Consider the following 123,641-nt stretch of genomic DNA (forward strand, 5'->3'; position numbering starts at 1 on the left):
TCTTCCATCTGTTTTGCTCAGTCTTCTGTATGTTTATCTGTGAGTGGGTTCAGATCAAAGGAGCTTCCTTTAAACCCCTGAGGAGCCAGCCATGAGCTTACAACCCGTGTCGGGACCGCAAACTCCCATGGACTTCATAATTGTCATTCCATCTGATGTAGGGGGAACATTCCTGAACCCTGAAGGGCTAGCCCTGTCCTCTAGCGGAGCCTGGGTCTCACTGGGGCATTTGAGCATCAGGCCTTGCTTTCCAGGACACAGAGTTCAAGGCCATTGGGATGGGCCAGATAGTCTACAGCAAAGGACTTGCCCTAGCTCTGCACAAACCATGGTGCTTCCACTTTTCACTCCATGGCTGGGTGACCATGGATGGCCTGCCCTCCCGAAAGGACCTCAGGAAAGAGAGTCTGGAGAGAAGTTGCCTCCAGCAGGGCTTAGCCTCCTTATCCACAGAGCCTTCCAAAGGGCAAACCCTGGGCTTTCACACACTGGACGCTCGGAGCTTTGGGAGCCGAGGCCTCCTGTGCATGGGGCGGGGAGGTAGCTGAGAAGAAGGGACTCCTTGCCTTTTGCTTAGGGCTTCCCTTGTGGCTCAGACGTTAAAGAATCTACCCGCAATGCAGGAGACCTGGGTTCAATCCCCAGGTTGGGACGATCCCCTGGAGAAGGATATGGCAACCCACTCCAGTATTCTGCCTGGAGAATTCCATGGACAGAGGAGCCTGGTGAGCTACAGTCCATGGGGTCCCAAAGAGTTGGAACTGAGTGGCTAACACTTTCTCACCTTTTATTTCCCTTCCATCTGGCTGAATTTAGCTGCCCTTAATGTCTAGTTTGCTAAAGTCCTTATTGCCTTAACAACCACCTACCAAGCGATTAGAACCGGAGGAGAAAGCCCCTTGCGTGGCCTTCATTGTTGAGCCCACACCTGTCCTGGTCCCCCCCACGCTGCTGTGCCTGAAGAGTCCCCAGCCTTGTCCCCAAAGCACTGGGTGAGCCTCTTGCTGAGACAGAAATGTTCCCAGGCTGAGGGGAAACCCAGTACTGCTCAGGGGAAGACCCCCACCCCCCTACCCCCTCTCCCCCAGCCCCCGCCCAAACGTTCACTACTGACCACTGCCTCCACCCTGCACTCCTGCTCTGCTTCAGATCTGGACAACTCACCTCTCTCTGCGCCAGCTCTTGTTCCAGAGACCCTCCACCCTCCTCATTCTCAGAGCCCTTCCTGAAGACTGTCTAGACTCTCCGTTCTCCTGCACGCCTTCCCCGCCTTCAGCAGCAGCACATTCCTTCAGCCCCTCCACCGAGCTCTTTAAAACGAAAGGCAGTTGCTGTCTTCCCGTGGACAATACTGAATGTATCTTCTGTAAGTGCAGACCATGTAGAGAAGTGGCTGGGTTCATCAAAAAAAAAAAAAAAAAAAAGAGGGTTTTTGTAAAGCCTGTTTATTTTTTTAAGTCGGTTTTGAGCATTTCTATTTTATCACCCTTCACATGGTCTTGGGGAACCCAAATTGTATCAAAGTCTCATGCCAAAACAAGCCAAAAGTTGTTTTCTTTACCTTTTTCCTCCATGCACCATGATTTAAATGATTGTTTCAGTGTCATTTTAAATGTTTTCTTGTGACATGTACTGACGATAAAATTCATCTTGACAAAAAAAAAAAAGATTTATACATGAATCAGAAAGTATTTATTTCAATTTTGTACCTTTCCATTTTAATACATTATAATGTATTGACTCAACTGAGATAATATAAACAGTTCATTTTAATAACATGTGTGTACGCGTGCCTTTTCCTTTGTTCTCGGTGGGGGAGGGGCAGAGGAGCCCAGAGTGGAAAATTCTGGGTGCTTATTAGCAGCCTTGTCAGCCTCAGTGGCCTCTGACTGGGCCAAAGGCTTCTCAGCAGCAGCTGGTGGCCAACCCCCACCCCAGGAGAGGAGGAGAGGTGCAGGGGAATTAAGGAGATGAGTGGGTGGGCCCTCTGGGCATTACTGCCCCCTGAGATGCTGATGCCACCAGCCCACCCCTGCAATGCCATTCAGGTAGGAAAAAAAACCCTGAACCCCAAACTACTGACTCTTGAATCCGAATGGAGGCTGGCAACCAAAGGTTAGGATAGGGGCCACGCAGGGGAAAATCCCAGGTAGATACAAGGAGCAGAAGCTAGAGAGAAAACTCAGTGATAAAAATTGGGGATGGTGGGTGGGACCTCCATGGTGGTCCAGTAGCTTCTGCTTGGCTCTCCTGGTGCAGGGGTCCGAGTTCAACCCCTGGTCAGGAAGCTAGATCCCACATGCCACACTAGGACCCAGTGCAGCCAAATAAATAAATGAGTATTTTAAAAATTGGGGATGAGGGCGGGGAGAGACAGAAAAGTTCTAGGTTGTATTTTCCAAAGACAACACTTTTCCCCCTAATACTTTACGCTAGAAATTCTGCCAGTGAATCCCTGGGACAAGCTGCCTTCATCAGAAACCCATTGACAACCAGCAAAAAAGGTTTCTCATTGCTCCAATAGGACACATGCTTTTTAAAAATTTTATTTATTTCTTTATTTTTTAAAGTCGCTTACGTAAATTTATTTTTATTTACTTTTTGGCCTCGCAGCGTGGCATGCAGGATCTTAGTTCTAAGACAAGGGATTGAACCCGTGCCCTCCCCAGTGGAAGGGACCACCAGAGAAGTCCCATGACAAGTTCTTATCGTTGTCCTAGGATCAGGGCAGAATCTGACACAGCAGTCCTCATCCTGGGCTCTTTCCTGGAGGGTGGGGGTAGGTGGAAGGAAAGAGGCGCAACCTGGGCTGAGAGGGAGGGGCATCCCACGCAGTGGCATCGGGGGCTTGTCTGGATTTAACAGTCTCAAGCAGATTTGACAAACGGGGTGGAGATTGCACCAGCCTCACAACGACATTCATCTCTACTCGTGTCTGCTTGCTTGGACATGTTCTACTTTTTAACAGCGTCATCTGGGAGGAGAAAGGAACATGGCTGGAAGGGAACCCATCAACCCTTTCTTCCCCACAGAAGTATGGCCCCATGTGGGACTCCCCCGAGGGAGGGAGAGAGGTTCCATCAAGTGGGGGTGTGTTGAGGACCCGGGAAGGAGAGACAGAGCCTCCACATGCCCCTACTCTCTCCACCCCCTCCCCGACTCCTCCCAACTTTTTAAATTGGTAACACTACACCTGCCGTTCACGGGCACCTCCCCTCAGGTCCAGGTCCCTGGAACTCAAGCCTCACCTTAACCCGTAAAGAGAGCTCATCAGAGGAAGACTTTGGAGGTGAGTCAGGGTCCCCGCTCTGTCTTTAGCTTCTTCTCTGGTCTGATCACCTCTGCACCAGATTTCTGTTCTGTGGGTTTGACTCGTGATCCCTCAAAGACCTTCAGTGCTACAGGAAGGGGGCGCTCACCCCAGGCACTGGGAGCCCCAAGCTGGGGGGAGTGGAGAGGAGACCCACGTGGCCCCGGTCCTCCCTGCAGGACTTTGGTTTCTGGACCTCAGAGAGTAGAGCTTCGGCCACTGCCTTGCCCCCTGGCACTCTCCATGTTGGGAAGAGGTTTTCTGTCTGGTGGGGAGTGGGGGAGGGAAACATTCACTCAAATAAGCACATTCCTCCCTGAGTGACTTCTTGAGGGGGGCAGACCCACATACCAGCCCCTTCCTGGATAGACGCCAAGCCTGGGAGCACTTACACGCCGCGGCACCATCAGGAAAAGAACCTCCTCCCCTGCCCATCCCCACTTCCCAGACACAGTGAGGATCTCAATGGGCATAGAAAGACATCTAGAGGAAGCGAGGCCCCAGAATCTGCAGTAAACACTGCCCTGGGACGCCCTCATCCTTCAAAACTGCATCTCTGATCCCCGTAACACCCCTCACCTTCTTGGGTATGAGATACGGAGCCCCGACCTAACCTGGTGTTGAATTTTCAGACCAGACTGCAGCCTGGGGCGGCTCACAGCCAGTGGGAGCTGATTCTCAGATTTGTTGTTGTTCGGTCACTAAGTGGCATCCGACTCTTGGCGACCCCATGGACTGCGCCATGCCAGTCTCCTCTGTCCCCCACTATCTCCTGGAGTTTGCTCATGTCTATTGGGTCGGTGATGCCGTCTAACCATTTCATCCTCTGCCGCCCCCCTCCCCTTTTGCCTTCAGTCTTTCCCAGCATGAGGGTCTTTTCCAATGAGTCGGCTCTCAGACACTGAGAGGCAAAGCCTTCAGAGGCTCTGTTTAAAGGATGCCCGAATCAAAGTTTAGGGGAAAATGTAGAAAATGTGGCACCTTATACCACAGGAAAAACCTTCAGAATTAACCAAGCCCTGTAGCAACTGTTGCCATGAGCCTTGGGATCTAAACAGGCCAGTTCCTGAGCCCGTGTTAGGTAAAATGCCCACCCTATTACCCACTCTGTAACATCCTAATCCATTATGTAACGCCACCCTTCCAGTAGGAATACTCTGTCTTGAGCCTCCAAAAATTGGCCACTAGCCCACAAAAGGAGTCAGCTCTCCCTTGAGCCAATCCACTGTTCAGACGGTGTCTCCCTCTCTAGTAAACTTTATTCTTCTCTCATTCTGCCTCATGTCTGGAAATTCTTTTCCAAACCTCACACAGACCCCAACAGGCACTTCCAGATCTAAAAAAGCATTTCACCTTCAAGTGAGTCCATCGTCACGTGCTCACTGAGTAGCTGCCACGAGCCAGGTGCCATGTGGGTGCTGGGGAGACGGGATGAATGAAGCAGACCCTGTCCCACCCGGCGGAGCCTGGGATCAGGCCCTCGTAGGACTGGCTACTGGCAGTCCTGAGCAAATGCTGCCTGGAGCATCTAACAACCCCGCACCACCCACCCCGAGAACACTCATTTACCATCTGAAATTGGAGGGGTGTCTCTCTGGGGCAGTTTGGGCCTGAAGACATCGTACACTTGTGACTACATGGCGTGCTGGGCCGGAAGGAAGACTCTGCCCCTGGAGCGCCTTGTCACCACCACAGAGGCATTTCCGAAGTTCTCTCAGCAGCCTGAGACCTGTCTGAACCCAGCCATCTGGGCCGCAGCGTTATTTCTTTGTCAGACTGGGTAAACTCTGTCTGAAGCTGGCGCAGTCCATCCCTGTGGTTCTATGCTGTGCCCTTTTGGAAAAAAAAAATTTTTTTAAGGGTTTCTGTAGCTCAGAAGGGCATTTGTCTTAGTCCATTCAGGCTGCTGTAGTAAAATACCAGAGACGGGGTGGCTTATAAACTACAGAAATTTATTTCCTACAGTTGTGGAGGCTGGGAATTCCAAGATCACGGTGCCAGCAAATTTGATGTGAGGGACCTCCTTCTGGCTCACAGACAGCCACATCATCTCTGTCTTCTCAAGCTGAGGATGGGAAAACGGCTCCACCCTTCCTGATCGAATCAACCCCGAGGCCCCCATCGCCAAATACATTGGGAGTTAGGCTTGCAGCACACAAATTTTAGGGGAGCGCAAACATTCAGTCTATAGCAGCATTCTCATTTGGGGGGATCCTCCACTGTTTGTCTCCCTTCTTCCCTCTTCCACCTTCTCTGGAGGTGGGGGAAGAGACTATTTTAAGAATTTCCCTCCATGGGACTGCCCTGGTGGCCCAATGGCTGACGTCAGGCTCCCGATGCAGAGGGCCTGGCTTCAACCCCTGGTCAGGGAACTAGATCCCACATGTGGCAACTAAGACCCAGTGCAGTCAAATACATAAATAAACATTTTTTAAAACAAAGAATTTGCTTCCATGATGGACAGAAACTAGATGTTTACTGGTGAGCAAGGTGTAGAGTACTCAGAAGTAAAGTATATTGTTTTCCGCAGGAAACTTACAGAATGTTACAAACCAACGTCCCCTCTATAAAAATAAACTAAAAAAAAAAGACTATCAGATGTCCTTTCCACACACTAAGATACCTAGCATGGGTGCTAATGAAGAGATTCCAGAGTCAGGGAGGCATGGCACTTGCTGGCTGGTAAGCTTTTCTCCAACTCTAAGATTCTAAAACTCCTTTTTCCCCTCACCTTAGACCATGGTCACAAACTCTTTGATAAAGTGTAATCAATGTTGGCAAATATTTTAGGCTTTGCTGGCCAGACGGTCTCAGTTCCAGCTACGTAACTCTGCTAATACAGTGCGGAAGCCGCCAGAGAGCCGTATAAAGAGGTACCGACATGAGCTGCAAGGATGAACCTTGAAAACAATGCTGAGTGAAAAGAGCCAGCACAAAGCCTGCATACTCTATGGTTCGGTTTACATGAAATGTCCAGAATAAGCAAATCAATAGAGGCATAAAGTTTATGAGCGGTTTTCAGGGGCCGGTGCAAAGGAGAAGGGGTAGGTGATTGCTGAAGAGCATGGAGTTTCTTTTGAGGGTGCCAAAAATGATCTAAAATTAAGTAATTCTGGTGGTTGCACAACTCTGTGAACATACAAAAAATCACTGAATTGTAAAGTTTAAAAGGGTGAATCTTGTGGTATGTGGGCTATATCTCAGCAAAGCTAGTTTTTTTTTTAAACAGCCATAAAAAACATATAGATAAGTGGGTGTGACTTTGTTCCAATGAAACTTTATTTACAAAATCAGGCTGGATGTGTCCCTTGGGCTGTAGTTTGTTGAGCCCTGCACTAGGCTGTAAGAGTCACTTAGCCAGGGCTGTGCCTCGTTTATCATTAATCTCCAGGACTACTACAATAGTGGTCAGATAAGTAAGAACCTAATAAATGTTTGCTGAATAAAAAAAAAAAATTGCCCTCTGTAAGAGCGGGCAGAGGGCAGGATGACTTCAAGCCTTTAAGACAGAGATGGAGCCAAGAAAATGCAGGCCACTCATAATTATGCAAATATGAGTCTCTGGTGAGATATACATCAGTGCCCTAATTTTTAAATTCTAATGCAGTGAATGTTTCGATTTGGGTTCTGGCAACTACCTTGATCATCTCAAGAGATGTATAAGTACATGCAAATAAAGGTATTAACATCACAACATTGTTTTAGACCATTTTCCCATCTGGTTTGGTCCTGTAATTGCGTGGGAAGGTACCGTTCTTGAAATTCGACCTGAAAATACATCACAGTCTCTCTAGGTTTGCAGCAGCCTGCAAGATGCTTACTTCCAAAGCCAATTTCAGATTGTTGCAATGTCTGCAGGGTATCCATACATGTTAGGTCAACATTTTGGGGTGCTGGTTGAAGGGAGAGGGTTACCAAACCTGCTTAGTTATCAGAGTGATCTGGAGAGTTTCTAAAAAATTTTATTTCTTGGACTTCCTTGGTGGTTCAGTGCTTGGGGCACCGTGTTTCCACTGCAGAGGACACGGGTTTGATTCCTAGTCGAGGAGCTAAGTTCATGCATGCTGCCTGGTGTGGCCAAAAAATAGAAAATAAAAGTAAAAATCAGAAGTCTTACTCCAGGCTCTGCCTGTAGAGATTATGACGGCACAGCTCTGCAATGGGACTGGAAAGCCATATTTTTCAAAAGTTTTTCAGATGCCTTTGAGGTCTACCCCCAGATCTCACGTGAGAGTCTTACTGACCTGTTCTACTGAGCATGTTCCCCGTGTGAGGGGCCTTAGCCTTGCCCAGGAACAGGTTAGAAACAGTGGCTCTTGGCAGGAAAATGTGAGAAGCACTGGCATAGGGTTTCAATAGACCCGGGAAGACTTTGGGAGGCCATGATGGTCCCATTGTTGGCTGATCGGGAAAGACTATGGAGAAGTCGCACTGTTAAGATGGGCAGAAAGGCAGAGTGGACCACTGCTCCTATTCGGCCAACACAGCAGAAGAGGAAGTGAGAGAAAGGCAGAGGGGATGCAGCCAATGGAACACAGGTGCTCTGTCTCCCTAGGATTATAAAAAATGAAACACTGGCTGTATTTTGGCGCATTTTTGCTGTTACTTTCAGAGTGGGCCTTCACACTAGAGTTACCCTCAGTCTTCACTGAGGGCGTCTGCGGGGCACGTTCACACTGTCTGTTTGGAGCTTTTAGTCGAGGCTGCGCTGTGTGCTCAGTCGCTCAGTCGTGTCCAGTTCTGTGACCCCATGGACTGTAGCCCACCAGGCTCCTCTGTCCATGGGGATTTGCCAGGCAAGAATACTGGAGTGGATTGCCATGCCTTCCTCCAGAGGATCTTCCCAGCCCAGGGATCGAACTCAGGTCTCCAGCATTGCAGGCGGATTACTTACCATCTGAGCCACCAGGGGATTCCCAGTCAAGGCTGTTGAATGCCAAAGAAAGTCTTGGGAATCCTGGAGATTGAGCCTGAAACCAGCACTACTTACTACCTACTGTGGGAGACTCACTGGGGTCCCCAGGCCTCGGTTTCCTCATCTGTAAAACATCTGTGGCTCCAGTCTCATTTGATCCTATCTCCTGTTCTGAAATAAACATTGGTAACATCTTTGTGGTTCTAAACTGAAAATCATAGCTATAACCACCTACAGACATAATATTTAAAAACCACTCTGATGCCCAGCTGTAACCTAAGTGGGAAATTCAAGTGGAAAGTTTGGAACAAAATAATATGCATTTTAATCAGTAAAGGTACTGGGCAGTGTACTAAATGTGTCTTTTGTTGCCTGTATTCTGATGCTTTGGCATCTGGGGCATTCTTGCGCCTGGAGAGACTGGACCTCCCAGGGCTGCTGGAGATATTATTCCTAGAGATAGTAAGCAACTTGCCCAAGATCAGGATTTTCTTTTTTTGGCTATGCCACAGTCATGCAGGATGTTAGTTCCCTGACCAGGGATCGAACCCTTGTCTCCTGCAGTGGAAGCGCAGAGCCCTAACCACTGGACTGCCAGGGGAGTCCTAAGAGCAGGATTTTAAAATTCACACTAACCAGTCCAGAGCCCACCATCCGGCCACCTCCTTTATCAGGCTCTCACATCCCTGATAGACCACAATTCCCTTTCCCAGTCACACCAGAACCAGGTACCAGAGCTCAAGGGACAGCCCTGTGCCCAGAGCCCACTGAAATTATCCACCCTGGCCAGATCCTAAGCCCGCTTCCCCCAACTCACTTGTTCTTTTTCCATGGAAACCACGATGAAGACTAGCCCTCATTTTCTCCTTGCTCCTCTGCCTCCTAGCCCACCCTGATGCTCCTGTGTGCCCTCCCCCACACCGTGTTGTACCCCTTCTCTTGGGAACTGTGAGTAACAAACTGTCAATTCAATGGCATTCATCTCTTGGCCTGTTGGCCTTCCTATATTTCAAAGTTTGTATTAATACACTATATTTTTAAAACAGAACTATATTGTGAGACATTCGGAAATGGTTTATAGCACAAACTTACAAAGACTAAGCTTAGATTTAAGAAAAGTCAAAGATGATAATTCCCTGGCAGTTCCAAGATTAGGACTTGGCATTCTTACTGTCAGGTCTTGGGTTCAATCTCCAGTCAGAGAACTAAGATCCCACAGGCCTCACAGAGTGGTTAAAAAAAAAAAAAAATCAAAGATTAGGAGCCATTTCCTAGAAAGATAGAGAATGAGAAAGCTGAAGAATTGTTAGACAAAGGGACAAAAGTTAGTGCTAAGTGTTAGCAAAGCTGATTTATTTGTACATGGCTGGAGAAAGAGGAAAATACCTTAAGTTAACTAGGGATAAGATGTTGAGCTAGATTATAAATTGCAGAGGGAAATAAGAAAGGAGGACTTTGCAAATCATCCAGGCCTAATGTGTAAGTGCAACATCAAAATAATTCCTCGTGGTGACATGGGATGTGGAAGGGATGAAATATCACAGAAAAGGCATCCCAAATCTTGAAATCCCATCACAGGTTGAAGCAGATGTTCTAACTTACAGTGTCTGGCAGGATCCTGGAAAGTCGCATGGGGCCTGGGTAAACTCTTCCTGAGTGTCCTGTCCTGGGCATGGTAAACATCCAGGGTCCTGAACTTCCAGCACCTCCAATCATGTGACAGCCAAAACTTCCTCCATGGATTTTCAAGATGCCCACCTTGTGAATCCACTAAATTGGATAACGCTGAGCTCCTCCCAGAACCAGCTTGCTTCAGCTCTGTGGCTCCAAGATGGCCAGGGAGTCAGAGATGGGGTATATTGCTGATGTTCTTTGAAGTTTGAGAGTTACTATTGTTGGACAAAAAGCCATTGCCATGAACTGGCTAGAACATGTTAAGACAAAAAAGCAACAAAAATAGAAGAAAAGAGTGACAAACCAAGCCACAGTGATTATTTGAGAGCAAATCACAACCTTTAAGTGAACATCAAAAACGACCACAATTGTTCAAATATATAGTTTTAGAAGCACAGTTTGGGGTAGGCACGTTTCGAGACCCCAGGCTCTCAGTTGTGTAGGTGGAAGCAAGTCAGTCCACGGTGGGTAAGGGCTCAGGCTCTGGAATGAGACAAAACTAGTTTCAGCCATAATTTTACCACTTGTTAGCTGTGTTAGTGGTGGTTAATTTATGTGGCCTCTCTGAATTATTTCTTCAATTGGTAAAATTAGAATCAGATGCCTAATTTACAATCCGTTGTAAGGAGGAGATAATACAGGTAAAAGGTTTAGCCAGAGCAGGGCACTTAATAACCAATGTAAAGATATTTATTGTTCAGTCGCTAAGTCGTGTTGGATTCTCTGCCACAGGCTCTTCTGTCCTCCACTATCTCCTGGAGTTTGCTCAAATTCATGGTCATTGAGTGGGTGATGCTATCGAACCATCTCATCCTCTGCACCCCACTTCTCCTTTTGTCTTCAATCTTTCCCAGCATCAGGGTCTTTTCCAGTGAGTCTACTTTTCGCGACAGGTTTAAGCTGTTCACTTTAAAATTTACAACAGATCTGATCGTTCTGTTTTCAAACTGTCCACCAGAGGGCGTGCCAAACACTGTCCTGCAGCTTGAAAAAACTGCTCTCCTGTCTGGCTCCCAAATTCTCAGTTCATAAAACATGCTCTAAAAATCCTCAGCATTGACATCCGAAAAAAGGGATGTAGTGACTTTCCATTCATTTCCCCTGCCCCACTGAGAGGTCCTACACCTAAAATAAAAGCGCTCAACTGGAGACTGTTCATTTAATTGAAGTCAGAGGTACAATCTAACAGCCTGGAGGCTGCCTTTTAAAATCAGCTGCAAGGGGCAGAGCTGGGGAGCAGCCTCTTCTGGTACAAGCAGCAAGGGACACTCTGTTTGCGGAGAATTCAACACAATAATACAGACTAAGAGTCACTTCATTTTTTTTAGATCACCCTTGCCAGTAATTCCAAATAATGTCAGTGATAAAATCCTCCCCCTTCCACACACACACACACAAATCTCTCATTGTTTCAAGTCCTAGACAACTTCTGGCAGGTAAGATGGTGTTTTATTAGTACATATGTAAGCTTCAGCATGATACATTTCCTTATTTATCCGTTAATAATTGTATTCTATCTGAAAGTTTATCCAGAGAACTCCCTGTTGTGCCGAAGTTCCTGCTCCGTGGGTTCAGCTTCATGCGTTTTCAGTCCAGGGTAAGTTCCATTTGATACAGAAAGGTTGAAAGCTGGTGGGGGAGGGGAGGGGAGGGCGGAGGGGATGTTGTTTTTGTTTTTTGGCCTCCCCGAGGGCCTGGGTGATCAGGGGTGGTACTCAGTCCCTCTAAAGTAGAAGGACAGAGTCTTAACCATTGGCTGTCCCCTGGAGCTTGGGGTTTAATTATTGACCAGTAATGGTCTCCAACATCTCTTTTAGTAGCCAATTCAAAATAACCCATGATAACACAAGGATTGCACAAAGGCATGGCCTTGAGTTATTTCATGCTTGTCATTCTACAGGACACCAACTTGGAGGTTTTGATTGTGTGTAAAATTTAAAACAGTCCCAGCTATATAAAGAAGTCCTGTAAGGTACATCATGGTGATTAGAGAACAATACCGTTTTGTACACTTGAAGGTGGCTAAGAGAGTAGATCTTAAAAGTTCTCACAAGAAAAAAAAATTGTGACCATGCGTGGTAATGGGTGTTAACTAAATTCATCCTGGTGATTATCTCATAGTACATGTGTGTGCTGTCTGACTCTTTGTGACCCCACGGCCTTCAGCCTGCCTGGCTCCTCTGTCCATGGGATTTCCCAGGAAAGAATATGGGAACGGGTTGCCATTTCCTCCTCCAGGGAATCTTCCCGAGCCAGGGATCCAACCCCAGTCTTGTGTCTTCTGCGTCAGCAGGAGGACTGTTTACCACTGCGCCACCTGAGAAGTGCAGACTACAAAGTTATATTCAATTGTATCTCAACAACAACAACAAAAATTTTTAAACAGTAAAATACGGAACTGTGAGATCTAATGTTTTCTATTGGCAAGTGAAAATTTAGTTCATACCTGAACTCTGTTCTAAATTTGAATAATGAAATATTATATGATTGTTACTAAAAGTAATTTTGTTGTATATGGGCAGGGACGTGTTAAAAAATGATCTACCCCAGGTGTTAATTATAATAGGTCCGCCTGGGTCTTAAATCTCAAACAATTTGCTGTCCACCTCCCTTTGTGGGGGGGATTCTCTGGTAGCTCGGCTGGTAAAGAATCTGCCTGCAATGCAGGAGACCCGGGTTTGATTCCTGGGTCAGGGAGATCTGCTGGAGAAGGGATAGGCTACCCACTCCAGTATTCTTGGGTTTCCCTGGTGGCTCAGCTGGTCAAGAATCCACCCACAATGCAGGAGATGTGGGTTTGATCCCTGAGTTGCGAAGATCCCCTGGAGATGGGAAAGGCTACCCACTTGAATATTCTGGCCTGGAGAATTCCATGGACTACATAGTCCATGGGGTCACAGAGAGTCAAACATGATTGAGCGGCTTTCACTTTCCCTTTGTGGGAGGTGGAGAGCTGCTGACAGCCATTCAAAAATTGAAGGAAGGTTTTTCTATCAGGAAACTGGATCGTGCTTTAGAGAAGTAGGGAGCAGTGCTGGGCTGGGGAAAGAGTCTCAGAGAAGGAGAGAAGGGTGAGAGCTCTGCCTGCCACTGATGCGCGCTCCTTCCTGCCCCCAACCACCCTCAGGCCTCTCCACGTCCCCCTTGCCTAATCCTGCCCCCTTCATTTAAGGCAGCCCTACTTGGGAAGAACTCAGAGCACCTGACAAGCAGCAGTTTAGGCCTGGAGCTGGAAGGATCGGTCAGAAGGAAGACGAGTTTGAAAGTCCCGCGGTGAGTGTGTTCTGGCTGCAACCCCATGCCTCTTGTGAAATCTAAATATGTGCTTCAAAAACAAGTCAAGATGTCATGCCCTGCCCTCCGTTGGAACTTGGTGAGTTTTTAACCCCTCCAGAGAAACTGACCACAATTCTGTCCATTCTTGTTGGCATTGCTGCAAAATTTCTGCCCCTCTGGTTTGCACTGGAAGCCAAGTTCCAGCCCCTGAAATGAGGGGGCATCTGGATACCACCCTGCTGAGTCCGCCGTGTGGTCTCTGGTGGCTGAGTCAGCCCCGTTCCCTGGTAGCTTCCAGGCTAGCAACAACTGTTACTGTTTGTTAAGGCTGGATTGTGGTTGTTTGTTGTTTAGTCACTAAGTCATGTCTGACTCTTTGCGACCCTGTGGACTATAGCCCACCAGGCTCCTCTGTCCATGGGGATTCTCCAGGCAAGGGTTGTCATTTCCTCCTCCAGGGAATCTTTCCAACCCAGGCATCGAGTCTCTGTCTCCTGCTTTGGCAGGCGGATTCTCTACCACTGAGCCACCAGGGAAGCCAGTGAAGGCCAGGCCTCCATTTCTAACAGTTGTATCTGCTTTATTTCTACTTCTCACAGTGACTTCAGTTTTTGGGTGATGAAACTGAAGCCCAGAGGGCACGCCCAGTGTCTGACCCTCATCAGCTAATGCTGTGAAATGAACACCAGTCCCCACCTCCCCCTGGAAGGCAAATAGCCGAGGGCTGTGTTTCCAGGCACCGTGTAGAAATGAGCTCCTTATCCCCCCAGTTTTTGTTTTTATAAATTATTTCAAATTGTAAAATACGTAGAGTTCTTTACATAGAGTTTGCCAAATGAACTGTTTTCAAGTGTACAATTTTGTGGCGTTAAGTACATTCACATCGTTGTGCATCCATCATCACCGTCCACCTCCAGAACTCTTAGCGTGCAAAACTGAACCCTGTACCCGTGGAACTCCCCAGCCTTTCCTCCCCTCCTCCCCCACATCTTGTAAGGCAGATACTGTTATTCCACCAGTCCCAACTTCACAGAGAAGAAAACCGAGATCACCGGCCATTCTGACCAGTGGGAGGCGGTACACCATTGTAGTTTCAATTTGCATTTCTCCAGTAATTATCAGCAATGAGCATCTTTCCATATGCCTGTTGGCCATCTGTATGTCGTCTTTGAAGAAATGTCTATTTAGATCTTATGCCTATTTTTTGATTGGGCTGTTTGTCTTCTGTTATCGAGTCATATGAACTATTGGTATATTTTAGAAATAAAGCCCTGTTGACCACATCATTTGCAAATATTGATAATTCTTCCGAATCCCTGAGTTGTCTTTTTGTTTTGTTTATAATCTCCTTTGTGCAAAAACTCATAAGTTTGATTAGTCTCATCTGTTTATTTTTGCTTTTATTTCTGTTGCCTTGCAAGACTGACCTAAGAAAACATTGCCATGATTTGTCAGAGAATGTTTTGTCTATGTTCTAGGAGTTCTATGGTGTTCTATCTTCTACTTAAGTCTTAAAGCCATTTTGAGTATATTTTTGTTTATATCAGAAGCACTGGGTTGCTTCTGCCTTTTAGCTGTTGTGAATACTGCTGCTATAAGCTGGCTCCTGCAGCCTGCCTGACAGCTGAAAGAACTTGTTCCATAAAGAGAGGCAGGTCAGTGGGTTGCACTGGAGGTATTCTCCAGGATGGAATGAACAATATACTGTACCAATGTATTTGCAACAGGATGAAGGGGTGCCCTGCGACAGGGGGGTGCTTTCACCCCAGTGAACATCCACTGACTTGGAAGGACGTATTCCAGAAGTATAGGAAACCTAATTAACCACGGCCTCAGCTTGATGTCTTTGCCACACCTTTATAGATATTCCAGGGTTGTGCTGGTTGAGATGAGACAAGTATTTATATAAATGAAGATTTAATGTGATTTCCACACCGTTTTTTTTTTGTGTGTGTGTGTGTGAAAGTGAAGTAAAAGTGTTAGTTGCTCAATCGTGTCTGATACTCTGCGACCCCATGGATGCAGAGTAACCCACCAGCTTCCTCTGTCCATAGGATTTCCCAGGCAAGAATACTGGAGTGGGTAGGCAGTCCCTTCTCCAAGGGAAGCTTTCCAATCCAGGGATCAAACCTGCATTGTCAGGTGGATTCTTTACTAAGTCACCAGGGAAGCCCCCAGGTGTTAATTCTTGCCTTCCTAACCTGTGTATGTTCCCAGAGTCAGGGTATGTGTACCAATTGTCTAGGCACCGCCTAGTAACCATTTGGGGAAAAACCAAAGATAGTGGGAGTTCCAAAAAAATAAAAATAAAAAACCACAGGTTCTCAACTGCAAATTAAACTAAAAAGTAGAGGAATGGAGTTTCTAGAGCACTGAAACTATTCTGTATAATACAAAAATGATAGACATATGTCCAGTAAAGGACAGAAATGGTATGGACCTAACAGAAGCAGAAGATATTAAGAAGAGGTGGCAAGAATACACAGAAGAACTGTACAAAAAAGATCTTCATGACCCAGATAATCATGATGGTGTGATCACTCACCTAGAGCCAGACATCCTGGAATGCAAAGTCAAGTGGGCTTTAGAAAGCATCACTATGAACAAAGCTAGTAGAGGTGATAGAATTCCAGCTGAGCTATTTCAAATCCTAAATGATGATGCTGTGAAAGTGTGGCACTCAATATGCCAACAAATCTGGAAAACTCAGCAGTGGTCATAGGACTGGAAAAGGTCAGTTTTCATTCCAATCCCAAAGAAAGGCAATGCCAAAGAATGTTCAAGCTATCACACAATTGTACTCATCTCACACTATAGCAAAGTAATGCTCAAAATTCTCCAAGCCAGGCTTCAACAGTACATGAACCGTGAACTTCCAGATGTTCAAGGTGGTTTTAGAAAAGTCAGAGGAACCAGAGATCAAACTGCCAACATATAAAACGCCAAGAGAGTTCCAGAAAAACATCTATATCTGCTTTATTGATTATGCCAAAGCCTTTGACTGTGTAGATCACAACAAACTGTGGAAAATTCTTCAAGAGATGGGAATACCAGATGACCTGACCTGCCTCCTGAGAAATCTGTATGCAGGTCAAGAAGCAACAGTTAGAACCGGATGTGGAACAACAGACGGATTTCAAACTGGGAAAGGAGTACATCAAGGCTGTATATTGTCACCCTGCTTATTTAACTTCTATGCAGAGTACATCATGTGAAATGCCAGGGTGGATGAAGTTGGAATCAAGACTGCTGGGAGAAATAACAATAACCTCAGATATACAGTTGACACCACCCTTGTGGCAGAACGTGAAGAGGAACTGAAGAGCCTCTTGATCAAAGTGAAAGAGGAAGGTGAAAAAGCTGACGTAAAGCAACATTCAAGAAACAAAGATCATGGCATCTTGTCCCATCACTTCATGGCAAACAGATGGGGAAACAATGGAAACAATGACAGACTTTATTTTCTTGGGCTGCAAAATCACTATGGACGGTGACTGCAGCCATGAAATTAGAAGAAGCTTGCTCCTTTGAAGAAAAGCTGAGACCAACCTAGACAGCATATTAAAAAACAGAGACATTAGTTTGTCAACAAAGGTCCATCTAGTCAAAGCTAGTAGTCACGTATGTATGTGAGAGTTGGACTATAGAGAAAGCTGAGTGCCAAAGAATTGATGCTTTTGAACTATGGTGTTGGAAAAGACTCTTGAGAGTCCCTTGGACTGCAAGGAGATCCAACCAGTCCATCCTACAGGAGATAAGTCCTGAATACTCATTGGAAGGACTGATGCTGAAGTTGAAACTCCAATACTTTGGCCACCAGATGTGAAGAATTGAGTCACTGGAAAAGACCCTGCTGCTGGGAAAGATTGAAGGCAGGAGGAGAAGGGGATGAAAGAGGATGAGATGGTCGGATGGCATCACTGACTCGATTGATGTGAGTTTGAGCAAGCTTGGTGTTGGTGATGGACAGGGAAGCCTGGCATGCTGCAGTCTGTGGGGTCACAAAGAGTCAGACACGACTGAGTGACTGAACTGAACTGACTTAAGAGTGAACACTAATGTAAACTGTGGATTTAGTTGTTAACAATGCTTCAGTATGGTAATCAGCAAATGTACCCCACTAGTAAAAGATGTAATAAATGGGGGAAACTTCAGAGTCGGTGAGTGTAGGGTAAAAAGGATTAGGAGGGAGATAAAGAGTCTATTAATTTAAAAACAGAAATGATCAATTTATTATGATAAAAGCAAAGGTATCAAAAACCAGGAAGTGTCCATTGTCTTGACCTAGTATATTTTCTAGTAACCAGTCCTGAAGGTAATATTACCACCATTAGGAATTTGCATAAAGTGGGAAGTATCCAAGACCTGAAATGAGTCTGAACAAACGTAGCAGACCTCAGGAGAGGCCAGAGCACACCCCAGGGGATGCGGCAGGCGCGGCACTCAGCGCGTCACCCTCACCGAGGAGCGCGGGGACCGAAGCGAGGCTGGGAGCCCTCCGTCCACCGCTGGCTCAGCCAGGCATCACCCACTTATTCATGCAAAGAGGGGTACCGCGCTCCAGGTGGGCACCTTGCTCCTCACAGGCACCGCCCTCCCCTGTGATGGCCCAGGACTGGTCCAGGACAGGTGCTGTCCCACTGCGGCAGAGACCTCTGTCTGCAGGCTTTCGGGGCCCATCACATCTTACTCCTAGAGTTTCTCCATGCCTTGCTCCTAATAGCCTTGTACCCAAACAGTGTTTAAAGGCCAGAGTTACTTAACCCTTTGAAACTCTTAATAAAAATAATCCATCTTATCAAGAACATTATTAAGCAATGTTTATAACCAATTTTTACTTTCTTTGTGAGTGTCATAACGATGTATGTGTTTCTATGGCAGGAATAACAGAAGCCAAAACCATATGAACATGAACTTAGTTTCCTTTTTTTTTCTTATAAATTAAAAATATTTTTTTTCCCTTTGGGAAATTTCCAGATACATAGCAATTACTCCCCAGTCTCCTCAGTCGGAACTTGAGGTCTCAGGTCAATTAGGGATCTGTTGACATTAAAAAATACATAATCATGGTTATTATTAAAAAGTTGTCAGAAATGCAACACTGTAAACCTCATCCAGGCAGAAAAGGTGGGGTGAGTCCATTGGTTCACATAACTCGAGGGGTTTTACATGAAGCCATTAGTAATTGTAACTCTCATGAAATACTCTTGCTTGTATTTATGGCCTTAAATATACCATGTAAGTAATGATGACCTGACAAGTATACGAAATTTAGGACATCCTATTTAGTCAAGTTTGTGGTAGGATAATAATTGCCTACCTAAGATGTTATATTTAAATTGCACATTATGATAAAATCAAATGTATAACTTTTTAAAATCAAAATTCATAATTGATTAGTAGTATTAGGTGAATTTGAAATATAGATTTTTATATAACTTTCTTGTACTAAATAATATTAAAACTCTTAAAATGTGAATACGGGGTTTGTGGAACCATTATCTGATGAGTAGTTGTTGACCAAATGCTGATTTGCATTTATTTATTGTTTGTAATTTATCAAAAGGAACTGCTGTTATTAAACTCTTACATTTTTTTCTTTTCTGATCCAAAAACTTTTTAGAGAGAATTGGTTTAGTATTAGAAAGCAGAAGTACTTTTTATACTTTTATTAAGGATTTATTTAGACGTTGTTTTAATTTTTTACTAATTAGGATAATATATACCTTTTTTACTATAAGGGTAATATATATCTCTTTCTAAAATCATGTTAACCATTTTTAAGTTTGTAGCTTAGATGTTAAGTATATGCACATTGGTTTGTAAAAATATACCTTTTAATCCATGTTTTAATAGCTGTGTTAACTTTAAGTCTTCGTATTGGAAATCTCCCTTTCCAAAAAGGGAGCTAGTGGATGCTTCAGTTTCTAGAAGACTGATATCTTTAAATTATTGAAATAGATGTGTATATATAGGTGGTTACAGTATATAATTTGCAACTTGACTCGCTCCAACAAATTGTACATTTTATTTCCCATGGCTGAAGAGTTTTTCTTAAAGGGCCAGCATGTTTAAAGCATTAAGTATTTTGGCATCATTTTTAAACTTTTTTTACTCTGTGAGGAGTCTTCAAGATTCTTTATCTTGCTTATTTATGTTCTTTTTAACTGCCAAAAATCATCAAAATAGGAACTCTATTGAATTTGACTTTCCAACTGCATTTGCTAACTCCCTGGGCAGACAGGCTATCCTGGTGATTCCCACGTGCATTTTTGAACCATTCTGGGAGCTGTATTGAGATGTAATTTGTTCTCACATCTGGTACAACATGGATTGGCTAGTATTATAGGTTTCATAAATTAATGGAGTTTTTTTTTTTAATTTAAGGGCTCTTAATTAGGTTTAAAAATAGCACCTAACTCATGACGAAGGTTTATCTATTACCACCTGATCTTTCATTTAAGGCCTGCTTGCAACGGGTATGTGTTGGTTGACAGCAGAGACCCATCTGTGTAACAGCCGTTTGACAGAGGATGCTGCTGGATCAGAACCTGAGTTTCCTGTCACAGTTACAGTGAGTGGCTGCTGAGGGGAATTGCCTTCTTGTGGCATCTTAGTCCTTTCAGGCTGCTATAGCAAAATACCACAGACTTGGTGGCTTATAAATAGCAGTTTATTTATTGCCCGCAGTCCTGGAAGCCCAAGATCAGGGTGATAGTCTGGTCATGGGAGGGCCCTCCTCCAGGCTGGTGCATTTTTGCTGTGACCTCATGTGGAGAAGGAAATGGCAACCCACTCCATTGTTCTTGCCTGGAGAATCCCAGGGACGGCGGAGCCTGGTGGGCTGCCGTCTATGGGGTCACATAGAGTCGGACACGACTGAAGTGACTTAGCAGCAGCATGTGATGGAAGAAACTTGGAAGCTCTCTGAGGCCTCTCTTGTAAAGGCACTAATCCTATTTTTGAGGGCTTCACCCTCACAACCTGATCACCTTCCAAAGGCCCACCTTCTGACACCGTCACAATGGGCTTTAGAACACAACATGGAGATATGCGGGACACAATTAGTCCATAGCAGGAGGAACGGAAAGCGGAATGGGAGTAGCTGTCAGTTCCTGCTGTGACTTAAGGCAACTTCTGGACTTTAGGAGTTTTCACATCTTTAAATTTAAGAGCTTCTTGAAGATGAATTACCAAACAAGTTATCCCTCGGAAGACCTTGGTAACTAGTACACTGATTCCATTTTTCTGGTTAGTTGTAAGATTTTTCCTATAGTGTATGAACAAGTGAAAATCATGAGTATTGTTTTTTGGTATGAGATTTGTTTCCTTAGAACAATCCATAATGCAACACCAACAGATTTGAAAATTTAATTCCTTAGTCTCTCTAGCCACATTTCCATTGCTCGGTAGTCACATGTGGTTAGTGGTTTTCCTATTGGACAGCACAGATTATTTCCATCATCCCCGAAATTTCTGCTGGACATGCAGGTTTAGACCACATTCTCTGAAACATGGCTTAATGCAGGTTGAGTATTAACCCTACATTAATTTGCATCTCTGCCTTTACCAACAGCTTCTCCCTCTCTCTCTGTCTCCTTGTAAGAGTTTTGTTGAGATGTAGTTCACATACCATACAATTCACTCATTTAAACTGTACAAACCACTAGGTTTTAGTATATTCAAGGGCTCTGCAAACATCACCATGATCAATTTTGGAACATTTTTACCACCTGGAAAAGAAATTCCAGGGACTTCCCTTGGAGAAGGAAATGGCAACCCAGTCCAGTATTCTTGCCTGGAGAATCCCAGGGACGGAAGAGCCTGGTGGGCTGCTGTCTATGGGGTCGCACAGAGTCAGACACGACTGAGCGACTTAGCAGCAGCATCAGGGACTTCTCTGGCAGCTTAGTGGTTAAGACTTTGCTTCCCAGTGCTGGGGGTACAAGTTTGATCCCCTGTCAGGAAGCTAAGATCCCACATGTCTCAGGGCAAAGAAACCAGAACATAAAAGTAACATTGTAACTAGTTCAATAAAGATTTAAAAGAATGGTCTATATTAAAAAAATTTTTTTTGAAAAAAGAAATTCCACATCCTTTAGTTATCGTCTTCATGTCCTCTTATATGTCCAGCTCCAAGCAATCACCAAAATAATTTTCTGTCTCTCTAGATTTTTCTGTTCTGGACATTTAGTTATCAGATCAGGTCCTGCTGCTTGCTGCTTAAAAATCAGTACTCACAGATGTTGGCAGAAAGGAGAGGTGCCTTTAATCAGAATGCCGGCAGTCTGGGGAGATGGTGGACTCGATGTTTTTCCCAAACCTCACTAGATTCTGCTCAGCCATGAAAGCTGCTAAAGGGAAACTGGGAAGTCATCTCAGTTGATCATGGAGATTGGGGAGGAAGTGTCAGAGTCATTACCATCCCCCACCGTTAAAGAGGAAAAGTTAAAACTTTACATAACCTCCTGCTCCTTCTGCCTCTGTAACTCAGCTGCCCTTTGCACAGTCTGGATCATGTAAGTCACGTAGGCTCAGAAAGTGGGGACTGACGATACTAGGAACTGGAGCTTATCTCACTCACCCTTGTCTTGCTCTTTGCAGTTGCCCAGCCCCTGTCTGTGTAAAGGTCAGGCATCCCCCTCCCCATCTTGACTGCTCTTCCCGCGCATGTAAAACCCCTTAGTTTAAACCAGCCTATTAGCAGCTCGTGTTGCCCACTATAGCTTGTCTATAAAAATTCTGTAACCCCTTTGTTTGGGGCTCAGAGTTTGGAGTGTTAATTCCTCTGGGCCTGCTAGGGTAATAAACCTGAGTTCTCCAACTGTCCGAGTGTGGTGCTTGCTTTCTCCATTACTGGTTTCTGCAACTCTGTGAGCAGGCTCGTGAAAATCCTCGTGATCTTTCTTCAGATGCATCTTGTTCACACACTATCTTCACCAGATTACTGAAGGGGACGGTGGGGACGAAATCTGCTTGTCTGTTAAATCTTATTCTCCATTTCTACTTCTTTGTTCTATAGAAAGAAAGAACGCATTAGGCAAAGTGTTGTGTGATCAAAAGATTGAAAATGTGTGCTAGGGCCAGAGATGAGTAGAACATGGGGGTGCCTAGTTTAAAGTTAGTGACAAGACAGAAGGGTGCCTCCTATAGAGAGTTCTAAACTGCAAAAAAAACTTTTTCCTACCAAAAGATGCTTACAAATTCATGTATTAATAAATTGGATCAATAATATATGGTCTTTTGTGATTGGCTCTTTTTTCACTTAGTATGGTATGTTGGGTCTTTACCAATAGTTCAGGTAGTAAAGAACCCACCTGCAATCCAGGAGATGTGGGTTCGATCCCTGGGTCAGGAAGATCCCCTGAAGAAGGGAATGGCAACTCACTCCAATATTCTTGCCTGGAGAATCCCATGGACAGAGGAGCCTGGTGGGCTACAGTCCATGGGGTCACAGAGAGTCAGACACAGCTGAGTGACTAGAGCACATGTACAAACACAGGTCTGGAGGTTTCTCCACGTGTAGCAATATCCTATTGTACGTGAGCACTAAGAATCCCGTGTGCGCCACAGACAAAGGATGCTGCGGCCATCTACCCGTCAGCCTGTACAGCTGCCTGCTTTGGTGAGCCCCGAGGGGACCCGCGGTGGGAAAGAACAGGATACTGGTCCTAGCTGGTTAGGGTGCATATCAAAGGGATGATTTCACTGCACCTAGACGCCTGCATCTTCCCACGCAGTTCATTAACTTGTGTGTTGTTGCTGTTTAGTTGCTAAGTCACAGCCTACTCTTTTGCAACCCCAGGGACTGTAGCCCACCAGGCTCCTCTGTCTGTGGAATTGTCCAGGCAAGAATACTGGAGTGGGGATCTCCTGCCATTTCCTTCTTCAGGGGATCTTCCTGACCCAGGGATCAAACCCACGTCTCCTGCATTGGGTAGGTTTTTAACAATGAGGCACTACGGGAGCCCCTGCGATGTGTGGTTTTCTTTAATTAACAGTAATCTTTTGATGTTTCAACTACCTGGTTTTTGTTGCAAAACCCCCTATATATCCTGGCTCCTCCATTATCTTCTTTTTTGGAAAGTTTAATTTTTATTAAAGTGTAGTTGATTTACAATATAATATTCGTTTCAGATGTGCAGCATTTTTTATAGGTGACTCCATTTAAATTTACTACTAATAATGGCCATGCTTATTTATTTGTTCTAAAATTTATTTTTAATTGGAGGATAATTGCTTTACAATATTGTGCTGATTTCCGCCAGACATCAACGTGAGTCTGCACATGTGTCCCCTCCCTCTTGCAGCTCCTACCCCATCCCCTGCTAGGTTGTCACATAGCACAGATTTTGAGCTCCTTGTAACATACAGAAAATTCCCACTGGCTATCTAATTTTACACATGGTAATGTATATGTTTCAATGCTACTCACTCAATTTGTCCCACCCTCTCCTTCCCCCACTGTGTCCACACATCTGTTCTCTGTCTGCATCTCCACTGTTCCTTACCTCTTTGGGGCAGTCCCTCAGAGCTATCTGAGAGGCTTCCTTATGGGCTTGAATCCTGAGCAAGTCTGCAGAAAAAAAAAAACAAAACATAGTTTTTCTACTCTCAACTTCTAAGTTGTGCATTTTTTTTTTCAGTTAACGTATGGATGTGCCACATTTTGTGTATTCATTCATTAGTGGATGGACATTTGGATTTCTACCTTGTGGCTTGTATGAGTAACGCTGCTATGAACACTCCCTCATGGCTCAGATGGTAAAGAATCTGCCTGCAGTGAGGGAGACCCGAGTTCAATCCCTGGGTCAGGAAGGTCCCTGGAGAAGGGAATGGCAACCCACTCCAGTATTCTAGCCTGGAAAATCCCATGGACAGAGGAGCCTGGTAGGCTGCAGTCCATGGGGTCTGAGTCAGACACAACTAAGTGACTAACACTTTCTCTAAACTGTTGTGTGAGTTTTTGTGTGGCTATGTTTTCATTTCTTTAGGAGTGAATTGTAGGGGCCAATGCCGGCTGTGTGTGTAGCCTTCTGAGGAACTGCCAGGATTTCTTCCAAAGTGATTGTGCTGTTTTACATTCCAACCAGAAATGTTTGAAGATTCTAAGTCTTAAGTCCTCTAAGATTCTAAGATTCGAAGTCCTCACCCTTACTGTCTGACTTTTTGACTCCAGCCATGTTAAGTAGTATTGAAATCCACTGGTGTCATTTCTGGGGGCTCCGGAGGGATCTGCACCGCAGTCTCAGCGCAGAGAATTCATCAAGAGCGAGGTGATAGACGTGATTGATTAGGATAGAATGCTTGTGAGGCTAAGAAATGGGCAAGCGAGAGACTGGCGCCTGGGAACTTAGTGGGCTGCAGTTTTATAATCGAAGGAACGGTGGGCGGGGAGAAGAACTTCTTTGTCTTTCTTGAGTAGACGTCTTGTTCCCATCATCAGCTCCCCCTTCAGGCTGAACAGGGGAGTTTTCTTGTCTCTGCATGGTCAAGCTAGGTCCTCAAATTGTTTTTTATGTGTGCAGAGAGCATATCCTGGGGATCGTTAATTTCCTGAGCTCACTGGGTAGCGTGTGGGTCTCATGCCAGCCTTGTGGTACAGTTTGGGGGATGTCCTCTGTTTTTGTTGCATGGCTTTAGATATAGATAGGCTATAGATAAGCAAGCTATAGGCTATAGATAAGCAAGCCTGCTTTCTTGAGTAATCATTTACCTTATAGGGGTCTCCCATATTTTTCTATGTACAGTCCCCTCATGGGATTAATTACCTATTTAACTACCTACTGTGTTCCTTTACTCTGTCCCTATCAGTATTTCATTGTGGTTGTGATTTACATTTATTTGATTTCAAGAATCTGTATTTGAAAGAGTATTTGGGGGGACTTCCCTGGTGGTCAGGTGGTTAAGACTGTGCTTTCTATGCAGGAGGTGTGGGTTCAGTCCCTGGTCAGGGAATTAAGATCCCACATGTGGAAATAAATATGTTCATACATATATAAATATTCTATCCCACTGAATGGTGTTGGCATTCCTGTTGAAAATCAATTCACCATAGACACGTAAGTTTATTTTTGGACTCTCAGTTTTACTGCATTGATCTATGTATCTATCCTTGTACCAATGTCATGCCATCTGGATAACCATTGCTTTGCGGTAACATTTGGATTTAAGAAGTGTGATTCCTCCAGTTTTGTTCTTTTTCATGATTGTTTTGGTTATATGGAGCCCCTTGAATTTCCATGTAAATATATGGAATGCATTTATCTATAAATATATTTATAACCAGATTGTCAATTTCTACAAAGAAGCTAACTGGGGTTTCAGTAGCGATTATGTTGAACCTGATCACTTTGGGGAATGTTGTCTTTTTAACAGTACTGAAGCTCTCAATCCATGAGCATGAGACGTCTCTTTATTTAGATCTTTAAAAATTTCTTTGAACAATATTTTCTAGCTTTCAGAATATGAAGTTTATACTTCTTTTGTTCAATTTATTCCTAAGTATTTTTTATACTTTTGTAAATGGAATTGTTTTCAGATTGTTCATGGAAAGTATATAGAAATACAAAAGATTTTTGTGTGTTGAATGTGTATCTTATAATCCTAATGAACTTGTTTATTAGTTCTAATAGTTGTGGGATTTTTTTAGTGAGTTCTCCATCTATGGAATTCTTCCATCTGTGGAAGATGATGTTAAGTATAAACAGATATAATTTTATTTCTTCCTTTCTAATCCAGATGACTTTTATTTTGCTTTATTGCCTAATTGCCTTACTGGAACCTTTTGTACAATGTTGAATAGAAGTGGCAAAAGCATTTTGTATTACTTTTTACATTTCAGAACCATTAAGTATGATGTTAATTGTAGATTTCTCACCAATGCCCTTTCTCAGGTTGAAGAAGTTTCTCTGTGTATTTGCTGCGTGGTTTTTTTTGTTGTTGTCTTTAAATGAGAAAGGGTATCTGATCTCGTCAAAAACTTTTTCTGCATCTATTGCGCTAATCATGTGGGCTTTGTTTTTTATTCTGTTGACATTATGCATTACATGAATCGACTTCCAGGTGTTCTTTGTTGATATAGACATTTACAGCTACATATTTTCCTATAGGCATTGCCTTAGCTGCATAAATTTTGGTGGTTGTATCTCCATTTTCATTCATCTCAAAATATTTTTAAATTTTTGTTTTTATTTCTCCTTTGGTCTGTTGGTTAGTTAAGACTGTGTTATTTAATTTTCACATATATGTGAGTTTCCCAGCTTACTTTCTGTTACTGATTTCTAATTTAATTCCATTTTGGTCAGAGGACGTACTAGTTTAATTCAGTCATTTTGAGTTTATTAAGGTCTGTCTTATGGTATAACATACACTCTATCCTGGAGAATATTTCATATGCATTTGGGAAGAATGTACAGTTTGCTATTGTTGAGAGAAGTGTTCTGTAGATATAGCAGAACCTAGTTTTTAGTCTTGAATGGAAATCTCCATATGCATACAAAAGTAGAAGCAGCATATGATGAACTCTCACCTACACACCATTCAGCTTCAACAATCTCATGGCCACTTGTAGGGGTCCTGACAGGTGGTAACTCAGCGGTTCCCAGTTGCTGTGGCAGCTCGGACTCTGGTTATTAGCGGCCTCTCAGGTGGGAAGATCGAGAGACAGACACACAGACTTTTTCAGGTTGCCAAAATGTCCCCTGGTCCAGAATTGAGGGGCAAGCTCTGGGTGATCTATGTTGGACCTCCAAAAATGTTAAAAACAAAGGAGCAACAAAATTGAGCCTTGGCAAAATTTTATGGTACGTGTAGTCAACAGTCAAATAACAGATTCCATGAGGATCTTGGAGGAAGGATTAGGTTGTTCACATGAGGTTGTTTGCCAAGATGATTGCATGTAAAATGTTATATTGGTCTAAGCATTAAATAAAACTTTGTGGCCAGATCTCAGCGTGTCTTTGTAGCCAACTGAGTGGATGCTGTCTAGTTTTCTGGGAACTAATTGTTAAGATGAGTACTGACTGTAAATTGTACAGATTGTAGCAGATCCAAGTTATTGCTTGTAAGCTTGAAAAATTCTTTCTTATTTGATAATCCAAAGTCATACTTCTAGCACCTACTTCTATTTCTTGTTGTTGTTTAGTCGTGTCTGACTCTTTGTGACCACATGGACTGCCGCACACCAGACTTTCCTGTCCTTCACTATCTCCCCTTTTATTTCTGCAAACATGTTAAAATATTTACTTTCTTTTCCAGTATCTTCAGTCTTTTGTGACTGTTTCTCTCCTCTTCCTCCTAAATCCTGCTCTTTTGGCTTGTTTCCTCTTGTGTCTTATAAATTGTCATTATGAGACTGTGTCTGGTGGAACCCACCTGTGACACTTCTTTGACTTGAGTCTGAGGGGCATTCCTTGAGCAAATAGTCACGTTTGGTTTTGTAGACACCTGATATACGAGCAATCAAGGATATTTTTAAATGATCAGTTTGGTGTTCTTAGGACTCTCAGACAGTATACATTCTGGCCCTAAATCTATCTGAGGGTGAAGTGCAAATTCTTAAATATATTTGTCTCCCCATCACCCAGAGTTGAAGTCAAGAGAGATGTTTCCTTACTATCTCCTTAAGAGAGAAAGGGAAAAATCCAAAGGGGATTCCGCCCCCCCCCCCCCCGCATTACTCAATGAAATGTGGCTTTCAGGGCCCCATATAATGAAGGTTTCCAGATGGTAGACTTAACCACCTGTATAGGCGCTAGATTGCACCTCCTTTCCCCTCAACCAAACTATTAAATGGAAACTCCAGGCCCCCAAAGTTTCCTTGAACAGTAACTGCTTCTATAGCCTTGCTCACATTTCTGAATTCATGATTTCCATAATTTTTGGTCTTTGAGAGTTTTCTTTTACTTTTTTGCCAGGCCAGGCATTTAATAGTATGTTGGGTTTTAAATTTAAAAAAAAAGATAATTATAGGTGTTTTACAAAAAAGGGTTATTAGGGTTTGTAATCTGCTATAAAACTAAAAGTAGAAAGCAATAGTTTTGTGGGAATTTTTATTTTTTACACTTAGAACTTTATTTCAGCTAGATCTTATTTTTGTGATTAGTTTGAAGCAAGGTTAAATTTTTTCTGTAGATTCAAACAGTATAAAAAAAAGCACAATAGAAAATGGGCAGTAAATGCGTGTGTTAGGAACTTTGAGTTCAGCTTTAGGAACAAAATGATGCACAAAAGCAAATATCAAGTAATTAACAGATTGCTTTCATATCTTTGATAAAAGTCTGCTACCCATCCAGCCCTGACTCCTATTGATACAAAGGTTCAAAATAACCTTTTCTATAGTGCTTTATTCACTGCATCTCCTCAGTTGTCTTACACTAGCTTTTCTCCATTGAGCTTTGTGACTGAGGATCTATTTACCGTTCGCTGTTTTTCTTCCTGATTCTTCCAGGATTGTGGGGCCTGAATAAAGATGGGGGAATTAGGATGATGAGTAGATTTTAGGATTTTGGACTGAGTTTGGGTCCAGATAAAAGTAATCTGAGGATGCTAATAAGAGTGTGTTAATAGCTGATTTGTAAATGCAACCCCATCTAAATACAGAAACTCAGAACTTAGAATAAATTCCATTCCCATCAAGTTTGAGGAACTGTCCTAATTTCTTGAAATATCAGGTTATATGTGTGCTGTGTGCTTAGTCGCTCAGTTGTGTGCAATTCTTTGCGAGCCCATGGAATGTAGCCCACCAGGCTCCTCTGTCCATGGGATTCTCCAAGCAAGAATACTAGAGTGGATGGCCATCCCCTTCTCCAGAGGATCTTCCTGACCCAGGGATCAAACCCAGGTCTCCTGCATTGCAAGCAGATTCTTTACCATGTGAGCTACAGGGAAGTTCATCAATTCTATAAAAAAATTACATATGTAAATATAAAATTAAGCCATTTTCTAGGATTTATAGATTATTTTGTTATAGATTTAAATTATAATCCACAGAATTTTTAGAAATGAGAAAAACCCTAAATGAAAACTAACTTCTGTTTAGAGGTTAAAATATTCAAATTTGGAAGCCCTTCCTACCCTTTGATTAGAATAGAAAAGTTTGCTTTCACTACTTTTTTAGAATTCTATTTTATTACAGTGCTTCCCAGGTGGCTTCATGACATTCTGCAGGAAGCAGTGATTGAAACCGTCCTCAAGAAAATGAAATGCAAAAAGGCAAAATGGCTGTCTAAGGAGCCCTTACAAATAGCTGAGAAAAGAAGAGAAGCTAAAGGCAAAGGAGAAACTGAAAGACATTCCCATCTGAATGCAGAGTTCCAAAGAATAGCAAGGAGAGATAAGACAGCCTTCCTCAGTGATCAATGCAAAGAAATAGAGGAAAACAACAGAGTGGGAAAGACTAGAGATCTCTTCAAGAAAATTAGAGATACCAAGGGAACATTTCATGCAAAGATGAGCACAATAAAGGACAGAAATGGTATAGACCTAACAGAAGCAGAAGATATTAAGAAGAGGTGGCAAGAAGACACAGAAGAACTGTACAAAAAAGATCTTCACGAGCCAGATAATCATGATGGTGTGATCACTCACCTAGAGCCAGACATCCTGGAATGTGAAGTCAAGTGGGCCTTAGAAAGCATCACTATGAACAAAGCTAGTGGAGGTGATGAAATTCCAGCTGAGCTATTTCAAATCCTGAAAGATGATGCTGTGAAAGTGCTGCACTCAATATGCTAGCAAATTTGGAAAACTCAGCAGTGGCCACAGGACTGGAAAAGGTCAGTTTTCATCCCAATCCCAAAGAAAAGAAATGCCAAAGAATGCTCAAACTACCGCACAATTGCACTCATCTCACACGCTAGTAAAGTAAAGTAATGCTCAAAATTCTCCAAGCCAGGCTTCAACAGTACGTGAACTCTGAACTTCCAGATGTTCAAGCTGGTTTTAGAAAAGGCAGAGAATCCAGAGATCAAATTGCCAGCATCCACTGGATCATCAAAAAGGCAAGAGAGTTGGAGAAAACATCTATTTCTGCTTTATTGACTATGCCAAAGCCTTTGACTGTGTGGATCACAATAAACTGGAAAATTCTTCAAGAGATGGGAATACCAGACCACCTGACCTGCCCCTTGATAAATTTGTAAGCAGGTCAGGAAGCAGCAGTTAGAACTGGACATAGAACAACAGACTGGTTCCAAATTGGGAAAGGAGTACGTCAAGGCTGTATATTGTCACCCTGCTTACTTAACTTCTATGCAGAGTACATCATGCGAAATGCCGGGCTGGATGAAGCTAGAATCAAGATTGCTGGGAGAAATATCAATAACCTCAGATATGCAGATGACTCTACCCTTATGGCAGAAAGTGAAGAACTAAAGAGCCTCTTGATAAAAGTGAAAGAGGAGAGTGAAAAAGTTGGCTTAAAACTCAACATTCAAAAAACTAAGATTGTGGCATCCAGTCCCACACTTCATGGCAAATAGATGGGAAAACAATGGAAACAGTGTCAGACTTTATTTTGGGGGGCTCCAAAATCACTGCAGATGGTGACTGCAACCATGAAATTAAAAGATGCTTGCTCCTTGGAAGAAAAGCTATGACCAACCTATACAGCATATTAAAAAGCAGAGACATTACTTTGCCAACAAAGGTCCGTCTAGTTAAAGCTATTGCTTTTCTAGTAGTCATGTATGGATGTGAGAGTTGGACTATGAAGAAAGCTGAGCATTGAAGAACTGTTGCTTTTGAATTGTGGTGTTGGAGAAGACTCTTGAGAGTCCCTTAGACTGTAAGGAAATCAAACCAGTTCATCCTAAAGGAAATCAGCCCTAAATATTCATTGGAAGGACTGATGCTGAAGCTGAAACTCCAATACTTCGGCCACCTGATGCAAAGAACTGACTCATTGGAAAAGACCCTGATGCTGGGAAAGATTGAAGGCAGGAGGAGAAGGGGACGACAGAGGATGAGATGGTTGGATGGCATCAGTGACTCGACAGACATAAGTTTGAGCAAGCTTGGAGTTGGTGATGGACAGGGAAGCCTGCTGTCCATGGGGTCGGACATGACTGAGCAACTGAACTTCTGAACTTTCCAGGTGGTTCAGTGGTAAAGAATCTGCCTGCAGTGCAGGAGACACAGGAAACATGGGTTCTATCTCTGGGTTGGGAAGATCCTCTGGAGAAGGAAATAACAACCCACTCCAGTATCCTTGCCTGAGAAATCCCATGGACAGAGGAGCCTGGTGGGCTATAGTCTTTGGAGTCACAAAAGAGTGGGACACAACTTAACAACTAAACAACAACAATGACATATTTTATTACAACCTACATATTGTAATTAAGTTACATCTACGTGACAGAGTATTCTATTTTTTCTTTTTCTCTGCAGTGAAGCTTGGATATCCCTGTTCTTATTTTCTGCCTCTCTACTCAGAAGACATCTATGTTTATTTATCTCTACCTTGCTGATATCATAGAGCATTTGTCTTTTTAAAACATGTTTACTTTAAATTGGAATATAGTTGACTTACTATGTTAGTTTCACGTATACAGCAAAGTGATTTAATTATACATAAAACCATATCTATTCTTTTACAGATTCCTTTCCCATTTAGGCTATTACAGAATATTGAGTAGACTTCCCTGTGCTATTTAGTAGGTCCTTGTTGGTTATTTTTTTCTTTTACATATAGTACTGTGTACATGTTAGCTCCAAACTCCTAATTTTTTTCTGTCCTCAAACTGTTCTCAAATCATAAGCTTGTTTTCTAAGTCTGTGAGTCTGTTTCCATTTTGAAATAAGTTAATTTGTATCATTTTTATAGATTCCACATGTAAGTGATGTCATATACTTCTTTCTTTCACTTCACTTAGCATGATAATCTGTAGGTGTACCCATGTTGCTGCAAATGACATTATTTCATTCTTTTTTATGGCTGAGTAATGTTTGTTGGAAGGACTGATGCTGAAGCTGAAACTCTAATACTTTGGCCACCTCATGTGAAGAGTTGACTCATTAGAAAAGACCCTGATGCTGGGAGGGATTGGGGGCAGGAGGAGAAGGGGACGACAGAGGATGAGATGGCTGGATGGCATCACCGACTCGATGGGCATGAGTTTGAGTAAACTCTGGGAGTTGGTGATGGACAGGGAGGCCTGGCATGCTGCGATTCATGAGGTCGCAAAGAGTCGGACACGGCTGAGCGACTGAACTGAACTGAGCTGAACATTCTATTGTATATCTATGCCACATTTGAAAGATCCAGAAATTGATTTGGTTTTTGTGCTTGTAGCCTAGCTGGAAGAAAGTTTAGCAAAAAGGAACGAAGTGCAAAAACCTAATAGTGGAGGATGGTTTTAATCCATCAACCTCTAGGCTGTGGGCCCAGCACGCTTCCACTGTACCACTCTGCTTGCTTACATGTGTATCGTTTTAAGCCACTACGTCTGTGGTAACGTGTTACAGCAACCCTAGGAAACATACACAGTATGCAAGGGCCGGGCACACAGTGAGCGCTCACTCAGTGGCCGCCCTGCCCCACCTTCACCATCACACACAGACGCGCACCGCCAGCTGCTGACCTTGCTTATGGAATTGTGATGGCACCTGTAACTTCAGAATTGCCCAGGGAGCTTGTGGAACGAGCTCAGGCTTCCAGAGGTTTTGATTCAGGAGGCCTGGGGAAGAGCCTGGGGATTAGCCCAGGAAATCCTAGTGTAAACGTTTTGTCCCCCACAGTTTAAGCAACACCTCCTACAGCCAAAAATGATCTGTTGTTGCTGTCAGGGTTACCCCGAGGGGACGAAGACTGCAGGAGGAGGCTCACAAGCAAAAACAGTCGAAGAGCAGAAGGTAGGAAGCAGTCTTGGGACTTCCCCTGTGGCCCAGGGGTTAAGACTCTGCCCTCCCAGTGCAAGGATGCAGGGATAGTGGGTCTGACCCCTGGTTGAGGAGCTAAGATCACACGCGCTGTACAATGTGGGAAATTTAAAAAAGAGGGGGCAGTGTCTGCACTTGCAGGACCGTTGTCCTGCAGCTCAGACCTGCCTTCCTGGAGGACCTGCACAGGTCACCTCGGAGGGGGCGGGCTATCAAAGTGCCCTTTCCCGGAATCCATTAAAGGGGAGGGGATCTATATTTCTCACAATCAAACCATTTAAGTTTTCTGAGAACAGTGCTAGGGTCAAAAGAGAAGGTGCTAGCTGAACTGCAAACAACAGTGCCCTGCTTTCAATTTTGTTAATAGTTGAGATGTAGCAGGCCGTGTGTTAGGAACACATCCTGTACCCGGCATTTTTATTTTGTTTATTTTTATTTACTTGTGGCTGCGCCTGGTGGCATGTGGGATGGTAGCTCCCTGACCATGGATCAAACCCGTGCACCCTGCATTGGAAGTGTGACGTTTTCATGACGGGACCACCAGGGATGTCCCTGGCCACTTTTGTGTATTTTAAATAATTACGTGATTTTATTTAATCCTCTTGATAGCTCTGGGAGGGCTGTGTTCTTCATTGGATAGGTGGGAAACTGAAGCTCAGAGAGGTTCAGTAAATTGCCTGAGTTCACACAGGTGATAAGCATTGAGGCAGGGCTCCACTTCCTTCTTGCAGCTGACGGCCTCTGGGCCACAGCGTGGTCCATGCCAGGTAATGCCCTCTGGTAAAGGGACCCAGGCTTAAGGGTCCAGGCTCTGCTTAGGCCACGTTCCCCGGGCTCCTTTCGTGATTCTCCTGCAGCAGACAGACATGGAAGACTGTGTCCAGGATGAGGCTACCATCGAGATAGGGAGGCTGTGAGGACAAACTGATGGGCCGTGACCCAAACAGGAGACAGGGGAGAACTGTGTCATCGTTGCTACAAACCTGGGCTCTGTTCCCTGGGCCAGACAGAAGCTTGGAGAAAGAGCTTTGGAGGCGCAGAAAAGAGAAACTTTATCACTTTGCCCGGCAAGGGGGTCCCGGCAGGCGAATGCCCGCAAGACCATGCCCTCCTTCCTGGGAATGAGGAAGGGGTCTTATAGTTTCAGGGTGGAGGACAAGGATCAGGGCTGATGCGGTCTTGCCGTCTTTTTTCCTCAGATGCCGGCTGAGATCATTAGGGCCAGCGTCAGGTGGCTCTGGAATAGGTTCTGGTGATCCTCAAGGTTGTCATTTCATGACCTTCTTTCTGGAATGAAGAATGCCCACAAAGGAAGGGGGTGCTAGAAGTGTTGTCTTGGAGAAGTAAGCACCAGGTCATAGTACAACTTTAACCAGAGGGCAGTCATTTTCAGAGTGCAGTTCAGTAAGAGAGAGGGGAAAATAACATCTACAGGAGACCAGCTGAATGGGCAGAAGGAATAAGGGCTGAGGAACGGTTAATATAATGGGGATGCCTCAACTAGTTTATACTACGGCATCACCTAAGGAACCAAGATGGGGGGTGAGGAGGACCAGAGCTGTCTTGGTTGACCTTGTCAATTAGTTCTTAATCTTTGGTGTTATACAGGTTTGTGTGTTTTGTTTTGTTTTGTTTTGTTTTTTTAGTAAAAAAGACCATCTACATTAGTCTGCTAGGACTGCTATAATAAAGTACCACACATAGATTTAAACAACAGAAGCTTATTTTTTCCATAGTTCTGGAGGTTGGAAGTCCAAGGTCAAGTGTTGAAAGGGCTGGTTTCTCCTGAGGCCTCTCCTCTGTGGCTTGTAGACAGCTGCCTTCTCCTGCGTCTTCACATGGCCTCCCTTTGTATGTCTGTGTCCAATTATTCTCTTCTAGTAAAGGCTTTAGCCATATTAGGGACTTTCCCGGCAGTCCAGTGGTTAAGACTCTGCACTCCCAATGCAGGGGGCATGGGTTTGATCCCTGATTGGGGAAACTAAGGTCCCACATGCTATAGCGTGTAGCAAAAAAAGAAAATAAGAAAAAAAGGCTTTAGGCCTATTGGATTAGGGCCATCCTAGATTCACCTGCAATTCAGGTAACCTGGGTTCGATCCCCGGGTCAGGAAGATCCCCAGAGGAGGAAATGGCAACCCACTCCAGTATTCTTACCTGCAAAATCCCATGCACAGAGGAGCCTGGCGGGCTATAGTCCACAGTCCATGGGGTCACAAAGAGTCAGACATGACTGAGTGACTAACACTTTTCAAAGACTTCGTTTAACTTTAATCATCTCTTAAAACTTTAATCATCTACAAACAGTCACATTCTGAGGCGCTGGGGTTTAAAACTTCAAAACATGAATTTCGGGGGACACAGTTCAGTGATCAGGTCTCTGTGTTTGTTAGATGGTAATTATCAAGTTAGGATGGTATCCCCCCACAGACTGAGATGGGGCCTCCCCTTTCTGAGGACTGTATTTCAAAGGAGTGGCTTCCAGGTCCTTGAGAAAGACAATCCTGAGTTGTAGGAGATACATATATATATCTCAAAGGGACAAAGGAAGAATTCACAATTGTAGGCCCTTTTTAGGAAATGTTCTGTAAGGTCAGGTCAGGGCCTGTCATCAGGTTTTGGGTAGAACAAACACTAAATTCTTTTTAGGTGTGAGGTTTTTTAGGCAAGTGCTTTAAGGTGAAGAGAGTCATCTTAGGGCTGTGGCCTTGAGCTGTTAGAAATCAAATTAGTGTCAGGACTTCCCTGGTGGTCCAGTGGCCAAGACTCTGTGCTCCTAATACATGGAGCATGGGGGTGTGGGTCTGATCCCTGGTTGGGGAACTAGCGGTGTCCCTGATAGCTCAGTAGGTAAAGAATCCACCTGCCATGACCTGGGTTCGATCCCTAGGTTGGGAAGATCCCCTGGAGAAGGGAAAGGCTACCCACTCCAGTATTCTGGCCTGGAGAATTCCATGGACTGTATAGCCCATGGGGTCGCAAAGAGTTGGACACAACTGAGTGACCTTCACTTTCCGGGAACTAAATCCCATATATTGCAACTGAAGATCCTCTGTGTGACAACCAAGATCCGATGTGGCAAAATCAATAAATACATAGTTAAATTTAATTTTTAAAAAAGAAATCAGGTTAGTGTTATTCAAGTCTTCAAATGTGGGTGGGGTAAGGAGAGGTGGGCAGATGAAGTCACTTGTGCTGAAAGTTTGCAGCCAAAGTTTTTAGAGGCCAAGACTGAGGCTTAGTTGAAGAAGGCTCAGAGGGCCTGATTAGAATTGGAAGGGAAAGTAAAGTTGTCACTGTTGACAGATGACATGATGCTATACACAGAAAATCCTAAAGATGCCACCAGAAAACTATTAGAGTTCATCAATGAGTTTGGTAAAGTTGTAGGATACAAGTATACAAAAATTTCTTGTATTTCTATACACTAACAATGAAATATTAGAGAAATTAAGAAAATAATCTCACTCTCCCTTTAAAACATTAAAACATCAAGTCACCTTTTAACAAAGTTCAGTTCACTCTGGATCTTCTTACCTATTGCAGTACTGTGGGTGATGGCTTAGTTGCTAAGTCATGTCCAACACTTGCAACCCCATGGACTGTAGCCCGCCAGGTTCCTCTGTCCATGGGATTCTCCAGGCAAGACTACTGGAGTGGGTTGCCGTTTCCTACTCCAGGGGATCTTCCCGAACCCACAGATTGAACCCACGTCTCCTACATTGCAGGCAGACTCTTTATGACTCAGCCATCAGGGAAGTCTCATTGCAGTAGTATATCTCTGGTTAAATCTGCCCTTAACACTCTAACTAGTGTCTGATTTGTTGATCTTTGACATTGATGATGACAGAATGTCCTCTTAAGTCTTAGGAGAGGAGATGTTCTCAAGTTGAAAGCTGAGATAAACAGACTGTCATTGTTCCTTAAAAGCAAAAACCTGAGGGACACACACGCACGCACGCACACAGAAAACAAGGAGAAAAAATGAAAGTGAATCAAGGGGCTAGAGACTTACTGCCAGGGAGGAACTGATTAAAAATGCAGCAGAAAGGACTTCCCTGGGGGCCTGGTGGTTAAGACTCCACATTCCCAGTGCAGGGGTATGGGGCTGGTCCCTGGTTGGGAAACTAAGATCCTGCATGCCACAGAGTGTGGCCTAAAAAAAAAAAAACAGCGGAAAACAGAGGAGGGAACTACTGCTTCTTTCTGGTGTCTGGTCACATACACCTCCACTCCCCTGGGAATGAGGAGCTGGCGGAAACACAGGCCAGAGTCCAGACTACGGAGACAAATCCTGGGTCATTATTTGTATTTGTAGACAAGCTGGTTCTTCATTCTTTCCCTATTCCTCATCTATGTTATCTCAAAAGTTAAAAATTAAACTAAATAAATGATGGTGAAGGAAGCATTGGTGGTAGAAAGAACTGAAAAAAAGGTTGAAAAGTGGGTTTTGCAGCATTATTTATAGTTGCTGACATCCAGAGGGGCAATCTAAGCATCTATCAATAAATGAATGAATAAAGATGTAGTATTTATTAATACATATACACACACACACATATATGCCAGAATTTCATTCTTTTTTACAGTTGAGTAATATCCCACTGTGTGTGTGTATATATACACATGTACACAATGGAATATTACACACACACATACACACACAATGGAATATTACTTGACTGTAAAAAAAAGGAATGAGACTTTGCCATTTGCAACAACTTATGCTTAGTGAAATAAGTCATACAGAGAAAGACAAATACTGTATGGTTTCACTTATATATGGAATCTAAAAAACAAAACAGACAGACAAAACAGAAAAAAGAGTTATAAATACAGAGAACAAAGTGGTGGCTGCCAGAGGGGAGAGGTGTAGGGGGAAGAATGAAATAGGTGCATGAGATTAGGAAGTACAGACTTGCAGGTGGAAAGTAAAGGAGTCATAGGTGTGAAAGATACAGTGTAGGGAAGATCATCAATAACTACGCAACAACTTTGACGATGGCATACAGTAACTGGGCTTGTCGTGGTGATCATCTTGAAATGCATTGACATATTGAATCACTGTGTTGTGTAACAGGAACTAACATAGTGTTGTAGGCCAATTATACTTCAAACGCAAACGAACAAGGCCACAGAAAAAGAAACCAGATTTGTGGTTACCAGGGGCAGGGGCGGGAAGAGGAGGAATTAGATAAAGGTAGTCAAAAGGTATAAACTCCCAGTTATGAGATAAATATGTTCTTGAGATATAATGTACAGCATGATAAATATATTTAACACTGCTGTATATTATATATGAAACGCACTAATAAAGTAAATCCTAAGAATTCTCATCACAAGGGAAAATACTTTTTTCTATTTTAGTTTGTATCTGTGTGAGATGATAGATGTTTCACTGAACTCACTGGTCATCGTCTCGTGATGTACGTGAGTCAAATCATTTTCTTGCACAATTAAATTTATATAGCGCAGCTGTTTGTTGTTTAGCCGCTCAGTCATGTCTGACTCTTTATGACTCCATGGACTATAGCCCATGAGCTATAGTCTATAGCCCATGAGTTATAGACAGAGCAGGCTCCTCTGTCCCTGGGATTTCCCAGGCAAGAATACTGGAGTGGGTTACCATTTCCTTCTCCAGGATACACTGCTGTATGTCAATTATATTTCAATAAAACTGGAGGAGAAAAAATGAAAATTTTAGTCCACGGTATCTGCCATTTGATTTTAGATCAGTGATTTAAAATCTCTGAGCCTAATTTCTTCATCTGTAAAATGAGAGAGTTGGATTAGAAAATTCAACTTAATTCAGGTGTGTTTATCATCAAGTATTTGTTATATGCCCATGGCTGGAGCTACAGGGGTAAAGGAAATGCAGTCCTTCCCTTCGTGCAGGTAGAATTAAGGCTGCTAAGGAGTGTGGTTGGAATTATTGACCAGTGGACAGGATCTGGGCAGGGAAGGAAGTAATGCTGAGTAAGGCTGGTTCAGTTCAGTTCAGTCGCTCAGTCGTGTCTGACTCTGCGACCCCATGAATCGCAGCATGCCAGGCTTCCCTGTCCATCACCAGCTCCTGGAACTTGCTCAAACTCAAGTTCGTCAAGTCGGTGATGCCATCCAATGACTGGTAGGTAGAGACCTGAAGTCTGCCTGAGTAGGGCAGATTTAGCATGACAGAAAGTTAGGAAAAGGAAAGATTGGTGGATTTGGGGATTTGGAATTGTCACATGGAGAGAAGTTCTAACTGATGAAGAGATTACATTAAATATGAATGTATGATTTAGCAACTCATATCTGAGTTCCTACAAGTAACTCCCGACAATGCACCAATGAAGTTCACAGCAGCATTTAGCTATTGCCAAGTCTTTTGGTTTTTGGTGAGCTTTAGGAATCCAGACATCCTCAAAAAGTTCAGCAATTATGCTTCCTTGGGTCCAGGGTCACATTAAAATTGAATCTCCAGGCCAGGCCACTCCAGACAACATGCCATGCTAAGCCACAGCTCCGAGTGTGTTCTTGTGTTTAGCCGTCAAATGCCAGAACTTGCATTTGTTGTCGTTTTTGTTGTTTAGTTGCTAAGTGGTATCTGACTCTTTGCTTGGCAGGCAGATTCTTTACTGCTGAGCCACCAGGGAAACTCCCAGAAATTGCATTAATGCCCATTATATTGTGTCAAAATATAATGCGGTTATATTTTGTGGGTTTTTTTTTTTTTAACTTTTTGGCTGCTCTGTGCTGCATGTGGGATCTTAGCTCCCTGACCAGGGGCTGAACCTGTGCCCTCTTCAGTGGAAGTGTTGAGTCAGCTGCTGGACTGCTGGCAAGTCCTTGGTGGTGTTTTCTTATTTTGATTTTCTTTCAACCTTAACTTGGAAAAAAATTTCCAGGTATAGAAAAGTTGCAAGAATGGTATGCACATCTTTAAACCCTTCACCCAGATGAATCGGTTGTCAATAATTTGCCATATTTTCATTCTCTGTGTGTACACACTTCACATGTATGTATATGTTCACTTCATCTTTAAATATTTCAGTATGCATCTCTTGAGAAAAAGGACATTTTCCTGCACAACTGCACTGCCATTATCCCGTGTAAAAAAAATTAACATTGACTCAATAATATCATCTAGTATACAATCCATATTCAACACTCCCTCCAGAATGTCTTTTTGCAGTCATTCTTGCTTTATATTGGAACTGAATCAAGTTTTTGCCTCGCGTTTGGTGGTTCTTTCCCTTTCACCTCTTCGAATCTGCTTGTCCTCTTGCCTTTGTTTCCCGTGGCACTGAACTTTTAGGGGAGACCAGGGCAACTGCCTGGTAGTATGTTCCACCCTGTGGACGAGTCTGATGTTTTCCTCATGCCTAGATTTGAGTTACGTGTGTGAGCCCGGCCTTGCCTCGTATCGGGAGGTACAGAATGTCGGGGCGTTGTACTGTCAGCTCGTGGTCACGGTGACCGTCACCAGCTCTCTCCAGTACGAAGACGTGCTGTTCTCTTTGAAATCACTGAGTCATCTTCGGGGTGATACTTGTAGGTCCTCTTAAGGTGGTCATCTGAGAAAAATAATGGCGAGAAGAGCAGAGTAAGATGAGAAAGGAACGGGTGGTGGAGGAAGGACAAAGGAAAGAAAGTGAGGGATGATGAGAGGGGAAACTGGACAGGTGTCACAGTCTGTTAAATAAAGGCTTGAAAACAAAACTATATGTCACTCACAGACTGAGAGAATGAACTTATGGTTGCTGGGGGGGAGGAAAGGTGGGGAAGGGATAGGGAGTTTGGGATGGACATGTACACGCTGATGCGTTTAAAGTGGACAGCCAACAATGTCCTACTGTAGAGCGCGTGGAACTCTGCTCAATGCCTTGTGGCAGCCTGGATGGGAGGGGAGTTTGGGGGAGAATGGATACATGTATATGTGTGGCTGAGTCCCTTTGCTGTTCCCCTGAAACTACCACAACATTGTTAGTAGGCTGTACTCCAATATAAAACAAAAAGTTTAAAAAAGTATATGTCACATTTTAAATTGTATACAAAGCTTCCCCTAAATAGTGTCCGGAAAGAAAGAACAGGTGGCTAGGCAGGGGTGGATTTAAGAGCTGAAAGCAGATTTTCCTTCCTACATAATTGGACAGCGATCCCAATTTAGGTTCAGTGACAATAAAATAAACCCTACAGTAATCACTGAATTTGCATTGTTGACAGTCCCACCTAGTAAATGTTCCTACTTCTTAATTATGCCTTTATTTTAGACATGTCTCTTTCTTTTAATTACATCCAATTATATGTAATTGCAGATTCTCAGTTCACTTCATTATGGCTATGAGTAGAACAGTTCTTTCTCAGTATCCTGACTTCTCAAGTATTCTCTTTGTTCCTCTCTCCAGCTGCCCATGCGCACAGGGGAAGTCATGCATGTATGTTTCCCACTGTTCGCTTGGTCCCTGTGGCAGATGCTTTCTGACACTGCTCCTATTGAGAGATGGAGCCCATGTCCTCTCCCCTCGAAACCAAGTGGGTTTTAGGACTGTTTAAGATCCACAGAGGGCAGTGGGAATGACGTTATGTGACGTCTGCAAAAGTCGATGCAGCTCTGCCTCGCTCTTGGGAATGCTCACTCTTGACATCTTCAGCGGCCATGCACACAGCCTGTCTGTGCTGAGGCCGCTGCGTTCCTGAGTCCAAGCTCCTACTGCTGGCCTCTTGTTGTTGTTCAGTTGCTAAGTGGTGTCCGACTCTTTGCTGACTCCATGACAAGCCAGTAAATCAAGAAATGAGTTGCTGGGGCAAGGAATATCAACTGTATTAGAAAAGCCAGAAGACCTAGATGACGGTGAACTAGGTCTCAAAGAACCATCTTTCCTGAGTTAAAATCCAGCCTTCTCTTATGCTAAGAAGGATGGGTGTATGGTTGCTTGCTGTGTACTTCTTGGTGCTGGAACCCTTTGTTCTTGGAGCTGCCCCCATAGGTCTGCTCACAATGTTCCTATAAACCTCTGGCAAGTCAAACAGCTCTTCTCTGTTCCCCAACTTTTTATCTCTATATGAGTGGGAAAATATTACACCTTAAAGTTCAGAGCCTGAGACTGGGGCTGTCCTGTTATATTTCAGGCTCTAGGCAACATTCTTGTAGCAAAGGCAATGGAAGACAAAGTAAAAGAGACAGACCTCATACGGAGTCAGATTTATTCTTTCTTATTAAAGAACTGATGCTTTTGAATTGTGGTGCTGGAGAAGACTTTTTTGACGGTCCCCTGGGCAGTCAAACTTTTTCCTGCATACAGCCACTAGGGAAGCCCCTGGAATAGAATTTCTAATGAAGTTCTCAGGGAATGCGATGATGCTGGTCCCTGTTCTACACTTCCTCTTGGCATCAAGGTTCTAGTTGGGTGTAAAAATTCTCAAGAGCTTACAGCAGCTGTTTAAAGATGGTTGGTGTGAAAATTGCAAGGAACGAGGTTCGGGGATGGGTGTGTTGAGTGGAGAGAAATAGGAGAGATGCGGTCTGCAATGCTGATAGCCACCTAAGGGACTCAATCGTGAAGGGACCTAACAAATTAAGAAAAAAATTTAGACCGGCAGAGAAGGCTTCAGCTGCCAAGTGGAAAGCAGACTGGAGGAGAACTCCTCTAGAAGAAAGGTGGCCAACTGAGAGCTTCTCCTGTCAAGTAAGCTCAGGCAGCTGCCCTGGGGATGGAGAGAAGCGGGGGAATTCAAGAGCTTACAGAGATGCCGTCAACAGCTCAGCGACTGATTTGCTTGGAGGATGGCTGGAGAACACAGGAAAAAATCAGCTCATTCCAGGTACATACAGTCAACACATAATTACAAAGCACGTGGAGAATAGCTGATCATCAGTGGTTAACACCACTGAGATGCTCCTCCTACTTCTGGCTGTCATTTACCAGCATTGCTATCTTCAGACCATCTTCATTTCTACTAACTACTCAAGGCCAAATGGAGAAACACACCACCAGGAAAGTAGATCTGTACTTCATTTTTTCCTTTCTATGAATATTACTGATAGATAGAAAAGATACATAGCAAACAATTTACAAATAATAATAAAATATAACATATGCAGTTTTTAAAGGAAGCATCATTTTTTTTCCTTTTTTAACATATGCTTTTAATAAATCCCTATCAATTCTCTCAAAATGCTTTTGTTTATTTTCAAGCAATTAACAGATGACCATGTTACCATGTAATGTTGGTTGATAACGTTCATCTACTTTAAGGAAGTAAAACAAAAATGAAACAATACAGACATAACTTTACTCTTTCATCAGTGGCATTCTTTGTAGTGTATGTCATAATTTAGCACTTACTGTCTTTGTTCATTTATTGTGCAGGCTGCATTGTCCTGCACAGAGCAGACATTATTCTTTGCAGACAAGGCCCGTGTCAGATCTATGGCTTCCATTCCCCACAGTGGCAATAAGCAGATAGGCATTTAATGCGTGCTAGTTGACTAGTTGAGAGAATAATGTCTAAATGTTTCAAGCATCACGTAAAATGATGATAACACTATCTATGAGGTGTTGATGTTTTATATACATTATAAGTGACACCCCCTTATTTGCTGATTAGAATCCTCCGAGACCCTTATTTCCAGGCAGTTTGGATAATAACTTGTTTAACCACAGCTTCACTTAATTATTTCCATAGAATGAAAGCCTGTCTCATTACTGTTGAACTCTACCGCCATCTGCTGTTCATGCGGTTGTCGTTCAGTCCCTAAGACAGGTCCCATGGCCTTGTGGCACTTTCACAGCATCATCTTTTAGGATTTGACATAGCTCAGCTGGAATTCCATCACCTCCACTAGCTTTGTTCGTAGTGATGCTTCCCAAGGCCCACTTGACTTCACATTCCAGGATGTCTGACTCTAGGTGAGTGATCACACCATCGTGGTTATCTGGGTCATGATCTTTTTTGTACAGTTCTTCTGTGTCTTCTTGCCACCTCTTCTTAATATCTTCTACTTCTGTTAGGTCTGTACCATTTCTGTCCTTTATTGTGCCCATCTGTGCATGAAATGTTCCCTGGGTATCTCTGATTTTCTTGAAGAGATCTCTAGTCTTCCCCATTCATTTGTCTTCCTGTGTTTCTTTACCTTGTTCACTTAGGAAGGCTTTCTTATCTCTCCATGCTATTTTCTGGAACTCTGCATTCAGTTGGGTATATCTTTCCTTTTCTCTTTTGTCTTTCAGTTCTCTTATTTTCTCAGCTATTTGTAAGGCCTCCTCAGACAACCATTTTGCCTTTTTGCATTTCCTTGGGGATGGTTTTGATCACCATCTCCTGTACAATGTTACAAACCTCCATCCACAGTTCTTTAGGCTTTCTGTCTATCAGATCTAATCCTTTGAATCTAATTCCTTGAATCTAATTTTCCACTGTATAATCATAAAGGGATTTGATTTAGGTCATACCTGAATGGCCTAATGGTTTTCCCTACATTCTTCAATTTAGGTCTGAATTTGGCAATAAGGAGTTCATGAACTAAGCCACAGGTCAGCTCCTGGTCTTGTTTTTGCTGACTGTATAGAGGTGCTCCATTTCGGCTGCAAAGAATATAATCAATCTGCCTTTGGTATTTGGTATTGACCATCTGGTGATGTCCATGTGTAGAGTCGTCTCTTGTTGGGAGAGGGTGTTTGCTACGGCCAGTGTGTTCTCTTGACAAAACTCTGTTAGCCTTTGTCCTGCTTCATTTTGTCCTCCAAGGCCAAACTTGCCTCTTACTCCAGGTATCTCTTGACTTCCTACTTTGCATTCCAATCCCCTATGATGAAAAGGACATCTTTGTTTGGTATTAGTTCTAGAAAGCCTTGTAGGTCTTCACAGAACTGGCCAATTTCAGCTTCTTCAGCATTAGTGGTTGGGACACAGACTTAGCAATAGGTTGAAGGTTGCTGCTGGGGGGCATGTCCACAAGGCTGCAGCAGTTTCCATTCCTGCTCCTGTTTCTAAGATAAGCAGAGCCTTGGACACATTCCTGTTCTCTCCCTTCAATTAGGATGCCCTGCATCAGAAGAAGGCTCCAGGAACATGTGTCTCCTTAATGTTTGTCTTTTCTCCAAATGGAACATGCAGCTTGTTATCGGAGTCCCGTGTGTTTGCAAAGCCATGTTTGTGGCAGGTGTATAGCATTGTCCGTTCTCCACCCACCCAAGTCTGTTCCTCTTTGGTTTCTTTTCTCGTGTAGGTTATTACATAGTGTGCAGTTCATCAGCCCTGCTCTCCAAGAGGTTCTAGTTGAATGGCTAGTTTGTGTGTGTTAGTGGGTATCAGTTTGACCCCACCTCCAAATAGACCCTTCCTGCTACATTTTCCCTTCACTGACAACCATAAGTTTGTGTTCTCAATGTGGATTTCACTTCTGTGAAGCAGTCTTTCATGGGCATCAATGTCTCCTTGCCACATCTAAGAGATACCACATGATGTTAGGGTTTGTCTTTCTCACTTCCTCCCTAAGGTCATCTCTAGGTTGACCATCTCTAGGTCATCATAGGCTACTGGGGATGTGATCAGGTCCTTCTTTTTCCTGGCTGGGCCGTACTCCACCTTCTGTGGGCCTCACCCCTCTCTCCGTTCATCTGTCCGTGCCCATTTGGTGTGCTTCCATGTCCTGGCTAGTGTACCTAAGGTGGCAGTGTCCGTCTGGGTGCACGTGTCTTTCAGAATTCGGCTTTTCAAGCTGTGTGCCATGTGGTGGGGACTGCCCCTTCCCGTAACGGCTGGCTTTGAACTTGTCAAGGCACTTGACACCGGTGTCTTTAGCAGCTGTTCCCCACCAGCGCCCTGGGAGGGTCCCCTCTCCTTGACCTCACTCTCAGCTTTTCTTGTCTGTCAACCTTAAGCTCATGGCCACTTTGAGTGGGGCAGGTGGTCCCTGGTCGGGGTCTGATTTGCATCTGTCTAATATTCGCCTCGCTGAGCACCATTTCGGTGCCTTTTTGTTTAGCTATTGGAGTCATAATGTTTGCCTCATGATCCTTCAGAGTTTGCCCTGTTTGATATTCTTTTCCATGACTTCCCCCTTTAAACTGGCGGAGGGCAGGTATGATTCCAAGCCCAGGCGTCCTTGTGAGTGTGAGGCTGCCCAGAAGCCACAGTGTCTGGTTGCTGTTGGGCCATGTGGCTAGAAGGTGCAAGGGTTTCTTGATGCCCAACTCTGGTTTCTTCTGCAGCCAGAGCTTTAGTGGAAGTCCCGTTTAGAGGTTGTAAATGAGGGTGGAGTGTGCCGCAAGAAACACCAAATGCCTGGGTCTCATTTTGTCTGTCTCATTCAATGACTTTTTACCCAGAATGGGAGGGGCCTTGGCACAAGATTGTGTCCTGTAGGACTCCAGAGTCCTTAGGAGTTTTCCATGGAGACAGCTGCTCATCTTTGGATTCTGTTCTCATGAAGGTCATTACAGAGAGTTGGGAGAGCTGACCAGACGTGCCTAAGTGTTGGTTGAATATCTCCTGTGTGTGTGACAGTTTGATTTTGTTCACCCCAACGCCCTAATTTCCCCCAGGCCTCCTTCATTCTCCTTTGGCAGTCAGACGTTTGTTTCTCCATTGCTCAGACTGTCTGCTTTCTCCTGAATCAGTTCATGATGTGCATTTTTAGATATTTGCGATGACGTTGATAGTGTTCTTTCTGATTCTGACTGACTTCACTTAATAGGATTATCCCTGGATATAGTGATGTTCCTGCAAAGGGCATTCTTTCATTCTTCTTCGTGGTTGAGTCACTTTCCATCGTGTTCACAGGTCACTTCTTTCTGGACTCGTGTCTGTGGACATTCTGTGTGCTGTATACATCCAGTGTCCCCTGTGTTGTAAATGGTGCTGCAGTGCCCGCGTGAGTCTCTTTGAAAGCTGAGTCTCTCCAAATATACCCCTGGAGCTGGGTGTCCCATATCACCTGGTTGCTGAGTTTTCACCTTTTCAGGGCACTCCTCTCTTGTTCTTTTCATGGCTGTTACCATTTACGTGCCAAATGCAACATAAAAGGCTTCCGCTTTTCTAATCAGCCTCTCCATCATTTCTTCTTTCCTGCCATTTCCTTTTTTTAAAATTTTCTCTCCCTAGACTTTTTGTCGAGGGCCTTTCACACCGGAGCAAATTGATCCCTCTCGTTGTAGTTTTTGTTTGGATTGTCTCTCAAACTCAAATTCACTCACACTGGTTGAACTTGTCTTTTGCCTTGTTCGTGTCTGGCGAAATTGTATTTTCGATGTTGGAAGTTCTTAGAGTGTAGATATCCTTTAGAGCCCAGAAATTACTGTGTATTGGTGTGCCGTTGCCCCATCTAATCGATATCAGAGGATGTTAGGGTTTGTCTTTCTCACTTCTGCACTGTCTAAGGTCACCTCTGGGTACATGGGTTCCTAGGGATGTGATCAGCTGCTTCCTTTGTCTGGCCCTGGCATGTTCTGTATCTGGGGGCCTCACCTCTTTCTCCATTCATCTGCCCATGCCATTTGGTATGCTTCCCTGTCCTGGTTAGAGTTCTCAAGGCTGCGATGCCCACTTGGATGCCTGTGTCTTTGGGAACTCTGGTTTTCAAACTGTGTCCTCTGTGGAGGAGGACTGCCTGATCGTGGGGCGGCTGGCTTTCTGATTCTTCAAGGCACCTGACGGCAGGGTCTTTAGTGCCTGTTCTGCACCAGCTCTCTGGGAAGGGTCCCCTTTCCTTGACCTCACTCAGCTTTTCTTTCCTGTCAGTGTTCGGCTCATGGCCATTTGAGTGGTCCAGGTGATCTTTGGTCAGAGTTTGGTTTGCACACTGTAATATTTGCCTTGGTGAGCATCCTTATCGGTGCTTTTTTTTGGCAGGTATGATTTCCAAACCAGCAGTCCTTATGAACATGATGTTCCCAGAGCAATAGTTTTCAGCTGGCTGTCTGGCCCTATGTCTAGAAGGAGGAAGGATTTCTTCCTACCCAGTTCTGGTATGTTCTGTAGTCAGAGGTGTAGTGGGAGCTCTGCTTGAGGGTTGTAAAAGAGGGTGAATTGTGCCAGTTGTTGTTTTGCTCAGTCCTGTGTGACCCTTTGCGACCCCTTGAACTGTAGCACGCCAGGTTTCCTTCACTATCTCCTGCAGTTTGCTCAAACTCATGTCCAGTGAGTCGGTGATTCCATCTAACCATCTCATCCTCTTTCACCTCCTTCTCCTCCTGCCCACAGTCTTCCCCACCATCAGGGTCTTTTCCAGTGAGTTGGCTCTTCACATTAGATGGCTGAAGTATTGGAGCTTAAGCTTCAGCATCAGTCCCTCCAATGAATATTCAGGGATGATTTCCTTTAGGATTAACTGGTTTGATCTCCTTGTTGTCCAAGGACCTCTCAAGAGTCTTCTCTTGCACCACAGTTCCAACACATGAATTCTTCTAAGCTTAACCTTCTTTATGGTCCAACTCTCCAATCTGTACGTGACTACTGTACTTGTACATCTGTACATCCATACATGACTACACATACCTTTGACTCTACAGACCTTTGTCAATAAAGTTATGTCTCTGCTTGCTAATATGCTGTCTAGGTTTATCATTGCTTTTTTTTTTTTTTTTCAAGGAGCAAGCATCTTTCAGCTTGATGGCTGCAGTCACTGTGCACAGTGATTTTGGAGCCCAAGAAAATAAAGTCAGTCTGTGTTTACATTTTTTCCCCCATCTATTTGCCATGAAGTGATGGGACCTGATGCCATGATCTTATTTTTTTGAATGTTGAATTTTAAGCCAGCTTTTTCACTCTCCTCTTTGACCTCATCGAGAGGCTCTTTATTTCCTCTTAGCTTTCTGCCACTACAGTGTTGTCATCTGCATATCTGAGATTATTGATATTTCTCCCAGCAATCTTGATTCCAGCTTTAGCTTCTCCCGGCTGTCATTTTGCATGGTATAGTCTGCGTGTAAATTAAGTAAGCAGGTTGTCAATATACAGCTCTGATGTACTCCTTTTCAATTTTGAACCAGTTCATTGTTCTATGTCCAGTTCTAACTGTTGCTTCTTGACCTGCATATAGGTTTCGCAGGAGGCAGATAAAGTGGTCTAGTATTGCCATCTCTTTAAGAATTTTCCACAGTTTGTTGTGATCTACACAGTCAAAGGCTTTGACATAGTCAATAAAGCAGAAGTAGGTGTTTTTCTGGAATTCCCTTGCTTTTCCTATGATCCAACAGATGTTCACGATTTAACCTCTGATTCCTCTGCCTTTTGTAAATCTAGCTTATACATCTGGAAATTCTTGGTTCACATACTGTTGAAGCCTAACTTGAAGGATTTTGAGCATTACTTTGCTGGCACGTGAGATGAGTACAATTGTGCGGTAGTTCGAGCATTCTTTGGCATTGCCTTTCTTTGGGATTGGAATGAAAACTGCCATTTTCCCAGTTTTGAGGCCACTGCTGAGTTTTCCAAATTTGCTGGCATACTGAGTGCAGCACTTTCACAGTATCATCTTTTAGGATTTGACATAGCTCAGCTGGAATTCCATCACCTCCACTAGCTTTGTTCATAGTGATGCTTCCTAAGGCACACTTGTATTCACACTCCAGGATGTCTGGCTCTAGGTGAGTGATCACACCATCGTGGTTATCTGGGGCATTAAGACCTTTTTTGTATAGTCCTTCTGTGTACTCTTGCCACTTCTTCTTAATATCTTCTGCTTCTGTTAGGTCTATACCATTTCTGTCCTTTATTGTGCCCATCTCTGCTTGAAATGTTCCCTTAGTATCTCTCATTTTCTTGAAGAGATATCTAGTCTTTGCCATTCTATATTTTTTCCTCTGTTTCTTTGCATTGTTCATTTAAGAAGGCTTTCTTATTTCTTCTTGCTATACTCTGGAATTCTGCATTCAAATGGATATATCTTTCCTTTTCTCCTTTGCATTTTCCTTCTCTCTTCTCAGCTATTGGTAAGGCCTCCTCAGAGAATCATGTTGCCTTTCTTCATTTCCTTTTCTTGGAGAAGGTTTTGATTACTGCCTCCTATACAATGTTTTGAACCTCTGTCTGTATTTCATCAGGCACTCTGTCAGATCCAATCCTTTGAATCTATTTGTCACTTCCTCTGTATAATCATAAGATATTTGATTTAGGTCATACCTGAATGGCCTAGTGGTTTTTCCTACTTTCTTCAATTTAAGCCTGAATTTTGCAGTGAGTTCATTATCTGGGCCACAGTCAGCTCCTGGTCTTTCTTCTGCTGACTGTATAGAGCTTCTCCATCTTCGGCTGCAAAGAATATAATCAGTCTGATTTCAATATTTACCATCTGCTGATGTCCATGAGTAGAGTTGTCCCTTGTGTCGTTGGAAGAGGGTGTTTGCTATGACCAGCGAGTTTTCTTGGGGAAACTCTGTTAGCCTTTGCACTGTTTCATTTTGTACTCCAAGGCCAAACTTGCCTGTTACTCTACTTATCTCTTGATTCCCTACTTTTGCATTCCAGTCCCCTAAGATGAAAAGGACATCTTTTTTTTTTGGAGTTAATTCTAGAAGATCTTGTAGGTCTTCATAGAACCATTCAACTTTAGCTTCTTTGGCATTTATTTTCATAGCTGCATGATAATTCCATTGTATTCTGATACCCTGAGTTTATCCTTCCACCTGTTGCCAGGCGTCTGGTTGCTTCTCCAGTGTGCCCTATGTAAACAGTGGTGCTGTGAACATTGTTGTGCAAGCGTGTTTTCCAGTTTGGGTTTCTGCAGGACCTGTGCTCAGCAGTGGCATGTCTAGCTGGTCTGGTGGCAATCTTTCTGCCTCATTAACCAACCTCTGTACGCCTCTCTATCCGGCTCTACCAATTTACTTTTCTCCCAACAGTGTAGGAGGGTTCCCTTTGCTCCAGGCTGTGTCCAGCATTTTCTCCTTGGAGACTTGTTCACGATGACCCTTCTGACTGCTATCAGGGGCGACCTCATTGGAGTTTTGATTTGCCATTCTGTAATCATTAGGGATGAAGAACTTGTCTTCCTGTGCATTGGTTGAAAAGAGTATGAGAAAAGTATAGGTTTACTACACTAATATCATGGCATCCAGTCCCATCACTTCATGGCCAATAGATGGGGAGACAATAGAAACAGTGACAGATTTTATTTTGGGGGGCTCCAAAATCACTGCAGATGGTGACTGCAACCATGAAATTAAAAGATACTCTCTCCTCGGAAGAAAAGCTATGACCAACCTAGACAGCCTGTTAAAAAGCAGAGACATTACTTTGCCAACAAAGGTCCATCTAGTCAAAGCTATAGTTTTTCCAGTAGTCATGTGTGGATGTGAGAGTTGGATTCTAAAGAAAGCTGAGCACCAAAGAATTGATGCTTTTGAACTGTGGTGTTGGAGAAGACTCTTGAGAGTCCCTTGGACTGCAAAGAGATTAAACCAGTCAATCCTGAAGGAAATCAGTCCTGAATATTCAGTCCTGAATATTCATTGGAAGAACTGATGCTGAAGCTGAAACTCCAACACTTTGGCCACCTAATGCGAAGAGCTGAGTCATTGGAAAAGACCCTGATGCTGGGAAAGATTGAAGGCAGGAGGAGAAGGAGATGACGGAGGATGAGATGGTTGGATGGCATCACTGACTCAGTGCACATGAGTTTGAGTAAGCTCCATGGATTGGTGATGGACAGGGAGGCCTGGCATGCTGCAGTCCAGGGGTTGCAAAGAATCAGACACGACTGAGCAACTGAACTGAACTGGAAGTGTAGGTTGGAAACTGGCTTCCTGAATGTGAGCCCCATGGCATTTCTTTATCCTTGACCTACCTGGGCCCATTTCTTGAGGGCGGGTGTCTTCTACATCACCACAGCCCTTGTGAGTTTGAAGTATCCTGAAGCACAGGTTCTAAAGCTGCCGATCTTATGCCAATTGGCCAGAAAGCGGCAGCACTTACTCATGGCCGGCTGTGGTTCCCCCGGCCTCGAGGGCTTAGGGAAAGCGGTGCTCCTGGGCTGTGCCTGAGACCGGAATGTGGCAGCACAGTCACCCAAGGGCGTCCATCTCCTTCCTTCTTCCTCCTTACACTTCAACCCTAGGTTAATCTCAGCTGTAAATTTGAGGTCCTGAGGGTGCTATTCTAAGAAGGGGGTGACTCTAAGGAAGGAAGCTGGATGGAGGGTGGGATGCCCACCCTACCTGAACTGGAGACCTGGGGCCTTTTCTGACCTCTTTGAAGGCAGACGTTCACATCCTTTTGGGTGCACCAGGTATGTTTTAGGTGCAGGATGGCCCTGCGGACCTGGGGATTGCGGTGCCATTCAGACAAGACCCCTGGAGAAGGGAATGGTAACCCACTCCAGTATTCTTGCCTAAAGTATCCCATAGACAGAGGAGCCTGGTGGGCTACAGTCCATAGGGTTGCACAGAGTCGGACACAACTGAACGACTAACACTTTCCCACTTTTCAGACAAGACCAGGCGTTCCAAATCAAAGAAGGGGATTATTTTCTGATACATTCATAACAGCTCCCTCAGCCCCACAGGTTTGTCCCCAAGTCTTCTCAGGCTCCAGAGATATGACAACAGTTTAGGTACCTGAGGTTGCAGCAGAACATAGTAGGCACTTCTGTCTGTTTGGGAGTGTTTTTCTTTATTTCCTTTTTATTTTTGAGGGGATATTGTCCCAGGTTCAATCCTTGAGTCAGGGAGATCCCAGGGAGAAGCAAATGGCAACTCACTGCAGTATTCTTGTGGCAAAAATCCAATGGACAGAGGATCCAGGCAGGCTATGGTGAAGGGGATCACAACAGAGCCCACACTCAATTTGGAGAATCAAAAAACAAAGTGTTGCTTTTTTATGTTGTTTTAATTACATTTGTACAGCAAGAGGATGCACCTATACACATATACTTATTCTCTTTTAGATTCTCTTCCCAGATAGCTTTTGACAGAGTGTTCAGTAGAGTTCCCTCTGATCTAAGTTGGCTCTTGTTGATTCTTTATTTTATAAATAGGGGTTTGTATATGTTCAGTCCAAAGTTTGATATTTTGAATTTTCCCTTTCCTAATCCTAAAGTTTTGGGGTTTTGGTCCAGAGTCTCTCTCCCTTCTAAACATTAGTTCATTGCTCAGTATTTTTAGATTCCAGCAGGCTTCCCTGGTGGCTCAGTGGTAAAGAATCCGCCTGCAGGAGACACGGGTTGGATCCCTGGGTTGGGAAGATCCCCTGGAGAAGGAAATGGTAACCCACTCCAGTATTCTTGCTTGGAGAATCCCATGGATGGAGGAGCCTGGTAGGCTACAGTCCACGGGGTCTCAAAGAGTCAGACACGACTGAGCGATTTCAATTTCACTTTATAGTGAAATAATGCAATATCTGTCCTTTGCTATATGGATCATTTCATTAGTGTGACCATCTCTAGGTTGATCTCATTGCTGCAAATGGCATTACATTGTTCGTTTGCATAGCTGAGTCATAATTCCATTCTGTTTTGATACCAAGAGTCTTATCCCTTCATCTGTCATTGGTCATTTTGTTATTTGCCCATTTTGCCATTTGTAAATAGTGATGCCATGAATGTTGTGCAAGCATGTTTTCCAATTCGGATTTCCGGAGGATGGTGCCCAGAGGTGGTATTTCTAGATGGTCTGGTGGCACTCTTTCTGGTTTATTAACCAACCTCTGTGCTCTTCTCCATCCGGCTCTACCAATTTACATTTCCCCCAGCAGTGTAGGAGGGTTCCCTTTGCTCCAGGCTGTGTCCAGAATTTTCTCCTTGGAGACATGTTCACAATGACCCTTCTGACTGCTGTCGGAGGCAACCTCATTGCAGTTTTGATTTGCCTTCCTGTAATCATTGGGGATGTAGAACTTGTCTCCCTGTGCTTTGGTTGAAAGAGTGTGAGTAAAGTGTAAGGTTGGAAATCGGCTTCCTGAAAGTGGGCCCCATTTGGAATTTTTATCCCTGACCTACTGGGGCTGGTTTTTTGAGGGCGGGTGTATTTTTACATCCCCAGAGGCCTTGTGAGTTTGAAGCACCCTGACACACAGTTTCACAAGTTGGGAAGCGTTCAGACCTCTTCCCACGTAGATTCTCACATGCTTTAGGTGCACCAATGTGCTCTAGGCTCACGATGGCCCACCATGATCTTGAGATTGTTTTGCCAATCCAAAGGGGCTAGGCACTACAGTCAAAGAGGGAGTTATTTCCTAGTACATCCCTTTTAGGTCGTTGGTGACAGATCACTGCAGTCTTGTCTCCCAGCCTTATCAGGCTCGAGAGATATGAAAATAGCCCAGGGTCCCAAGGTTGCAGTGGAATATAGTAGACACCTTTTTCCCTTTTAGATTTGACCCTTAGAGGACCAACAGTTCAGATCTAAAATTCTGTCCATGCTTGGAGTTCAACCCAGAGAAGATGTAACTTTCTAATAGTTTCTAGTATTTTATAATAGCAACACAATATGATTTTGAAAGTTTTTTTGTTCACCAGCAAGAAGATTTGATACCTTTATGGAATGTTAAACATTTTTTAATGTAATTTCAGAATGGTCTTTTCATAGGCTTCCCCCTCAGGAAAACTGAAAGAAAAAGGTCATGCCTTCTGTGAAGAGTTTTTCCCTACCTAAAAGACCTCATTAAACTGGACAGGTGTCTAGGCTACACCCCTCTCAAATGATACCTTCTCCATAAAACCTTTCCCAATTCTTCACTTTTGAGGATGATTTTCCCTTCTTCAAGTGGTAGTTTTTATGATGAACCACATGGTGGAAGGACAACAAAAATTGCCAAATTTTAAAAAAGACGATAAGTCGTTTCCCCTCATGCTCTCTTGTCTGTTGGTTCCTACTTTTCTATTGTAGACAAGCAACAAAAACTGGACTCTCAGCTTTAACTATCATAAGGGCTGTCTTAAGCAGAGTTTTAGGTCATGAACATTTTAAGGAGGGCAAGGACAAGTGTTGAGTGATCTGATAAGAATTCAGGCAATTTATTTTGTCTTTGACTGCTCTGAGATTTAAGCCAACTCACTGTTCTTAGGTACTATATGGTGAAGATTTCAAAGCTTAATGAAGTGCCAGTAGACTGAAAGGGACTTAAACCCTTGCATATATTCCCTCTAATTTCCTATTTAGCATGAAAATGTTAGTTTAAAAAGAGAAAAAATAAATAAAGATAAAATAAAAAGAGAAAGAGACACCAAGCGGGGAGAAATTACTGGAGCAAATTTCTGGCATAGTTTAGGTGTCTGAAAGTAGTTCAGTTAGATTGTATTTAATGAGAACCAAAGCAGTAGTGACCAAAGCCCAATGCCTTGAATTTCATGGACCTAGACTGAAGTCACTTCTGCTACAGATTAACTGTGTTTACGCATTTACTTGAGTTTTACAAGATTTGAGTTTACAAGATTTACTTGAGTTTACGCATGGAACAGGACTAATTAATGACCCAGATAATCATGATGGTGTGATCACTCACTTAGAACCAGACATCCTGGAATGTGAAGTCAAGTGGGCCTTTGGAAGCATCACTATGAATAAAGCTAGTGGCGGTGATAGAATTCCAGTTGAGCTATTTCAAATTCTAAAAGACGATGCTGTGAAAGTGCTGCACTCAATATGCCAGCAAATTTGGAAAACTCAGCAGTGGCCACAGGACTGGAAAAGGTCAGTTTTCATTCCAATCCCCAAAAAAGGCAATGCCAAAGAATGCTCAAACTACTGCACAATTACACTCATCTCACACGCTAGTAAAGTAATGCTCAAAATTCTCCAAGCCAGGCTTCAACAGTATGTGAACTCTGAACTTCCAGATGTTCAAGCTGGTTTTAGAAAAGGCAGAGGATCCAGAGATCAAATTGCCAGCATCCACTGGATCATCAAAAAGGCAAGAGAGTTGGAAAAAAACAGCTATTTCTGCTTTATTGACTATGCCAAAGGCTTTGACTGTGTGGATCATAATAAACTATGGAAAGTTCTTCAAGAGATGGGAATACCAGACCTGACCTGCCTCTTGATAAATCTGTATGCAGGTCAGGAAGCAACAGTTAGAACTGGACATGGAATAACAGACTGGTTCCAAATTGGGAAAGGAGTACGTCAAGGCTATATTTTGTCACCCTGCTTACTTAACTTCTATGCAGAGTACACCTTGAGAAACACTGGGCTGGATGAAGCATAAGCTGGAATCAAGATTGCTGGGAGAAATATCAATAACCTCAGATATGCAGATGACACCACCCTTATGGCAGAGAGTGAAGAAGAACTAAAGAGCCTCTTGATGAAAGTGAAAGGGGAGAGTGAAAAAGTTGGCTTAAAGCTCAACATTCAGAAAAATAAGATCATGGCATCCAGTCCCATCACTTCATGGCAAATAGATGGAGAAACAGTGGAAACAGTGACAGACTTTATTTTGGGAAGCTCCAAAATCACTGCAGATGGTGACTGCAGCCATGAAATTAAAATACACTTGCTTCTTGGAAGGAAGGAAAGTTATGACCAACCTAGAGAGCATATTGAAAAGCAGAGACATTACTTTGTCAACAAAGGTCCGTGTAGTCAAGGCCATGGTTTTTCTAGTAGTCATGTATGGATGTGAGAGTTGGACTATAAGAAAGCTGAGTGTCAAAGAATTGATGCTTTTGAACTGTGGTGTTGGAGAAGACTCTTGAGAGTCCCTTGACTGTAAGGAGATCCAACCAAAGGAGATCCAAGTAAAGATCAGTCCTGAGTGTTCATTGGAAGGACTGATGTTGAAGCTGAAACTCCAATACTTTGGCCAACTGATGCCAAGACTGACTCATCTGAAAAGACCCTGATGCTGGGAAAGATTGAAGGCGGGAGGAGAAGGGGACGACAGAGGATGAGATGGTTAGATGGCATCACTGACTCAGTGGACATGAGTTTGAGTAAACTCCGGGAGCTGATGATGCACAGGGAGGCCTGGCATACTGCAGTCCATGGGGTCGCAAAGAGTCGGACACAACTGAGTGACTGAAGTGAATTGAACTGAGGATTAATTACTCCCTTTTCTGAGCATGTGTATATTTCTATCTATGTTTTCTCATAGGCGTTTGTATGCCTTTCCTCTTTCTTGTTCAAGTTCACAGCACGTTTGCGCTCGCCCTCTGTGACTGGGCGTGTCCAGCCGGCTCCTCCCTTACATCTGGTCCCTTCTTTGCGGTCACAGTCACCGCCTCAATCCCAAATGTTACCTCTTCACGGCGAAAGGATGAAAATCGCCAAAATTTACTGCAACCCCACTCGCTGAATAGGGATTACTGCTCAAGTGGAGGCAGGCAGGTCAGGGACCTGCTCTCGTCCTTCCTTTTTCTCCTGTATTTTCTCATACGGAATATTTGTAGGAGTAGCGGGCGCAGCAGTGCCTGAAGGCAGAGCTTTTTGTGGTAGGAACACAAATCTTTGACTCCTACTGTGCTTCCGGAGACATTCTCTTCGCATCTAGGCGGGGACTGATTTCTGGGTCGGACTGTCCCGTCTTTCCTGTTTTCAGTCCATCGCTTCCGCCCGGAGTTGCTTTAAGTTCCCGCTGTGAGCAGCTACTTCCGCCAGGAGTCCTTAGCGTCTTGGACTTGGAAAGTGGCCCTGGGGCGGCCTCCTCCTTCTATCAGCCTGGGTACCCGAAGCCAGATCTCAAGGTGGAGGCGGCAGCGGCTGGGCCTGTCACAGATCCTTCTTTTTGCCCAAGTCCTGGGCCTGAGGTTACTTAGAGGTGCGGGAGAGGTGCCCAGCCTGGCCCAGCCCGGGCCTTCCTCGGGCCAGTGACAGTGGCCAGAGGCCTCGCCGCGCCCACCCCAACCTGGGGCGGGGCGCGGCCTCGCAGTCCGGGTCCCGCCCCTGCTGCCTGCTGGGCGCGGGATCAGCGCAGCCCAGGAGCGGTGGGACCGTTTTGCACCTCTGGGACTCTGCAGTCCCCTGGCTCCGGCCGCTGGAGAACATGGAGTTTGCCGAGCTGATCAAGACCCCTCGGGTGGATAATGTGGTGCTGCACCGACCTTTCTATCCGGCCGTCGAGGGGACCTTGTGTCTGACTGGCCACCACCTGATCCTCTCCTCCCGGCAGGACAACACAGAGGAGCTTTGGCTTCTCCATTCAAACATCGACGCCATCGACAAGCGGTGAGTGCTGGTCCCATCCATCCCCTGTTGTGCGCGCAGCTCGGATGCTTGTCTGCGGAAACCCGTCCTAGCGTTTTCCTTGTGTCCCCTCGCCCAACCAGTCAGCAGAACGACCCTCGCTGTGGCCTAGACTGAGGATTTGCGTTTTAGAAAGCTGAAACCATCCAGTTGAGATACCGGGTTTCCATTCAGTCTGGGTTACCGTGTGATTGTTACTGATTATCATTTTTGGTACATAACACTGTTTGGATGGATTTCTAACGTTTTCATTTTAAATTTCTTTTCCTTGCACCATCATATTCCTTGAATGTTAATTTTCCATCATAGTTCATAAAGTTGTGAGTAAATGTGATTACAAAGTCTTGCAACTTAGTGTCTAAATTCCACAAACCCTTCTCCCCTCCTCTCCGAAATGTTCAGTTTATCATATTTCTCCTTGTTTCTTACCTTCTGGATCATCAATTTAAGACTTCCCATTTTGGAAGATTAGTATGTGTTTTATTTTCTTTACTTTCTTGTGCCTTTGCAAAGAACAGAATAGGCTCTTAAACAAAGGTATTAATTAATTGACTTTTTTTTTTTTTTTTTTTTTTTCACCCCAGGCTTTCTTTCCAGGGTAGTGTCTCAAGAGACTAAAAGTTATAGTTCATCTGTAGTCAAAATTACCATTTCCCCAATGGTTTTGTGTACTTTAGCCAGAAGGTAAGTTGGTCATCCAGCTTACACTAAAGTGTAAATAAATGACAATAGTTTTTTTGGTTACCTCTCAGGAGAATTTGGAGGTGAAGAAGATTCCCAAAGTGGTTATGCCTTAAAAGAAAATTATTTCTAATAGGAAAAGTTAAACAGTATGAGTGAAGTGATGATAGATTTATTTTCAAGCAGCAGACTCCTGTTTGACTCCTGAGATCAGCCTCTCCTATGTAAAAGTTTTCAGTGTTCCTTTTTTGCCTTGGTGGTGGTGGTGGTGGTTTAGTCACTCAATCAAGTCCGACTCTTTAAACCCCACGGACTGTAGCCCACCAGGCTCCTCTGTCCATGAGATTTTTCAGGCAAGAATACTGGAGTGGATTGCCATTTCCTTCTCCTGGGATCCTCAAGACCCGGGGATGAAGCCCTCATCTCCTGCATTGTAGGCAGATTCTTTATAGCTGATCCACCAGGGAAGACCCCTTAGTCTGTCGTGTGTGGCAGTCCTTGTTCTGACCCAAATCTACTTTTCCCTGTTCAGTTCTTGCCATTCTCTTTCCTGAACCGTTTTTCCAAGTCAGTCCTCACTTTTCATGGTGGTTCATCCGTGTCCTGCATTCTCTCACGTCTGTATTTTACTGACGCTCTTCCTTCTGCCAGGAATGCTTGCTCCTCCCAAATTTGTTAAACATTCATTGAATGCCTTATGTTTCCTACATTTTGTGAAACATTAAAGACAGCACGATGAATAAAATATAGCTCTTGCCTTGCAGGAGGTTTATAGGCTATCATCCAGCCATTACTCATCTTATCAATATTCAGTTTAACCATTTCAATCGGCCACCCCTTTCACACAACTAGAAGTAATTCCCCTCCCCTTGAAATCCTATAGCTCTTTATATGTCTTTCATAAATATTTGTTAAAATTTGTGTTTTGATAGTTATGTATGTGTTAGCTCTTTGAAGCCAGGGCAAGAATTTGGTTAATTTTTATCTCCTTCAAAGCTCCTGTCTGTGACTTGGGCAGATAGGCCCTTAGGAAATAAAAGACTTAACCACTGAGTGGAGAGTTGTGACACAGAATACAAATTAGCGTTTCTCCATGCCATCAACTCTTTTCTTTCTTTTTTATCTCTTTCTGTGGTTTGTTTTCTGTTTGTCATTTCATATTTACCTAGAACTTAGCACATGGTGGGCCTGGTTGGGCTTAAATGAATGTATAAGATAGGACCTTTTAATCTGTTAGTAGAAAAATGACAGATTGCACACGCTTTTACCTGGGAAGCAGCATGATGTAATGGAACCAGCGGGAGCTAGGTGGTGAGATCTGAGTTTGTTAAGTTGTTGCTTTCAGAAAAGAGTTACTTCCTTGTCTTCTGTATGGTGAGCACTGCCTGGGCTGTGGACATGCAGTGGGGCTGAGACAGATGAGGCGCTTGTATACTGGGGAGGAGATGGACATTCAAATAAATCAACAAATTAATACGTAACAGTATCAGCTAATAAGTACCAGGAAGGAAAAAAAGGGAGATGTGAGGATGGAGAATGCCTGGAGGCAGTGTGTTTAGAAGGAATGTTCGAGAGGACAAGTGACTTTTGAATTAATGAAGGGAGGAAGCCTGCCCTGAATATCAGAGGAAGGAGCACTGCAGCCAAGCTCCAGCCGAAGGGAATGCGAATGCAGAGACTTGAGACAGGAGCCTGCCTGGCCAGTGGGAGGAAGAACAAAGGCCAGGGTGGCAGGAGGGCCGTGAGCACGGGAGACCACGGAAACTGTGGTTGGAGGGGCCAGCAGTGGCCAGGTCATGGAGGGCCTGAGATGCCACTGTGATGGTTTTCATGGGAGGCCTTGGAGAGCTGAAAGCATGAAAGTGTAGCAGTTGATAGACTTCTTGAAGATGATTCTGGTCAATGGCAGAAAATGGGTGGTAGAAGGGCAAGAGTGTAAGCAGAAGACCCAGGTGGACTGTTGGGTAGTTCAGGGAAAAGATGACAGTGACTTAGGAGTGGACGCAGAAGCAGTGTAATCAACAGTGGTCAGGTTTGAGGGGCACTTTAATGAATGTATTAATTTTTGGCTGTACTGGGTCTTCATTGTTGCCCCTGGGCTACTATTGGTTGTGGTGCCCTGGCTTCCCCATGGCGTCTCCTGTTGCGGAGCATGCGCTCTGGGGCACATGGGCTTCAGTAGTTACAGTGCTTAGGCTTTGTTGCTCTGGGGCGCTTGGAATCTTCCCAGACCAGGTATGGAAACCGTGTCCCCTGCAGTGGAAGGCCGCTTCTTAACCACTGAACCAGCAGGGAAGTCCTGGATGCATTTCGAAGGTTTAGCTGCTGTGAATTTGTGAATGGGCTGTGAGAGGAAGAGCAGGAGTGAAACCGACCCCTTCATCCTGCCTCTCGTTAGTTAGGTGTCCTTGGGCGAACTGCTGAACCTCCCCGAACCTCAGTGCTTCCACGTGAGGAAGACAGGCCCTCTCATATCCAGTATTAGCTTACATTTGAATCTTTGACATGCTTGAATATGTCCGTGTACAGTGCACACAGAATTTTATTTAATCCCTTCTGCAGACGAGGTTGTACACAAGTTTTACAATTATACTTATTTTTTATTTTTATGGTAGAGAGTTACTCCTACTTGGTTGATGACTCATCATTTTCATGATTGGTTCATTACAAAGTCTTTTTTGTTTTTTTTAGCGTTCTTCAGCCCTAATTCTCTCTTTCCACTTTGTCCTCAAGCACTACAGGCAACTATGTCAAGTGTTGCAACTTGTCCTCAGATATGTGTACATCACTGTCAACTATAGAGCACTGTTGGTGTAGGTGTGCACACATTTGTGTGTGTGAGTTTAATTTACCGAAGCAGGATTATGTCGTAGAGCTTGTTCTGTTTCTCAGCATTCTAACTCAGCGCTCTTTTTCCAGGCTCTCTTCATATTGCTGTGTGTACATCTGACTCACTGCTTCTGACTGCAGCGTTAAGTTCCAAAGTGCCTGTGCTGCGCTGGGCTTAGTCGCTCAGTTGTGTCTGACTGTTTGTGACCCCGTGGACGTAGCCCGCCATCCAGAGTGCCTACACTGCTTTACTTATCTCACCCTCTGATGATCCCCAGCTCCCTACAATCTAACAGCTCTGGTAAACGTCCTCACTCAGGTCCCTTTAGCGTCTTCAGCCGAGTTTCTCTGAGACTGTGCCTAGGGTGGGCTCAGCCAGAACGCAGATAACGCAGTCACCTCACAGAGAATGCCAGATAGCTCTCCAAAATGCCTGTTCCACTTTGCCCTCCCAGCATGATTGTTTTTTTCTTTCTTTTTTTTTTTCCATTTATTTTTATTAGTTGGAGGCTAATTACTTTACAATATTATAGTGGTTTTTGCCATGCATTGACATGAATCAGCCATGGATTTACATGTATTTCCCATCCCGATCCCCCCTCCCACCTCCCTTTCCACCCGGTTCCTCTGGGTCTTCCCAGTGCACCAGCCCCGAGCACTTGTCTTATGCATCCAACCTGGGCTGGTGATCTCTTTCACCCTTGATAGTATACATGTTTCGATGCTGTTCTCTTGAAACATCCCACCCTAGCCTTCTCTCACAGAGTCTCAAAGTCTGTTCTGTACATCTGTGTCTCTTTTTCTGTTTTACATATAGGGTTATCGTTACTATCTTTCTAAATTCCATATATATGCTTTAGTACACTATTGGTCTTTATCTTTCTGGCTTACTTCACTCTGTATAATGGGCTCCAGTTTCATCCATCTCATTAGAACTGATTCAAATGAATTCTCTTTAACGGCTGAGTAATATTCCATGGTGTATATGTACCACAGCTTCCTTTTCCGTTCGTCTGCTGATGGACATCTAGGTTGCTTCCATGTCCTGGCTATTATAAACAGTGCTGCGATGAACATTGGGGTGCACATGTCTCTTTCAGTTCTGGTTTCCTCGGTGTGTGTGCCCAGGAGTGGGATTGCTGGGTCATATGGCAGTTCTATTTCCAGTTTTTTAAGAAATCTCCACACTGTTCTCCATAGTGGCTGTACTAGTTTGCATTCCCACCAACAGCGTAAGAGGGTTCCCTTTTCTCCACACCCTCTCCAGCATTTATTGCTTGTAGACTTTTGGATAGCAGCCATCCTGACTGGCGTGTAATGGTACCTCATTGTGGTTTTGATTTGCATTTCTCTGATAATGAGTGATGTTGAGCATCTTTTCATGTGTTTGTTAGCCATCTGTATGTCTTCTTTGGAGAAATGTCTGTTTAGTTCTTTGGCCCATTTTTTGATTGGGTCATTTATTTTTCTGGAATTGAGCTGCAGGAGTTGCTTATATATTTTTGAGATTAATCCTTTGTCTGTTGCTTCGTTTGCTATTATTTTCTCCCAATCTGAGGGCTGTCTTTTCACCTTGCTTAAAGTTTCCTTTGTTGTGCAAAAGCTTTTAAGTTTCATTAGGTCCCATTTGTTTATTTTTGCTTTTATTTCCAATATTCTCAGCATGATTCTTATTTCTCCCATGTTCCTGCCAACATTTGGTATTGTTGTCCTTCAAGTTTTTGCCAATGTGATGACTGGGAAATGGTGTCTTTTTTGTTTTAATTTGTGCTTCTGTCATTACCAGTGAGTTTAAGTATTTCTTAGTAGAGTGTGAATGCAGAGACTTGAGGCAGGAGCATGGCTGGCATGTAGGAGGAGGAAGAAAGGCCGGTGTGGCAGGAGGGCAGTGAGCACAGGGTAGAGGCTGGGGGGATTGGGAGACTGCAGAGACTGTGGTCGGCTGGCTCAGCAGTGGCCAAATTGTGCGGGACCGGATATGCCTGCTGTGATGGTTTTCATGGGGAGCCTTGGAGAGCTGAAAGCATGAAAATGTAGCAGTTGATAGACTTGTAGAAGATGATTCTGGTTCCTGGTAGAAAATAGATTGTAGAGGGGCAATGATTTGTTAGCAAATCATTAAATTTTTTTCGCCTTTCTGTGGATTGCCTGTGAATTTCCGTGGCCCACTTTTAAAAACTGGGTTTTTCTTTTTTTTTCTGGCCAGTTCCTTATAGATTCTGTAGATACTAATTTTTCACTTAGACATTACATATATCTTCTCCATATATCTCACCCATTTGTTGACTCTTGGGTGGTGCCCTTCATTAAAGAGAAGTCTTTGATTTTAATGCAGAATTTATCAATACTTTGTGGTTTGTGCTTTTTAAGTGTTACTTAAGTCCTTCTTTATTTCAGGATTACTAGGATATTCTCCTAGATTTTCTTCCATATTATCTTTATAGTTTTACCCTTCATTTTTAGATCTTTAATCCATTTGGATTCTACATTCAAGTGTGATAAGAATCCAACCTTGTTTTTTTCCTCCATACAGCAAGTCAGTTTTCCTAAAACCATCATCTAACAACCCATCCTTGACTGATTTTTCATACATCAAGTGGTTTTATGCGTATATGTGTATGTAATATATAAAGCTTTGGCTGCGCCCCATAAGTTTTGTAATATTGTGTTTTTGCTTTCACATTTCTGTCTGTACTTAATAGTTTCCCTTGTGATTTGTTCTTTGCTCTGTTGGTTATTTAAAAATGTATTAATTTTCACAATTTGAGAGTTTTTAATTGGAGTATAATTGCTTTACAGTGTTGTGTTAATTACTGCTGAACAACAGCATAAATCAGCTATAAGCATCTGTATGTCCCCAACCTCTTGAGTCCCTCCCGCCCCCATCCTCCGCCTCTGGGTCCTGGCAGAGCACCACGCGGAGCTCCTTGTGTTATTTGGCAGCTTTCTGCTAGCTGTCCGTTTCACCCTGGTGGTGATCCGTGTCAGCGGTGCTCTCGGTTTGTCCCCCCCTCTTTCCCCCTGCTGTGTCCAAACAGTCAGTCTCTACGTCAGCATCTCTATTCCTGCCCTGCAAATAGGTACCATTTTTCTAGATTCTATATATATGCATTAGTATGCAATATTTGTTTTCCTCTTTTCTGACCTGACTTCACTCAGTATGACAGACTCTAGGTTCATCCACATCACTACAAATGACCCAGTTTCATTCCTTTCTATGGCTGAATAATATTCCGTTGCATATATGTACACATTTTCTTTGTTCATTGATCTGTTGGTGTCCAGGCTATTGCAGATAGTGCTGCAGTGAACATTGGGGTATGTGTGTTTTTTTTGAATTATGATTTTCTCAGGGTGTATGCTCAGTAGTGGGATTGCTGGGTCATATGGTAGTTTTATTCCTAGTTTCTTAAAGAACCTCCATACTGTTTTCCATAGTGGTTGTATCAGTTTACATTCCCATCAACAGGGCATCCACATCCTCTCCATTTATGGTTAGTAGATTTTTTGATAATGGCCAGTGTCACTGGTGTGTGTCATTACAGTTTTGATTTGCTTTTTTCTAATACTGAGTGATGTTGAGCATCATTTCATGTGTTTGTTGGCCATCTGTATGTCTTCTTTGAAGAGACATCTATTTAAATTTTTTGCCCATGTTTTTATTGGGTTGTTTTTTTGAAACTGAGCCTTATAAGCTGCTTGTATATTTTGGGGATTAAGCCTTTGTCAGTTGCTTTGTTTGCATTTTCTCCCATTCTGAGAATTGTCTTTTTGTCTTGTTTATGGTTTCCTTTGCTGTGCAAAAACTTTTAAGTTTAATTATATCCTATTTGTTTATTTTTATTTTTGTTACTTTAGAAGGTGTGGGTCAAGGGAATCTTGCTGTGATTTATGTCAAAGAGTGTTGTGCCCTTTTTTTTTTTTTCCTCTAAGAGTTTTACAGTGTCTGGCCTTATATTTAGTTCTTTAATCCATTTTGATTTTATTTTTGAGTAGGGTTTTAGAAAGTGTTCTCATTTCATTCTTTTACATGTAGCTGTCCAGTTTTCCCAACACCATTTATTGAAGAGAAGGTCTTTCCTCCATTGTATATTTTTGCCTCCATTGTCAAAGATAAGGTGCCCGTAGGTGCATGGGTTTATCTCTGGGCTTCCTATTTATCTACATTGATATTTCTGTTTTTGTGCTATTACTATACTCTGTTGATTACTATGGCTTTGTAGTATAGTCTGAAGTCAGGAAGCTTGATTACTCCAGCTCTGTTTTTCTCTCTCAAGATTGCTTTGGCTCTTGAGGGTTTCCATACAAATTGTAAAATTTTCTGTTCTAGATCTGTGAAAAATGCCATTGGTAATTTGATAGTGATTGAATTGAATGTGTAGATTGCTTTGGGTCATTTTCACAGTATTCTTCTAATCCAGGAACATGTGCTGTGTGTCTATCTGTTTGTTTCAGCTTTGATTTTTTTCGTGATTGTCTTAAACTTTTTTGTGTACAGGCTTTTGTCTCCTTAGGTAGGTTTATTCCTAGGTATTTTATTCTTTTTGTTGCAATGATAAATGGGATTGTTTCCTTAATTTCTCTTTGTGAGTGTATAAGGAAGCAAGGGATTTCTGTGTATTAATTTTGTATTCTGTGACTGTATTAAATTCATTGATTAGCTCTAGTAGTTTTCTAGTGGCATCTCTAGGATTTTCTTTGTATAGTATCATGTCATTTGCAAACAGTGACAGTTTTACTTCTTCTTTTTCAGTTTGTATTCTTTTTATTTCTTTCTCTTTGATTGCCATGGCTAGGACTTCCAAGACTATGTTATAATAGTGGCAAGAATCCACACTCTTGTGTCTTTCCTCATCTTAGGGGAAATGCTTTCAGTTTTTCACCATTGACCAAGTTGTTTGCTGTGGATTTGTTGTATATGGCCTTTATTATGTTGAGGGAGACTCCCTCTATGCCCACTTTCTAGAGAGTTTTTATCATAACTAGGTGTTTAATTTTGTCTTTCCCTGCATCTATCAAAATATTATCATATGGTTTTTATTTTTCAATTTGTTAATATAGTATGTCACTTGGATTGATTCATGTATATTGAAGAATCCTTGTAACCATGAGATAAACCCCACTTGATCATGGTGTATGATCCTTTTTAATGTGATGTTGGATTCTGTTTGCTAGTGTTTTGTTGAGAATTTTTGCATCTATGTTCATCAGTGATATTGGCCTGTAATTTTCTTTTTTGTGTGTGATATCTTTGGTTTCTGTATCAGGGGAATGGTGGCCTACTGGAATGAGTTTGGAAGTTTTCTTTTGTCTGCAATTTTTGGGAAGAGTTTAAGAAGGATAGGTGTTAGCTCGTCTTTAAATGTTTGATATTAAGAGAATTCTCCTGGGAAGCAATCTGGCCTTGTGCTTTTGTTTGTTGGAAGATTTTTGATCATAGTTTTTTTGTTTTTTAATTATTAATTTATCTCAGTTGGGTCTTAGTTGCAGCATGTGAGATCTAGTTCTTGATAAGGGATCGAACCCCTGGCTACCTGAGTTGGGACTGTGAGTCTTAACCCATGGACCACCAGGGAAGTCCTGATCATAGTTTTGGTTTCAGTTCTTATGATTGATCTCTTTGTATTTTCTCTTTCTGGTTCAGTCTTAGAAGGTTGTACTTTTCTAAGAATTTATACATTTCTTCCAAGTTGTCCATATTGGCATATAGTTGCTCAAAGTAGTCTCTTATGACTCTTTTTATTTTGCAATGTCAGTTGTAATCTCCTTTTTCATATTTCTAAGTTTACTGATTTGAGTCTTATTCCTTTTTTTCTTAAGGAATCTAGCTGATGGTTTTTCTATTTTATCTTCTCAAAAAAACAGCTTTCAGTTTTATTGATCTTTGCTGTTGTTTTCTTCATTTCTTTTCCATTTATTTCTGCCATGATCTTTATGATTTCTTTCCTTCTGCTAACTGTTTTTTGAGGGGGTTCTTCCTTTTCTGATTGCTTTGGGTGTAAGGCCAGGATGTTTATTTGATGTTTTTATTGAGGTAGGGTTGTACTCTGTAAAATCCCCTCTTGGAACTGCTTTCTCTGCAGCCCACAGGTTTTGGGTCGTTGTGTTTCTCTTGTCATTTGTTTCTCGGCACTTTTTTATTTCCTCTCTGATTTCATCAGTGATCTCTCGGTTATTTACAAGGATATTGTTTAGCCTCCGTATATTTGTATTTTTTTTTTTACAGTTGTTTTTTTTCTCCCTGTAATTGATACCTGATCTCTTAGCATTGTGGTTGGGAAAGATGCTTGATATGATTTCAGTTTTCTTAAATTTACTGAGATTTGGGTTTTATTACTGATTTCTGACTTCATCCCCTATGGTCAGAGAAGACACTTTGTATAATGTCTGTCTTTTTTTTGACCATGCTCTGTGGCATGCAGGATCTTAGTTCCCCCACCAGGGATTGAACCCGTGCCCCCTGCAATGGAAGGGCAAAGTCTTAACCACTGGACTGCCAGGAAAGCCTCCATATCTGTCTTTTTAAGTATCTTGAGACTTGATTTGTGGCCTAATATACAATCTATCCCAGAAAATTTTCTGTGTGTGTGTGTATCCTGTTGGGTAGCATGTGTATATCTGCTAGGTCTAGTTAGTTTAAAGTTAGTTTATTGTATTAAGTCCTCTGTTTCCTTGTATATATCTGTTTGTTCTGTCCATTATTGTGAGTGAGGTGTTAAGGTATCTATTATTGTAGAACTACTTCCATTTACTTCTGTCAGATTTTGCTTCATATATTTGATTTTCACTAGATGTGTAAATGTTTATAATTGTTATACTTTCCTGTTGTGTTGAACCTTTTATTAGTAGATAATGTCCCTTGTCTCTTACAACCATTTTTTATTTATAAGCTATTTTTTTCTAATATTAGTAAAGTCTTTCCTTGCTGTCTTCTGGTTGTTGTTTGCTTGGAATATCTTTTCCCACCATCCCTTCAATTTCAACTTGTCTATATCTTTGGATCAGAAATGTGTCTCTTATGAGAGTATATAGTTGGATCATATGTTTTTATCCATTCTGTCAATGTCTGTCCTTTAATTGAAGAGTTTAATCCTCTTGATTTAGGTTAATTATTTGTCATTGTGCTATTTGTTCTGTATATGCCTTAAAGCTTTTTGGTCCCTCATCTCCTGCGTTAATGTCTTTTATTGTGTATAGTTGATTTTATGGCAATGAAATATTTAAGATTTTTTCATTTACTTTTGTGTTTATTCTATAGCTGTTTTCTTTATGGTTACCATGGGGATTAAATTTAACATCCTACAGTTAAAATACTCTAATTTGAATTTATACCAACTTCATTTAAAAAAATACAGAAAGTCTACTCCTTTATAGCTCTGTCCCCATCCCTTTCCATACATGTCATAAAATTATATCTTTATGCTTTGAGCCTGAGGGCATAATCTATTTCTTTAAAATGTTATTAGTCTCTTAAATCATGTATAAAATAAAACATGCAGTTACAGCCCATAGTTACATAATACTGCCTTTATAATTGCCCATGAATGCCACCTTTTTGAAATCTTATTTCTTCATATAGCTTCAAGCTACTGTCTAGTGCCCTCTTAGTTCACTTTGCCGGACTCCCATGAGCGTAACTTGCAGAGCAAGTCTAGTGGTCAGAGACTCCCTCAGCCTTTGTTTATCTGGGATTGCCTTAATTTCTCCCTCACTTTTGAGGGACAGTTTTGCAGGCTATCAGATATGTAGTTGACAGTTTTTCCTTTAACACTTTGAATATATTAGCCATCTGTCTTTTGGGTCCCACGTTCTTGAGTTCTTGTTGTGGGGCTCTCTGAGTTTATCTTACTTGAACTGCATTGAGCTGCTTGTTTATAGTCACGTCTTTCATCAGATTTGAGAAATTTTCAGCCATTGTTTTTGCAGATGTTCTCTCTGCCCTCTTCTCTGTCTTTTCTTTCCGTAACTCCCACTCTGTGTGTGTTGGTCGGCCTTTTGGTATCTCATAGGTCCCTTAGGTTCTGTTCATTTTTCTTTAATCTTTTTTCTTTCTGTTCTTCACACTTGACAATTTCCATTGTCTTATCTTTTAATCTTCAAGTTTGCTAATTTTTTTCTTCCTCCTCTTGGGAATCTGCTTTTAAATCCCTCTTGTGAACTTTTCATTTCAGTTTTTAAAACTTTGAAGCTCCAGAATTTTTTGGTTTCTTTTTAGGTTTTCTATCTCTTTATCAATGTTTCCATTTTGTTCACACATATTATATTCTTGACTTTACCCACATTTTCCTTTAGCTTTTTGAGCATCTTTAAGAGTGTTATTTTAGTGTTTGTCTAATACATCATCTTCCATCAAGCTTTCAGAGACAGTTTCTGTTGATTTATTTTCACCTTTTGAACGGGCCATGCTCTCCTGTTTATTTTTCTGCTTTGTGATTTTTTTTTTTTTTTCTCTGCTCAACACTGGACACTTGAACCTAATAAGGTGGTAACTCTGGAGATCAGATTTTTCCCTCTTCCTTGGAGTTTGATGTTTCTTGTTTTGGGGGGTTTCTTTTGTTTACTGTTTTTGTTTTTTTGACTGTTACGTGATGTCTCGATGCCAAGGATCAGCCTGAGTATAAAGTTAAGGTTTTCTCAGGTCTTTGCTGAGCCTGGGTTTGTTCAGTCAGTTACTTCTTAATTTTCCCTAAATGAACAGTTGTTTTCGAATGTCCTGATCTTTAGTGTCTGGTCCTGAAAGAGGAAAAGTGAAGAATGAAGAGAACTGAGGAGAGAGCCGACTGTCTAAATCCACTGGAAGTCATCATTTGGAGGTGGGGGCAGCTTACGACAATGGCAGGAATTGCAACAGTGGCTGCCTGCCTCTTTGCACCTCTGTGATCAGAATTAGCAATCAGCAATCATAGCACAGATCTCTGGTGTTTGAAGAACAGGGTCCTCTCTTCCCATCTTGGCTCCTGTAAAGTGTTGCTCTAGGAACATGTACACAGCTGCCTGCCACTTGGCTAGGGGTGGGGAATGGGTAGCTGCTCTTTTATTAAGAGCAGAATCTATACCAAACTAACTGCAATTTGTTGTCCAAGTCTTTCCCTAGAAGTTTAATAGACATGAGCGTTCCAAAGTAGTTACATCAGAGAGATTCTGGCAGTGCAGTTGTTACCCAGGTGGGAAGAGAGATTCTTGTTTCTTCTGATCCCACTGTCTTCCAGAGTCCTTTGCTGTTACTGAGTTGTGAAGTGTTTAAGTGGATTGTGATCCAAGTCCTTTATCAACTATAAGATTCACAAATGTTCTCTCAGTCTATGGTTTGACTTTTTATTCTCTTTAACCGTGTCTTTCAGAGAGCAAACGTTTAAAGACATACAATTTATAGTTCTTTTATAGACTGGGCTCATGATATCTTACCTAAGAAATCTTTGCCTAACCAGAGGTCACAAAGATTTCTCCCAGGTTTTCTTCTAGAAGCTTTATAGTTTTAGGGTTTTGGATATATGATCCATTTTTAGTTGGTTTTCTGTATGGTTCCTATAAAGATAGAAAATCTTTTTTTCCGTATAGCTGTCTCATTGTTGTGGCACCATTTCTTGAAAAGCCTGCCCTTTCTTCAGTGAATTGTTTTGCGCTCATTTGTCCATATATAAGTGAATGTATTTCTAGACTTTCTTCTCTATTGTGTGGATCTGTTTGATGCCATCACTGCCACAATGTTAAAGTATCTTTAAATTATACAGTGTTAGAGATCCAGTTTTGTTCTTACTCATGCTTGTTTTGGTTATTTGAAGTAATTTGCATTTCCCTGTGAATTTTTAAAAATTTAGTTCTTTCTTTATTTTTCGGTACACAGTGCAGCTGGTAGGATCTTAGTTCCCCTACTGGGGATTGAACCTGCACTTGCTGCAGTGAAAGCACAATATCCTAACCACTGGACCACCAGAGAATTTCTCCCTGTGAATTTACTTTTTGTTTTGTATTAACTTTTTTGCCTATTGGAATGTAATTGCTTTACAATGTTCTGTTAGTTTCTGCTCTACAGCGTGAATCATCCATATGTATACCGATACCCCCTCGCCGTTGGACCCTCCCTCCCACCCTCCCGCCCCTCTGGGGTCTTCAGAGAGCAGCACTGAGCTGCCCCTGTGCTGCGGAGCAGCTCCCTGCTGGCTCGCGTTACACACGAGAGCGTGCGTGTGTCAGCGTGACGCTCTCACTCTGCCCCCCTCCTGCCCCTCCCGCTGCGTCCACACGTCCCTTCTCTCTCTGCGCCTGTCCCTGCCCTGCGAACAGCGCAGCAATGCCATTTTCCTAGATTCCCTGTATATGCATTAATAGACAATGTTTGTGTTTCTGATTCTGACTCAGTTCACTCTGTATGACAGGTCTAGGTTCATCCACCTTAACAGAACTGACTCAATTTCATTCCACCTTCTGGCTGAGTAATATTCCCTTGTTTATTTGTACCACATCACCTTTATACATTTGTCTCTTGATGGCCATCTTGGTTGCTTCCATGTCCCGGCTGTTGTAAACAGTGCTGCATCTGCATGAACATTGGGATACTTAAGTTTTTGGGGGTTGTGTTTTTCTCAGGGTATGTGCCTAGTAGTTGGATTCTTGGGTCGTATGGTAGATCTGTATTTAGCTTCTTAAGGAGCCTCCTTACTGTTCTCTACAGTGGCTATGCCAGTTTACATGCCCACCAGCGCTGTAAGGGGGTCCTTTTCTCCACACCTTCTCCAGCATTATTATTTGTAGATTTTTTTGAAGATGGCCATTTTGGCTGATGTGGGGTGTGATACCTTATTGTAGTTTTGATTTCTGTTTTTCTAATAATTAGTGATGTTGAGCATCTTTTCTTGTGTTTGTTAGCTATCAGTATGTCTTCTTTGGAGAGATGTCTGTTTAGGTCTTTTGCCCATTTTGATTGGACTATTTTATATATATATATATGCTCCATTAGCTGTTTGTATATAAGGAGATTAATCCTTTGTCAGTACTGTGTTTGCAAAAAGTTTCTCGCATTTTGAGGGTTGTCTTTTCTTCTTGTTTATGGTTTCTTTTGTTGTGCCAAAGCTTTTAAGTTTAATTAGGTTTCATTTATTTTTTGTTTTTAATTTCATTATTCTAGAAGGTAGGTCAAAAAAGATCTTGCTGTGATTTATGTCAAAGAGTTATTTTTTTCCTGTTTTCAGCTAAGAGTTTTGTAGTATCTGATCTTACATTCAGGTCTTCAATCATTTTAAGTTTATTTTTGTGTGTGGTGTTAGGGAGTGTTCTGATTTCATTCCCGCTGTCCAGATTTCCCAGCACCACTTATTGAAGAGGCTGTTTTTTCTCCATTGTATATTCTTGCCTCCTTTGTTGTAGATCAGGTGATCACAGGTGCTTGGGTTTATCTCTGGGCTTTCTGTCTTGTTCCATTGGTCTATATTTCGGTTTTTGTGCCAGGACCATACTGTTGATTACTGTAGCTTTGTGATGTAGTTTGAAATTGCAGAGCCTGATTCCTCCACCTCTGTTTTTTTTTTCTCAACTTTGCTCTGACTATTCGGGGTCTTTTGTGTTTCCTTACAAATTGTAAAGTTTTTTGTTCTAATTCTCTGAAGACTGCCAGTAATTTTGATAGAAAATGCATTGAATCTGTAGATGGCTTTGGGTAGTATCAGTTCAGTTCAGGCGCTCAGTTGAGTCTAACCCTGTGACCCCATGGACTGCAGCACACCAGACTTCCCTGCCCATCACCAACTCCCAGAGCTTGCTCAAACTCACGTCCATTGAGTCGGTGTTGCCATCCAACCATCTCATCCTCTGTCGTCCCCTTCTCCTCTTGCCCTCAATCTCTTCCAGCATCAGGGTCTTTCATAATGAGTCAGTTCATCGCATCAGGTGGCCAAAGGATTGGAGCTTCAGCATCAGTCAGTCCTTCCAATGAATACTCAGGACTGATTTCCTTCAGGATTGACTGGTTTGATCTCCTTGCAGTCCAAGGGACTCTCAAGAGTCTTCAGTGTCACAGTTCAAAAGCATCAATTCTTCGGCATTAGTCATGGTATATTTTTCACCTGTTTGTGTCCTCTTTGATTTCTTTCATCAGTATTTTATGGTTTTCTGAGTACAGGTCTTTTCTTTCCTTAGGTAAATTTATTTGTGGGTATTTTATTCCTTTGTTGTGATGGTAAATGGGATTGTTTCCTTAATCTCACTTTCCGTGCATTCATCATTTATTTTTGACAGCACTGGGTCTTTGTTGCTGCGTGTGGGCGCTCTCTAATTGCAGTGCGTGGGCTTCTCATTGTGGTGGCCTCTCTTGTTTTGGAGCTTAAGCTCTAGGCTTATGGGGTTCAGTTGTTGCACTGCATGGACTCAAGTGTTGCGGCTTGCGGTCTCTAGAGAGCGCTGGCTTGGGAGTTGTGGTACATAGGCCTAGTTGCTCCATGATACATGGGATCTTCCTGGACCAGGGATTGAACCTGTGGCACCTGCATTGCAGGTGGATTCTTAACCACTGGACCTCCAGGGAAGCCCTGCGCATTAATTTTTTATCTTGAAACTATCAAACTCATTGATGAGGTCCAGTAGTTTTCTGGTGGAATCTTCAGGATTTTCTGTGTATAATAACATGTCATTTGCAAACAGTGACAGCTTTACTTCTTTTTTTCCAATTTGTATTTCATTTATTTCTTTTTCTTCTCTGATTGCCGGAGCCAGGACTTCCAAAACTGTGTTGAATAAGAGTGGTGAGAGTGGACATCCTTGTCTTGTTCCTGATCTTAGGGAAAATGCTTTCATTTCTGTTTTTCACCATTGAGAATGATGTTTGCTGTGGGTTTGTCATATATGGTCTTTATTATGTTGAAGTAGGCTCCCTCTGTGGCCATTTTCTGGAGTTTTTATCATACTGTGAAGTTGCTCAGTCGTGTCCAATTCTTTGTGACCCCATGGACCGTAGCCTACCAGGCTCCTCTGTCCATGGGATTTTCCAGGCAAGAATACTGGAGTGGGTTGCCATTTCCTTCTCCAGGAGATCTTCCCAACCCAAGGATTGAAAACGGGTCTCCCACATTGTTAGCAGATGCTTTACCATCTGAGCCAGGTGTTAAATTTTGTCAAAAAGCTTTTTTTGGGTCTATTGAAATGACCGTATGATTTTTATTCTTTCATTTGTTAACATGGTATGTTACATTGATCGATCTGTGTATTTTGAAGAATGTGTGCATTCTTGGGATAAACTTCACTTGAGCATGGTATATGATCCTTTTAATGTGTGGTTGGATAGTTTGTTGCTGCTCTGTCCTTAAGTCATGTTCATCTCTTTGGGACCCCACGCACCACAGCATGCCAGACCCCCTGTCCTTCAGTATCTCCCAGAGTTTGCTCAGATTCATGTCAATTGAGTCGATGATGCTATCTGACCATCTCACCCTTTATCACCCCCTTCTTCTTGTGCCTTCAATCTTTCCCAGCATCAGGGTCTTTTCCAATGAGTCGGCTCTTCACATCAGGTGGCCAAAGATGCTTCAGCTTCAGCATCAGGCCTTCCAATGAATATTCAGGACTGATTTCCTTTAAGATTGACTGGATTGATCTTGCTCACCAAGGACTCTCAAGGGTCTTCTCCAGCACCACAGTTTGAAAGCATCAGTTCTTCAGTGCTCAGCTTTCTTTATGGTCTAGCTGTCACATCTGTATGTGACTACTAGAAAAACCATAGCTTTGAGTATACGTTCCTTTGTCAGCAAAGTGATGTCTCTGCTTTTTAATATGTTGACTAGGTTTGTCATAGCTTTCCTTCCAAGCAGCAAGCATCCTTTGGCTTCGTGGCTGCAGTCACTGTTCACTGAAGTAGTTGTGCGCACTGGCCTAGCTGCCCCATGGCATGTGGGGTCTTCCTGAACCAGGGTTGAACCCATAGCCCCTGCACTGGCAGGCAGGTTCTTAACCACGGGGTTACTAGGGAAGTCCCAGCCAGTTGTGATTTTGGTCCAGATTGTGGTGAATCTGTTGATAAAGGAATTTGGTGAGAGCTAGCATCTGACACCTTAATACTGAGTATTCTGACAGTGAACAAACCTGTTGCTCCATTTATCCTATTTAGGTCTCAAATATTTTCAGCAGTGTGTGATATTTTTCACTCTAGATCTTTTACATCGTTTGTTAGAATTTCTCCTATGTATTTCATATTTTGATGCTATTTCAAGTGGTATTTTTAAAATTTCTACTTCCTATTACTTATTTGTATTAATCAAGTTTTTAACTTTCTGTATTTTATCATACATTGTCATCTTAGGGCTTGCCACTCTCAAGGTTAGCTAATTTCTTTTGTTATTGTGGTTTTGTTGTTGTTTAGTCATGTCCCACTCTTGCAACCTATGAACTGTATGTAACCCACCAGGCTCCTCTGCCCATGGAATTCTCCAGGCAAGAATGCTGCAGTGAGTTGCCATTTCCTTCTCCAAGGGATCTTCCTGACCCAGAGGTTGATCTTCAGTCTCCTTCTTGGCAGGTCAATTCTTTACTACTGAGCCACTTGGGAAGCCAGCTTATTTCCAGAGAGAGCAAATAATTTGCTTACTAGCCTGCCATTGACGTGCAAGCTATTGATTTTTGTATATTTTTGTATCCTTCAGCTTTACTAAATTCATTTACTCGAATAGCTTTTTTTAAAAATAACTTTCTTCAGATTTTCTAAGTAGGCAGTTGTTATCTACAACTAAAAGCAGTGTTATCTCCTCCATTTCAACCTCGATGCCACTTGTTCTCTTGCCCCGTAGCACTGGGTATAACTGGTAGTACAATGTTTTTATTTTTAAAAATCTTAAAAAACCAACCTTTGGCTGTCCGGGTCTTTGCTGCTGCTCACAGGCTTTCTCCAGTGGCAGCCCGAGGGGCCTGCTCTTGGGCTTCGCGCTGCGGTGGCCCCTCTCTGCAGAACACAGGGCTCCGGAGCGCTCGGGCCTCAGTCGCTGCAGCGCTTGGGCTCGGCGCTCGTGGCTCGCAGGCTGTGGAGCGGGTTCACTAGCTGTGGGGCCCGGGCTTAGCTGTTCGCAGCATGCGCGATCTTCCCAGACCAGGGGTCGAACACGTGTCCCTGCATTGCAAGGAAGATTCTTAACCACTGGACCACCATGGAAGCCCCTGGTTCCACACTGTTGAATAGAAGTGGTGAGTGAAATCTTAGTAGTATTGCTGGTGTTGGTGAGAAAGCATTCAGCCTTTTACCATTAAGTATACTCTTAGTGGTAGAGTTGCTTTTGGTAAATGCTGTACTTTAGGTTGAAGAAGTTCACTTCTGTTCTTCGTTGGCTGAGAGTTGGGTTGTTTTGTTCCATTTAAAATTCTTGAATGGCTGTTGGATTTTGTCATGCATTTTCTATATCTGTTGGGATGAGCATATGGTTTTTCTTTTTCAGTTTAATACAGTAACTTACTTTGTTAAAACTACCATGCATTTCTGGAATAAACCTCAGTTACTCATGATTATTCTTTTGTGTATTGTTGGATTTAACTTGCTAATGTTTTTAGAAATTTTATATCTAGTTTATGAGGGCTGCTGGTTTGTAGTTGTCTTGTCGTGTCTTTGGTTTTTGTGTTAGGAAAATGCCAGACTTTAGGTGTGAGTTGAGAAGTAAATGTTTCTTCTTCAATTTTCTGGAAGAATTTTTCTTGACTTGATAGTATTTTTTCCTTAAATATTTTTTGGAATTCATCAGTGAAGCCACCCAGGACTGGAGTTTTCTTTGTGGGAAACATTTTAATGAAAATTTCAGTTTATTTATCAGATAAAGAATTAACCAAGTTATTTGTTCTTGAATGATCTTTAGTTGTGTCTTCTTTGAAGTTTGTCCATATCATTTACGTTGTTGAATTTATTGGCATAAAATTGTCCCTGATATTCCCAGTATTTTTAGTGTCTGTGGAGTCTGTGTGATTGTAACCTCTCATTTCTGGCATTGTTAGGTTGTGACTTTCTTTTTTCCTAGTGTCTGCCTAGAAGATCATCACTCTTAAGTGATCTTTTGAAGCAGTCGCTTTTGCTTTGTTTTTCCCTACAATCTTCTCTTGTCTCTCTCTTTTTTTTTTTTTTTATTAATTTTTTTCCTCTCTTATCTTTGTTATTTAATATTTTCTGCTTTGGATTCAACTTGCTGGTATATTTCTAGTATAGTGGAATCTGAGGTCACTAATTTGAGACCCAAATTTTCTTCATTAATTTCCTTCTTTCCAAATAAAGATGGTCTTCTCAGACTATCAGCCCCTCCCAATTCTTCTCTGCCTTCACTATAACTTGGAAAATCTCAAAACAGTACATTGGGACAATCATCAGACTCATCTTGTTTCTCATCTCCCAGAGATCTTTGTTCGATGTCTTAAAAATTGTTGTTTGATGTTCAGTGTCTTGAAAATGGTTCTTCCTTATATTTTGCCTCCTTATTTTAGTTGTTTCAGGTAGTAGGGTAAATATGGTCCCTGAAATTCAAACTTTGCCAGAAGTGGAAGTGACAAGAATATGAATTTTCAAAATATACTTTATAAGAGGCATTCCACTGTGTTGATCAGTTGTGGATCTCCGATGGAATTTTCTTTGCTAGGATTTGACCCATGTTGATAATTTTCGCTTATCCAAATTCACAGTGCAGTGATGTTGGGCATGGGGGTATTTACAGAATTCAGGACAAGTAGCTGTAGGAGTCTTCTTCCTAAACGAGGCACAATATAAATAAAATTACCAGTTCTGGATCAGTATACGAAGTCATAGTTCAGGGAATATTCACAAGTATTAATGTGAAAGAATTGGGGCAGTTGGTGGCAAAGCAAAAGGAAAGTCAGAACTATCAACAAGTGTAGACAAAAGAAAACAACAGGAAAAGGAAGACAAAAATCCGAACTAAGGTAAAACAAATTTACTCAAAACTTACTGGTAACAAAATTTATGATTAGATATGGCCTTTACTCTGAAGTTTTCCTTGACTTAGAATAGATATTGCAAGTTAATAGGTTTTAAAGGCTGGAAAAAAAAGATACTTATTTTTCAAATCAACTGTTGCAAATTTGGAAGGAAGTAAATGAACAGTTTTTCCTATGCTTCAGAAATATCTCTATACAAACACTTAATACATCAACTACAGATTTATTTTTCTTATTCTTTGAAGTAAGACTCCTAATAATCTCCACTAAATGAGTTGGCCTAGTGTGAATAACTTTATATATTAAAAAATTTTAATATATGCATTTTAAGTAATTCGTGGCTCAAATTTTAATGATGGAGGCATGAGATTCTTCCTTCATTAAACTAATAAGGGAGAAGGAAGTTGAATATAGGCACACAGCAGAGGTGTTGCACGTTTGGTCGTCTGGAGACTACCTCAATAAATCACATGAATTTTTTGGTTTCCCAATGCATATGAAAGCTGTGATACACTATACTGTAGTCTGTTAGCTGTGCAATAGCATTATATCTGAAAAAAATTTTTTTAATTTAAAAATACTTTATTGCTAAACAAAATGCCAGTTATCATCTGAGCCTTCAGCGAGCTGTAACCTTTTTGCCAGTGGAGGGTCTTGCCTCAATGCTGATGAACCCTGACTGATCAGAGTGGTGGGTGCTCAAGGTTGAGGTGGCTCTAACAATTTCTTAAAATAAGACAGAAGTGAGGTTTTCCATGTTGATTGACTCTTTGCTTTCACGAACAATCTCTCTGAAGTGTGCAGTGTGCTGTTTTATTGCGTTTTTCCCCACAGTAGAACTTTTCTCAAAATTAGAATCAGTCTTCTCAAACCTTCTTGGTGCTTTATCAGCTAAGCTTACATAATATTCAGATTTCCTTGTTGTCATTTCAACAGTCTTTACCAGGGGTAGACTCCATTTCAAGAAAACACTTGGTTCAACTCCTTGTTCAACTTCACATGCTACTTCTAATTCTATTTCTCTTGCTATTTCCACCACATCCGCAGTGACTTCCTCCACTGAAGTCTTGAACCCCTCAACATCATCCATCAGGGTTAGAATCAACTTCTTCCAAACTCCTGTTAATGTTAACATTTTGACCTCTTCCGTGAAGCATGAATATTCTTAATGGCATCTAGAGTGGTGAATCCTTTCCGGAGGTTTGCAGTTTACTTTGCCCGGTTCCATTAGAAGAATCACTATGTATGGCAGCTATAGTCTGATGAAATATATTTCTTAAGTAATAAGATTTGAAAATCAAGTCGGATCCACAGTCTCCAGAATGGGCATTGTGTTAACCGGCATGAAAACAACAAGTATGTCATTGTATGTCTCCATCAGATAGTAGGTGACCAGGTGCCTTGTCAGTGAGTAGCAGTGTTTTGAAAAGAATCTTTCTTTCTGAACAGTGGATCTCAACAGTGAGCTTAACATTTTCAGTAAACCTTGTTGTAAAAAGATGTGCTGTCATCCAGACTTTTGTCGTTCCATTTATAGAGCACAGGCAGAGTAGATGTAACATAATTTTTCAGGGCCCTAGGACTTTGGAAATGGTAAATGAGCATTGGCATCAGCTTTAATTCACCACTCACATTATCCCCTCAGAGGAGAGTATATCTGCCCTTAAAATCTTTGAAGCCAGGCATTGACTTCTTTCTAGCTGTGAAAGTCCTGGATGCCATCTTCTTCCAATATAAGGCTGTTTTTTACAAAGTTCATGTATTTTTGGCTGTGCTGGGTCTTCCTTGCTGGGCTGCGGCGAGCAGGGGCGTCTCTTCACTGCGGTGCATGGCTCCTCGTTGCGCTGGCCTCTCTTGCTGTGGAGCGCGGGCTCTCGGCGCACGAGCGTCAGAAGTTCGGCTCCCCGGCTCTAGACCACAGGCTCAGCAGTTGTGGGGCATCGGCTTAGTTGCTTCACAGCGTGTGGGATCTTCCTGGACCAGGTATCGAACCCGTGTCTCCTGCACTGGCAGGTGGATTCTTTACCACCAAGCCACTAGGAAAGCCCTAGGCTGTTTTGTCTACATTGAAGATCTGTTGTTTAATGCAGCCACCTTCATGAATTACCTTAACTGTGTCTGGAAAACTTGCTGCTGCTTCTGCGTCAGCACTTGCTGCTTTCCTTTTATGTGGTGGAGACAGCTTCTGTCCTTAAATTTCATGGACAAACCTCTGCTTGCCTCAGACTTTTCTTTCATAGGCTTCTTTCCTGTCTCCATCTTTAGAGAATTAGAGTTAGGGCCTTGCTCTGGGTTAGGCTTTGACTTAAGGGAATGTTATGGCTGATTGATCTTAAACTTTCTATCAGCACTTAGGCTTTTTTTGTTTTCTTATCATTCTTATTTTCACTGGAGTAACAGTTTTAATTTCCTTCAAGGACTTTCCTTTGCATTCACAACTTGCTAACTATTTGGCATAAGAGCCCTAACTTTTGGCCTGTTTCAACTGACATTGCTTCCTTACTAAGCCTAATCTTTTTCAGCTTTTGATGTAAAAGTGAGATGTGTGACTCTTCCTTGCATTTGAGCTCTTAGAGGGCATTATAGAGTTATTAATTGGCTTAATTTCAATGTTGTTGTGTCTAAGGAAATAGGCTTGAGGAGAGGGAGGAAGATGGGAAGCAGCCAGTTGGTGTAGCAGTCAGAAGACACTTACTTATCAGTTAAGTTTGCTGTCATATGTGGGCATGGTTACTGGTGCCCCAAAACAGTTACAGTAGTAATATCGAAGACCACTGATCACAAAGCACCATGACAAGTATAACAAAATAGCAACAACAATAATAAGGCTTGGAATATTGTAACAATTACCAAAATATGATGCAGAGAGATGAAGTGAGCAAATGCTGTTAGAAAAATGGTGCCAATGGACTTGCTGGACAGAGTTGCAACAAACATTCAATCTTTAAGAAACACCTATCTGGGAAGCTCAATAAAGTGAGTACAATAAAACGAGGTCTGCCTGTATAGCTGGTGATTACGACTAACCACCTCTTTTTGAAGAAATAATCATATACTTTTGAGTTGGGAGTATATATGTCCCTAAGCATAATTTATTTTTTTTTTATAGATTTGTGGGACCACTGGGTACCATCATCATAAAATGTAAGGATTTTCGAATTATTCAGTTGGATATTCCTGGAATGGAAGAATGTTTGAATATAGCCAGTTCCATTGAGGTAAGTGTTTTGGAAACAAAATGTGATAAAAGAAGGAACTTAATTTTCTGATTCACTGTAACTCTTATGTTTCTTTTTTAGATAAATATCATTTGAGTCATGTTCTGTGACTCAAATCTGGAAGACTGAATGCAAAGCCTTACCCTGAATCACTGTTACAGGAATGTAAAAAGATTTTATTGACTTATAGCAGTTATTAATGTTACTTATTCTTCCAGGTTCATCTATGTTGTAGCATGTGACAGGATTTCCTTCCCTTTTAAGGCTGAATAACATTCCATTGTGTGTTTATAAATGTTGAGACTTTGAAAATCTTACTTCTTTTGTAAAGCAAGTAATTATCACCAATGATTGTAGTCTTTTGTTTGTTTATAGTAAATTTGAATTTCCATATATCGTGTTTGCTTGAGATAGGATGTGTTCATTTTATATTTATAGAAATGATATTGAACATATGTCCAGATTACAAATAATAGAAATTTTACTTGGATAATTTAGTGTTTTAATTGAATCAGTTTAGTTCAGTTGCTTAGTCGTGTCTGACTCTTTGCGACCCCATGAACCGCAGCACGCCAGGCCTCCCTGTCCATCACCAACTCCCAGAGTCCACCCAAACCCATGTCCATCGAGTCAGTGATGCCATCCAACCATCCCATCCTCTGTCGCCCCCTTCTCCTCCTGCCCTCAATCTTCCCCAGCATCAGGGTCTTTTCCAATGAGTCAGCTCTTCGCATCAGGTGGCCCAAGTATTGGAGTATCAGCTTCAACATCAGTCCTTCCAGTGAACACCCAGGACTGATCTCCTTCAGGATGGACTGGTTGGATCTCTTTGCAGTTCAAGGGACCACACTATTTTCTTTCCCACTTTAACCAACTATTTTGGTATATACTCATTTTTAAAATTGCTTTATTTTAAATCGTTACCACTAAATTATAGCAGTTAACTTTATGTTTACAGTATTTTCTAGATAATTATAGAGACACATTGAGGTTTTTTTTTCTTTCTGTCTTTGAGTGCCTAATATGGGCTTTGTATGCAGAATAAATGCTATTGGCTTAACTATTAAAAGGAGGCAGAAAGGCTTAAATCTGTAACTAGGATTTCCTTTGGCTTTTAAACAAAAACAGAAATAGAAGAACTGTTATGGTACTGAGAAAATGGCATGTAGTATTTTTCTTTCTCCTTTTGCTAAATTTTTCTTATGAAAACGAGAAGATAAGCTGAACTCTTTGTGTTACATATTCATCATTTGGGCATAACATAGGAATGTTGGCTTGGCTGAATTTGTTGACATGAGTGAGAATCATACTGTACCTTCTAGGCTGTTGAAGGGAAATGCTGTCTTGCTCTTTGGGCCAGGTAATGCCGCTCACCCACTTCAGTTGAGCATGTTATTTTTTTTTTCAGTTGTGGGCTTGGATTTTCACTGACCCATGCACATTTTTTTTCTTATCCCTTTTATAACTTGTAAGATAGCCAGTGGATGTTAGTGAAATTGCCTGTGGTGAAGAAACAGGGCAAAAAAGCCTATTACCCCACTCTGATGGCATTTACTTAGCTTTGTTAGCATTTGACACTAATCAGTTGCTTATTTAGCTATACATATTAAATATTATGTAAAACTCTGTAGAAACTGACTGATTATGGAGAAGCCCTTTTGGCTGAAAAGAAGTCTCGGATTCTGAGCCACTCTTGTAATCTGACCTTAGAAAATGAATGTTCTATTGATTGTTTTCACAGCATAGTACATACACATGGTGTACTTGGCCTCTAGCCTTTTCCTGGCATCCAGTTTTCCTCTGTCCCTCCATATATCATGATATAATTTGGTAGTAATAAGTGAATTCTTATAAAGCATAGTTGAGCTATTCTTTATTATCAAAGTTCATATACTCAAAATCTGCTACCCTAAGTAGAATCCCATTGGAAGAATAATTGGCAAGTGCTCAGTTTTCTAAATTATTGTAGAAAGTCTGATGAACCATTTTTTCTGTGTAGTTTCGGTTGTCTTTAGGGTTGAAATGACTTTATTTCTTTGAACATTAATGTGTTTAAAGGAAAAGTTCTATCTCTAGCTGCATGAAATGTAATCATGACAAGTCAGTGCTTATTGCCTGCTGGAATGTTTGTGAACATGGATTTAAAATAATGATTGTATCAATCACTATTAATATAGTATGGAGGTTCCTCAAGAAATTAAAAAAGGATCTTTCATTGATCCAGCAATCCCACTTCTCGGTGTATATCTGAAGGAAACAAAATGATTGTTTTAAAGAGATAATCTGTATTCCCATGTTTATTGCAGCATTATTCATAATATTCAAAGTATATAAAAACCTAAGTGTGTGTTGATGGATGGATGAATAAAGAAAACTGTACATACAGTGAGTGCACATGTGTACATACACACACACACACAATGGAATATTATTCAGCCATCAAAAAGAAAACAGTCCTGCCAGTTGAAACAACTGCATGAACAATGGCATGAACAAACAGTGAATGAAACTAGACGGCATTGTGCTAACTGAAATAAACCAGACAGAGAAAGACAGATATTGCATGGTATCACTCATATGTGGAATCTCAAAAATGAAAAAGGGAAACACATAGAAACAGAGAGTAGAAAAGTGGTTTCCCGGGGCCAGGGGTGGGTGAAATAGGGAGAGTCTGGTATAAGTTACAGATGTTCAGTTATAAGACCTGAGAATCTAATGTGTAACATAGACTATGGTTGATAACACTATATTATGTAACTGAAATTTGCCAAGAGAGTGGAACTTAAATGTTCTCAAAAGCAACAGCAGGAGGTGATGATGTGAGGTGATGGATGTGTTAATTAACTCAGGAGGGAAAATCTTTTACAATGTGTGTATCAAATCATCACATTGTACGTTAGAAATATTTTACATTTTATTTATCAATTTATACTGCAGTAAAGCCAAAAAAATGTTTTTAATATTGCAAAGAATATTTTTTAAGTAGTAAAATAATAAAATTTAAAAATTAAATAAAGGTTCTACTGACCTGATCTTTCTGTGACTTAGAAGGAGGTAGCTTTACTCTGAGAGCTTGGAGATGTTAGCATGATGTTGGGCCCCTCGCGCCCCTACAGCCGAGAGTCTCCAAAATTACAGCAGTGTGAATTGTGCTAATTGATTTTGTGCCTTTGTTTTTCTAGCCATAGAAATGCTTTCTAAAGCTCCCCTGGCAGAAGGATGAAACCGCCAGGTGACAGGGGGTGTTCTGTCTCTCAGTCTTTCATCTAGTCAGGGTTCCTTGGCGTTGTACCTCGGATGACCTGCAGGCTCACTTTGGGGCCATGGAGTTACTGCCCCGGTTTCAGAATGCGTTAGTGTAGCATGCAGGCATGAGGGCATCTGATCACTCTAGGAAGGGAGGGAATTTCACATTGATGGAGGCTACGTGGAGCATATGGTAGCTGAAATCAGAGTTTGTTATGTGTCAGGGACTATTTTAGCCCTGCTGCACACATTCTCTTCATGCCCCAACAACCCTCGGCGTCGCCCTGTGAAGTTATTTCCTCCATTGACAGCTGAGGCGTGGAGTGGCCGCATTACGTAATGCCACTGTTGGCCCTGGCATCTGGACCTTGAGTCCAGCAGTCTGACTCTTTGGCTACTAAGCTTTTTCACAATTGCTCAGAAACTCTGGTTTTAAGTAATTTACATATGTAGTTAATAACTGGATTTTGAGCCAAGGCCTTATTGGTTAACTGCAGCCTGTTCTCTAATCCCCAGAAATATTTGAACCTTTGCCTTAGGCCTTATTACATGGTATCAGGAAGAAGTTTTTTTCATTTTTCTTCTAGAATAGGTGTGCACATTGTTTTCTTCTTTCGTTCATTCAGCAAATGCTAATAGAGTGTTATGTGCCAGACACCGTGTTAGAGGCTGAAAATAAGGTATAATTGTATCTAGTGATAAATATAATGTTAGAGAAATGAATTAGGTGTCCATCATTTTAGGCCATATAGATAGAAATTTGGCAGATAGAAAATGTTTGGAATTGTGACACGTTCCTTTTTTCTTTCTTTACTTCTTTTTTCCCCTAGGCGTTATCTACCCTGGACTCCATCACTCTGATGTACCCTTTCTTTTACCGGCCCATGTTTGAAGTGATAGAAGATGGCTGGCATTCTTTTCTCCCTGAGCAAGAGTTTGAACTCTACTCTTCAGCTGTGAGTAACTCTTGAGAGAATTACTGGATAATGAGAAATAACCCAGCACTTTACTGGTGAAAATGATCGCTTCCTTTTGACAAGTAAAAGAAGTATCTATTAGCTATTAGTGCTGCAGCCTCTGCCACTCAAAGATTTGCATAATTGTTCTCAGTGCTACAGCTTAAGTAATTTTCCTTCTAGTAGATTTGCTGATAAAGCATTAAGATCTTCATAAAGATAGTCCTGACCTGTTTTAATTTGGGGGTGTTATAAAAGTGTCCCATAGAAGCAGTTTTATATATAGTAATTAGGTTCTGAACCATCCCCCCAAAAGTCTATTGAACTCACTGTGACCCTGGAGAGCATTAGAAAACAATGTATATCGATTTCTTTCTCTGGGATAGTTTTTGTGATTTCATGGTTTGGGTTACTAATACTGGTGTACTTCTCCTTTGTGCTTAGACATGGGTATCTGTTTTGGTGGATTCCAGCGTTCTCCTCTTGATGGTTGTTCAATAATTGTGATATCAGTGCCCTCTCAGGAGGAGCTGAGCGCATGTCCTCTTACTGTGTTTACGTCAGCCTTTTCCCGCACCTCTGAGCTCGGGCCACGCCCTGTCCTGGCTGCTTCCCTCAGCGGGACCTTCAGTGTGTCACTGGCTCTCATAAGATACAGCATCAGAGCGCTCAGTGTAGATGGCACTGTTACTGGTACGTTAAGGCGGCCCAGAGTTGCATGGGCCTCTTTCAGAATTAAATTACTAATGAAGGCACAGAGGAAATGACATTATTAGATTTGTGTTAGAGCAAATCAATTCTGCCATAAGGGTGGTGTCGTCTGCATATCTGAGCTTGTTGATATTTCTCCCGGCAATCTTGACTCCAGCTTGTGCTTCTTCCCGCCCAGCGTTTCTCATGATGTACTCTGCATAGAAGTTAAATAAGCAAGGTGACAATACACAGCCTTGACGTACTCCTTTTCCTATTTGGAACCAGTCTGTTGTTCCATGTCCAGTTCTAACTGTTGCTTCCTGACCTGCATACAGGTTTCTCAAGAGGCAGGTCAGGTGGTCTGGTATTCCCATCTCTTTCAGAATTTTCCACAGTTTGTTGTAGTCCACACAGTCGAAGGCTCTGGCATAGTCAATAAAGCAGAAATAGATGTTTTTCTGGAACTCTCTTGCTTTTTCGATGATCAGTGGAGGTTGGCAATTTGGTCTCTGGTTCCTCTGCCTTTTCTAAAACCAGCTTGGGCGCATGCGCTCGGCCAGTCGCTGGACGGCCGCTCGCAAGGTCCTCGTCGGGCAGCCGCCAACACTCGGGGCTTGTCTGGCGCCACCGCCATCGCCCACCCCGCCCCCCCACGACCCACTGCTCACGCTGGACGCTGCCACGGGCGCCCCTAACGTGCTGGCCTGGAGCTTGCGCCTGTGTCTCCCTCCCGTGCAACCTTTGGCTCCCGAGTCCCCAGTGCCAGCCATGGGACAGGGGACAGGGTCACGGGATAGGGCCGCGAGGGTCGCCAGCCTCCCGCTGCTGGTCAGCTCCAGTCCGGGCACCTGCTGCCACCCGCGGGCTCGAGTAGGGCGCGGGGACCATGCCCCATCCCATCACGATGGAGGAGGAGGCCGGGGTAGCCTCGTGGTGCAGGCGCACCCAGCTGAGTCCCCCACCCCTGGAACTGTCGTCGGTGGGGCCGGGGGCGCGCCCCTCCAGCAAACAGCAGTAGCACACCACACAGTGGGCCTCCTGCCAGCAGCACTCCTCCTTTCGGCCAGGCCCTTTCCTCGGATGGGAAAACCCAGGCAGACACAGAGAGCCTGCCTGGGACCTGTGAGAGCCAGGTCTGCACAGCCCTCACCCCCGGTGCCCTCAGTGAGGAAGCTGAAGATTGGGGTTGGGGAGGCAGCCGTGATGAAGACCGAATCCTTTCCCTCTAAGATCAGGAACAACATGAGAAGGCCCCCCTCCCCGTGGTTGTCCAGCCATTTACTGGAGGTTCTAGCCAGGGACCTGCCAATGCAACAGACAGAGGTTCAATCCCTGGACCAGGACAACCCGTGGAGGAAGCAATGGCACCCAGTCCAGGACTCTTACCTGGAGAATCCCATGGAAGGAGGAGCCTGGTGGGCTGCAGGCCACAGGGTCGCAAGAGTCGGACACGACTGAGCGTGCACACACTGGCCAGGGAGCTCAGGCGGGAAGATGGAGCAGAAGGCGGCGAGAAGCACAGTCTGTGTTCACAAGCGCCGTTATCTTGTATATAGAAACCTTTTAAATCCACAAAAAATTATTAGAATAAACAAATTCTGCAGGTTGCAAGATAACAAGATCGATGTACAAAATCACTTGTATTTCTATACACTTGCAGTGAGCAGTCCAAAAATGAAATAAAATCATTCCACTTAAAATAATCCCCAAAAGAACAAAATGCTAAAGGATAACTTTAATCAAAGAAGTGAAAAAAAAATGTGTACTCTGAAAATTACAAACATTGGTGAAAAAAATTCCAAATGATCTAAGTAAGTGGAAGAAGTCCTATGTTCATGGATTGTTAATGTTGTTTAGATGGCAAGACTCCCCAAATGGATCTTCAGATTCAATGTTATCTCTATCAAAATTCCAGCTGGTCTCTTCAAATAAACTGACGAGCTGGTCCTAAAATTCACAAGAAAGTTCATGAGAACCATAATAGTCAAATCAATGTTGAGGGAAAAAAAAAAGCTGCGGAACTCACACTTGTCAATCTCAAACCTCCAAATCTCAATCTCAACTGCAAAGCTCCAGTAATCAAGACAGTATAGGTAAGGACTTCCCTGGTGGTACAGTGGATAAGAATCCACCTGCCAACGCAGGGGACACGGGTTTGACCCTGGGTCCAGGAAGATCCCACATGCTGGGAGCAACCAAGCCTGCAAGCCCCAACTACTGAAGCCTGCGTGCCTATAGCCTTTGCCCCGCAACAAGAGAAGGCGCTGCAGGAAGAAGCCCCATTCGATGCAACTAGAGAGAAGCCCATGCAAAACAACAAAGACCCAGGGCAGCCAATAATAAATAAATAATAAAGCAGTTAAAAAAAAATAAATAAAGTAAAACCAGCTTGAACATCTGGAAGTTCACGGTTCATGTATTGCTGAAGCCTGGCTTGGAGAATTTTGAGCATTACTTTACCAATGTGTGAGATAAGTGCAATTGTGCGGTAGTTCGAACATTCTTTGGCATTGCCTTTCTTTGGGATTGGAATGAAAACTGACCTTTTCCAGTCCTGTGGCCACTGCTGAGTTTTCCAAATTTGCTGGCATATTGAGTGCAGCACTTTCACAGCATCATCTTTCAGGATTTGTAATAGCTCAACTGGAATTCCATCACCTCTACTAACTTTGTTTGTAGTGATGCTTTCTAAGGCCCACTTGACTTCACATTCCAGGATGTCTGGCTCTAGGTGAGTGATCACACCATCATGGTTATATGGGTCGTGAAGATCTTTTTTGTACAGTTCTTCTGTGTATTCTTGCCATCTCTTCTTAATATCTTCTGCTTCTGTTAGATCCATACCATTTCTGTCCTTTATCGAACCCATCTTTGCATGAAATGTTCCCTTGGTATCTCTGATTTTCTTGAAGAGATCTCTAGTCTTTCCCACTCTGTTGTTTTCCTCTATTTCTTTGCATTGATCGCTGAGGAAGGCTTTTTTTAAATCTCTCCTGGCTATTCTTTGGAACTCTGCATTCATATGGGAATATCTTTCCTTTTCTCCTTTGCTTTTCGCTTCTCTTCTTTTCATAGCTATTTGTAAGGCCTCCTTAGACAGCCATTTTGCTTTTTTGCACTTCTTTTCCATGGGATGGTCTTAATCCCTGTCTCCTGTACAATGTCACGAAGCTCCGTCCATAGTTCATCAGGCACTCTGTCTATCAGATCTATTTCTCACTTCCACTGTATAATCATAAGGGATTTGATTTAGGTCATACCTGAATGGTCTAGTGGTTTTCCCTACCTTCTTCAATTTAAGTGATGAAATTGATGAAAATGAAGGAGGAGAGTGAAAAAGTTGGCTTAAAGCTCAACGTTCAGAAAACTAAGATCATGGCATCTGGTCCCATCACTTCATGGAAAATAGATGGGGAAACAGTGGAAACAGTATCAGACTTTATTTTTGGGGGCTCGAAAATCACTGCAGATGGTGATTGTAGCCATGAAATTAAAAGACGCTTACTCCTTGGAAGGAAAGTTATGACCAACCTAGATAGCATATTTAAAAGCAGAGACATTACTTTGCCAACAAAGGTCCATCTAGTCAAGGCTATGGTTTTTCCAGTGGTCATGTATGGATGTGAGAGTTGGACGGTGAAGAAAGCTGAGCACCAAAGAGCTGATGCTTTTGAACTGTGGTGTTGGAGAAGACTCTTGAGAGTCCCTTGGACTGTAAGGAGATCCAACCAGTCCATCCTAAAGGGGATCAGTCCTGGGTGTTCATTGGAAGGACTGATGTTGAAGCTGAAACTCTAATACTTTGGCCACCTGATGCGAAATGTTGACTCATTGGAAAAGACCCTGATGCTGGGAAGGATTGGGGGCAGGAGGAGAAGGGGATGATAGAGGATGAGATGGCTGGATGGCATCACCGACTCGATGGACGTGGGTTTGGGTGGACTGTGGGAGTTGGTGATGGACAGGGAGGCCTGGCGTGCTGCAATTCATGGGGTCGCCAAGAGTCGGACACGACTGAGAGACTGAACTGAGCTGAACTGAGATCAATTCTGATGCAAAATGCTGAGAAACTGCTTAGGAGGCTACTGAAATAATGATTGGATCAATAACAGAGGGGTTATAGTGCAGAAAGTTTCAGGAAATGGAATTAAAAGGAGTTGGCGACCCACTCATTGGATGTGAGAGGTAAAACAGGCAGTGGCATCTAGGTTTTCCTACTGAGATGGGAAAGACAGAAAGAAAAATGTGTGTGACAGGGAATGAGTTGAGTTCAGTTTTGAAGATGGCAAATTTGATGGCAAATGTGCATCATTGAATATATGTAAGAGATAGTTTAGAGCTTGAGAGATCTGTGTTAAAAGTGAAAAATTGAGAGTCGTCAGTGTATACATTGTGTACGTTGTAAGAATCATAGGCAGAAGTTGAGATTACTGAGGGAAAACACCTAATGTCAGTAGGGGCCAAGGATTAACCATGTAAAGACGAGTGGAGGAAAAAGCCAAGGGAAGAGTAAGTTTCAAGTAGGAGGGGGGTCACCAGTGTGAAAGCTTCTTTTCATTGTTTACTGCCTCCTGAGCTAGAATACAAGCTGCTAGAATACAAACTTTAGGAAGCTGGGAACCATGTCATTCTTGTTCCCTACTGCATTCTTAGTACATGGTTTGCAAGCACTAGATATTTGTCAAGTCAATAAATACAGAAATGTGTGCATATATGCAGGACAGGACAAAGGTATGATAAGTCTTTCTATATATCACTGAAATCCTCCACCAGGTAGACATATATCACTTCATCAGTATTCCCTGAGGAAGGTTTTTTGATCATCTAAAAAGCTTTCTGAATAGTATTAGCCAGTCCCTACTTCTCTGTTATATCCAAAAGAGATATGTGGTATTGAGAAGACAGAGTACTCAAACTATCTCTCAAATTATTTACATTGCATCCCATATATTAATGTTGACTACTTGACTTTCTGGGACTTTGTTTCCATGTCTACAAAATCAAAGTGTTGGACAAATGATCTGTAAGAGTTCCTCCCCTTTTAACATACTTTTATTATAGGATATAATAAAATAGTATTTCAGATACTTTGCTGAAATACACATATACAGTATATATCTGTACTTCCCCAGTCTACCACTTTAGAAATTATATACAAAGAAAAGACGACGATAAGGTAATGGTTGAGTAGCCCCTATCTGACAAGATCTCCTGCAGATATCAGTGACAAACTGTGAATAAAATAGAGAAACTTGAAGCTCTGGTGAGTGAACAGAAAGCCGTGTGTTTTAGAGGGAGGGGAGGAGAAACGTAGAGGAAGTGAACGGCAGAGTAAATTTCCTTTTTCGGGGGCCTCGTCCTGAAGTCAGCACAGTTGATGGCGTTGATGGTGCCAGACAGCTAACATTCTAACGGAAAGCCCACTTTCTCTCTGGTGGGAGAAACCAGGGGAAGGGCTTGGGGAACCAGAGAGCCAGAAAGAGGGGAACCTTGACTCTGTATGTAATCCTGAATCTCTGGCTGACTCTTGAACCATTGCTTGGGGCAGACTGGGGGCAGTCAGAACTAAGACCTGAGTTGCCGTGCATCTCAGATGTTATGAAGTTTGTGGTTTGTCTGAACAAGCTAATTCCTTGTAAAACACTCTTCAAAGGTGTTTAATGGAATGCAGATTTTCTGCAACATAAAATTCACAGTGAATATAGGATATAATCCAAAGTTGAGTCAGGATATTATGACCCATTCTCAAGAAAAAGAGAGTATCAAAAAAAGAAAAGACAGTCAACTAGTGCCAGTCCCAAGATGCCTCAGATGTTGAAATGTTTGATCATTCATGGTCTTTAGAGCAGCTGTTTAAATTGCTTGATTTTCCATAAAGATATAAATATATTTCAAATGAGAGACAAGACAGGAAATCTTAACAGAGAAATAGAAATGCTAAAGAGTCAAATGAACCTCTCAGCATTTTTTGAAAATATATATCTGAAATAAAATATTCACTTGGTTAAATAGCAGAGAGGAGATGACAGGACAGAATCAGCGAAATTGAAGCTAGAGCAATAGAAATTATTTGGAGAAATAAAGGAGATGAGAAATTGTGGAAAAAAGAGCCTCAGAAACCTGTGGAACAAAATGGCTAGTATATGTGTAATGACAGATCCAGGAGAGAGTAGACAATAGGTAGGAAAATTATTTAAAGAAATCATGTTCAGAAGCTAAAAATTTGGTCAATTTTATAAGTTCAAAAAGTTCAGCAAGCCCCAAACAGGATGAGTATGAGAAAAATCATGCTAGGCACATCATAGTCAAATTGTCAAAGAGCAATTGTCAAATGAAGATCTTGAAAGTTGCCAGTTAAAATCAACACATTACATACAGAGATAATTCAGATGACCATAGACTATTCATCAGAATTTATGGAGACTAGATGATAAGACTTCTATATTTTAGATTTTATTTATTTTTAAAGAATTTATTTAGCTGTGTCAGGTCTTAGGTGTGGCACACGGGATCGTTACTGCATCATGTGCAGTCTTTCGCTGTGGTCCACGGGCTCTCCAGGTGTGGCGCATGGGCTCCAAAGCATGTGGGCTAAGAAGTTGCAGTGGTCCGGCTTACGTGCTCTGCAACTTCTTCCCTGACCAGGGATCAAACCCTTGACCCCTGTGTCATCACAAGGCAGATTCTTAACCACTGGACCACCAGGGAAGTCCCAACAAAACTTTTATTAAAAAGTGGTGAAAGGTAAAAAAACCTATCAACCCTGAATTCTGTATCTGGTGAAAATATCTCCCAAGGAAGAAGGTGAGACAACATTTTCAAATAAAAAGAAACTAAGAACTTGTCACTAAGAGACCTTCACTATAAGAAATACTAAAAGAAGTTACTCAGACTAAAGGGAAATAATACCAGAGGGAAACCTGAATATTCAAAATAATTGAGGAATATTAGAAATGGTATAATTAAATATAACAAGCTGTTTTTTCCTTTTAATGTCTTTAAAATATGTATGACTAAAACAAAAACTATAGCATTGCCTTTGTGGTGTTTATGGTGTGTGTAGACATGTTACACATGGAAACTATGTCATTAAAAATGGGTGTGGGGTGGCTGAATGGATACATAGACCTATACAGTTTCAGGGTTTTTACATATTATGTAACATGGGCTAATGTTTAAGTTAACAGTATATATTATAATCCCGAGCAGAGTTTCTCAAACTTGGCACTGTTGACCTTTGGGCTGTATAATTCTTTGTTGTGAGAAGCTGTCCTGTGCGTTGTAGGGTGTTTGGCAGTATCGCTGGTCTACCACTAGATGTCAGCAGTGGCCTTCCCCAACCCCCAATTGTCTTCACTCATTAACAAATGTTCCCTCAAGGCAAAATCACCCCTAGTTGAGAACCATCGTCCTTGTCACTTCAGTTCGGTAAAAGTCATCATAGAGTCAGTTCAGTTCATTGGCTCAGTCATGTCCAACTCTTTGCGATCCAACCATCTGATCCTCTGTCGTTCCCTTCTCCTCCTACCTTCAGTCTTTCCCCGCATCAGGGTCTTTTCCAATGAGTCAACTCTTCACATCAGTGGCCAAAGTATTGGAGTTTCAGCTTTGGCATCAGTCCTTCTGGTGAATATTCAGGGTTTATTTCCTTTAGGATTGACTGGTTGGATCTTCTTGCAGTCCAGTGAACTCTCAAGAATCTTCTCACAGTTCAAGAGCATCAATTCTGGTTCTCAGCTTTCTTTATGGTCCAACTCTTACATCCATACATGACTACTGGAAAAACCATAGCTTTGACTAGATGGACCTTTGTTGGCAAAGTAATGTCTCTGCTTTTAAATATGCTGTCTAGGTTGGTCATAGCTTTTCTTCCAAGGATCAAGCATCGTTTAATTTCATGGCTGCAATCACCATCTACAGTGATTTTAGAGTCCAAGAAAATAAAGTCTGTCACTCTTTCCATTGTTTCCCCACCTGTTTGCCATGAAGTGATGGGACTGGATGCCATGATCTTTGTGTTTTGAATGTTGAGTTTTTTAAGCCAGCTTTTTCACTCTCCTCTTTTCACTTTCATAAAGAGGCACTTTTGTTGTTCTTCGCTTTCTGCCATAAGGGTGGTGTCATCTGCATATCTGAGGTTATTGATATTTCACTCAGCAATCTTGATTCCAGCTTCTGCTTCATCCAGCGTGGCATTTTGCATGATGTATTCTGCATATAAGTTAAATAAACAGGGTGACAACATATAGCCTTGACGTACTCCTTTCCCAATTTGGAACCACTCTGTTGTTCCATGTCCAGTTCTAACTGTTGCTTCTTGACCTGTATACAGATTTCTCAGGAGGCAGGAAAGGTGGTCTGAGCAATCACTTAAAAATGTTAAGAAATATGATTTAAAGTTAATATATTAAAATGCAGTTCTAAAAAGTAATTTAAAAGAAAGTGGGAAAGAAGAAATAGCAAAAAAAAGGGGGGGGCAAACAAAATAAATGCTTGACTAAAATCCAGCAATATCAATATTTAGTATTACTGAGCTTAACACCCCAATTAAAACACAGAGATTATCAGAATGAATTAAAGGAAAAAAGCAAGGGAGTTCCCTGGCAGCCTAATTAAGATTCCAGGCTTTCACTGCTGAGGGCCTGGGTTCAATCCCTGGTCAGAGAACTGAGATTCTGCAAGCCGTTGACGCAGCTAAAAAAAGAAAAAGTAAGATCCAAATATATGCTGTGTACAGAGATGCGTTTTGTGTTCTTATTTTTAGCTTTTATTAGAGTGTAGGCTCCCGACAATGTTGTGTTAGTCTCTGCCGTACAGCGAAGGGCTTCAGCTGTTCTCGCACATGCATCCCCTTTTCTGGGCGGCCTTCCTGTTTACGTCACTGTGGAGCGCTGGGTAAGGCTCCCTGCATAGTGTCAGCAGCGTATATATGTCAATCCCAGTCCCCCAGTTCATCCTGCCCCCACTCTCCTCTTAGTGTCCAATGCCCCGGTTTCATTCCTTTTTATAGCTGGGTAATATTCCATTGTATACATGTACCACATTTTTTTTTTCAGCTTGTCCTATTTTTATTTGGAGGCTATATTCAGAAGGGCCTAACTAGATAACTTTTGCCATTAGTTATAAACTCTAGAGAGCCTTTTGTTATAAAGACAGCTCACATTTTCTTTTCTTTTTTAAGATGGTAGTTTTGTTTATTTGCATTCATTCTTTTTTTTTAACTTAAAAAGTTTTGTTAATTGGAGGATAATTGCTTTACAATATTGTGTTGGTTTCTGCTATACAACAACACAAATCAGGCATAAGTGTATATATCCATCCCCTCCCTCTTGAGCCCCTCTCCCCCCCCACCCCACCCCTTGAGGTGGTCACAGAGCGCCGGGCTTGGCTCCCTGTGTCAGCGGCAGCTTCCCATTAGCTGGTTTTGCACGTGGTGGTGTGTATATGTCAGTGCTGCTCTCTCAATTCATCCCACATTCTTCCTCCTCTGTGTTCACAAGACTGTCTGTGTTTCTGTTCCCGCCCTGCAGGTTAGGGCATCCGTGCCATTTTTCTGGATGCCGCGTGTATACATTAACATACTACAGTTGTTTTCTCTTTCCATATAACAGGCTCGAGGTTCATCCACCTTGTTTCAGCTGACACAAATTCATTCCTTTTAATGACTATTATTCCATTGTGTACACATATATATATGTACCACAACGTCTTTATCCACTCATCTATCAATGGACATCTAAGTGGCTGGTGACTGTAACTGTGTGCAGTGAACGTTGGGTACATGTGTCTTGAATTACAGTTTTCTCAGGGTTTATGCCCAGTAGTGGGATTCCTGGGTCATGTGGTAGTTTTACTCCTAGTTTTTAAAGGGATTTCCATACTGTTCTCTGTAGCGGTTGTATCAGTTTACATTCCCACTGATAGTGCCAGAGGGTTCCCTCTTCTCCACATCTCCTCCAGCATTTATAGTTTGTAGATTTTTTTTGATGATGGCCATTCTGACTGGTGCAAGGCTGATAACCTCATTGTAGTTTTGATTTGCATTTCTCTAATAATGAGCAATGTTGAGCATCTTTTCATGTTTGTTGACCATCTGTATGTCTTCTTTAGAGAAATGTTTGTTTAGATCTGCCTATTTTTTGATTGGGTTGTTTGTTTTTCTCATATTGAGCTGCATGTATATTTTAGAGATTAATGTTTGTTGGTTGCTTTGTTTGCGATTATTTTCTCCCATTCTGAGGGTTCTCTCTTTACATTGTTTATAGTTTCTTTTGCTGTGCAGAAGCTTTTAAATTTAATTAGGTCCCATATGCTTATTTTCGTTTATATTTCCTTTACTCTAGGGAGTGGGTCATATCACATCTTCTTTATCCATTCCTTTGTTGATGAACATTTAGGTTGCTTCCGTGTCCTGGCTGTTGTAAATAGTGCTTCAGTGAATATTGGGGCACATGTGTCTTTTTTTAACATTAGTTATTTTTGGCTGTGCTGGGTCTTGCTGCGTGTGGGCTTCCTCTAGGCGTGGTGAGTGGCAGCTGCTCTTCAGATGGAGTGTGTGGGTGTCTCGTTGCAGTGCTTCTCTTGCTGTGGCCCACAGGCTCCAGGGCACAGGGGCTTCAGTAGATGTAGCACGTGGGTTTAGTTGCCCTGTGGCATATGGAGTCTTCCCAGGCTAGGGGTCAAATCTGTGCCCCCTGCACTGGTAAGCAGATTCTCCACCACCGGACCACCAGGGAAATCCTACATGTTTCTTTTTGAATTATGGTTTTCTCTGGATAAGTACCAGAGAAAGAAGTAAGTGGGATTTCTGGGTCATATGGTAGTTTTTTTTAGTCTTTTAAGGAACCTTCATGTTGTTCTCCATAGCAGCTGTACCAGTTTTTATTTCCAGTGACAGTGCAAGAGGGTTTCCTTTTCTCCACGTCCTCATCATCATTTATAGATGATGGCCATTCTGATAGGTATGAGGTAATATCTCACTGTAGTTTGGATTTGTATTTCTCTGATAATTAGTGATGTTGAGTATCTCTTCATGTGTTGGTTGGCCATCTGTATGTCTTCTTTGGAGAAAGAGCTATTTAGGTCTTGTGCCATTTTTTGATTGGGTTGTTTTTTTTTTTATATTGAGCTGCATTTGCAAATATTTTCTCCTACTCTGAGGACTGTCTTTTCATCTTGCTTATGGTTTCCTTTTCTGTGCAAAAACTTCCAAGTTTCACTAGGTCCCATTTGTTTACTTTTGTTTTTATTTTCATTACCGTAAGAGATGAATCCAAAAAGATACTGCTGCAAATTATGTCAGAGAGTGTTGTGCCTGTATTTTCCTTTAAGAATTTTATAGTGTCTGGCCTTACATTAAGGTCTTTGATCCATTTTGAGTTTATTTTTGTGAATGGTACTAGATAGTGTTCTAATTTCATTCTTTTACATGTAGCTGTCCAATTTTTCCAGCACCACTTTTTGAAGAGTCTGTTTTTTCTCCATTGTATATTCTTGCCTCCTTTGTCATCAGTCAGGTGACCAGATGCACGTGGGTTTATCTCTGGGCTTTCTGTCCCTGGAGTTCCATTGGTTTATATTTCTGGTTTTGTGCCCAGACCATACCCTGTTGATGACTATAACTTTGTAGTATAGACTGATGTCAGGAAGCCCCATTCCTCCAGCTCCGTTTTTCTTTCTCAGGATTGCTTTGGCTATTCAGGGTCTTTTGTGTTTCCATACAAATTGTAAAAGTTTCTGTTCTAGTTCTGTGAAAAATGCCATTAGTAACTTGATAGGAATTGCAATGAATCTTTAGATAGTAGAGTCATTTTAAAAATATTGATTCTTTCAGTCTAAGAACATGGTATATATCTCTCTGTTTGTGTTATCTTTGATTTCTTTCATTAATATCTTATAGTTCTCTGCATATGGGTGTTTTGTCTCCTTGGGTAGGTTATTCCTGGGTATTTTATTCTTTTTGTTGCAATGTTAAATGGAATTATTTCCTTAATTTCTCTTTCTGATCTTTTATTGTTTCTGCTCTTTTATAGTGTATAGGAATGCAAGAGCTTTTTATGCATTAATTTTATATCCTGCAACTTTACTAAATTCATTGCTTAGCTCTAGTAGTTTTCTGGTGGCCTCTTTAGGATTTTATATGTATAGTGTCATGTCTTCTGCAAACAGTGACAGTTTGCTTGTTCTTTTCCAATTTTTATTCCTTTTATTTTTCTTCTCTGATTGCTGTGGCTAGGACTTTCCAAGACTATGTTGAAAAACAGTGGTGAGAGTGGACACACTTGTCTTGTTCCTGATCTTAGAGGAAATGCTTTCAGTTTTCATCGTTAAGAATAATATTTGTTGTGGGTTTGTCATATATGGCCTTTATTATGTTGACATAGGTCTCTCTATGCTCACTTTCTGAAGACTTTTTTTTTTTTTAATAATGGGTGTTGAATTTTGTTGAAAGACTTTTCTGCATCTGTTGGGATGATCATGTGGTTTTTATTCTTCTGTTTGTTAACATGGTGTAACGCATTGTTTGATTGGCATATATTGAAGAATCCTTGCATCCCTAGGATAAATCCCACTTAATCATGGTGTATAATCCTTTTAATGTGTTGTTGGGTTTGGTTTGCTAGTATTTTGTTGAAGATTTTTGCATCTGTGTTCATCAGTGATTTTGGCTTGTAATTTTCTCTTTTTTCTGGTTTTGGTATCAGGTGGCTCTGTAGAATGAATTTGGGAGTATTCTCCCTCTGCAGTTTTTTAGAAGAGATGCATTTATAATATAAAGAGACAGATTGAAAATATATGGGTGGAGAAAATTTGCCATGAAAATAATGAGTATAAAGAAGAAGTTGCTTTATTAATTTCAGATTAAAATGAAAAATTTCAAGACACAGAATATTATGAAATAAAGAGATCATTCCATAATGATAAAATTGATCAGGACAATATAATGATATATATTTTTATAGCCTAAACTGATGAAAATAAAGTAAGTTCTGTGGTCATAGTAGATTGTTTAAACTGCCGTCTCAGCAAGTAACAGAACAACTAGACTAAAACAAAACAACAAAATGGGTAGGAAGAGAATCTGAACAGCACTATCTGATATTCATTGAATACTACTCCCGACTTCTGCAGAATAAACAGTATGCAAGAGCACATGGTATTATCCGAGAGAGAGCATATGCGGGGCTGTTAAATAAATTTCAAAGGATTGAAACCACACAGAATATAATCTCTGAGCACAGAGGAATGATATTAGAGATCAGTTAGCACTGGGGGCTCAGATGGTAAAAGAATCTGCCTGCAGTGCAGGAGACCCGGGTTAGATCCTGGGTTGGGAAGATCTCTGGAGAAGGGAATGGCAACCCACTTCAGTATTCTTGCCTGGAGAATTCCGTGGACAGAGGAGCCTGGCGGGCTACAGTCCGTGGGGTCACAGAGTTGGAACTGAGAGACTAACACACAATGTATTGAGGAATACCTAGAGTATTTCTAGGTTAAAGGAAATACTTGTAAATAGCCTGTGAATCAGAATGGAAATTAGGAAATATTTTTAGCTGAATGATAATATTAGAATTTGTAGACTACAGCTAAAGCAGTGTTTAGAGAGACACGATGTTAAAGCACTTATGTAAAATAGGAAAAACGGTCTAATAAATTCACCAACTTAAGCTCCAGCTTAAGAAACTAGGGGAAAAAATGAGCAAAGTAACTTGAAAGAATGAAATAATAAAAAAATAAGAGCAGAAATCAATAAAATAACCAGAACTAGTAAGTTTAGCAAGATTGCTTGGTGTCAGTGTTCAGAAACCAATTAGTGACATGACTGAGCGGCTCAGCACCGCACAGCACCATCTTAAAGTGAATGGCGTACTTAGTGAGAAAGTTAGCAAAGGGCAGGGTCTGTACACTGAGAAACACGAAACAGTGCTGAGAGAAGTCAGAGGGCATCTAGATAAATGGAGATACATGTGCATGGATGGAAAGACAGTATGGTTAATAGTGGGCTGAGTTATGTAAGGGACCCAGCAGTAAATACATTAGGCTTTGTGGGGCATGAAGTCTTTGTTGCAGTTAACTCCACTCTTTTGTATCATGAAAACATAATACATCAGTGAATGAGTGGTGCTGTGTTCCAAAGGTATTTTATAGGAATGCCTGAATTATTGTGTTGCATCTTATTGTATTTCCTAGATATTGCATTTTGTTCACAGATTGCATGTTTGTGGCAATCCTATGTTGAGCAAGTCTTAAAGTGTCATTTTTTCCAACAGCTTTTGGTCACTTCATATCTCTCTTGCATTTTGGTAATTCTTAATATTTTGAATCCTTCACCAGCAGAGAGATTACGACTCACTAAAGGCTCAGATAATGGTTAGCATTTTTTAGCAATAAAATATTTAAAATTAAGATAAGTACATTTTAATTTTTACAAACTTAATAAACTATAGTATAGTTTAAACATAACTTATATAGGCATTGGGAAAGCAAAAAATGTTTGACTCGCTTGAGGGAACTATTTACTTCATTGCAATGGTCAGGAACCAAGCCTGCCCTGTCTCCAGGGTATGCCTGCATTTACAATACAAGCAGGGGACTGGATTCGGGTTGTGGAGTGTAGTTTGCTATCTCTCAGTAAGTGTAGTTTGCTAATTCTCTCCAAGCTGATTTATTGATTCAGCGCAACTTCCTATCAAAATTCCAGTAGGTGTCTTTGTGGAAATTGTCAAAATTATCCTGAAATTTTTATGGAACTGCAGAGTTACTAGAATAGCCACAACAGCTTTGGGGGAAGAAAAATCTTAACTATTTACAAAACTTACTATCAGGCTGCAGTAATCAAGAAAATGTGGTATATTGGCATAAGGATAGATATAGTGATACATGGAACAGAATAGAAGGTTTAAAAAAGAACTCTTGGATCTGTGATCAGTTTTTGCCGAAGGTGCTTAGACAACTCTCGAGATAAAGGATAGTTTTTTCAACTAATGGCATTGGAACAATTGGATGTAAAAAAGATAGATCTAAACCTTTATTTCACAAAAAATAACTAAAAATATAGACCAAAACATAAGAGCTAAAGGTGTAAAACTTCTTGAAGAAGGTACAGGAGAAAATCTTTATGACCCCTGACTAGGCAAAGATTTCTTAGGTATAACACTAAAAGTGAATGAAAGCAGGTTGGTGATTCCTAGTATCGGGTGTGGATGGAGAGGTATAGGCTGTAAAAATGTACTAGGAATTTTTGTGAAAGATGATTGAAATGTTTATTGTGATTGTGGTGGTGGTTTGTGGGTGGGTACAGCTGTCAAGAGTCATGAAATTGTGTACTCTAAATGAATCTAGTTTTTTTTTTCATATAAATAGTAAAATCTCAGTAAAGTTGATTTAAAAGAAGAGAAAAGAATAACTTGATGTAAAGGTTAAGTAGCTGATTAGGGATAACTAAAAATGAGAATCTAGTGATTTGGAATATAGATACTCAAACAGGACAGAGAAAGAAGGAAGATGGAAAAAATGATAGAGAGGTGAGATGCATGCATGGTTGGTAAAGGGAGAAGGTTTAATATTTAGTAAATGGAAATTGAAGAAGATAATAGAGAAGTTGTTAAGAAAGGCAATATTGAAATAGATGATAGTGGAGACTACCATCTTCAACATCAGAAAGTCACAAAGCCTTAGATTAAGGTATCCCAGCAAACACCACATGGGATAATGAAAAGGAAATCTTAAGACATATTGAGTTCTGCTATTGAACAGTAAGGCAAAGAGATATCACAAAATTAACCAAAGAGAAAAGACAAATTACATATATGGTAAATCAAAATTAGAAGAGAAAAAACAGTTTGACTAAATTAAGCATCTGTTCATGATAAAAGCTCTTAGCAGATTTGAATTTGAAGGGAATTTATTTAATCTAATAAAGGGTAACTACAAAAGTAAAAACATACAAAAAGCAAATCTTTCATTATTCCCTCTAAGTTCTAGAGTGAGACAGAGATTTGCCCACCATCACTATGCCTAGCTGAGGAAGTCAAGAAGGTAAAATAAAAGGTATACGCATTGAAATGAAAGAAACAAAACTGCTATTAGTTGTTGATTATATGTTTCTGTACATAGGAAACCTGAAAGAATCTTGAGATTGTATGCATTTCTCTACACCATACACAAATTTGAAGACATGCAACTAAAATGCATTAAAAATATTAGGTTCCTAGGAAAAGATATGCAAGATGTTTATTGAGAGAATTTTATAACTTTATTGAAAAAAATTAAGAAAGATTTAAAAGTGGAGGGATACTATGCCCATAGACAAGGAAATTAGATATTATAAAGATGTCATTGTTTCTAAATCAGTCTATATAGTCAGTGCCATCGTATTAAAACCCCAGTGGGATTTTACATGGAATTTGATAAAAAGTTACATTAAAGGGGCAAAGGGTCAAGGGAAACCAAGATTCTCTTGAAGAACAAGGAGGGAAGAGGATATAGGAGACTTGGCCTACTAAAGGCCAAGCTTATTCTAAAAGCCAGAGACTCACTGCGGCTAGACCTGTGGGACAGAATGCAGACCCCCAACGTGTGTGGAAACCTAATAGAATATTTGACGCAAGTGGTATTGCAGGTCAGTGAAGAACCATAGCCTTCTCTAGAGTAGGAAACCAGTAAGTAATCTCTAATAGTAAAAAACACTCAAAATTAATAAAAATCTAAGAGTTGAAAACGGTTACTCTGGGGAAGGAGACTTAGATGATAGATTAGCAGAATATTTTCTTAGTATTAAGCTGTATTGCTTTAAGAATGATGTTAACAGTCTTTCCTCATTTTTTCTCCTTTTTTAAATAACAGAAATGAGCAAGGGATTTGATGGAGATAGTGGCATTATTCTCTTCTGGTTAAGTATTATCTGGAGTTGCAGTCTTCTGTTGCTATACTTTAAGAGTACCATTAACAAAGTAAATGATACCCAGACCAGAGTGAATGAGAATAATTAATAAATTTAATTTGGATAATAGAAAACTAAAGGAGAATCAGCTGTCTTTCATATATTCCATAGGCTGCTATGTGAAATAGGGAACTTGTACTGAAATCATGGTTAAAAAAAAAATAGAGGAAGTTACTGAGCAATAAATTTTCCTCAATATGAGGAAGAACTTTCTAGAAACTAGGGATACATCTTTTTTAAAAAAAAAAAATTGAATCTTTTAGAAAGTATCTTTTAAATTAATAATGTGCATAAGTTTGAACAGTGAAAAAATTTAATTAAAAATGATACTGCATCTTCTAAAAGGTTTTTTCAAATACATTTACAGTATATCAAGGGGCTTCCTCAGTGACTCAGTGGTAAAGAATCCATCTGCAGTGCAGGGGACATAGAAGACTCAAGTTCAATCCCAGGGTTGGAAGGATCCCCTGGAGTAGGAAGCACCCACTCTTGACAGGTTCCTCCGTTCCATGGACAGAGAGGGCCTTGGCAGGCAGAAGCCCACAGGGCTGCAGAGAGCCAGACACAGCTGAGCAGGACCAGGAGCACAGTATATTAAACACGCTTTGGCTCATCGTCCTGGTGCTACAGCCCGTGGCCAGTATGTTAGGCCAGCTCTGACGTACAGGAAAATATCAAAATTTTCATGCACAAAAGCTTTTTACAGTCTTTAAGGGGTTTTCATTTTTCATGTTAGAAATAAGTTGTCATTTGATAGTTTTATATTGTGTACTTTTGATCCTTAGCTTGCTGAGTTTGAAATTATTTCACTGACTCATAAGTATAATCTTTCTTAGTATTAAGCTGTTATTGCTTGAAGAATGATGTTAACAGTCTTTCCTCATTTTTTCTCCTTTGTTAAACAGCGGAAATGAGCAAGGGATTTGATGTAGATAGTAGCACTATTCTGTTCTGGGTAAGCATTATCTGGAGTTGTTGCTTTAGTTACTGTAGTTCCTGTTGCTATACTCTAAGGGTACCATTGGTACCCAGACAAGAATGAATGAGATGATGTTCATGAATATAATTAATATATTTAATTTGGATAATAGAAAACTAAAGGAGAATCAGCTATCTTTCATACATTCCATTGGCTGCCTTGTGAAGTAGGGAACTTGTACTGAAATCATGGTTAAAAAAAAATCGAAGTTACAGAACAATAAATGTTACTCAACATGAGGAAGAACTTTTTAGGAGCTAGTGATGGAAGAACTTTTTGGGAGCTAGTGATACCTAGCACTGTAAGAAGCTGGCTCTGAAGAATGAAGCTTGGCTTTCTGAAAGTATTTAAGGAAGGGCTAGGTGTCCTCCTATTAAACTGTGAGATGGTGTCTTCATTGTATGAAAATGAATCTCTAAGCTCCTTTAATAAAAGTTTTTAGATTACTTTGTGAGATTGAGATACCTGCTTAGCTTGAAAGTATTTTGTGTCTTTCAGATCAGTGAATGGAGGCTAAGCTATGTCAATCAGGAATTTGCTGTGTGCCCCTCTTACCCACCAGCTGTCACAGTGCCCAAAGCCATCGACGATGATGCCCTTCGGAAGGTAGCCACATTTCGCCATGGAGGCCGCTTCCCAGTTCTCAGTTACTATCATAAAAAGAATGGAATGGTAAGTGAACACTGCTCCATGGTCGACTGGAAGATTTGGTTTGAGATTCTTAGAACTGTTCACCTTTTCTGTGTACCTGTTCATTGAAATGATTAGTCTCTCCTGCCAGGAATTTTACTTTTGTTTAAACTTTCGGGAATCCGGAGTAGAATGTTTTCTGTGATCAGGATGAGACTGAATTCTTTCCATAATGCTGCTTAGCCTTAGAAAGGCCCAGGCAGGTTTATCTTCAGGACTCAGGACACAGGGAACCAATGTTATCTGATACTGAAAATGACACTCCTTGGTAGAAAATAAATTTCTCTGACTGGAATGATGGTATGACACGTTTGTTCCACACCCCCGGCTGTGCCTTGCTGCCCGTGGGGTCTCCGTTCTCCCAACCTGGGATTGAGTCTGCATCCTGTGCAGTGGACGCTCAAGAGTCCTAGCCACTGGACTGCCGGGGAGTCCCTGTGACACTTTAGTTATTCTCAGCAGCTTTCCCTGGGTGAGGTAAATTGAGCAGACATTTTTATTTTCAAAAGGGAGACGAGTGACACATATCATTAGTCATAACTTTAGTAAAAACAGGAGTCAGGCATTGAATAGGCAGGTGTTCATTGTGTATTCACTTCCTAAATATTTTCTAAATTTATTTTTCTCCTCATGTTTTCTCTCAGTCAGTAAACTCTGCTTCTCATTTTGCATCCAGTAGTAAATTAGTGAATAAGTTGTAGCTATTTTCCCTTTTCCCCTGAATTGTAGATATTTAGGATAAAGAGATTTTTAAAAATTAGGTCACCTACCTTGCTTACCGAGAAGTATTTCTCTTCACTAGGGTTCACCATAAAGCATTTTAACAACTCATACAAAATATATTATTGTTCAATTACATGGTAAGTACAGTCTGAGAGTTCGCCATTCTGGATGACCTTCCTTGATTATGTTAAATTTCAAAGTAGTTAAGATAACAGTATATATTATGGGATGAGATTAAAATAATTCCAGACCATTCACCAGGGAAGAGATCAGTATAATAGATGTTGCTTTCTTGAGAAAAGTATCAAATAAGTAAGATCTAACAGAAAAACCCAAAGGAACTTTCTGACCAACCCAGTATATAGTTGTTGGTCTTTGAAGATGAGTGGTTAAGTCCTGGAATATTGAAAGAGAGCCACTGGAGAATAAAGAATAGATAATAAGTAGCTTTCAAGACATTGAAAATGATTCCCAAAGCAAGAATAATAGTGTATAACCTTTTTAATTTTACCACTGGTTCCTTTTCTCTTTATAATTCTTGATAAAATCTGCCAACCCCAAGTTTACGTAGCTGAAGCAAAAGTTTCCTGGTGTCTAGGCCATTATTATTGTCTCAATTGCAGGCCTGGATCTACTGGATGATTAATTCACTGATTAAATGAACTATAATATTTGATCTTAAAGAGAAACTATATTATGTGAAAGTATTTTGAGACAATGGGAAGAAAAATCATGTAAGAATGCCAAGTCTTATTTTTGTTTTACTCTTTTTAAACTGTTGTTAAATACATAGAAATATTTCTTTGTTTCAGGATCGGATCGAATTCATCTCTGAAATGACACACAATTGTTTTTTGAGACATTCTTAATCTAGCTTAATTCATTTCTGTTTTCTGAAACTTTCAAAGCAGCTACTACTAAATTTTAGACTCTGTTGTCCTTGTAGGTTATTATGCGAAGTGGTCAGCCACTCACTGGCACAAATGGGAGACGGTGCAAAGAAGATGAGAAACTGATAAATGCTACCCTCAGGGCAGGAAAGCGTGGCTACATCATTGATACTCGACCTCTAAATGTAGCTCAGCAGGCTAGAGCCAAAGGAGGCGGCTTTGAGCAAGAAGCTCATTATCCCCAGTGGAGGCGGATTCACAAGTCCATTGAGAGGTAAAAGATTCAGGAGACAGTAATGGACTCTTATTTGAAGCTAATTAGAGTGGGTGAGCCCTCAGCTGTTGGAAGATCACAGGTTTTCAAAGGAACCTTCATATTAGTTAGAGTCAAAAATTGGCTGGGTATCTCATGTTTTGTAAGATAAGCAGAAAACTCATGGTAGATGCTCACAAATGAGTTTTAATCAAATAGCATTTTTTTCTCTCTTAGCTCTGAAATTTCATCACCATGAGATCTCCTTTGCTTAGATCAGCGGTCACCAAACTTACTGAAAAGAGATGCTACAGACAACTACATTTTCTTAAGTCAAAAATACTTGGACATTTAATTTCCCCCATACCCACTTAACTTCCACACTTTGTTCCCTCCACCTGTATCATCTCATTTATGCTTGCAGTTAATGGTTTTTAATTGCTTCTGGGAGGGTGAGGGGGTGGGAGTTGGAAGTAATGATATAGTGTGGTCTGAGCTGGCCTTGGGTTCTCTGCTGACAGTATAGGTGTCCAGAGTGAGCCTGTGGGAGTAGGGTGCAGACATCAGGGGCACTGTCTGTAACTGGTCACAAAGTACAGGACCCTGACCCTCTCCCCAGTCAGAGAATTTTAAATATTAGTTTTACAATCCTTAACCCTATAAGTTATTACATAGCAAGGTAAATGTTTTTAGAGTATTTTGAGCTGGTCTTCCTCTTGGATATATTCGAGGCTGAGTATTTTATTTGGTTTCTTCCATCATTGTTCTATCTTCTGTTACCTTTTTTTCTTCTTACTTACTTTTGCTTATCTCTCAAAGGTATCACATTCTTCAGGATAGCTTAATCAGACTCGTGGAAGCTTGTAATGACCAAACACAGAACATGGACCGATGGCTCAGTAAATTGGAGGCCTCCAACTGGCTGACGCACATCAAAGAGGTTCTGACAGCTGCCTGTCTGGCTGCGCAGTGTCTCGACAGGTGAGTGAGTGTCAGGGTTCTGGAGTGGGGAGCTCCTGCCAGCTAGACTTGCTTCCTTCCAGACCTGTGCTTACGTATTGGGTTACCATTTGTGTCTGTTCTGTACGTTGTCATCGTCTAGTCGCTAAAGTCACGTCCAATCCTTTGCAACCCCATGGACTGTAGCATGCCAGAGTCCTCTGTCCGTGGGATTTCCCAGGCAAGAATATTGGGGTGGGTCGCCATTCCCTTCTCCAGGAATCTTCCCGACCCAAGGATCAAACCTGCATCTCCTTCCTTGGCAGGCAGATTCTTTACCACCGAACCACCCGGGAAGCCCATCTTATGGTCACATTATTTTATAAGATAGTCAGTGCCATTCAGCATCTGTGAAGTGTATGTGAAGAGGCTGGCATTTAATTGTTAATGTCGTTAAATTAATGTGAACCATGTACATACACATGTCATCCATGACACAGATTTTTTAAGTACTAAACGACCTATTTTTTTCTATACAAATCCTTAAGTTGTGAATCTAACAATTTCTATTTTCTTAAACTGAAAAATAATGAGAAGAAGTCTCAGAGAGTTCTTGTCCTACGAGATCTGGGACTTCCCATACTTCTGTGTTTTCCCCAAGGGAAGCTCTTCATGTACTTTCTTTAGATCTGATGCCAGACAGAATGGAATGCAAAGGCTTTCAACTGTTACCCTCAAGAAATGTTTGTTATTCACAGTCAGTTGACAGTGTTGGGATTGTCCCATTTGTTCTCTGGATTTTCCTTACAGGGAAGGAGCATCCATACTGATCCATGGAACAGAAGGAACTGATTCCACACTCCAGGTTACCTCCCTGGCCCAGATCATCTTGGAACCAAGAAGCAGGACCATCCGTGGCTTTGAGGCCTTAATAGAAAGAGAGTGGCTGCAGGTGAGAAAAGCTAACTGCTCATAATTGGTGTTTGATCCTGGTTTGTGGGAATGGATATATGAAATTTTGATTGATTCAGATGTTTACTTTTCTGGGGGACAGTTCATCTATCTTCCTCTTAGTAAATGTCTGCAGTCTTTACTGCCTCTCCATTTTTGTCTCCCTCTTTGCTTGTCTTGTTTATTTGGCACTTTATTCCCCTAACAAACGCTCGTTAGTTGGCTGTTGTTACCTACAGGGAAACACAGAGTGTAAAGCACGGTCTTGTCTCACAGAGCTTAGTCTTGTTAGAGGTAAAAGACACAAACAAGCATGTGAGGAGGAGTGGGGACTTCTAAGTAGGAAGCACATGCTTCAGCGCTTTGTCTTCTCACCTGGCTCCATCCTGACTTCTTCCCCAGCCAGGCTGAAGTCCTTCTCATCCTGTAATATCCAGCGCAGTGTCGCTTTCATGAAGTCTTTGGGACCTTAACTTCCTCCACAGATAAAATTGATCTCATTTTTGTCACACTTTGTTTCCCGAACTAGACCCAAATATAGTGACTTCTTTGAGTTCAGAGACCCTTGCCAAGTTCAGCTGTTTACTCCTTGGACATAGCACAGTGCTGGCTTATGAAATGCTGAAGGGCAGCTAAGATAAAGGTCTCATAAAATAGATGGAAATCCTCCAAGCTAGAGATTAATTCAAATGTTTGTGCACGGTGTCACTTAGTATATAATTGTGATTGAAAGCAAATGTTTAGATATAACTTGAAAGTAGAATTCTCTCTCTTCTAGCCCTTCCAGTTAGAATTCTTATTTATTATGTGTTAATGCTGTTATGTTTACCACATCTACCCACTCTGACAGTGGTCCTTTATCTCTCAGTCGGACTATCCTAAGTATTTGGTGATCTTATGCAGCTACATTCCTTGTGAGCATAGCAAACAAATGTGTATGATTTGTGTGTGTGCTCAGCCGTGTCCGACTTTGTGATCCCATGGACTGTAGCCCACTTGCCAGGCTTCTCTATCTACAGGATTTCCCAGGAAAGAATATTGGAGTGGGTTGCCCATTAAAGATCCAAAGATAAAACAAGTGTGTGAAATACCTAGAAGGATGTGATTGTGGGGATAACGTCAGTACTCAGGTTCTGGGTAGGCCGGAGAGTCAAATGATTTGAAAATTTCCTTTGGTCAGTAGATGGCAGACTCTTCAGTTCTTTTGGTGAGGAGAAGGAAACTAAGGAGAGCTTTGTCTCTAATATAAAAGTATTCCTACAGATGTCTTCATGACAGTAACTCCTTTTCATATGTTCAGTTCAGTTCAGTTGCTCAGTTGTGTCCGACTCTTTGCGACCCCATGGACTGCAGCACACTAGGCCTCCCTGTCCATTGCCAACTGCGGAGTTTACTCAAACTCATGTCCATTGAGTCGGTGATGCCATCCAACCATCTCATCCTCTGTCGTCCCCTTCTCCACCTGCCTTCAATCTTTCCCAGCATCAGGGTCTTTTCAAATGAGTCAGTTCTTTGCATCAGGGGACCAAATTATTGGAGTTTCACCTTCAACATCAGTTCTTTCAATGAATATTCAGGACTGATTTCCTTTAGGATGGACTGGTTGGATCTCCTTGCTGCCCAAGGGACTCTCAAGAGTCTTCTCCAACACCATGGTTCAAAAGCATCAATTCTTCGATATACATGACTACTGAGAAAACCATAGCTTTGACTAGATGAACCTTTGTTGGCAAAGTATTGTCTCTGCTTTTTGTCAAGCTGTCTAGGTTGGTTATAACTTTTCTTCCAAGGAGCAAGCATCTTTTAATTTCATGGCTGCAGTTACCATCTGCAGTAATTTTGGAGCCCCCCAAAATAAAGTATGTCACAGTTTCCACTGTTTCCCCATCTATTTGCCATGAAGTGATGGGACCAGATGCCATGCTCTTAGTTTTCTGAAGCCTTATTAATATCAGGAGTGACCTGATGAAATCTGTCTATGAGAACCCCATATTCATCTCCATGTAGTGGTGAGGCTAATGGAGCTTACTCCCGGCTACAGCACTCTGGCTGGATAGAAGGGGACAGCTGACCTTTGTTTTGTACCTGCAGAACTTAAAAAACGTTCTTTCAATTTGCTCCAGATTTTTACAACCTAGTAAGATTTATATTATGTTTATTATTACTGGACTTCCCTGGTGGTACGGATGGTAAAGCGTCTGCCTACAATGCGGGAGACCCAGGTTTGATCCCTGGGTCGGGAAGACCCCCTGGAGAAGGAAATGATATTCCAAGAACAACCACAGATCTTAGGGCTAACTGTGTAGCCTTGTTAAGTTCTGGGATGGCCAATAAGTTCGAGTTTTTCCAAACTTTTTGGTCAGCCCGATATTTGGAAATCTTGTCTTTTTCCTTAATTGAAGATTGTCTTAAACTAAGAAGACACTAAAGATCAGTCACCCAAATTATATGATGTTCTATGTAGTAGTTTTGTTGCAACTGTGTGAAATTGTTAATAACGTGCCATAATGTGGTCTCACCAGGATGTGACTGCCGCGTTTCCACCTTTTCTCTTAGGCTGGTCACCCGTTCCAGCAGCGCTGCGCACAGTCAGCCTACTGCAATAGCAAGCAGAAGTGGGAGTCACCCGTGTTTCTTCTCTTCTTGGACTGTGTGTGGCAGATACTTCGTCAGTTCCCTTGTTCTTTTGAATTTAATGAGAATTTCCTCATCATGCTCTTTGAGCATGCTTACGCCTCACAGTTTGGAACATTTCTGGGCAACAATGAAAGTGAAAGGTGGGTACATTGCTCATGTGGGGGCCATTTTCAGTTGTTTTGGTTATTTCCTAAAAGAGACGAGGATTTGCTTCTATGTTAACGTTATCAATATTTAAAAGATGTTGGTGGTTACCATTAGTATTACTGAGAGTCCTGTATGAGTCCAGTCCAGATGCTACATGTTTATTATGAGCCTGTCACATGCTAGATGAGAGCATATCCTAGATTTTGTTCTGTTAGATTAAAATGAGTCCATATACTGATTAAAAAGCTTTGAGTAAATTAAGCAACCATTAAAATGTTACTTTCCCTTTATAAGAACAGTACCTGACACCTGTAAGAAGCTTAAACGTATAATCTAATTCTACCTTCCGTGCAGTTTTACAGAGTAGAAAGGTAATATCCAGAGAAGTTAACGATTGTCCAGGGACACCCAGCCAGTTGGTCACCGGGCCTTCCTGTTGCTGTTCTCAGTTGTGTCTCTTGCACCAAGAAACTGTCCTCAGGCCCAGAGAGCCAGTCTCACTTCCTCACCCAGAAGCCATCAAGTGTATAGGTTTGATTAGAAGATTCATATCAGAATGATCATTAAAAGATGCTTAACTGGTCATCTTCTCATTTGGGTACAATCCAAGGGCTTCCTCTGGGTGAGAGACAGGATTTGTCTCTTGACTGGTAGCTGGCATCGTGTAGTTGAATAATAAATGTAAACAATTAACAGTCTTCACAAAGGAATGGAATCACTGAATCTTTACCAGTTGAAAATTCAAGCAATACGTTTTTCTTTTTTTTTAACTTTAAAGCTGAGTTGGCAAATATTTCAACATTAGATTTTCTTATAGATTCTTGTAGGGAAAAATTTAGAACTATTTGCTCTAGAAAATTCTGTCACCATAGTTTTCTCATTGTGTTTTGGCTGTAGTTAACTGCAGCCACAGGATTCACATAATCAGTTTGACTAATTGGCGTGTTTATATTTTATACTGCTCTGTATCCCAAGGGTACTTGCTGAGTGTTTTCTTTGATGATAGTATGGAGTTGAGATAGGATTAACTTGTTCAAGTTGAAATGTCTTACTGTACTGCTTGTCACACCACAGGCCAATAAATTGAGACAAGTTGTCAGGGCAAAGAATAGCAACTTTATTAGGAAAGCCAACAGATCAGGAAGATGGTGTATTAGTGTCCCGAAGAAGTGTCTTGCCTGGGTTTGGATGCTAGGTACTTTTATAAAACAAAGAAGGGGAGGAGCTAAGGAGGTAAAGTTAAAAAAAGTAAGTTGTTTGAAATGTTTCCTGGTTCCAGCCAGATTTGGGAGAGGATGTGTTAACTTCTTTCCTGCAGCCATTCATTGGTGGGCCTGGTAAGGATGTTTCCTGTGAGCAAAACAAATATATTTTAGCTTAGCATTCAGACATGGAGGCAGGGTTCCCAGAGATGGACCATTATGTATACCGCAAGCTATAAGCAGCATCCTTTTAGTGATAAAACTTATAGCAAAAGGACTAGAATACAAAAATTAAAGAAACAGATCCAATATGGAATCAGATTTATTTACTTGTTATAGGTCTGCTGAAATTTTCTGTTTCTTCAATTTAGGTAATTGTTGACAGTTAAAAATGCTGACAAATATTTCAGTTTGACAACATTTTGTTCCTCTGGTAAAAATCTTGTGTTCTGCCTTCCAATGTACAGAGAAAAGAAATGGTCCTGTTAGAAGGAGCATTTAATAGTGGTTGTCATACATTAATTGGTTTAACTGCAGTTTTCTTTCTTGATCAGATGTAAGTTGAAGCTGCAGCAGAAAACGATGTCTCTGTGGTCCTGGGTCAACCGGCCCAGTGAACTGAGTAAGTTCACCAACCCTCTCTTTGAAGCCAACAATCTTGTCATCTGGCCTTCTGTTGCTCCACAGAGTCTTCAGCTGTGGGAGGGTAAGTCATGCATCCTTTGCAAACCCTTTGTTGATAGTCTAGGATGTTCTCTTGACTGCCTGTGGGTACACGAGTACATGGATACTGCTGTTTATATCAGATATTTTCTCAAGGTAAGAAGGTACATTACTTCTTTTTATTGTGATAAAAACACAAAATTTACCAAGGTAATACTTAGTTGCACACAGAGATGGTCAAGTGTATCACGTTGTTGTGAAACAGGTCTCCAGAACTTTTCTTCGTGGAACTTGACGACTCAGCGCCCACTGAGCAGCAGCTTCTCAGAGTCCCCGTCCAGCCCCGGCAGCCACCACTCTGCTTACTGCTGCTCACCTGAGTGGAACCGTACAGTACTTGTCCTTTTGTGACTGCGTGATTTCACTGAACGTAATTATTGTGCTCAAGGCTTATCCATGTAGTAGCGTGTGATGGGATTTCCTTTTTAAGGCTGAGCAGTTTTGCATTGTGTGTATACATTTTGCTTATTCATTCATCTGTCAGAGGACACCTGGGCTGCCTCTACCTTTTGGCACACAGACATGCAAATATCTCTTCAGGATCCTGCTTTTGATGCTGGAATTGCTGAATCGTAATTCTATGTTCAGTGTTTTGAAGGACAGCCCTACTGTTTTCCATAACAGTCGTACCATTTTACAACCCATCAGCAGTGGACAAGGGTTACAGTTTCTTCACATCTTCATCAATACTTATTTCCGGTTTTTCCCCCGTCTTTGATAGGTCATCCTAATGGGAGTAAGGGAAAGTACATTACTTTTTCTGTAAGAAAGTGATAGATAGTTGGGACAGGAATAAATTATAAGCTCTTAGGAGATGGTTTCTATTCCCTTTATCAGCTAGTCTTTAGGATAGAGTCTTCTGTTAAATGCTGTCGAAGGGTTAATGAGCTAGTCCATTTTAGTAAGCTTCCATAAAATGTACATAATGTCATCATCAAGGCAGTAATGCAGATGTCTTGTTTAAGTGGAACAATAATAATCCAGACGTGATTTTCATATCTGAAGAAGAGTTTATACCTGCATTGGTTTCAGATTCTGAAGCTTATCTCCTTAAATACTCAGTGCAGTCAGTTCAGTCACTCAGTAGTGTCTTAACTCTTTGCAACCCCATGGACTGCAGCAGGCCAGGCTTCCCTGTCCATCACCACCTCCTGGAGCTTGCTCAAACTCAGTCCATTGAGTCGGTGATGCCATCCAGCCACCTCATCCTCTGTTGGCCCTTCTCCTCCTGCCTTCAGTCTTTCGCAGCATCAGGGTCTTTTCCAATGAGTCAGTTCTTCACATACCTTAAATACTGAAGCTTGTTTTTTAAAAATTACAAAAAACTTATCTAAAATATATTATCTTTTCATTACACAAAGGGTATAACATACCATTTAATTTCTTTTTAATCAATTTGAAGGTGGTAAGTACATTTTTAGCCATCTTTATGTTAAACAAGGGCACGCCCACAGGAAAGGCAGCTGTCTGGTAAACTGAGGTGCCATCCACATCCCTTATTTTACTGTGTTCTCCTGTGTGCGACTCAGGGGCACGTCTGTTGTGGAAACTGCCTGCCCACTGTATGTGTGAGGGGGTCTCAGGTTGCTTTCCTTTCTGGGTTTGACACGGAGCCTACTTCCGTCACTCCTCTGGCTGTCAGCTCTCGTGGCTTGTTCTGCATGGGATATCTGTCATTAGCTGCCTCCTCCCCCCTCAGCGTGCGCTTCTAATCTTATCGGTCGAGGTGTGCCGTGTTTAGCACTGTGGGAAGGTGGCCCTGACCTTAGAGTCTCCCGGGGCTCTGAGCCTCGGCTCAGTTTTCTCCTCCTTGTGTAGTCAGTCACAGGTGCAGGAGAGATAACAGCTGCACTTCTTGTTAGGAATCTGGGACAGTTTACCTAAAAGCCACTGTCATGTTTAATTACAGAAACGAGAGGCTAGCTGTTTGGGAGGCAAGGCAAACTTGAGAGCCAGAGGCTCCTGACGGACAGTTTAACTGGTTTTTACAAAACCTCATTCAAAGTTCAGGGATTAAGTGATGGAAGGAAATTTTTTTATGTGGATGCGTTCCTGCTACTCCATCAAGGACAAGATTTCCCTCCTTGTTCGATCCTTGGGTCGGGAAGATCCCCTGGAGAAGGAAATGGCAACCCACTCCAGTATGCTTGCCTGGATAATCCTATGCATGGAGGAACCTGGTGGGATATAGTCCATGGGGTTGCAAAAAGCCGGACACGACTGAGCAACTTCACTTTCACCACTTAGAACTGGATGAAATTGTAAGTTGGATAAAAATTTTCTCATGGTAAGTATATGGATTGTAGAACGACACCATTGTGGCCTTAAAATGTCTCTTTGCTGTTTATATCTACACCGAAGTTAACCATTAAAAGTAAGTAATTCCTGTATTGAAGAACAGGATTTTAAAAATACACTCAATAAAAAAATCAACAAGGTCGGTCTTTAGTCTGTGTTTCTATCTTCCTTCTTTGATAAGAATGTAAGTAGTATTCGGACACATACAGAAGGACTGTCTAGGGTGCATGGCAGTTTGGTTTATGGAAAGTGTTCTAATAACTCATAAAATCTTTGTGAACTTACCAGCTACTGGTAAGTTGCTGCTGGTACATGCATGCTGCAGTCTGGAAGTATTTGTACCTCCTGACTTGAATATCTTTAAGACATCACTTTGAGCTGATACCAGTAACATATATGTATGTACAGGAGAAAATGTCTTTTTATCCATAATAAAAGAATAATTAATGTTATGTGGGGGAAAAAAGCAGTTGCCTACAGAATTGGAAGATGGTCTCTTAAGAAACAGAGAGGGGGAGAGAGTGCTGAAGTTCTGGCTTTTTAAACAATTTGTGTGGTTCTGCTTTTGCTTTAACTGCCACTTTCCCGCTGAAAATTATTTCACACCTATAGGCGGTCTTACAGGTCTGGATAAAGTTCTGTAATTGTTTTAAAAAAGAATATTTGTATTGTGAAACTGTGAAGTTTATGGCATTGTAAATGATTAGTTTGTATTCCTGAATATAATCAGAACTGCATTTTAACCTATTTCATAATGTTATGGGGTTTTCTGAATAATAAGCATGCATATAGTGACTTCTTGAACACTATTCAACTGCACTCTTTGAGTTCCTCAGATTGCTGTATATTTTAGAGTACAATAAAAAACAGATGTGGATAGTAAGAAAAGAAAAGTGTTGTAATACATGGGATTATGTATTAGCCACAACAAGTATAATGCTAATCCATGGTGTGCATCTTTTTCCCTTCTGTTCTTTCGTGGATTCAATAGGTATTTTTTTACGCTGGAACAGATCCTCCAAGTATTTGGATGAAGCATATGAAGAAATGGTTAACATCATAGAATACAACAAGCAATTACAAGCGAAAGTAAATCTCCTTAGGAGGCAGCTGGCGGAACTGGAGACCGAGGATGGGGTGCAGGAGAGCCCCTGAGTCCTACCCACTGCGGCCCTCGCAGGACCGTGCAGACTGGCAGCCCGCCTGTCTCCTCTGCCCTCAGCTCACCGCCACACGGTCAGCCTTGAACGGGTTTTAGGAGTGAGAGCCTTCTAATGTAATGGACTCCTCAATACTTTAAGAATGAAGCTTACTATTACTCATGTTACATGTGGCCTGTTGGGGCTCTTCACTCTGGGAGCAGGAAGGAGGTGCTAGTCATTTTATGTGAAACAGGTGACCTATTTAATGCCGTTTGTGTTATACACCATTTCATTGTAAGCTTTTCTCTGCATCTGCTTTGCAAACAGTGCTCCAGACCAGTCAAGGATATGACTAATCTCTTTAGGGAATATTTGTTAGTTTAAAAAAGGATCAGACTTTTTAAGCACTCCAAGTATAGAAATATTTTTCAAACCTGAAATTGCTGGTAAACCAAGACTTTTTTGTTTGACATGCTGTTTCCAGTATCTTTGCCAGATAAAATAGCCCTTCTTCTTTTAACACAGTTTTGGACTGACAAGAGCGGAATTCATGTCCTCATTCTGGTTTGTCAAGAAAGCAAAAGCTGAATATTTATTCAAGGTAAATTATTTTTACAAGGGCAACAGCTAAAGTCTTCTGATATTTACATTTAGAAGAAGTAAATTTATTTTAACCGTAGACACTAAAAGTATGTGCAATTTAGAAATAAAGGAGAAATTTGTTACTGATAAGGTGTCAGTAGTGTCGAATTGGTTCTTCAGGGTTTTGGTCATACATTTTAAATGTGTCAAATGCTGGATGTAACATTAAACCATCATTTAGAATAGATGTTAATTTGTTGTCATTAAGCTACAAATACGGTTACCTTAAACCAGAGATGCACTGCCCTTGTCTGAAGTTCTTATTGCACTGGTTTATGTACAGAAGTGTGTGCTTAATTGTTTTGTTTCTAAATATTCTAAGTTTACCAATACTAAGGTTAAGATTTTCTTACTCGCTTGAGCCTTTTGAAAATTTATCTCGACTCTGCTGGTTTGTCCATTAGACAAATGTAATTTCAGTAGAAGTTTATGAACATGATGCAGGTATGTTTTAAGCTTCAGAGGCCAATTTGAAACGCTCTCAGTGTTGCAGAAACAGTGATGAGCTTGTGCTGTAGGCTGGTTTGCCCGCGACTCCGACCGCTCGTGCCTGGGTGCTGTCCACGTGCGTTTCTGCTTTGTGGCACTGCTCATTTTAGCAGGTACTTTCAACTGTAGTTTCCCCTTAAAAGGACAGTTGAAGGGTGATCTTAAATATCATTTCGATCCCATCTATATATGACCATTTCATTGTAAAACACACCAAAACAACCCAGCTTTAGAGTTATGTATCGAGTTAAAATTTTAGCTCTTCAAAATCAACTCTAGCAAAATCTATGGCCACATTCAGAAGCTAAAGAAAGCAGCAAATACTTTCTATCTCCGAAAGAGTTGCCAAAACATCTTTTTCCCCTGTTTCCTCAGACTCGGAGCAAAAGGCTAGACAACTAATCTATAGTCAGAGCTTTCTTTTTGGTAAATTTGTTTTTCTCCTCTAAGTTCAGTTTTACTCCTGGCCTGTTTTCTTGACTATAGTTAAGAATCTTGGGGCATTCAAGTCCTCACCTAAAGAAAGGCTAATGAGGGAAGGAGCAAAGATGTACTTTCTTGCTATAGGTATTTGTGTGCTGTGTGAAATGTCTCTGTTAATTTTTTAAAAAGGAAACACTAACTTTTTAAATGAATCCTCAAAATTGAAGAAGGAGCCTTTTTCTTCTGTTAAACCCGTAAGGAAAACTAGAGAATTTTTGGTGATTTTTTTTTTTTTTTTTTAGAGAAGCGACTCTCAGTAGTAATGTTGGTTGGCCGTTGGCCATAAGGTTTCTGCGGGTGGAAATATTAGAGGGCTTTTTTAGGCTTGGTCATGGAGAAACTGTATGCCAGCATCTCATAACCTGTCTTCCTGACGAACATTTCACATGTGAGCCAGAGTATGGTGATAACATAGTGTTTCCATTTCTTTTCTTTCTCTTACTGAGACAGCAATCATAAGCAGTTTGGACAAGTTTGTGTTTTAGTGTTAATTTATAATTAGGGATTGTCCAAACTATAGTTCTGTTTACAGGACGTAAAACAAACTTTTGTATCAATGCACTTTCAAAAGGGTCATCTAATAATGTAAATATTAAGGTTTTCCCAAACTTGAGAATTCTGACAAAGACAAAAGTTTTATCAACATAATTTTGAAGAGGGTTTTTAGTAATACTATTAAATTACTCATCCCTTGGATGAAAAGAATAATTACAGTGGATATAGTAATAAGATACTTACTGAAGGTTAAGTTTGGAGAACTGTCTTTGATAAAGGCAGCTTTAAAAACTTTCATAATGAAGAGAATAGTGGCTCAATTAGTGAGAATGCAGATTGCCCCATACAAGCATTACGTGACGTATAATCAAGTTCATGTACATTATGCAGCTTCTGTATTTATTCATTGTGAAGGCTGGTTTCCATTTTTGGAGTACAAAAAAGTAAGCCCTCCACAAAGAATATTTTAATACAAAGGACTGCTGCAGTGCAGGGATCTTTAGATTTAAATGAATAAATTTTTTTTTTTAATCAGAAGAAACAGCTTGGTTATATCAAAATGCTGAAACTTTTTGGGTGATGTAAGACTTGTCAGTAATTGTTTCAAATTTTTTGTTTTGATTTTATTAAATGGGAAGAAAATAAGCAGAAATTATAATAAAAACCTGATATAAATAAGATAATTTTATAGCTTGTTTTAAACCTAAGAAAAATTAGGCCTTTGAAACAAGATTTTAAAGTGATTTTTGGGGAAAACTTTGGAAGACAATAATCATTTAAGATACATATTTTTGTATGTATCTTATTTTAAAACTTTTCTTTGAACTCCTCAGTCTGATTTTTGTAGAGGTGATAGGTAAGTTACTGCTTTTCATTTTAAAGGATGAAATTAAGTGAGATTTTAGTTTTTGGTTCAGTCTTTCTTAAGTTAAAGGAAAAAAAAATATCATGGAAAAGATCTGACCAGTTATTGTCACTTGAAGTGAAAAACAAGAGGAACATTGTGCTGCATTACAAAGAAAACCCCTCAAAGATGTAACTCTCGTAGTTATCTGGTTTCAAGAGTAGCTACTTTAATGGTCAGTCCTAGCTAGGGCATCAGGTTCACTTACTATCTATCAGACCTTCACCTGAGATACAGTCTTGATATCTACCCACATCCAGATTTTATGAATTAAAATGACACAAGTCTATTACGAGCACCCTTTATCAGAGAGGTATTTCCTGGACCAAAAAAAATGGGCAATATTTAGAACAGTTAATCCTCTGTCCTGGAAGCTTTGAAATTTTCCAGAGAATGAAGTCATTCAGTCTATCTGATCCAGGTTATCCTATACCTCAGGACAACATAGAGGAGTCATTTCTTATTCTTAAACGTGACACAGACTCCACCCACCCACCCCTGCCCCCAGAGCATGCACACTAGGTGAATTAGTAGCATTTTTGTGTAATTCACCATCTCAACAGAAAGCTGTAAAGGACTGGTCGCTGCACCCGTATTTACTCCCGGGTGATGGGGACGGTTGTTTTCTCACGTTTGGTTTCTTAAATAAAAATCGCTTCTCCTTTCACTCAGTCTTTACAACCTGCCATCCAGGGCATTTCCTTCCTTTCAGCCAGAAGCCCAGAAAAGACCTTCTGAAACTACGCTAGGTTTTAGAACGTCTGAACTTGTTTATCTGCTGCTAAGTCACTTCAGTCATGTCCGACTCTGTGCGATCCCGTAGACGGCAGCCCACCAGGCTCCCCTGTCCCTGGGATTCTCCAGGCAAGAACACTGGAGTGGGTTGCCATTTCCTTCTCCAATGCGTGAAAGTGAAAAATGAAAGTAAAGTCGCTCAGTCGTGTCCGACTCTTAGCGACCCCGTGGACTGCAGCCCACCAGGCTCCTCCGTCCATGGGATTTTCCAGGCAAGAGTACTGGAGTGGGGCGCCATTGCCTTCTCCGGAACTTGTTATCTAAATCCCCTCAAAAAACAAAACAAAAAACTGATGTCCTATAATTGAACCACAGTGCAGAACTGTCGTTTGTGCTTAATTAATGAAAGGTAACAGGACTCAGTGTGGACACTACATTGTCCTGAAAATGGTTCCTGATGAGAGCTCACTGTCTTCAAAAGCAGTTCTCTATAACCATCTGTGAGTATACATATTATATGTGTGGTTTCTGATAAAAAGTTGTGTAACACTGCCCGTGTCTGTCAACCCAAGACATTTGCTTCAATTTTCCAAATGCACATATTTTTGGAGAGGTGGATTATTCTATACAAATACTCCTCGAGTTCTCTTGTTTAGAATCCTTATAGATATATTACCATCTACACTGAAAATCTTGTACTTGCACAAGTTATTTAAAAAAATAATAACAGTATGTATTTCTTCAATAACCAGGTACTTGAAGTTTACTCTTGATATATTTGAATGTGATTGTTGGATTTAAGTGCACTATTACTCATGTCTTACACAATAAAAATTGCACTGTATGGAAAATGTATCTATAATGTATGCTTTGCAAAAACCTCAGAGTGCTGTAATGTACTAGGGGAAAATGACAAACTTTCGTAAGTCTGTGTAACATTTTAGTATAATCTGTAATGTTCCCTTAAGTGGTAAGTTCACTTATGTCCTAGAATCATTTCTCTTGAATTGGCTGCTCTGTCAAGCTTGGTTTACTGAATCAAAAGACAGTCTTGTTGAACATGGTACAGTTATTTTTAGTGTGTGAGATTTGTGTGTTATGATCCCCCTCTGCCTAAGAGGACTGGTGCACAAATGCTAGTGTTAGATATCTATAGACAGTGGTAATAAAATTTGAATACATTCAAATGCAAGAAATTAAATCTATAGGCTGACTTTTTTCCCAAATATTTATAAAGCTTTTTGCAGTGTCTTAATTAAAATTGCTATATACATGGGTAGCTCAGATGGTAAATAATCTGCCTGAAATGCAGGAGACCTGGGTTCGATTCCGGGGTTGGGAACATCCCCTGGAGAAGGAAATGGCAACCCACTCCAGTATTCTTGCCTGGAGAATCCCAAAGACAGAGGAACCTGGTGGGCTATAGTCCATGGGGTCGCAAAGAGTTGGTCACAACTGAGCGACTAACACTTGACACTTCATATATTTTTGGACTTTATGTTTTGAAAAAATTCACATCAGTAGAAAAGTTGCAAATAGTGCAGTGATCTCCCACATACTGTTCACCCAGGTGGAATACTTTATAAATCAACATAGGCATAGGCTTGAACACCCTTGAGAGTGTGTGTGTGTGTGTGAGAGAGAGAGACTCTATGTGTGTACCATCACTGTTGTTTTGGTGAAACATCTGCAGGTATGTGCAGACATCATGACCTTTCCACCTAAACTTCACAGGTATCTCCTAAGAAGTAGGAGTAGATACTGAAAATACTATCCAGTGTGTAGTGAAAAGAACTTCCATGAAAGGCGTTCAATTATGGTGAATTATTAGAGACATGCAAAATGAAAATTACACATATCACCTCACACCAGTCAAAATGGTGATTATAAAAAAGGCTACTGACAGTAAATGGTATAGTGGGGAGCTTAGGAAAAGGGAACCCTCCTAGAATGCTGGTGGGATGTAATTGGTAACAAACCCTATAGAGAACATTAAGAAAGTGTGTCTAAATGGTGAAAATACAGCTACCATATGATCAGACAGGCACATTCCTAAGAGAATAAGAGGAGAAAATAAGAATTCAAAAACAAGTGCACCCAGGCATGCACTGTAGCACTATTTACAATACCCAAACACAAAAGCAAATGAAATGTCCATCGATAAATGAATGGATAAGGAAGTGACACAGTTCCACAATATAATAGGATTCTGCCATGAAAAAGAATGCCATTTGTAGTAACCTATGAATTGGGAGACAATATGGTATACAGTACTAAGTGAGGTAAGTCAGAAAAAGACAAACATCATATGTCAATTCTATGTGAAATGGAAAGATTGATACCAATCCACTAATCTATGAAAGTGAAAGAGATGCAGAGACTTAGAACACAAACACATAGTTACCAAGGAGGAAGGTAGGATGGGGTCCATTAGGAGGTTGGGAGTCATGTATCACACTGATAAAAAGACTGTCAACAAGGGACAGACAGCTATACAGGAAAGCAGGTAACACAACACTGCAGTGACTCGTGAAAAGGCAAACGTTGAACAGGTGTGTATACGTGTATAGCTAAATGAGGTCCTGTGTACCTACAACATCCACAACAATAAGTCAAATGTACTACAATAAATGAAAAAAAAAGGAGTAAGACATAAGCTGACGGTGGTTCCAGCTGGTATATTCAACCTAATGTAGA

The 123,641-nt window shown here is 41.6% G+C and overlaps 1 protein-coding gene across 1 annotated transcript; it reads left to right on the forward strand.

Annotated features, from left to right (window-relative positions):
- The first annotated feature begins 57,559 nt into the window (after positions 1 to 57,559).
- MTMR9 (myotubularin related protein 9) lies at positions 57,560 to 120,721 on the forward strand. The gene is made up of 10 exons (XM_043486741.1): positions 57,560 to 58,137; positions 81,677 to 81,785; positions 85,862 to 85,987; positions 105,100 to 105,273; positions 106,961 to 107,178; positions 107,977 to 108,138; positions 108,907 to 109,048; positions 111,604 to 111,824; positions 113,588 to 113,739; positions 117,046 to 120,721. The coding sequence occupies exons 1-10, from the start codon at positions 57,956 to 57,958 to the stop codon at positions 117,207 to 117,209; spliced, it is 1,650 nt and encodes a 549-aa protein (XP_043342676.1). The 5' UTR covers positions 57,560 to 57,955; the 3' UTR covers positions 117,210 to 120,721.
- The last annotated feature ends 2,920 nt before the right edge of the window (positions 120,722 to 123,641 follow it).

Source organism: Cervus canadensis, chromosome 14, assembly GCF_019320065.1.
Source record: "Cervus canadensis isolate Bull #8, Minnesota chromosome 14, ASM1932006v1, whole genome shotgun sequence".
NCBI classification, from domain to species: Eukaryota; Metazoa; Chordata; class Mammalia; order Artiodactyla; family Cervidae; genus Cervus; species Cervus canadensis.

Bases quoted from the DNA above. Each gene is read 5' to 3' on its own strand.
- MTMR9 (XM_043486741.1), top strand. From the start codon at position 57,956: ATGGAGTTTGCCGAGCTGATCAAGACCCCTCGGGTGGATAATGTGGTG. The intron at 58,138-81,676 runs GTGAGTGCTGGT...TTTTTTTTATAG, and splicing joins ATCGACGCCATCGACAAGCG to ATTTGTGGGACCACTGGGTA. The intron at 109,049-111,603 runs GTGAGAAAAGCT...CTTTTCTCTTAG, and splicing joins TAGAAAGAGAGTGGCTGCAG to GCTGGTCACCCGTTCCAGCA.